This window comes from Musca autumnalis, unplaced genomic scaffold (genome assembly GCF_047663935.1).
Source record: "Musca autumnalis isolate F117 unplaced genomic scaffold, ASM4766393v1 scaffold_4, whole genome shotgun sequence".
In the NCBI taxonomy this organism is placed as follows: Eukaryota; Metazoa; Arthropoda; class Insecta; order Diptera; family Muscidae; genus Musca; species Musca autumnalis.
Genome location: NW_027411977.1, coordinates 227,445,467 through 227,585,180, shown reverse-complemented (window position 1 = coordinate 227,585,180; position 139,714 = coordinate 227,445,467). Strand labels below are relative to the sequence as shown.

The 139,714-nt window shown below is 34.3% G+C and overlaps 7 protein-coding genes across 14 annotated transcripts in view; 1 reads left to right on the top strand and 6 right to left on the bottom strand.

Annotated features, from left to right (window-relative positions):
- Nucleotides 1-11,942: 11,942 nt before the first annotated feature.
- On the bottom strand, nt 11,943-15,922 carry LOC141403707 (uncharacterized). 3 transcript variants are annotated; one of them, XR_012412883.1, is made up of 5 exons: nt 12,646-15,885; nt 12,398-12,585; nt 12,259-12,324; nt 12,118-12,163; nt 11,943-12,080 (listed from the first exon to the last, which is right to left on the bottom strand). XR_012412883.1 is itself a non-coding variant. In XM_073986529.1 (4 exons), the coding sequence occupies exons 1-3, from the start codon at nt 13,471-13,473 to the stop codon at nt 12,279-12,281; spliced, it is 1,062 nt and encodes a 353-aa protein (XP_073842630.1). In that variant the 5' UTR covers nt 13,474-15,885; the 3' UTR covers nt 11,943-12,163; nt 12,259-12,278. The 3 variants fall into 3 exon arrangements, 2 of the variants coding, with proteins under 2 accessions (XP_073842630.1, XP_073842631.1); XM_073986529.1 differs by having other exon boundaries at nt 11,943-12,163; XM_073986530.1 differs by having other exon boundaries at nt 11,943-12,324; nt 12,646-15,922.
- Nucleotides 15,923-19,735: 3,813 nt separating this feature from the next.
- Nucleotides 19,736-45,737, bottom strand: Pcif1 (Phosphorylated CTD-interacting factor 1). Of its 3 annotated transcripts, XM_073986528.1 has the most exons (6): nt 45,530-45,737; nt 26,389-28,725; nt 26,199-26,324; nt 25,989-26,117; nt 21,688-22,528; nt 19,736-20,915 (listed from the first exon to the last, which is right to left on the bottom strand). In XM_073986528.1, the coding sequence occupies exons 2-6, from the start codon at nt 28,680-28,682 to the stop codon at nt 20,901-20,903; spliced, it is 3,405 nt and encodes a 1,134-aa protein (XP_073842629.1). In that variant the 5' UTR covers nt 28,683-28,725; nt 45,530-45,737; the 3' UTR covers nt 19,736-20,900. The 3 variants fall into 3 exon arrangements, with proteins under 3 accessions (XP_073842629.1, XP_073842627.1, XP_073842628.1); XM_073986526.1 differs by having other exon boundaries at nt 19,736-22,528; XM_073986527.1 differs by lacking the exon at nt 45,530-45,737 and adding an exon at nt 30,138-30,234 and having other exon boundaries at nt 19,736-22,528.
- A 20,398-nt stretch (nt 45,738-66,135) lies between these two features.
- On the top strand, nt 66,136-68,824 carry LOC141403905 (trafficking protein particle complex subunit 12). The gene is made up of 6 exons (XM_073986994.1): nt 66,136-66,489; nt 66,811-67,139; nt 67,201-67,539; nt 67,650-67,895; nt 67,966-68,141; nt 68,204-68,824. Exons 1-6 carry the CDS (start codon nt 66,363-66,365, stop codon nt 68,583-68,585), a joined length of 1,599 nt encoding a protein of 532 aa, XP_073843095.1. The 5' UTR covers nt 66,136-66,362; the 3' UTR covers nt 68,586-68,824.
- Nucleotides 68,825-69,744: 920 nt separating this feature from the next.
- On the bottom strand, nt 69,745-81,115 carry LOC141401750 (uncharacterized). 2 transcript variants are annotated; one of them, XM_073982155.1, is made up of 3 exons: nt 76,754-76,890; nt 74,173-76,226; nt 69,745-69,765 (listed from the first exon to the last, which is right to left on the bottom strand). In XM_073982155.1, exon 2 carries the CDS (start codon nt 76,172-76,174, stop codon nt 74,516-74,518), a length of 1,659 nt encoding a protein of 552 aa, XP_073838256.1. In that variant the 5' UTR covers nt 76,175-76,226; nt 76,754-76,890; the 3' UTR covers nt 69,745-69,765; nt 74,173-74,515. The 2 variants fall into 2 exon arrangements, with proteins under 2 accessions (XP_073838256.1, XP_073838255.1); XM_073982154.1 differs by lacking the exons at nt 69,745-69,765; nt 76,754-76,890 and adding an exon at nt 80,994-81,115 and having other exon boundaries at nt 74,154-76,226.
- LOC141401749 (uncharacterized) lies at nt 81,003-91,260 on the bottom strand. 3 transcript variants are annotated; one of them, XM_073982152.1, is made up of 3 exons: nt 91,092-91,260; nt 87,788-89,756; nt 81,003-82,949 (listed from the first exon to the last, which is right to left on the bottom strand). In XM_073982152.1, the coding sequence occupies exon 3, from the start codon at nt 82,881-82,883 to the stop codon at nt 81,885-81,887; it is 999 nt and encodes a 332-aa protein (XP_073838253.1). In that variant the 5' UTR covers nt 82,884-82,949; nt 87,788-89,756; nt 91,092-91,260; the 3' UTR covers nt 81,003-81,884. The 3 variants fall into 3 exon arrangements, 2 of the variants coding, with proteins under 2 accessions (XP_073838253.1, XP_073838254.1); XM_073982153.1 differs by lacking the exons at nt 87,788-89,756; nt 91,092-91,260 and adding an exon at nt 83,401-83,554; XR_012412433.1 differs by lacking the exon at nt 91,092-91,260 and having other exon boundaries at nt 82,822-82,949; nt 87,788-89,741.
- An 8,914-nt stretch (nt 91,261-100,174) lies between these two features.
- Six4 (homeobox protein six4) lies at nt 100,175-113,295 on the bottom strand. The gene is made up of 4 exons (XM_073982621.1): nt 113,098-113,295; nt 105,219-105,700; nt 104,593-105,110; nt 100,175-100,687 (listed from the first exon to the last, which is right to left on the bottom strand). Exons 1-4 carry the CDS (start codon nt 113,258-113,260, stop codon nt 100,579-100,581), a joined length of 1,272 nt encoding a protein of 423 aa, XP_073838722.1. The 5' UTR covers nt 113,261-113,295; the 3' UTR covers nt 100,175-100,578.
- An 18,333-nt stretch (nt 113,296-131,628) lies between these two features.
- The window catches only part of LOC141400634 (uncharacterized), a 13,953-nt gene continuing 5,867 nt past the window's right edge, over nt 131,629-139,714 (bottom strand). The window contains exons 2-3 of the mRNA XM_073979927.1: nt 136,324-139,714; nt 131,629-132,284 (exon numbers count right to left, since the gene is read on the bottom strand). The exon at nt 136,324-139,714 is cut by the window's right edge and continues 12 nt beyond it. Coding sequence (XP_073836028.1) covers nt 131,704-132,284; nt 136,324-139,714 — 3,972 coding nt within the window. The 3' untranslated portion in view covers nt 131,629-131,703. The remainder of the gene's footprint in view (nt 132,285-136,323) is intronic.

The following is a 139,714-nucleotide window of genomic DNA, read 5'->3' as shown; positions in this document are numbered from 1 at the left end:
AATTATGATTTTTATTGATTTTTTTGTTTAATATATGAAAATTCTTTTATGTCGGTAGACTTAACGACTCCTTTTTTTCGTCGGTAACTGACCGATGATTTTCGGTAATTACCGACATAAAAATCGGTAGAATTTGTATACAGAATAGCACTTACCGACAAATATCGCTAACTATCGACATTTGTCGTTAATTCCATCGGTAGAGAGTTACAGAATCCCACTACTGATGTCTGTGTGGTGAGGTGGGGTTTAGCCAATGCTTCTCTTGCCATATCTTCCATCTCTTCATCTGATGTGTGTGTGTGGCTGGAGGGGGTTTGGTGAGAGGTGTGGCTGAATGGGGTTTGGTGAGAGGTGTGGCTGGTGGGGGTTTGGTGAGAGGTGTGGCTGGAGGGGGTTTGGTGAGAGGTGATGTTTGTGTTGCTTGTAGTGCTTCTATCACCTAAAGCATATGAAAGATTCAATATTTAATATGAAAATAATGAGGACGATATTTCATCCGATGAAATTTCATGTAAGCAGATTAAAGTGTGACCAAAACACTTCTTACCCCGTAGAATTTCCCTCGCGTTATCGACTCTTGTTTTAAGTTCGTGTACCGGGACTTTATACTTGGTTACAGTCCTAGCGATACCCTGATTCTGTTGTTGTTGCCACAAATTATCCCCCATAGAAATAGACGTACCCAATTCAACCAATGCTTCTTTTGCATCTCTTCATCTGATGTATCTGATGTGTGTGTGATCAGAGGGGGTGTAGCCAATGCTTCTCTTGCCATATCGTCCATCTCTTCATCTGATGTGTGTGTGGCTAGAGGGGGTGTGGTGAGAGGTGTGGCTGGAGGGGGTTTGGTAAGAGGTGTGGCTGGAGGGGGTTTGGTGAGAGGTGCGGCTGGAGGGGGTTTGGTGAGAGGTGTTGTTTGTGTTGCTGGTTCTTTTTTTGTTGGTGTAACTGTTGTTGTTGTTTGTGTTGCTGCTTCCTTTTTTGTTGGTGTAATTGTTGATGGTGTTTGAGCTTCCTTTTTTGGTGTAACCTTTTTTTTGGTTGTTGTTGTCACGGTGCCATCCGCATTATATTTTACAAAAATATTAATAAACAAACAAAAATAGAACAAATAAACATAGAAGAATTTATTCAGATTTCTTGCACCGACAATTTAGTAAAATCTATGCCAAAACCAAGTTCTAACTCTAAACACCTAAGAAATCCTTTTTGTTTCACTGTGATGTAGAAATCGTTGTTGTTTAACAATTTCTTTTTTTTAACTAAATTTACCTGAATTTTGTTCATTTCATTTTATTAATTTTAAGTCAAGACCAGACATGCACGCGTCTTTACGAAAAAGTTAACTACAACTCTCTTTCCCATACAAAACCCCGAAATAGCATTCTCTTCTTGTGCACCATTGGTCAAGACACTAATGTTTTAAAGAAAGAAACCTAAGTGGATACTTTTGTCTGTGACTCACTGTATGTACACATAGCCAAGAAAGTCTGCGTTCACCTTACTACTTTTCAAAAATGATAGTAAAACATTACATAAATGGGTAAATCAGAACAGTTTTTCTTTCATACTAAATATTTTATTCGCAATCTTTAGTACAAGAATAAAAAGAACAAGTAAGAAAAGCGTTAAGTTCGATCAGGCCGAACTTTTTATACCCTCCACCACAAATTTCAGCCATTTCGGTGGATTGATGTGGCCACAACCTTCAAAATACCGAAATTCTGAGGGTACCGTTCTATGGGGGCTATATGATGGCGTGGGCCTATACCTAAAACTTTCTGGGGGAAAGTTTTATACGCCTAAAGAAGACTAAATACCAAATTTCAGCCATCTCGGTGTGATAATGAGGTTAAAACGTTCAAAATATCGAAAATCGGGAGATATTGTATTATGGGGGCTATATCAACACGTGGACCTATATGAACATTTTATGGTAGAAATGTTACTTAGCCTCTGGAAACACAAAATACCAAATTACAACCAATTCTGTGGTCAAATGGGTCTAATACATTCAAAATATATTAAAATGACGCGTACTTTATATGGGGCCTTATATGGGGGCTATACCAAAACATGGACCTATATAACCCAACTTTGGTAGGAATGTTTTCTGGCCTCTGAAGACACAAAATACCAAATTACAACCAATTCTGTGGTCAAATGGGTCTAATACATTCGAAATATATTAAAATGACGCGTACTTTATATGGGGCCTTATATGGGGGCTATACCAAAACGTGGACCTATATAACCCAACTTTGGTAGGAATATTTTTTGGCCTCTGGAGACACAAAGTACCAAATTACAACCAATTCGGTGGTAAATTGGGCCAAATATCTTAAAAATTCCTTAAAACGACGGCGCGTCACGCGTCATTTTGTATGGGGGCTATACGAAAGCGTGGACCTATATAGCCCGCTTTCAATACCAAAAGTCCTACGTAAATATAACTTATTTTCCCAAAATTTCATCAACCTACGTCAATCCGTTCGGACGCTAGAGTGATTTCCACAGACGGACAGACGGACGGACATGGCTATATCGATGTAGAATTGCACGCTGATCAAGAATATATATACTTTGTGGGGTCTACAATGATTATTTCGAGTAGTTACAAACGTAGTGACAAACTTAATATACCCCCATCCTATGGTGGAGGGTATAAAAATTCCAGAATATCAGCTATGAACAAAGCAGTAATCTAGCGTCGATTCATGGCACAAATACTACAGTCACATATACTACATATTATTTTGTGCATCATTGAGAAAATACATAACTATTACGAAGATAACGGTATAAAAGTGTCACAACTGCTAAATTAGAGCCCCAATAAGTCTGTGCTCATTTTGCATGTTGTAATAATACCGTTAATTTTCTTGAAATTGTTTGCAGTTTTCTCCCATTTTTAATCAATATTGTCGCAACTGATCATTCTGTGAGCTCGTTTGCGCACATACAATGAATCACAGTCAAAAGTATCCACTTCAATTTCTTTCATTAAAACTCCGATTGCTAAGAGTTAATTAAGTCCCAATTTACATTAGGCGAGTTTTCTTGCGGCAATTGTCAGTTTGATGGAGAGAGAGGTGAGGCATATGGTAACCCTTTGCCTCTCAGCCCCCTCTCTCACCTACAAACTGACAATTGCCGCAAGTAAACTCGCCTAATGTAAATTGGGACTAATGGTGGCGATTTCATTCATTTTTATATTTTTACATTAGGACCTTTACTTAAATATAATAAAATAAAATTGACGAAGTTCGGGTAAATTTAGATAAAAAAATTGTTAAACATCATCGATTTCTACCTCACGTCGAAAAGAATCCGCTCTAAAAGTTTTATGAAACAAAATGTTTAAATAATACATCTTATCCTTACTTCTTTCGATAAAGAAGCACTCATATAACGCCATACCACAACAGAGTCTCCTCTGTACTTTACTGTTGAAATTGTGTGTTTGCGGTCCAATGCGGTATTTGCCCTATGACATACCTTAATTGGTCCATATCAGAGATCATCAATGAGTTACTTGTCCCCGTAAGCCAATTGTGCACGCACAAGTTTTTTGGGCCTTTTGCTTTTTGAATGCGTGTGTTTTCTTGCACTCTGTATTTTTTCCACCACCACCAAAAATACTTGCGACGCATCAAGACCGTTGCTTGTGCGTAATAAGTAAAACAAGTATTCATCATATTTTGCACTGTTACAAAACTCGCAATCGTAGATATTTTGCCAAGTGACTTATCAAGTGGAAGCACACACACAACATTACAAAAAATAAACATTTCTAATTCTATTTTTTGTTGTTTCGTTTGTGTGTGATTTCTTTATTTGCTTGGAATATTTTGCATGCTCTTCTAACGTTTGAAAATCAGTGTTAGAAAATGATTTTTGTTCTCACTATCTCGGAGAACGTAAGACAAACGGTTGAATTACAAGGGTTGAAAACAACACTTGATGTGCGATGAGCAAGAAAGTAAAACAGAAAATGTAATTGCGTATTTAAAACTACTTGGCAAAGCATACACAAGTGTAAAAAAATATTCATTTTTAAACAACTTTTTTTGTGAGTGGCTAGCCACACTCGTACATATTTTGAGAATGGCAAGCAACACTTCCATTTATTTTTTAGAGTAGCAAGCCGTACCCAGCAAACCAATCGTACCGACTTCGTAACGAAATCGGAACAAAATGTCGGACGTATCGTCCGAAATCGTAACGATATCTTAACGAAAGTTGTATGAAGTGGTTGACATAATTTCGGAACAAAATGTCGCTGCGACATCGGATCGATTTCGATCCGATTTCGTAACGAAATCTGAAGAAAATCCTTAAGAAATTCGGAAAGGAAATTTCTATCCGACATTCGTTCCGAAATCTGAACGAAATCGGTACAAAATCTGAACTATTTCCTCTCCGAAAAATCGTTTAGAAATCGGAACGAAATCTGAACGACTTTGCTTCCGAAATTGTTCAGACGTGTCGGACATCAGACATTTGGTTTGCTGGGTACATACGCTTGTTTTTAGCATACGTCTTATGAGTGTCAAACTCAGCTACTTACGCACTTCTCTGGTCCATATGACCAAAACAGGTTTAAGTTGTCTTCATTGCTTTCATTGGCAGCCTGTTTTGGTCATATGGACCAATTAAGGTATGTCATAGGACAAATACCGCCTATTAAGGATAAGATGTATTATTTAAACATTCTGAAGGGATAATTTGAAATTTAGGTGCTGAAAATGGGATTTGGGACAACGTTCCAATTTTATCAATATATGAGCCCGAGCAAAAATCACATATTTTTCCAAAATCGATGCTATGTAACTGTCCAAAAGTGATTCAAACATCTCCCCGATCCCCGGATTTGAATCCTATAGATAATACATGGAGTATTTTGGAGACAAATATAAAACATCTTAACATCTAAAGTATAGGAACCCTGAAATATGCCTTGCAAGAAGAATGGGAAAAAATTCCGATATTTACTTAAATCTTTGCCAAAAATTCTAAAAGCTGTAAAGGATAACAAAGGATGCCATACCAAAGGCTGGAAACCTAAAAAATCCTTTTTGTTTCATGAAACTTTTAGAGTGCATACTTTTCACTGTGAGGTAGAAATCGATGTTGATTAACCATTTTTATTTTGTATCGAAATTTAACTGAATTTCGTTAATTTTATTTTATTATATTTAAGTTAAGACACTAATGTAAAAATATAAAAAGGAATGAAATCGCTATCATTAACCAATTCTTAGCAATCGCAGTTTTAATGAAAGAAACTGAAGTGGATACTTTTGACTGTGATTCACTGTATATACATATACTTTTATTTCAGTGCAACACTTATTACGACGTATCAAAATTGTGGTCACACAAGAAGTTTGCAAAGCATAATGATAACACCCAACCCAAACATGAAAATTATAGCTGGTGGCATAGATTTGACATTGAACTCATTAGTCCTTTTTGTAAATAGCTCGCTATTCAGATATATTTTTAAAGATACAGATGCTCTTCGGTCGACCGAAATAGCAAAAGCACTTGCAGACACGCCAAGTGAAATTTTGCAATCATTGAGTCAAATTTTACATACTGGCGAAACCACAATAGAAACTAAGGGGTCGATCATCGATAACAATTATCGTTGAGTGGCGTTGCCAGTTGTCAAAATTGATCCACGTATGGCAACTCTCAACTGAAGTTGCGAATCTCAGTTGACGAAGCGGCTGTTTTTCAGCAACCACCAATTTTCAGTTGCAGTAAACATTTTCCAAGAAACTAGAAGTAAAATAGAAAAAAAAAAAATAAACATTTTGTTAACAATTATTGATTCTTTGCATCATTAATTAATTTTGTGTATCAATATGGTGAAAACTAACGACAAAGCAGCAGTTCGAAATATTAATTGATAAATTGAGTGAAAATCCAAACTTAGCCCGAGGAGTTCGGGAGTTTTGGTGAAACCAAAGCCACAGCGGATGAAGCGTGGAGGTCCATTTCGGGCAGTTTAAACAGCCATGAACCTCCACCACGAACACCTGAAGAGTGGCAGAGTCTGGATTCACTTTAAAGCAAAGTTGAAAAAGAAAATGCCTCAAAATAAAATAAACTTCAACGACACTGGTGGTGGTCCATCACAATAAGTGAATTTATCGCCTTTGGAGCGGACAGCAGCAAATCTTTTGCAAATGAATTTGGTGACAAATACAGTAGGTTCAGTTTAAGTATTACAAATGACGAATATCCTCCATCTATATAGCCAACTACACCAGGGAATTTCGTTCCACATGATCATCAGCTTACAGTGCAGATGGCAATTCCAATGGATTCGACTTGTCCCTCAAATTTCTTCTAATAGATGCAATGTCCTGTACATTTTCTTCATCATCAAAAAATAATTCCACCGAACTTATCATTTTTTGGGACAGCAAATAAAACTTGACGATCCGAAGATTCAATGGGCAGGTTATATTCCAATCTTGGGTTGTTTTTCAAATTTGCTCGAACAGCCAAAATATTAAAATATTGTCCAGAATACAGAATACAAGAAGAGTTTTCATCCAAAGCGCAATTATTTTTAAATTTTTTTTTTTTTTTTTTTTTTTTTTTTTGGCGAATAGAGGTCGCAAGTTTGAAAAAACACTGATCGATAACATATTTATCGACCACCCAGTTGAGTTGGCATTAATGGTACAACATTTCGTCTCAGTCGCGCAGACAACTGACAACGCAACTCAAGTTTAGTGGCAATACAAGATAGACCCATAAATATGTCGGTGCAATTATTACTGCATTACAACAACTCAGTATAAGTTGAAATTTTAGCCTTTCAGAGGTCGACACCAAGAACGGCAACACCACCAACGATAACAACAACGGCAACCTCAACACCACCACCAACAACGGCAACGACACTGACAACGGCAACACCACCAACGGCAACCTCAACGACACCGACAACACCACCACCAACCCAACAACGGCAACCTCAACACCACCACCGACAACCTCAACGGCAACGTTCCATCATCAAATAGTGTACTTCGGCAAAATCTGAAAACCTCCAGAAAAAGGAAAATCACTATAGAGCTCAGTAGTGACCCAAAACTTAATTTGAAAAAAGCCATAGACATGTGCTATTTTGGAAAAAAGGGTTTCGTAGGCCGCTAAAACATACAATGTTCCGGCACATGAACTCCAGACGAGGGTTGATCTCATGAAGGAACACATCCTCGGTAAAAAAAAAACCTTTTACTTACTTACCTTTGCCTTTTAAACCTTTTACTTAACTTTGCCTTTTAAACCTTTTACTTACCTTTGCCTTTTGAACCTTTTACTTACCTTTGCCTTTACTTTCCACTATCCTTTAGAAGAAGCAAGTACCACAAGTACGACGGAGTTAATAGATGACATGGACCTCCAACTAGATGCTGATCTAATTGCAGAAGAGGATAACATGAGAGAAGCCATTGCCTTTTACAACAGACACCGCGACGATTGGGGTGTGTCAATAAGGTCTATTGGGAAACAATTTAGTATTGATAGAAAAAAATTGTCAGCGGCCCTAAAAAACGATCCGGAATATATTCGCAGAGAAAGGGAAACATTCAATAAAAAGTTCGAAAAAAATCCACCTCAGGAAATTGAAAAATGAACTTATAAATATATACTACATACAGCGAATCACAGTCAAAAGTATCCACTTCACTTTCTTTCATTAAAACTGCGATTTCTAAGAGTTAATTAATGATAGTGATTTCATTCTTTTTTATACTGTTACATGAGTGTCTTAACTTAAATATTATAAAATTAAATTAACAAAATTCAGGTAAGTTTAGATAAAAAACAAAAATTGTTAAACAACATCGATTTCTACCTCACAGTCAAAAGTATCCACTCTAAAAGTTTTATGAAACCAAAAGGATTTCTTAGGAGTTTAGCACTTGGTATGACATCCTTTGTTATCCTTTAAGCAGAAAACAGATACAACGTTTGATTAAAGTTTTGCGTTGGGCGTCGAGAAAAAACAACAACAACAGGGCGACGACGATACCAAAGTCCAGCGTTTATCTGTTTGTCGGCATATATTTCAAATGAATTTGAATTTTTGGGCATGATGCCGAACAGTGTAAAAACGGCCAAAACTTTACCCAAACGTTGTATGTGTTTCCAGCTTTACAGCTTTTAGCCTTTTTGGCAAAGATTTAACTAAGTTTTCTGGGCAAGATATCAGAATTTTTCCTCATTCTTCTTGCAAGGCATATTTCAGGGTTCCTATACTTTAGATGTTACGATTTTTTATATTTGTCTCCAAAATACTCCATAAATTATCTATAGGATTCAAATCCGGAGATCGGGGAGGTGTTTGAATCACTTTTGGACAGTTACATAGCATCCATTTTGGAAAAATATGTGATTTGTGCTCGGCTCATATACAGTATGCAAAGTTCATATTCGTACAAACTTCAAAAATGAATAAAATCGTTATTAATTCCACATTTTATATGCAAATATGATACAATTTATGGGGATTACTATACCGAAGAAAGATTTAAAAATAACAAAACAAATTTTTAATTTATTCCGTCATTTAGGTATAGATGGCGCCTGTGTGGGTGGCAAAGTCCGTATTCGTACACCTAGAAGCTCTATATATTTGTTGTATTTATGGATTTTTAAAGCAAAATACCACCAATTGTTGTTTTCTTCTTTTAGAGTGCCTGTGCTGTAGAAAAATGTAAAAATAACGATAATTTAACTAAACATTTTGCATGAATAAAAAGTCGGACGAACATCCGAAATACTTAAGAAATATGTATGTCATAGAAACGATTAACTATGGCAATTTTTTCTCGAATTTTGAACGGAAAAAGCTAATAGCAGTCCTTCTGCAATAATATTCAAGGTCTTATATGAAAATAAATGTTATCAGCGTTCGGAAATGCAACGAAACGCAATCCGGGTTAAGGAAACGCAAAGACATGTTTTGGTTTCTACGTCGTAAAAATCGCAATTTCGGTCTTAAATTGGGCACAAGATGTATTGAAGTTTTAGAATAGGGTTTCGAAAATCATTTTATATCGAAAACTGTGAGAAATTATGAGGAGCAATTAAACTGTAAAAGTCTTTATACCGTCTCCGTGCGACTGAAATTTTACGCTTACTATCACGAGGGTTATGATTGATAAAATTGCAAAAACAATGATTTTAATTTGTAGAAAATTATATTTCTTTACCAAACGGTCCTACAGGAATGCATAAATGTCAAAAGAATTAAGTAAATTTGCCAAGAAAGAACGTGGGGTAACCTATTGAAGAAATGCATTATTTTCGGGGTAATTTTCGCCCTTAATTATCTATTTTTTCTCGTAATTTCCGATATTTCTTGACATAACAAGTTTTTAGAAGCCCTATTCTTATACTTCAATACATTTTTTACCAAATATAAAACAGAACTTGCGATTTTTACGACATAGAAACCAAAAATGGCTTTACGTTACCTTAGCCGGGATTACGTTTCGTTGCATTTCCGAACGCTGACAACATTTATTTTCCTAGGAGACCCAAAATATTGTTGCAAATATGGAATTAATAAAGATTTTATTCATTTTTGAAGTTTGTACGAATATGAACTTTGCATACTGTATTGATAAAATTGGAATGTTATCCCAAACCCCATTTTTTCAGCGCCTAAAGTTCAAATTATCCTTTCAGAATGTTTAAATAATACATCTTATCCTTAATTCCTTCGATAAAGACACGATTTCCTAGACCGGAAGCACTCATACAACCCCATATCATAATAGAGTCTGCTATGTGCTTTACGGTTGGAATTGTGTGTTTAGGGTCAAAGGCCGCATTTGCTGTACGCCAGACGTGCAAATCAGATAATTCCGATAATGATGAAGAGGACAACCAAGATAATTCCGATGATGAAGAAATTGCCACAACATCGGCTGCAGCTGTCAAAATGAAATTAAAACTTAATAAATCCGTTAGCCACACCAACACCATCGTCCTCGGCTCCGCCTGTGAGTGCTTCAACCAGTAAAAAACAAACCAGACGCACACCATATCGGATGATGATGACGATGATATGGATTAGCTACCACTTGGAGTGGTATTCTCTCTGCAGCAGCAGCAACAACAGCATCAAACGGATGAATCAAATCACAAGAGTTCTTAGGATTCTTTAGGATTTGCTGTCCATTGAAAAACACTACTCTTATTTCCTTACTTCCTCTCAATGTGTTTAGGTTCGAGTCTCTTAATTTATAAAAAAAAACTTCTTTGAAAAGTAGAATAGGTTCATTTTTTCCTCAAACTTTTACAATTGATATCTCTCTCTCTTCTTCCCCAGAAATCAAGTTTTATAAACCTGGTTTGGGGGTAGTCACATTCTCTAAAATTTAACTTTATTTTAAATTATTTCCACCCAATCTTGAAAATTATTACCATGTCCCCCACGTATACTAAAACTAATTATGATGCCCCATAAAACAAACAAAAAAATGCATCCATTATCAAGTCTTATCAGAATTTCAATGCAACAACAAGTAAAAAAAAGAAACTTTCACAAAATTATCACTAATAATCAATATAAAATAATATACAAAAATTGTTGTTTTTATTTATATCCAAACGCCGACTCTTTGTAATAAGTACAAAGTTTAAGGGTAAACATAACCGAAATTAACCTCGAAACCCCAAATCGTTACTGCAGTTTTAATTGATATCTGTTGTATTTGCAGTATTATTTTGTTAGGGGACCTAGAGTAACATTTGATGTAGAACGTTTATTCCTTTGACACCAAACCTCTAAAATGAGGTCTTGAAGAGAATATGACTTCAACCGAAATTAACCTCAAAATCCCAAATTGTTTCTGCAGTTTTAATTGATATCTGTTAGACTAATTCCGTTCTTTTGCTTGGAGACCTAGAGTAAAATTTAATGTAGAACATCCATTCCTTTGAAATCAAAACCCTAACATGAAGTCTTGAGGAGAATGTTCAAACAATCGAAATTAACCTCAAAGACAGGAATTGTTATTGCAGTTTTAATTTATATCAGTTAGGCTAACAGCTTTCTTTTGCTTGGGGTCCTATAGTAAAATTTCATGCTGAACACTTCTTTCTTTGACACCAAACCCCTAAACTGAAGTCTTGGGGAGAAATTACCAGCAACCGAAATTAACCTCAAAATCCTAAATTGTTACCGCAGTTTTTACTGATATCTGTTAGACTAATTCCGTTCTTTTGCTTGGAGACCTAGAGTAAAATTTAATGTAGAACATCCATTCCTTTGAAATCAAAACCCTAACATGAAGTCTTGAGGAGAATGTTCAAACAATCGAAATTAACCTCAAAGACAGGAATTGTTATTGCAGTTTTAATTTATATCAGTTAGGCTAACAGCTTTCTTTTGCTTGGGGTCCTATAGTAAAATTTCATGCTGAACACTTCTTTCTTTGACACCAAACCCCTAAACTGAAGTCTTGGGGAGAAATTACCAGCAACCGAAATTAACCTCAAAATCCTAAATTGTTACCGCAGTTTTTACTGATATCTGTTAGGCTAACAGCTTTCTTTTGCTTGGGGACCTATAGCAGAATTTGATGTAGAACATTTATTCCTTTGACATCAAAGCCCTAAAATGAAGTCTTACGGCAAAAATTCCAACAATCGAAATTAACCTCATAATCCCAAATTGTTACTGCAGTTTTAATTGATATCTGTTAGACTAACAACGATGATACGTAAACCACTTATATATCTGACATTGCCTTCATCGGGACTTTCAACAATTTTACCATCTTCATCTATACCGGAATATTGCAGCGTGGCTCCGAGCAGGGAATCTACCAAAGAACCAAATAATCCAGCCAAACCACCCCATAATATTAAAGGCCATTGGCACATCGTGACGACGGTTTAGGGTGGTGGTGCAACAAAAAATTTTTATTATTAATATTCATAGTTACATTCTCATAAAACAAAAGAATTAAAATAAAAAACTAAAAAAACAGAACTTCAGAGGTATTACAAATATACAAATGACAAATTTTCTTCAAATAAAAATTAAATTATTATAAAATAGTAAAACTTTTGGATTTAATATACAAATACATAGTACTTATGTACAAATGACAAATTGTCTTCAAATACAACCCTGACATATTTTTTATATTTTTTTAAATGAAGCGAGATAAATGAAAATGAAGTTTAATAAAATATGCGACCTGAAAACAAAAGGAAATTGATGTTTTTCATTTAAAACGTTGAGGATGTACATTTTTCACGTGATCCCTAAGCCTGAAAAAAAATGTAACAATAAAAAAATTAAAAAGTAAGTAAAAATAAATAAAAGTAGACTTTGATAACTTACTCGTAGAACGCTAGGAATGTCGATTGACAAATCGTGCAGGTGAAAGGTTTCGTATGCGTTCTCATATGATTTTCAAATTGGGAGGATCGCAGAAAACCTTTCCCACATTCCTTGCATGAGAATGGCTTCTCAGTGGAATGGGTGGCCATGTGTCTCCTCAAACTAAAGACAGATAATTGTTTCTTACACTAAAAGAAAATACAAATATATGTAATAATATATTTAATAATGTAAAACTTGAAACTAACCACAGTGCACATCACACGATTGTTCTGCTGTTCTTGGCATTTCTGTTTATTGGCATCAATAGAGGCAATCAACATTGGGAATACCCTGTCTATCCCCCCTTCAGCCCCTTCCATCCCTTCAGCCCCTTTATCCCCTTCCATCCCTTCAGCCCCTTCCTCTTCCCTTTCAATATCTTCAACCATGTTGTTATACATTTCAGATACTATAATGTCTTCATCAGTGTCATCAGGTGAGGTGAGAGGGGGTGATTTTGCAAGGGCTGAGGGTTTAGTTGCTGTGGTGGGTGGTGGTGGTGTCTTAGTGGTGGGGGTACTTAGTGGGGGGGGATTTGGCGTATATATACGGTTCATTATGCAGTGAAAAGGTGGTCGTGTACGGGGGGTTGTTGATGAAAGAAATGGTGATGGTAGTGGTAGTTGTGTAGGACGGTGACGGGGTGATGGTGTGGTGGGAAATGGTGTTGGTAGTGTACGGGCGGTACGGGAGGTTGTTGGCGTCATTTTTGGTAGTTGTGTAGGACGGTGACGGGGTGGTGTGGTGGTAAGACGGGTTGATGATGCCATTGTGAGAAATGGTGATGGTGTTGGTAGTGTACGGGCGGTACGGGAGGTCATCATTGGTAGTTGTGTAGGACGGTGAGGGGGTGTTGTTGATGGTGTGGTGGGAAATTGTGTTGGTAGTGTACGGGCGGTACGGGAGGTTGTTGGCGTCATTTTTGGTAGTTGTGTAGGACGGTGACGGGGTGGTGTGGTGGTAAGACGGGTTGATGATGCCATTGTGAGAAATGGTGATGGTGTTGGTAGTGTACGGGCGGCTTTTGATACCATTTGAGGTGGTGGTAGTGCACGACGGGATGCATGCGCTGGTGGTGTTTTTATCCATACCAAATCGGTTTGAGTGGAAGCATTGCGGTGGGTTGCGTTTTTGGTTTGGGTGGATGAATTTGCGGTGGAAGCATTCTCGGTTTGGGTTTGGGTGGATGAATTTGAGGTGGAAGCATTTTGCGGTGGAAGGTGTAGTACATTTGTTAGACTTCCATTTGCATTGAAATCTGGAAATATTATTTAACAAAAATTAGCTATTTATGTGTGACTGAATTCAGTCTAGAAATAAATGTGCCAAATTATATCGAAATCGGTTCAGATTTGGATATAGCTCCGATTTATATTTTACATATTCACAGTGGTGGAGGGTATCATATAGTCGGCCCCGTCCGACTTTGATCCTTTCCTTACTGGTTATTTATAAAAAAGCCTATAGCCAAACGATAACGAAAACATAATTATACATAATACATATACATAATATATATACATAATTCATGTAACACCACGAAATATTCGTCGGAGACGAATACCAATCTGGTATACCAATCTTCATATCTCGACGAGATAAAGCGATTTAGCGATGTGTGTCCGTCCATTAAAAATTGTAAACAAGCTTAAGGCCGCAATTATGGACCGATTGTAACGAATTTTTTAAGGATGTTGGGTTCGGGCCAGAATAGAAATTATTAGTTTTTGGTAGTTTTTGGTGATGATCGTGAAATGTTCAGGGGATGAAATGGACCAAAAATTTTAAACAATGTTTGAGTTTATGATGAAGAAGCGTACAAACCAACGTGAAGATCAGATGATACTTAGCGGCTTAAATGGACTGAAACTTTTGTGTGAAATTGATACAAATTTCAATAACGTAGCGGTAAACAACGGAAGTAGTAGTACTACATAAGTGGGTTTCATTTTAGTTTTTGTGAACTAAATTTTAATTTCCTGCTACAAAAATGTCTTTGTCATGTTAGATAACTTTGTGGTTTTGTTCATAAGTATTATACATTACATCTCTGATATTTGATAAATAAATTTTCACAATCATTGAAAAGAGGTTCCGTGGAGAGGGATTATCAAGGGATAGTGGTATAGGGTATCCCATGGTCGGCTCCGTCCGACTATAGACTTTTCTTACTTGTTTTATAATATACTAGCAAAATCGTATTCGGAAAAGGAATAATCTATATATATAAAAGAGTAAAGTGATGATGTGATCTACAACGCCCAGACGAAACGGCTGAAGCTAGAATTCCCAAATTTTAAGTGAGGGTTAATCTTGGGGCGAAGATGCTCGCTAAGGCTGGGTTTTTGGAAATTCGTCCTAGAAGGATGCGAAAAGCACTAAAATGTACTAAAAATTGTCTCATTTGTGTGGCTTTATAATCAATGCCCAGACGAAACGGATGAAGCTAGAAGCTTGAAATTTTGAGTGTAGGTTGGTGTTGGTATGTAGGCGGATTTCCCTTAACGTTTATACCCTGGTTGAAGAGAACAAACATTGATGTGTAAAAAAACATTGTTGTAGTTTGCGTGCTAAACGAACATTTCTAAAACAAACTGCAAGGATTGCAATTGTCATAGAATAGCTGATTGGCCTGATTGGCTGGATGGTTGGTTAACGGGATAACTGTTTGTTCCATGTTTTCACAATACCAAGGCTGTTAATCAGTAATTCACATATTCACTCCAAGGGATTGGACATTACACCTGCAGCAATGAAACGCAAACGTATTTTTAACTTTGCCTGAATAATTACAACAAAACACTGGAACATGAACTAAGACAGACCCTTCCTGAACTCGCGACAGGTCGCTCTGTTAAGGGGCCTATAAACCTCTCAGATTAGATTAGATTATATACTTGTTCACAAAAGAAATACACCATATCAGATGACGATGATATGGATCAGCTACCACTTGGAGTGGTATTCTTTGAGCAGCAACATCATCAAACGGATGAATCAAATCACAAGAGTTCTTACGATTCTTTAGGATTTGCTCTCCATTGAAAAACACTACTCTATTTCCTTCCTTCCTCTCAATGTGTTTAGGTTCGAGTCTCTTAATTTATAAAAAAAGAATTCTTTGGAAAGTAGAATAGGTTCATTTTTTCCTAAACTTTTACAATTTATATCTCTCTCTTCTCTCTCTCGCAGAAATCAACTTTTATAAACCTGGTTTGGGGTAGTCACATTCTCTAATATTTAACTTTATTTTAAATTATTTCCTCCCAATCTTGAAGAAATTATGATCCCCCATAAAACAAACAAAAAAATATATCCATTATCAAGTCTTACCAGAATTTCAATGCAACAACAAGTAAAAAAAAACTTTCACAAAATTATCACTAACTAGCAAATGCCCGCTACTTCGTATGCGGAAAGGAAACGAAATATATATAAACAATATTTAATACGGGAATGGTGAATACTGGAGATTCTGTTGTACTAAAGGCCTGCGTACATAAGCTGCCTTGCCTGCTTACCTTGCTTACTTCTGATAAAAGAATAAAAAAGAAAAGGGCAACCCAGTTCGAAATTTCCTCGGCCTTCTTTATTCTTTTATATTTATTATGTCAAAAATGAAGCAGGAAAGCAAGGCAATCAGGCAGAGCAGCTTATGTACGCAGGCCTTAAGACCTATTTTTATTACCAATATTTTTTCGATTGTAGTCAGAATTTAAAAAAAAAACATATTTTTTATTTCGAATTTCCAAAACTACGTATCATATTGCAAATTTCAGATTTGACTCCTGGTTTTACCCCTTCACTAACACAGCATTCTCTTCCAGTACGAATTTCCAAACACTAAACTTTATCTCACCCCTTCACAACAAAAATCACGCACATTCACAATTCAAAGTTCTAGCTTTAGCGGTTTCGCCCAGAACCCGAATAGGTCCGTTAAATTTTCGGCCACGTTTTCGTATATCCCCATATAACGGTACCTCTCGACTTAGTGTATTTTTAAAGAAGAACAAATGTATATTGTCCAATCTTCTTTAAATTTGGACCTTGAATACTTAGAGGATATAGAAGTTTAATTTAAAAAATCTCCACTTCAATCCACGTTTATTAGAAGAGATATTTTAAAGATTTAGAGTATTTTGAAGATCTTCTGCACATTTTCCAACCGAAATTCGGAATTTGTGGCATGAAAGGTTATAGAGAACTTCTTTACAAAAAATTGTACTTAATGTGCACCGGTATGTCAACAATATATAACGGAAAATTTTTTGAAGGCATTTCAATTTAGGATTTTTTAATATCAGGGGTAAATACCTTCTAGTTAACAAAATTGTCGCATTGGACCACTTTTTCAAATTTACATACCAAAGCGGTCAGAACAAAAAACATTTTTAGAAAAGATGCTTCACGTTTGACTACTTAAATTCAGTACATTATTTAGAAACTCCTTTGCGTTAACATCAAATCAATGGGGCAATATTCAGTACAATTTTTCAAACTCAGAACTTTGTATCAAACTTTAGAGCGATCTTCATAACAAATATTTTTCAATTTCGTATTTTTTGTACAAATAGCGTATTTTTAAATTATATAATCCCAGCTTTGTTCCTACACCCAACACCAAATTTAGTACCTTAACTATTTAAAATGGTTTTGGTATCAACATGTTACACAACTTTTCCTACACATAGGTAAACGTTTCAAAAATTACTTCCTTATATTCAACATATATTCTAACCCCAATTCAGTTTTCCAGTTCCCCTGAAACCCATTTGAGGACTATTTAGTAGTTTTTGTATAAATAAGTACGAATTTTCAAAACCTCCTCCCTACCTCCACTCTAAACACCAATTGCTAATCTAATACCGAATTTCAAAATTCCAGTTCTACCCTTTATAAAATCACAAATTGAACAAAATTCTATACCATATAGCAAATACCAAAAGGTACCAAATTTTGTACCATTTAGTACTTTTCGTAAACGATTTTCCAAAATGTACTTTCATATCTCAGCTCTATCCGTTCCTCTAAACCCAAATTATAGCCAATGTAGTTCCATTTAGCACTTTTCCATAAGTACGAATTTCCAAAACTACCTCAATCCTACACTCCAACAATAATCTGTTCACGCAAATACAAATTATAGCGAATTTCGTACCATTTAGTACTACTTCGTGCATATTAGTACGATTTTCCAAAGCTACCTCCATATCTCAATTCTATATTCCAACAGTAATCTTAATCCCAAATTTCAGGATTCCAGCTCTTCAAATCCAAATCATACTAAACTCACTACCATTTAGGACGTTTCGACCTTTGGTACATCTTTCTTACTCTTCATCAGTGACCCCCATTCCAAATTTCAGGATTCCGGCCCTATTCGTTAACCTATGCCCAAATTGTACTATATTTAGTACTCTCCATCAGTGACCTTCATTCCAAATTTCAAGATTCCAGCTCATCCGTTCACCCAAACCCAAATTGTACTAAATTTACTACCATTTATTACTTTTCGTACACTTATAGTTCGAATTCCAAAAACCTTTCATTTTTACTCTTCATCAGTGATCCTCATTCCAAATTTCAGGATTCCAGCTCTATCCGTTCACCCAAATCCAAATTGTACTAAATTTTGTACCATTTAGTACTTTTCGTGCACTTTTAGTTCTAATTTCTAAAAACCTTTCTTTGTTACTCTCCATCAGTGATCCTCATTACAAATTTCAGAATTCCAGCTCAATCCGTTCAACCAAATCCAAATTGTACTAAATTTAGTACCATTTAGAACTTTTCGTGCACTTATAATTCGAATTTCCAAAAACCTTTCTTACTGTCACCAGTGACCCTAATTTAAAATTTCAGGATTCTAGCTCCATCCGTTCACCCAAATCCAAATTGTACTAAATTTAGTAGCATTTAGTACTTTTCGTACCCTTATAGTTCGAATTTCCAAAAACCTTTCATTGTTACTCTTCATCAGTGACCCTCATTCCAAATGTCTGTATTCCAGCTCAATCCGTTCACCCAAATCAAAATTGTACTAAATTTAGTACCATTTAGTACTTTTCGTACCCTTGTAGTTCGAATTTCCAAAAACCCGTTGGTACATCTTTCTAGCTCTTCATCAGTTACCCTCATTCCAAATTTCAGAATTCTATCTCTTACCGTTTGCCTAATACAAAGGGTACCATATTTAGTACCTTTTAGTACTTTTCGTACACTTCTAGGTCGAATTTCCAAAAACGCAGCCTTATCTCACCCCTACACACAAACAGCAACCTACACCCAAAATTTCAACTTTCTAGCTTCAGCGGTTTCGTCTGGGCGCTGATGAATCAGTCAGTCAGTCACTCACCTCACTACTCTTTTATATATATATATAGATATTTGTCGACTCCTTCTGGTACTTCTCTCACAAAATTTCTGATAAGTTCACTTTAAGACCTGCTCTCGAATCACTTCGATTTTTGTTGAAGCGATTCGCATTCGCTACCTCCATTACGACGGTAAAATTTCTTTTTAGGGGCAAGTCCATATTTCTTGGGAAAACAGCCCGAAAGGTGTAAAAAAAAACCCTAAAAAAAAAAAAATCCTAATATTTTATCAAAATTTATGGGCCGATTCCGTACATCGAGGCGAGTCGTGTCGCGTTGCCAGTTGCAATTTTTCCATTACGTATGACAAAAGTCGCACGACGACGTCAAATTTTGTCGCCTTAATGTTCATTTTCCGGCGACAACAAATTAGCTGTCGCCGTTCATTTTTACTAACGAATAAAAAAAATAAAATAAAAATAACTTGTTATTGACGATTATTTTCTATCGCTGTACGTAGTGCGTTTTTTAAATTTTGTCACAGAGACGATAGACGACGCGACATGACTCGCCTCGCTGTACGGAATCGGCCCATTAGTTTAACTTCTAAAATGCCCCATATTGGTCCTCCCTAAGGGTACCTCCCCCACGAAGGTTCAACATTTGTGCCTTAATGCAGTTTATTCCTAATCCACATGTTTGTCGGCAAGTTCAAATGTCCAAAAAGGGCCAAAAAATACATTCGATCTGTCCTTAGGTGAGTTTCACTTCACATTGGCTGAGGGTATAGATCTGTCGGCAAAGCCGACTGACACTTTTTTACTTGTTAAATTTGAAAACAACAAATATGACTTACCTACAAATAGTAAGTAGAAAAAAATTCTTAAAAAATATTCAAAATTTCCAAATTTGGCGTTTTGAAATTAGATCTTAACGATCTATTTCAAATTCAGAATTCCTCAAATAAACACAAATGTTATTTTCGTTTTTCAACTACAATTTCTTTATTTGTGGTATTCTTCAAATATTGAATTATTTTTATTCTTTTTTTTTATAGTTTAACAAAAAAGATTTTTGTTTTTGAAATATTCCAATGAGTTTTTATGTTATTATTTACTAAACATGTCCATTGGGGGGGGGGGGGGGGGGGGGGGGGCGTAAATGTGGTTGGGGAGGAGTAGGAAGATATTAAAAAATTTCAACAAAATTTAAAATCTCTGAATGATTCAGAGTGTTGTGTGGAGGAGAGGATGTGGTGGTTAAAGTAGTTTTTTTAATGGTATTTAAAAAGTACAACATTATCTTGTTTTGCTAATGGACAAGCCTTGGACAAGCTTTGTTTTTTTTTTTTAATTACGGCAATTGCATATATTCTTTATTTTTTTCTTTTAAAGTTTATTTTTCTTTGAGATTTATTTTTTTTTTTTGTTTTAGTTTTACAATTTTGCTAATAAAATGTCTTGTGTGGGTGTGTATTTTGTGAAGGGGAGGCGGGCGAAAGGGTGTAATGAATGAAGTTTTATAGATATCCACATAATTATTCTCTTTTAAAAATTTTATATTGAAATTTAAAATGGAGTTATAGTTATGATTTTATTTAGCTAAAGTTTTTATTTTTTTGTATGGGGAAGGGGGGGATATTTGTTATTGGTATTTTGTCTGATTTTAAATTAACAATATTATAATTTTGTTATTATTTCTGTTTGTTTTGTTGTTGTGTTTTTTGTACATTGAAATGAGCGATATTTGTTTTTTATTTTTATTTCCGTTTTATCTTAAGTTTTTTGATGATGATAATGTGAAATGTCAATGAAAAAGTTGTCTTAATTATATTTAGTTTATCTTAATAGTTTTTTTTTTTTGTTTGTTGTTTGTTTAATAATAAATTAAATTTAGTTATAGAAAAAACACTTTAACTTATAAATAACTAATAAAACTTCTATATAAAAAAATATTAGTAAATTATAAAAAAAAAAATTGCCACAAAAAACGTTGATGATTTCATCTCTTGACCTTTGTTTGCCTTAAAAATTAGAAATTGTTTTTCTTATCTTATGGTTGGGGGGAAGGGGCGAGGGGGGTTTTGTGTGTGTAAACGTTAGATGTTTGTTGTTGTGTGATTTTTAAAGTTTTACTCAAACTTTTCAAAGGCTTAATAGCTAATAAAAAAAACGAAAAAAAGAGAAAAATAAGAATTGAAAAGAAAATGTTTAAACAAATAATATATACAGCAAATTATGAAATATTCATATATAAAAACAAATTCTTAGTTTAGTTAGAGTTAAGAAATGTGGAGAGAGGAAGGGAAGCAACAAAGGACGAGGAGTTGTAACTTTTCAAAAACATCGCATATTTGCAGATCAATGGGTCTTTTGAATTGGCCTTCCTGCTGGCCGCTTACAAATAGCTACAGTCTAATTTAGGAGCTCCAATGGTTTGCTGGAAAAAGATCACCACTATAGCTTAAAATGGGATCGTCTTGGGGAAGTCCATACATCCCCAAAACGGGGCTTATAAAAACGTTTAATTTAGGAGCACCAGTATGACTTGAAGTTGGTATCCGCCTCAAAAAGATTTATGCCCTCGTTAATCATTGTTTTTGGCATTACAAGTCTTAACTCCGTAGGTATTTGACCGGTGCCCCGAAACTTAAGAAAAGTCTTTGAATTTTTGTATGAACTTCCGAGGTCCATTTACTACACTCCCAGAAAATATGTGAATATCTTAGATCGAGATAGAGAGCGGTTGCCCTAAACTTCCTTCAAGCCTTGTGAATTGTAACAACTCCCTACCAAAAGCTTCCTTCTTCTTCTCTTTCTTTTCATTTTAAGTAGATTTCTATATAGAAGAAGTTAAATCTCCATTTCTGTTTACGATCCAACACTCATTATACATCCGTGTGGGTTTTTCTTAAACAGCTGAATTGATTACCGATTGTGCAGCAGTTGTTGTTATGGCGCCGCCGCCAGCAGGTGTACCTGTCACATTACCACCGCTTACCAGTGAGGCAAAAGCAGCCGCAGCTGCTGCTGAAGTGCCACCAGCGGTTACAGCTGTGGCTGCAGCTGTAATGGATACATTAGCCGAAGTGGTGGTTGTGGCACCGCCGCCATGTTCCATATGGGGAGCCGGTGACAGGGATGTCGATGATGTTGGTGATGAACAATCACTTTGTAAACTTAGAGCCGGTGAGGCAGAGGCATGATAATTAGAGGGTGGTGTATGCGGTGACAGGTGAGATGGTGACATACCAGCACCACCTCCATAACTGCTACTAATCGATGATATACCACTTGATGTTGATGCTCCTGACGGGGAAGCCATACAAGTTGGTGTTGTCGAACTGTTGTTGTTGTTGTTGTTACTCAGGGTATTGTGTGGTGAGGGAGAAAATCCCATTGTCGCTGCTGTATTGCTTGTCGTATAGATTTGTTGATGATGTTGTGGTGTCAACGAACCACTTGATATATTGGAAGATGATAATGATGAATGTCCCGTCGTGGTGGACGACGATGATGCCATTGATGAACTGCTATTGCTGCTAGAGGATCCCTGAGAAGATGTTGAGGGTTGTGTTGTGGATGACGACGAATTTGCGGCATTTTCAGCCTTTTGTTGACGTTCCCTTTCACGCTCTCGATCTCTTTGTGGTCGGAATGCCTCACGCAAGGCCTCGACGCGATTTTCGTTGGGTCCCCAGCGTGCATGACCGGCACTATTTTGCAACCATACCACCTGGGTGCCTTGCATGCATTTAACACTGACATCGGTTCTGGAAAGATAAGCACAAAACGTTAAATATTTTTCACTTCATTTAGTTAATAAACTTATTTTAATTTATAATTACTATATATATAAATTAAAAAATAAAAAACTTAAAAAAATCCTCGTCTTAAAAAAATCTTTAAAAGGAATCCTTTTTTTTGGAAAGAAAATCTTGAAAAAATCCACATTTTTATATTGGAAAAAAAAACTTAAAAAACAAAACCTTTTTTAAAAAACGCACGATTTTTTGGATAAATTAAAAAACACGATTTTTTGAAAAAAAAAAAAACACTTTAAAAAAAAATCCACGATTTTTTAAAAGAATTTTTTGAATTTGAAAAGAAAGAATGGGGTGACACCAGTTGCGGTATGGACGGAAGTTCTGAGGGCACACTCTATCTCTGTCAGGTAAAGGTCCCAATCGCGGTAGTCACTTTCCAGGTAGGCTCGGATGTCAGCAAGCGCGGATTGGATTACCCGTTCCGATGCATTGGACTGCGGCGCATAGGGTGCTGTTTGAATATGATTAATTCCATAGGTTTCAATCATTTCCTTGAATAGTATGGATCCAATTTGGGCCCCGTTGTTACTATGTATCGTCTCGGGTACACCAAACTTGCGCAAAATATCCTCCACCAAAAAGTTCACCACATTAGACGCAGTCGCCTCTCGCATTGCTTTTAAAAATGTGAATTTACTGAAGTAAATACAAAGCTATTGCCACTTTTTGAACGCGGGTACTTTCCCAAAAAATCTATATACATATAATTTTTGGAATGGTCGATGGATAACGACTTCATTCCCGATTGTTGCTTGCGTTTGTTCGTTAGTGGGTTTTGTTTCTTTGCAAACCGTACAGTTGGTAACATATCTTCGTACCTGCGAAGCCATTTGAGGCCAATAGTATCGTAGCCTGTGTAACGTTTTAGAAATGCCTCCATGGGCAGAGTTAGTCTTATCATGGGCTTGTTCAATTAATATATGGGTAATTGACTCCGGAACCCACAACTTCCATTGGAATTCTTGGGTTTCAGGGTCATAAGAAGAATGCGATTTTTTTGAAAACCATATTACCAACAATTTTTAGATCAGGCAGGCTTTCCTGGTTCTTTTCTACTGTGCCTAGGAGCTCCCTGTATTCATCACTTTCGAACTCAGAAACGTGATCTAAATCTAATTTTTCGGCCGTAGGCAACCGGGAAAGCATGTCAGCGACCAGGTTTTTCTTCCCTTTTCGGTGTTCAATCTTGCCTTGGAGCGGCAATGACCAACGAGCTAATCGACCCGTTAAGTCTTTTAGGTTCATTAGCCATTGCAGGCTCGAGTGGTCTGCAATTAAGGTGAACTCCATGAGTTCAACGTACGGGCGAAATTTCTTTATAGCCATCACTGCAGCGAGGCATTCTTTTTCAGTAACGCTATAATTGCGTTGACATTTGTTGAACTTTTGAGAATAAAAAGCAATCGGGTGCCGCTCCCTTTCGCTGTTCAACTGAAAAAGAACGGTCCCGATTCCATACTCAGAGGCGTCACACTGTATGTAAAATGGCTTAGCGAAATCGGCGTGGCGCATTACCGGTGCCGAATTAAGGGCCTTTTAAAGTTTTTCAAAAGCCTCTTTCGCCGGCTCGCTAATGGTGAATTTAGTACCTTTCTTTAGGGTGTCGGTGAGTGGAGCCGAAATAGTGGCGAAGTCTTTTATAAATCTTCGGTTCCAGCCAGCCGTACCGAGAAAACTTCTCACTTCTCTGGCACTCCTGAGAATCTTTATTTTCTGAATTGCCTCGATATTTTCCGGATCTGTGCGCAAAACTCCTTCACCTATTATGAAGCCAAGATATTTTAGCTGCTAAAAGCAGAATTGGGACTTCTTTAACCCAATAGTTAGTTTCGCTTTCCTCAAATATTCTGCCACCTCTCTCAATAGACGAAGATGCTCCTCGAAATCGCCCGAAATAATCAGCAGGTCGTCCAAGTGTACAAAGACACTCTCTTTAAGTCTTTGGGAAATGACTTGTCCATCAGACGGCATAGTCTCTGTGCGGCATTGCACAAGCCAAACGGCATCACGCGGAATTGATACAACGGACGACCTGGGACCGTAAAGGCGGTATAAGATTTGCTCTCTTCGTCCATTTGGATGTGCCAGAATGTGTATTTGAGATCCACGCTGCTAATATAGTAGGTCAATGCGGCTCAAGATCCCATCTATATTTTGCAGCGGGTAGGCGTCCTTTACGGTGAGTTTGCGCGCATCAAGGCAAAAGCGATTCTTATCAGGCTTTCTCACAATCGTTGTGCGATTGCTTCAGGGGCTCTCGCTCTCTTCGATGACGTTGAGTGCCAATATATTATCCACCTCTTGATAGGTAATGACCTGCACTGCCGGCGACATGGGCTCCATCAATAAATTTGATAATGTGTTTTTCCAGTGTTGTACACCCCAATCCGTCCTTTTCAAAGGTTTTAAAGGTCTCGATGACCTCGTTCAGACTGATCGGGAGACAACTGGTGTGGATTGAGATTGTTATTTTCACCATATCTGTAGTGACTTTTTCTACATCTATTTCGGCAACTCCTACAACGTCCAGAGCTAGTTGGAACAAACGCCAAAAGCCTATTCCTAAATATAAACTTTGCTTCAGATCTGGGCACAAAAATATTATCATCTCTTTCTCTTTATCTTGGTATTTGATTTGAACTTTTTTTCCCAACTCGATAATGGTTTCCACTTGCAGTGGTAACCCTACTAGTCATGGGTATGATGGGAATTTCAAGTTCTTGAATTACCTCCCTGTAATTTTTGCCAAGAAGACTCACTGACGCCCCAGTGTCTAGAAGACCTTCTATTGTTTTGCTTTGGATCTCCACTTGTGTAAAAATTCTGGGGTCGTTAGTCGTTCTGGAAACTTTGGAGATTGATTCAATCAAATGGCGTTGTTGAACAATTTTATTCGGGACGGCAACAACTTCCGAATTGACAATTCTTTCTCTCACTTTTTCATAATTCTCTTTTCGTCGTTCCAATGGGATGTAATGCCTCAGAGCCGGCGTAACATTCTATATATCAATTTTAACCGTATCCTTCTCTAACTTATCTCTATTCCTAACTACGATCTTAACTATGTTATCTACTATGGGTCGTTGACTACAGGGTCCTTGGTGGGACGTGTCTCCCCTGTCCTCTCCACACCTCTCTTCGGGTTTCCCTGCTGGCATATTGGACATTTAGCAGTGACCGTATCTGCTTTTCCACATCTATAGCAGAACAATTTTCTGAATTCTGCAGGACAGTCCGCAAACACATGCATCTACCTTTTAATTGTGCCATGCGCTGTCGTTAACCGTTAAATACTAAACTTAACGACTTCAAAAACACTTCACTGATCATATGACGTGATTTATAAATATTTACATATAAGGACTTATAATTTAAAATAAGAAATATTCTAATTATTTCCACTTACTTTGGTATAATATGTTGATAACCATGACGATATTCATGGGCCATGCCCAAAACGACCATTGAACGACGTTTGTAAATATTTTCTTCCAGTTTTGCAATACTTTTCCATTCCGGTAAGAAAATGATAAAGCTAAAAAGGGGAGAAAGAATAAACAAGTTAGTATACCATGCTATTACACAATATAAACAATATAACAATTTTTTATCCTACCTTAATGGTTCCATAGATTCTGAAAGTAATTTATCCACATGCTGCAATGCTGCATCAATTAACTCCTCACAATGTGGAGGATTAACTTGAAATGAACCCGAAACAGGTTTGAAATCAAGGAAAGGCCTGTAACAAAACAAAAATCCCTGTAAAATGATTTCAAATGTTACTCCTTGTCTCTTTCACTTACCCCCTTGAACCAAAATAGGCATCTGTATCAGCAAAGGCCGAACAATATTGTCGAAAATATGAATTAAACGGTGAAGCGAAACACTCAAATGTCACCCCAAAGTGGCGATGTAAACACTCAAATACGGGTGTGGGCAGCGAGGCCTGGGTCAACTCAGCTTCCTGTGACGAATTCAATACATTACCCAGAAATGTTTGATATCTCTTAAGTAGACACCAAACACGTCCAATGAACAAATCAAATTTCTTATCATCGAAACAATTGTAACGATATAATTGTTCCAATTTTTGCAAATGTGTCAGATTAATATATTGAGCATCGGGTTGATTTAGGGTTGTCGGAGTGTATTTGATAATCATGTGATCTCGATCTTGAACATATTCAATTGCCGGCATACGTGGCGAGGGTACGGCAAATTGTATGGGATAACACCAGACTTTTTTCAAATGTGGTGGTGGTGGAGGTGGTGTTGGTTCGGGTATTCCATGTTCTTTGAGTAGGGCCAAATGTCGTTCACGTATTTTACGGGCATGTTCAGCCGATAGATGATATATTTTGGCACACAGTGCCTCTACAGAACCTTTTACCGTCTCTGTGAGATGGGGTTCACACTGCCGCCTCAGATGGGCCAAACGATCTTGAAAATCTTCATAGCTGGCACCCACAGTGCGGCGCAGCCATTGAAATGTGTCTTCTACATTCCATTTGACGACCTTTTTCGATTCCGCCGGTGCGGACCGCGATTCAATGATATTTTTAGCCGCCTCAGCATAACGCGACAGCTGTTTACGGGCATCTCCGGTAAATTTGGGCTTGACAATTTTTATGGGTATGTCTGTCATTATTTCACGATACATAGATGGTGATATTTCGGGTATACAGTTGCTGGGTAGCAGGGGATCACAGCCCGTATCAATGACCTTTCGCTCCATTAGCCAACGATTAAAGGAATCTTTTGGCGCCTTAATGTTTTCTCTACGCATACAGAGATCTTCATAGGTTTTTACCAATTTCATGGTATAGGCTGCGCGCAGCGCTTCTATTTCGGGATGGGGTTGAGGCAAAAGGGTGGGTGGCCTTTCAACAATTACCGCATTTGTGCATACCTCCAGATCCCAGGGTCCGGCTAGGACAAATTTTTTCATGGGTGGCTGTTGGCCGTGGCCGCCATGACCACCATGCATGTGCATATCATCCGAGGGTCGTCGTTTTAGGTTATGATGCTGCTGATGATGACCGCCAGGCGGTAGTTGTTGCATATGTGGATGCGGGTGGTGGGGCTGATGCATTGGTGGCATTTGTCCACCATGTGAGATACCCAGGGGATCTGTGAGGGGATCAAAGGGTCGTGCACCAGGCATTTCCCATAGTGATTCTCCGGTTATTTTATTCCAATAGTAAGGGCGATTTTCACGTTTTGACCAAAATTTACGCCATCCTTGATTTACCAATTCGGCTGTTAATTCCTCACCATAACCCCCACCGGCTGTGTACATGGGCGGTGGTCCTCCCTGTGGAGTGTGGGCCATTATTTGTTCCATGGGATTGGGCCCCGATTTAATGGGTGTCGAGGGCGATGAACAGCTGGGACCGGCTGGTGAGTTGGCTCCCGTTATAAGGCTGGTCATGATGTTGCTGTTACCAATGCCTGTTATGTTGCTGGTGTTATTGTTGTTGCTATTAATTCCAATGCCGCCGCCGCCGGCGGTGTGGTGAAGCGTTGAGGTTGTGGCGGCGGCTTGATGGTGTGGTGTTTCCGGTTGTATTAGGGAGGTTAAGGTAGATGTGCTGTTGGGTGTCATACCCCCCACGCCGCCACCTAGAATATTCGGAGTTGTAATGTTTACCGAGGATGATGATGTTGACGACGATGTCATGTGTGTTGGTGTACCACCAATGAGACTTGTTGTCATTCCAACTCCTACTCCGCCTCCTCCAATTAATGAATGTTGATTGTGAAGATTTGTTGTGTGTTGAAGATTTGTTGTTGTATTGTGTGTTGAAGCTGTTAACTGATCCCAGGCGCTTTGGTTATTGCTGATGGGATGATTTTGTGCTGGTGTCATATTTGGCGGCATCTGATGATGTGTTATCATGGGACTAACGGTTCCCGTTGAGGCAATAACACTTTGTGGCATTAAACAATTAACGCCGCCGCCGCCAACACCGACTCCACCACCAATACCACCTCCAACCGCTGTCATGGACATGCTATTGCCGCTAGTTGTAATCTGTTGTGGTGTCGCATGCGGATGCATAGTGTGAAGATTGTGTAAATTATTATTAGCTGCCATATTTTATGGGGTCCTACTACGACTACTATTGCTAAATGTTATCCTGGAAAGAAAAAAGAAAAGGATACAATATTAAAACAAATTGTATAAAGTGATTCTGATTGCAAAAAAAAAAAATGTTAGAAGAAGAACCAGTAAAGAAAGGATCAAAGTCGGGCGGGGCCGACTATATGATACCCTACACCACTGTGAATAGGTATAATATATAAGGGAGCTAAATTCAAATGTGAACAGATTACGATATAATTTGGCACATATATTTCTAGACCAAACACCGTCACACATTCCAAATTGCATCAAAATTAGACATACATAGCGTCTTTGGTGAATCAAATACCTTAAATCGGGCGAAAATATATATGGGAGCTATATCCAAATTCGAACCGATTTCGATAAAATTTGGCACACTTATTTCTAGACCAATTTCCGTCACACATTCCATATTTCATTGAGATCGGACATATATAAAGTGTTTCGTGCACCAAATACCAAAAATCGGACGAAAATATATATGGGAGCTATATCCAAATCTGAACCGATTTTGATATAATTTGGCACACCTATTTCTAGACCAAATTACGTCACACATTCCAAATTACATTAAGATTGGACATATATAACGTCTTTTGTGCACCAAATACCAAAAATCGGACGAAAATATATATGGGAGCTATATCCAAATCTGAACCGATTTCGATATAATTTGGCAGATTTATCTATAGACCTTATTCCATCACACATTCCAAATTTTATCAAAATTGGACAGATACAGCGTGTTTGGTGCTTCAAATACCTCAAATCGGCCAAAAATATATATGGGAGCTATATCCAAATCTGAACCGATTTTCACCATAAGCAGTAGCGTTCTTCATTAGGATAAAAATATTATCTTCACCCATTTTCAGCCAAATCGAACAATAAATGCGACCTGTACGTTGCGAACGGACGGACGGACCTGCATAAATCGACTCAGAAAGTGATTCTATGCATATCCCTAGAAGGAACTATGGTTATATCTCTTTTCCTTAGGCATGTTACATACAAATGCACTAACACATAATACCCTTACCACAGGGTGGTGTAGGATATAAAAATATAGATCACCAATCCAATCAATTGTCTCCCTTCCCTTATCGTCCATTTGAATTATTTTGCTTAGATGTTGTTTAGAGGCATAGGTTGGGATCAAACCAAGAAGGACTAGCTGTTGTAAAACATTCAATCAGTTCCGAGATGTTCTCCTAAATCACGTATTGGTGGTAAAGCAAGACATTTCCGAAAAAGTCAAGACCCCATATCTCGGGAAGTATGGACTTCCCCTCTTGACAACTATATATCGTTACGATCAGGATAAGATGGGCTATCTAACAGTAAAAAGTTCAACCCGATCCGAGAGGTGTCCCTAAACGACACTTGTTACTTGAATGTTTATAAAATTTTTTATAATAAACAAACCTTTTTAATTACTTTTTTATATTTCAAAGGTTAATTTATCCATAAATTAAGAATTAAATGACACCAAATTCTACTGCAACCAACATATTTTGTGAACAAACAGCAAGTGTCAATCCTTTCATCTGCTACATAGAGAAACTTTCACGTTCTTACTCAGGGACAAACTGACAGCACCTATAGATATTAATTATAATAAATAAATATACTAACAACAATAATAATACATAATTACTATTTAAATAATAAAGGTAATTAAAATATTCATCTAATTTTTGATTGAATAGTTTATTCATTGGCAAGAAGTTACTTTGGCAAACAGCTGACTAGTGTCAATCCTTGTGAACTCTCTCCTTCTCCCTACTCATCAAAACAAAACAAACTCACGCATTATTTTTAACACCTTAAAACGCCAGAAAAAAATGAACTCTAGGAGGAGAAAAAATCATAACAAAAATACAAAATTTGTTACTAATAAAAATAAATGAGAAGAACAACAAAATGCGAGGTGAGTAAAAACTGTTAAAACGAGGAAATAAATAAACAAACATATCTACATTCATACACAACAACAGGCGACCGGCCAAGTAAGAAAGAACCCACACAGTACAACACCACATAATAAAACAGCAATCACTCTTAGCGTCACCGCCGTTCAGACAACACGTTTATCGCATAGTATTGTTCGAGAAACATAAATCTGTTAGCGGCATCGAAGTGAAATACCGTTATTTTAAGAGTGGAAAAATTTCATCATCAAATTAGTTTTTTATTCTTTTTTCTATTTGGAAAACTTAAATTTCTGATTGAAAGAAGTGTTTAAGTTTCTGAGGATTTAATATCCTCAAAATGGATGGTCATGTGGATCCTCCACCGGCTCAGCCACCGGACAAAAGGACAACGTCAAGGTTAACTGCCAAAAGAACCACAAACATGGGCAAATCAGATCGATCGAGATCGCGATCAAAATCGAGGGAAAGAACAATGGATCATGACTTCCAAACTCCATCAGTGAAAACCATTCAGCATCAAGGCACCCCGTCTTCATCTATGGAAACGCTACTTGGTCCATCCATTTCATCACCCAGTTTACCACCCACCGACATTTCCACTAAGCCACCCACTCAACCACAGTTTTCAGCCTCAAACGAGCAACCTGAATCTGCAGCAAAAGTTGAATATTTTTATGATATTAATCATCCAGGACCGTACATGGTGTACGTCGACAGAACTTCAAAAGATAAACAGCGTCTACCCATCAGCACTTTCGGATTAGCCAGGTATGTTAATTCATTAGACAACAGTGACATTCAAACTGTAACCAAAATAGGTTATGGACGAGGAAAAATAACCTTCAAAAATGCCAAGTCTGCTAATGAATTTGTTAAAGACAAATCTCATGTTGATGCCGGTTATCAGCCACACATCTTTGCCCACTTCGTCTCACGAATGGGTATTATTTATCCTGTTGATCCAGATATTACTGTCGAGGAGTTGTTTAACAATATTCAAAGCGAGATTCCTATTAAGAAAATCTTCAGAGTGATGCGCAAAGAAAAGGATGAGCTTGTTCCTACTCAGCGAGTAAAAATTTTATTTGAGGGGCTTACTGTACCCACTTTCATCAAAATATACGGTTTTGCAGATATTCGAGTGCGCGACTATATTCCATTTGCGCAGTGTTATAAATGTTACCGTTTTAACCATGTAATGAAACATTGTAAGCAGAGAGAAGCAAATTGTAGAACTTGTTATCAACTACATGAAAATCCAATGGCACCTTGCCAAGCTATTAAATGCTCAAATTGCTCTGAAGCCCATCCCCCCACGGATAGAAATTGTAAAGCCAGAAGCAAAGCTTTTAACATTAAAAGAATAATGACGCTTGAAAATCTAGTTATGTCAGAAGTGAAAGTTAAGTATCCAACCATTTTCTCCAATAGGTATTATTTGTTGGATGATGATATTCCCGGAAATTTCCCGTCATTACCAGCCAGGAGTAATCAGAGAAACCCTCAGCAAGCGTCACAAGCAAGGAATGTTCAAGAATCTGCAAGAATTTTACAAGCGAATCAGTCATACTCAAAAGTCATCAAGAACACTCAAAATCGCGATCGTGAAGCCGAAAACTCCAGAAAGCTGGAACAACAGCGTCGTTTGGCGCTTGAAGAGGATGCTGTCTACCAATCTCCCAATGGCACTGCTTTGGGTCTAGCTGCGCAAAACAAAGTTTCTGAATTAGAAAAATTGCTACAAGAAACCACAAAATCAGTCTCTGGCTTCTTAGCCGAATCAAAAAATCTGCCATCTGAGCATTTTAATTTTTTAAATAGTCTTCGTGTAAATATTGAAAAGAACCTAGTTCAATTAGATGTCGAAAAAATTTTTGGTAACCTTACGGACCCCACTGGGACCAACATATAGTTTAAAATAATCAACATGAAATTCCTTCAATTTAATATTCAAAGTTTGAATAACAACCACAATAAACACTTACTAGAGCTTTTCCTACATCGACATAATGTCGATGTAGCCATACTTACTGAAACATGGATTAAAGATAATTCATGTTCCAGTATTCTCAATTACAATTTTGCGTGCAAAAACAGAGCCGATGGATATGGTGGAGTCGGTGTTTATATGAAGCAATATATTAAGTTTTCCCTCTTGGATCTAAATATCGATGCAGAAGTTCTGGGTATCCAGACAATCAACCTTAAACAGAATTTTATTATAATTGTTTGCTATTTCCCTCCAAGTACAACCACGGCGAATTTCCAGAACGCAATCAATAGTCTTCTGTCAAAAATTGAACATTTTTCACTGCCAATTATTGTTGGGGGTGATTTCAATGCGAAGTCGACGTTGTGGGGTAACCCTTTCACGGATGCAGTTGGCAGATATCTGGAGGACAGCATGGAAATGCACAATTTTTCCTGTATAAACAATGGTGATCCTACTTTTCGTCAAAATGATTACTCATCAGCTCTCGATGTTACCTTTTGTAAAAACTTCTCCATCACCCCTTCGTGGAAAGTGCTTAATAACCGTTTGACTAACAGCAATCATCTTCCAGTAGTTATTGAATTGCAGTCATCTATGAACAGCCCTAAAAAGTTGCACCGAATACGCCATAAAAAAGTTTTGGAAGATTTTTCGCAGTTGAAAGTCGGACACTCGATTGAGAGCTTTAATAGTGATACCGCATTAATTCTGAAAAATAATACCATTTCCATTCAACCCGACAATAAATATATCCCTAAAAGATGGTGGACTGATGAAATTGAGCGACTATTTAGATTGCGGAATGCGGCTCGTGGCAAATATTATAAAACTCGACTCCTTACAGATCTCACGCTGTTCTATGAAGCGGAAGACAAACTCAAAGAAGCTACGGATAGACAGAAGAAGCAGAACTTTAGTAGTTTTATTAATCAGGTGTCCTCAGCGCAGTCTTCAAGTCACTTTTGGAAACTAACAAAAAATCTTAAAAACTATAAACAAGAAAAGAGCACCAATCAATCGTGGACTGAGGAGAACCAGGAAAAATATTTAAAAATAATTGCGAGTTATGCGAATAACAACAGCACCAACGAATCTGAACCATCTTTTTCTCAAAGTGGCAGCAGTACTGTTAATTTTACAATTAGTCCTCCAGAACCTTCAAACGTCAGTGATGGCAACAATACAGTTTTTAATCCAGAGGACAGAAATCAATCCTCTGTAATCTTCAGCCGTAACAATGTCGTTATTCGTGAAAATGAAGCCTGTTGCAGCAATGTTAACATCAACTCGAATACCTTTTCTGAACCACAACCGATACCTACAGAGGTTAACAACTACAACATGCAGATTGATGGTGAAGCTGAGTCAGTTGTTCAAAATCAAAATATCACCAATAACTCACCAATATTACGTTTAACCTACGACGACTTTTTGAGTTTTCTAAAATCACGCAACCCTGATTCAGCGGCAGGGCCTGACAGAGTTTCATATCGCTTTGTTAACACCTTACCCGAGGAAAGCAAAAGGAATCTGTTTTATATTATTGCAGATATTTGGTCTAAGGGGTCTATCCCAGAGTGCTGGAGATTTGTTAAAATAGCACCTATTCCTAAAAAAGGCAAAGACCCAACGAAGATTGAAAATTATAGACCAATTTCGCTTTTATGCGTTCCTTTAAAAATTCTGGAATCAGCTTTAAAAACCAATATTCAAAACCACATAGACCAGTTCAACATTTTACCCAGCAGAACATATGCATACAGACCTGGTCGATCGACATCAATGTGTATTAACGACCTTATTAATTGTGTTCAATCGTTAAAATCCTCTGGTAATCATGTCCTTGGTTGTTGCTTAGATGTCGAGAAAGCATATGACTGCACGGATGCAACAACATTGGCATATAAATTGATGGAGATTGGAATTAATGTCAAAATAGTTAAATGGATTTATGAGTTTTTAAGAAGGCGAGTTCTATGTCTTGGGAACAAACGAGTTTCGGTCCAGAATGGTTTAGCTCAGGGTAGTGGCCTTAGTCCTACCCTGTTTAATATTTATACCTCTAATCTTCATGAGCTAAGTTGTGATAACTGTAAATTGTTCCAGTTTGCGGATGATTTTTTCATTGTCACCCACGATAAAGATTTTGAAGCAGCGCGAGCGTTATTGCAAACAAAAGTGGAGGAATTCCATCAAAAGTGTGCATCCATTCATCTACATTTCAATCCAGAAAAGACTAACGTCATTCATTTTAATAGGAGATCTCGTGATTTCACAATAAATTGCAATGGAACGTCTATTAACCAGGTCCGAAGAATTAAATACTTAGGATTGTTCGTGGACGCGAACAATTCGGCTAAGCACCACTTTGATCAAGTCCTGGATAAAGTTAATCGGAAATGTCAGTTCTTAAGGACGCTCAGTGGGTGTAATTTTGGAATTGATCCAGTTAAAGCTCTAACATTATACAAATCTGTGGTGAGATCTAAAATCGAATATGGATCAGCTGCTCTAGCTAACGCTGGCAAAACCTGTTTGGATCAAGTCCAAAGATGCTACAATACGCATTTAAGAAAATCCTTGGGTCTAATTCGATCAACTCCCATTCCAATTGTTTACCAGTTAGCTGCTGAACTTCCGCCTATGTGGCGGTTTGAACTTGCTGCTGTAAAAGAGCTAATAAAATCATTTGCATTTGAACTTCCAATCAAGAATACACTTCTGTCGGCGAAGCAACCCCTAAATACCAGCATCTATAAAGTTTTTGACAAATATAAGGATGTTCTTACCAATATTCAACCATTGCAAACAACACAAGAAACAAACTGCAACATCAAAATTTATAAAGACTTCTTTGAAGGTGCTGTTACCAAGAAATCACTTGCCAATCAAGAAATTGTTTCATCTTTATTCAACAAAAAAATGTCGGCGGTAGAAGCAAATCACTTTGAAATCATCTTCACAGATGGATCAGTGACGGAAACTTGGACTGGTGCAGCATTCATTCATCAAGGATCGGGAACAGTTTTCGCTTTCTATGAAGAAAAAGTATTGTCGTCTATGTCCGCGGAGTTAGTAGCTATCATCAAGGCAATTGAATATGCTATTAATAATAACTTTTTAAAAGTGGCAATTTTTTCCGACAGTTTAAGCGCGTTACAATCCGTCTCATCAACGAGTCATCGGAATTACTTGGTTCATAGAGTGTGGTGGTTGGCTTCAGACTTTGGTGGAACGGTGGAGCTCCATTATATCCCAGGGCACTCAAAAATCAGGCTTAACGAAATGGTGGATCAAGCTGCCAAAAGGGCAAAGGAATTTGGATCTCGCCTTAATTTGTCTTGGCCGATAGGCGATGCCATAGCAAAGATAAATTCCGACCTTTGGAAGGAATGGGATCGACATTATCAAGATGATGCAGCCAACAGCAATTCACCTTTCTACAAAATATTTCCAAAGGTATCAAGGAAAACTTGGTTTCACAATTTCACTGGCTCACCTGTAAAATGCAAGCAACTGAATAGAATTCTTAGCGGTCACTGTTTTTGTGCGGATACACTGGCAAAAATGAATGTGAAACCATCTCCCCTATGTGAATCATGCAATATGGATGAAAATGCATCCCATGTTCTATTTGTTTGTTCAAGATTCAAAAACGAACGAGAAAAAATACTTGAATTATGTGATGTTGCCACAATTGACGAGTTTGTCAAAATTTATGGTCTCAACAAGTTATCCATTCTTGGTGAATTTTTAGACTCTATCAATTATCAGCTGTAAAATCAACTAGCATTTGTGTGGCGTTCTGCGGCCAAATAAATCTTCTACCTTACAGCAGAGCGAAAGGAGAAGTAACGATTAAACCGTGAAAAAAAAAAAAACAGCAATGTTCGCCACAAACCGGCCAGTCAAAACCAGGCACTCAATCTGAACACACGCAAACGAGATATAGGGGCAACGGATTTTACAAATATGGGATTTAAGGAAAATTTTAAATTTATTAAAAGAAAAAAAAATAATGAATCAAAAATAATAATAATAGTAATATTAAAAAAAAGAATTTCTACATAAACAGAGAACATAGCTGTTACTTATTGAGTGAGGTACTCATCTCTTGTTATGAGAGGTGACAGAAACAGACAGGGAAAGACTAACATTGTGTTTACAGAGACCAAATTAAATATTTAAATTTATTATGAAATGGAAAAATAAAAAATGTATATATTTTAAAGTAAAATAAATTAAAAATTATGTATTTTCTCTGTAAACAGAGAGTTTATCTGTTTAATAATTATTGAGTGAGTATTTCGTTCTTATTTAAATTAGTCGCTCTTCTCTTGTTATGAGAGCCACCAGATATGTTCGTTCTTTCTTAAAGTGTTGTTATTTTTACCCGAGTGTTTTGTTTGGGGGGCCAAATGGGGAGACTATGTGTTGTTCGTGCTGCCGACAACAAAAATTATTCTCACTCGCCGCTGTCGTTTATATGAGTGTGGGTTTGTTTGTTGGACAAAAAGAAGTCTATAAAATCATTCGATAGACCAAAAGTATGATTTTAGATGTCTTTTAGAATTCGTTGTAAACGGTGGGGTATACTACGTTTGTTGCGTTCGAAAACCTAACAAAAAGGGTGTTGGAGGAAAATCAAAAAAACAGAAAATAAAAATCCTATAGAATACCTACTTGGCCAAAACTGATTATTATTTGCCAATGAATTTCCCCTCCTCCATCGTAATATTTATGAAATAAAAACACAAATTGGTTTTTAGAGTGGATTTTTTTGTTTTTCAATGTTTTAATAGAAAAACAATTTTATTAAAATTTTGGAATTATTTTTAAAATAAAATAGATACATGAAAGTATGTAAATTAAATAAATAACTAAACTTCTTCATAACGGAACAAAGATTAAAAACATTAAGACAACATTTATTGGGTAAATAAATAATTAAGGAAAGCCAAGCCTTGTCGCAGGCCAAGTAAGAAGAATATGTCTATTAATAAACGTTTCCATAAAGGGAGATTTTCTAATAGGAACGGAAATTAGCTTCCTTACGGTAGTATATAAATTCTTATTTAAAAAGGCTTCTTAAAAATAAAAAATGCCCTATAAAAATTTAATTAAAATATAAATTAAAAAAAAATATCTTTTTAAATTTGATAATCAGTCTTTGTAGAAAATTTCACAATTATAGATATGTACATTAAAATGTGTTATTAAAGTAAAAAATCATAAAAACTAAATACTCGCGGATGTTCTGGGACTCACTTCATCTCTCACTTCACGCCTCAAACATTTTGTTCACCCCGTTAACTCATATTTTTTTGCGATTTTTTTTGGGCTAGGATTCATTAGGGAGTACACCCAAGCCCGTCCATAAAATACTCGAAAAATTAGCGTAAATGGGGTAAACAAAATGCTTGAGGCGTGAAGTGAGAGGTGAAGTGTGTCTCAGAACATACCCGACTGTCATTTATAAAAAAAAAAAAAAACAAGGAGGAGTAACTAACCCCTTATGGAAAATTTAATTCAAAATAAAAATCTTCGAAAAAAAATGTTTCTGCAAAAGAAGATTTTCTTAAAGGAACGAAAATTAGCTTTATAAATTCCCACTGAACGCCTAGTCTTCTCAAAAATGATAAAATCTGTTTTTATAAAAAATTTAAATAATGTTAATTTTCGATTTTAAAAATAAAAATTTTCTTTTCAAAATGTAATAGGGTCTACTCGTGAAATTTGAAACTTCGAAATTTGCTACCATAAAATACTTCTTTTCATCATAAACCTGTAATAAAATTACATACGAGAGTTCTGAATGCTTTATATTTGCATTTTGATGATTTTCATTTTAGATGATTTTTTCCTGAAAAAATTTTTCGAACGACCGTATTATTCAATATTTATCTTTGACAGTTAATTTTCAATAACAACAATGTTGTTTTTGTAAATTTGTTAGTTGTTGTAATTCATGCATATACCTTATATGAATTTGCCTTGATTTAACCCTTGTTTTTGTAACTATAACTCTGTTCCTTTACGTGCAAGAATCTTCAAGTTTTACTACTTTTTACTCGAGAAGCGTTCCTTTACTTCGGACACCAGACAATTCATATGGAGCCGTTTTTACAACTTTTACTACTTTTGCCGGTTTTGCCATTTTCAAAAGTAAAGGAACAGAACATATGTTATTGTTCGGGATAATGTACAAATTAATTTGAATTAAAACTGTTAATGCAAATTAAGTCTAGGCAATAATACAACTTTAATAATCTTTTTCCCATAATTTTCCTATAGAAAAATAAATATTACTGAATTTGTGCCTCCAATACTGGATGGTGTACAACTAAATTTTTTAAAGAATCGAAATACCTGGGTGTGGTCGTCCTTGACTATTGGCTACAATGGAAGAGGAACACTGAGGAACGAAGCAAGAGAGGTCTTATTCCTATAGGAACTTTATAGGTAAAATCTGTTTTGTGTGCATGAGACTATTTTTCCTCTACAGAAACCCTTCTGGAGCCTTTTTTTAAAAAAATCCACGTTTTTGAAAAAAAAAAAACACTTTTGAAATTAAAAAAAAAAAAAAAATATTCTTTTAAAATCCATGTTTTGAAAAAAATCTAATTTTTTGAAAAAAAAAAAATCTATAAAAACTGCTTTAGAAGTCCAAGTGTTGAAAGGATGAATGTTTGAACTGGATTCGGATCGATCTGAAATTTTTATCACAGATAGGGCTTGGAATACTTCCCGAGATATAGACTCCGAAAGTTCAAAAAATCCCTTGGTTTTGACGATATGTTTATTTTAATTCGAAATTTTTTTTATATAAAGCCGGCCTTCGGCCGGGGATTTAAAACTTTCTCCTATGGACAGGAACAAATCTCGGCTAACGCGAACAAAATTTTCTTTCAAACCGAAATTTTTTATCATCGATCCGAATTCAGTCCGTATATTTATAACTTATGCCAATATAAGTTTTGTTTAAAAAATCCACGTTTTTTTGAAAAAAAAAAAATCTTTAAAAAATCTTTTTATTGTTAAAAAAAAGAAATCTTTAAAAAATTCATGTTTTTGAAAAAAATCTTTAAAAAAAGCCATGTTTTCCAAAAATTCTTGAAAAAATACACGTTCTTAAAAAAATTTAAAAAATCCACATTTTTGGAAAAAAAGTCTATAAAAAATACTTAAAAAAAATCCTAGTAGTTAAAAAAACTATATATAAAAAATTCTTTAAAAAATGCAAGTTTTTGAAAAAAAAAATTATAAAAAATTCTTTCAAAATTCCACGTTTTTGTAAACAGTTTTATAAAAATTTCACGTTTTTAAAAGAAATCTATAAAAAATTCTTTAAAAACATCCAAGGTTTTGGAAAAAAATTCTTTCAAAAATCCACGTTTTTTGAAAAAACAAAAAATCTATAAAAAATTCTTTCAAAGTTGTGGACCGCTATTGGCCATGAAACTAAGTTTGTTGGACCAAATCGGTTGAACAGTTCGAGAGTTATCTTGCCACATATGGTGACATAGGGGTTTTTTACACCTTTCGGGCTGTTTTCCCAAGAAATATGGACTTGCCCCTGAAAAAACTTTTACCGTCGTAATGGAGGTAGCGAATGCAAATCGCTTCAACAAAAATCAAAGTGATTCGAGAGCAGGTCTTAAAATGAACTTATCCGAAATTTTGTGTGAGAGGTACCAGAAGGAGTAGACAAATATAGTCCATATTCGAACCTGATCTATATCTGGTAGATATATTAGGATGTGCAAAGTATAGATTACATCGATCACTCCCTTCAAGAGTTATCGGCGCAAAATTTTTCCGAACATTTTTGAAGTTTTATGGGGGAGGTACCTGAAGAAGTGGACCGATATAGTCCATCTTCGAATTTTAACTATGTTTTGATAAAATATTACGAAGGCCAAATTTTGGACCGAATCGACAGAGTTATATTGCGCTCCAACCACTACGCAAGGTGTCATAGGGGCTTTTTGCACCTTTCCGGCAATTTTGTCAGGAAGTATGGACATGCCCCTGATGAAACTTGTACCGTCGTAAGGGGTGAAGTGAATATAAGTTGTTGCAACAAAAATCAAAGCGATTCGAGAGCAGGTCTTAAACTGAACTTTTCCGAAATTTTGTGTAGGAGGTACCCGCAGAAGTGGACGGATTGAGTCCATATTGGAACCTCATCTAAGTCTGGCAGAAGTTTCACGATGTTCAAAGTATGGACCAAATCGGTTACTCCCTTCAAGAGTTATCATGCGCACAAATTTTCCGAACAAAATATTACGAAAGCCAACTTGCATTGTTTTCTTATTCCAAAATTGAATTACAACAACTGGAGTTGCCACCGCTTAAGATTGCATCTACAGTCCACTCCAAACCAGGCAAACACCCGTAGTTATACAGTTAGTTATTTCGATGAGGCACATTTTGCCCGTATGAAAGTGTATATACACTCGTTAGCATAAATGCTGAAGGTATAAAAAATCCACGTTCTTGAAAAAAAAAATCTATAAAAAATTCTTTAAAAAATTCTAGTTTTGAAAAAAAAAATCTATAAAAAATTCTTTAAAAAATTCTAGTTTTGAAAAAAAAAAATCTATAAAAAATTCTTTAAAAAATTCTAGTTTTGAAAAAAAAAATTATAAGATATTTGCTCTGTTCCAGAACCTGCAAGAAGCTACTATTTTCTACTACGATAGCATTTTTTCCTTTATGTTATCGGAAAAAATAGTAAAAATTAGCAGTTCTGGAACAGACCAATTATTAAAAAAAAAATACAAGTTTTTTAAAAAAAAAAATATAAAAAATAAAAAAATATTCAAAAATGCAAGTTTTTGTGAAAAAAAATTTCAAAAATCCACGTTTTTGTAAAAAGTTCTTTAAACAAGTAAAAAAGTATCAGTCGGCTTTGCCGACAGAGATATTCCCTCAGCCTGTGTATATTGAAACAATTTTTTCCCAAAATACGTATGTATTTAGGGGGTTTTAAAAATTTTTGGTGATATGAACAGACAAAAATGTTGATTAGGATTAAAGATCAAAAGCTTTGCAAAGGAGATACTAAAAGGAATGGATCGACATTGACCGTTATGGATGTGGATCTCCAGCCACAACATATGTTGCCATAGGGGGTTTTTACACTCATCGGGCTGTTTGCTCAAGAAGTATGGACTTGCCCCTAAAAAACTTTTACCATCGTAAATGAGGCAGCGAATGCAAGTTGCTTCAAAAAAATTCAAAGTGATTCGATATCAGGTCTTAAAGTGAACTTATCCGAAAAATTTTGTGTGGGAGGTACCGGATGGAGTGGACAAATATAGTCCATTTTTGAACCTGATCTATATCTGGTAGAGATATTAGGATGTGTAAAGTATAGACCAATTTGGCCACTCCCTTCAAGAGTTACCGTACGAACAATTTTTCCGAACATTTTTGAACTTTTGTGAGGAAGGTACCAGAAGGAGTGGACCGATATGGCTTATCTTCAAACTTAAACTATGTTTGGACAAAATATTACTAAGCCCATATTTTGGACCGAATCGGCAGATCCGTTCTAGAGTTATCTTGCGCTCCAACCACCTCACACGGTGACATAGGGGTTTTTTTGCAACTTTCATGCTATTTTCTCAGGAAGTATGGACTTGCCCCTGATGAAACTTGTACCGTCGTATGAAGGGCAGTGAATACAAGTTTCTAAAACAAAAATCAAAGCGATTCGAGAGATGGCCCTAAACTGAACATTTCCGAAATTTTGTGTGGGAGGTACCCGAAGGAGTGGACCTATTGAGACCATATTGGAACCTCATATTACTCTGGTAGAAGGTTTACGCTATACAAAGTATGGACCAAATCGGTCACTCCCTTCAAGAGTTATCGTGCGAACAAACTTTCCGAACATTTTCGAACTTTTGTGGGGGAGGTATCGGAAGGAGTGGACCGATGTAGCTCATCTTCGAACTTAAACTAAGTTTGGGCAAAATATTACGAAAGCCAGAATTTGAACCGAATCGGTTCATCCGTTCGAGAGTTATCGTGCGCTCCAGCCAGCAGGACAGACAGACAGACGAACGGACATGGCTACATCGACTCCAAATTGTCTGAAACACATTTCGTCCAAACATACTTGGGGTCTAAAACTATTATTTCGATGAGGCACATTTTCATCGTATCAAAGTGTATATACCCTCCTTAGCCTAAAGGCTGAGGGTATAAAAATCCACGCTTTGGAAAAAAATCTATAAAAATTCTTTAACAAATCCACGTTTTGGAAAAAAATCGATTAAAAATTCTTCAAAAATTCACGTTTTGGAAAAAATATATAAAAAAACCACGTTTTGGAAAAAATCTATAAAAAAATCCACGTTTTGGAAAAAATCTATTAAAAAATTCTTTAAAAAAACACGTTTCGAAAAAAAAAATCTATAAAAAAGTTCTTAAAATTTATTTCATTCATTTTAGACTGAATTTAATTCGAATTTAATAAATCCCCCTTATAACCAATAGAAATCGATTCTTGGCACCTTAGTTTCCCATAAAGAAAACCCAAGAAGGTTTTTTCTTCCTTTTTTTGAAACATTGCAGAAATTAAATTCCCATTGTGAAAAACATAATTTGATTAAAAAGCGCTAAGTTTATTCAGCCAGCCGAATTTTTTACTCTCCACTATGAAATATTCTAAACTAAAATGGAATTGTTTTCTGACTACTGCGAATTCCAATTACAACAAATTTTGGCCGAAAATACAGCTAAAAACTTTTAAATTACATAAAATCGGGTGGCCGGGGGCTATACCTAATCCTGGGTCTATGCCCAAAGATGTTTAACCACTTAGAAAAAATTATTCTTAATCTCCGAACTTTCTCCTATGGACAGATGCCAAAATTGGCACTCATTCAAAAATAAATGTTCGAAGGGTTTGGGTTGAGAAATCTTAGCGGGGACCAATAGTGGGATTCTGTAACTCATTTTTGCTGTTACCGACAAAAATCGGTAAAATAAAATCGCAAAATTATGACTAAAAACATAAAGAAAAGTTGGCATCACTGTTTGTGTCGGTAGAGGCTAGCGACTACTTTCTACTCATCGTTAACTTACCGAAAAACTTCGTTAATTATCGAAATTATAAGCATATTCATTTTACCGGCGATTATCGATAACAGCAAAAATGAGTTACAGAATCCCACTACAAGTTGAGTTTAGCCGCATCACAAAATATATATGAATTTTGGGCCATAGATAAAGAAGAATATTAAAAACCTCCCTAATAATGACAAATAATGATGTCACTCAATTTTCATTTCCTTCCAAAATAAATTGAATTGATAGCCCATCTCTAATCTCCCATGCATCGAGAAGTATTGATTTCCCCCGGAATATAATATATAGTTGTGATCAGGATACTAAGGACTACCTGTTGTAAAAATTTCAACTCGATTTGAGAGATGTCCCTAAACGAAACCTGTTTCAAACTTGACATTGGCCACTTAAAAATATTGCAATTGTGGATATGATTTTGTAAATCTAAAAAGAAAACAATAAACAAAAACCAAATATCTTAACATTTTTTCATACCTTCACTGAATCAAAATCCATAATTTCAAGTAACTTTCATGACTGATTGCCCACATTTTCCTCTGCTTTTATTTTGCAAATAAATAATCTTTGTGGAGAGTTAATGACGAAAAACGCTAATTTATCTGCTAAAATTCGCCAACAAAACTGTTTGTAAACAAGATAAAATCAAATAATCACACCTGTTTATCAAAATATTCAACTCAGGTACAAAAAAAAACTACAAAATCAACAAGTAACCTTTCCCACACAAAAAAAAAAAAAAATAAACAAACCTTTAACCGAAGAGAATTAAGGGAGAGTTAGAATATCTCAATGAAAAAAAGAGATACACATTTGAAAATGACAAACACAACGAGTGAGTGAAAGAGAGGGGGAAGCAAAAAATAAAAACAACCAAAACAAGTGAGTAGAAAAAATCTGTTTGTGGCAAACATGAGGGAGGGGTAAAGAAAACAGAAAATGAATGCAAAAAAGAAGAAAAATACAATATAAAACGAAAGAACATATGAACAAAAACAATGTAATATGTTTTGACGAAACAGTACTAAGGAGAAAACTAAAAAAAAATACAAGAAATAAAAATATTAATTTTTTCTTAAAACTGCATTACATTAAATTGCAAAATTAATAAAAATCTCTTCATTCATAACTAAAAAAAATGGAAATCATAAATTCATCAATCACATTAACATAAAAAGCCCGCCAACACTCGACGACGACCCCACTGTTAAGTGCCAGCCAACCTGATATGACTACGTCACATAATTGCGCGCTTTTTTTCTACACCACAATGAAATGATGGTGGGGACGGACACACATTTGGGGAAAATGGGTGCAACTTTATAAAATTCCCCTTAAGGTAACATAAATAAAAAATTTGTTTGGTTATTTTCATTCATTACATCTCTGAAAATTATTGTTTCTGAAAAAACCGCCACTAAAAATTTTTTACATCAGAAATTAAATTTCTCTACACTTTCTTTTTTGCTCTGTACTGTGTGCTGCTGCCTTGCCTGCTCAGCGGATACACACACTGGGTTGGCTAAGAAATAAACACACTCTGGAATCTACACTTGGATTTGGATATAGATTTTTTTCTCGGCCCGAAAAACATGAAACATTTTGCATAGAATTCATTTAATTTCTGCTTGCAAACATTGCGGCCTTTCATAAAACACAATTTTATTTCATTTCAAACATATTGTATTTCGTTTTTATTTTCTTGGGTTGTTTTGCAGCCAGCATTTTTCTTTTCTTGTTCGGTATATGTATTTTTTTCTCGTTTTGTGGTGGCTTTTGTACCAACTCACCGTGTTTTATTTCTTTTATCGCAAGTTAATTTATTTATTTACGCGCGCAACACTTGTAAAAACATTTATCGAAGACATCTATCTGTTGTTTTGATAAACAAACAACAACAGGACAAAAATTTACGTGATTTTCTTGTTGAAAAAGAAAAATTTCACAGAATAATTTTCCTTGTGTCCGTCGTGCCGAAGTGATAAAAACGAATAGTTAACGAAGTGCTACGAAATAGGGATAGGTAAGTCGATTTTCGATTAATCGACTTTTTGCAATCAAAAATCTAAAAATCGTAGTCGACTTTTGTCTTGAGGGAAATCGCATAATCGATTACCTTTTGATCGATTTTTCGACTTTGCCCATAGATGGTTGATGACGGTTTTAAGCTGAAAACAGATACAACGTTTGATTAAAGTTTTGCGTTGGGCGTCGAGAAAAAACAACAACAACAGGGCGACGACGATACCCAAGTCCAGCGTTTATCTGTTTGTCGGCATATATTTCAAATGAATTTGAATTTTTCGGCATCATGCCCAACAGTGTAAAAACGGCAAAAACGACACAAAACTTTACCCAAACGTTGTATGTGTTTTCAGCTTTATGGGCCACATACATAGGGTCCGTTGTGTGACGCGTTGCGTGTTGAAAACAACAACCAAACTAATGGAAACATAGACGACGGAATGCTCTCACCGAGTATGTTCGAATTGAGTGTGCTGAAAAAGAAACTCAAAATAAAATGCCAAAAAATACAAGTTAATAAATATTTTGTTCTGGCAAAAGGCTACATGGGGTTAGTTTTTGATGGGAACAATATCCTCAGACAAAAATATCCATGAAAATATTTCCCTTTTCCGCAAAAATCGTCTTCGAACTTTTTTGAGTTTTCGTGTTTGAGTAACTTGACAGCGGCAAAACTAAGTATTCCTTCGTCTATAAATTTATTTGTCTAACACTTCCGTTACACATGCCAGTAAATTGGTGCCAATTGAGTACATGTATTATACTCGAAAATGCCGAAAAAGTGTTCGACTGGCATGCAGTTTTCTTGTGTGTTTACACATGCCAGTGCAAGTTCAATTCCAAAATTATTTAAAGCCGCATATAACACACAAAATTGCATTATATTTCAGATTTAAACCACAATTAACAACATATTTTACTATTTTTATTTTATTTCGTTTTGAAAAGATTGTTTTCAGTCATAAGCATAATGAATCTGGTATTACCGCCTTTTCAATATTGTATAATCCCAGAGGGGAAAATTATTTATCAACCTATATTTGCATGAAAAACATCAAAATTATGTCTTTACTAACCACTAATATATTGCAGCTGCCAAGACGTATTATTTGTGTTTCATAATCTTTTTGAAAATATGCATTAAATCTTTGCATTCTTAAAAGAAACAGAAATGTACATGGATTAAAAAATAGTCTCGGCAACTCTTTTTTCATTTTCGACATATCATTGGCAGCATGGTACAATAATACAGGTAGCATTATCATGCCAGCTGATGGTAACATAATGTGTCAACTGCATTGAATTGATGTCAAATTTTGACACCTTATGTTACCAACAATTGCAGATGCGGCTACCTGTGTATTTGTACCATGATTGGCAGTCAGCTCAAAATTTTGCTGGCATGAAAAATCTAGTGCCAGTGGAGTCGACAATTCAAAAAATGTAATTGTGGTAGTAAAATATTAGCTTCGTTCCCGTACTTTTTAATGGTAAAACTCGTAAAAGAGAGAGCTGCAAAAAATTTGTTCTCACACACAAGTTTTCTGAAATAGTTCGGGAACGGAAAAATGGAAAATACGTCAAAAAAACGTGAATAAATGTCAAAGTCGGCGTATCAGCCAATCAGACGCCGGCAACCATGTTACTATTTTTTTACTCGCCCAAATTTGTCGTGTAAAAAGTTTTTAAAGAGAGCGCCATTCAGCGCCATTTTTGTTTAAAGAGAAGTGAACATTTTACAACTTTTTTGTGTACGGGAACGCTTTTTCGAGTAAAATGTGTAAAAGTCGTAAAAACTGTAAAAACTTTTTAGTTCTGGAACACAGCTATTGTGTATGTATTGAATTTTTCGAACTGTCACTGGCATGTGTTCCCGTACACAAAAAAGTTGTAAAATGTTCACTTCTCTTTAAACAAAAATGGCGCTGAATGGCGCTCTCTTTAAAAACTTTTTACACGACAAATTTGGGCGAGTAAAAAAATAGTAACATGGTTGCCGGCGTCTGATTGGCTGATACGCCGACTTTGACATTTATTCACGTTTTTTTGACGTATTTTCCATTTTTCCGTTCCCGAAATATTTCAGAAAACTTGTGTGTGAGAACAAATTTTTTGCAGCTCTCTCTTTTACGAGTTTTACCATTAAAAAGTACGGGAACGAAGCTAATATTTTACTACCACAATTACATTTTTTGAATTGTCGACTCCACTGGCACTAGATTTTTCATGCCAGCAAAATTTTGAGCTGACTGCCAATGATATGTCGAAAATGAAAAAAGAGTTGCCGAGACTATTTTTTAATCCATGTACATTTCTGTTTCTTTTAAGAATGCAAAGATTTAATGCATATTTTCAAAAAGATTATGAAACACAAATAATACGTCTTGGCAGCTGCAATATATTAGTGGTTAGTAAAGACATAATTTTGATGTTTTTCATGCAAATATAGGTTGATAAATAATTTTCCCCTCTGGGATTATACAATATTGAAAAGGCGGTAATACCAGATTCATTATGCTTATGACTGAAAACAATCTTTTCAAAACGAAATAAAAAAAAATGGTAAAATATGTTGTTAATTGTGGTTTAAATCTGAAATATAATGCAATTTTGTGTGTTATATGCGGCTTTAAATAATTTTGGAATTGAACTTGCACTGGCATGTGTAAACACACAAGAAAACTGCATGCCAGTCGAACACTTTTTCGGCATTTTCGAGTATAATACATGTACTCAATTGGCACCAATTTACTGGCATGTGTAACGGAAGTGTTAGACAAATAAATTTATAGACGAAGGAATACTTAGTTTTGCCGCTGTCAAGTTACTCAAACACGAAAACTCAAAAAAGCTCGAAGACGATTTTTGCGGAAAAGGGCAATATTTTCATGGATATTTTTGTCTGAGGATATTGTTCCCATCAAAAACTAACCCCATGTAGCCTTTTGCCAGAACAAAATATTTATTAACTTGTATTTTTTGGCATTTTATTTTGAGTTTCTTTTTCAGCACACTCAATTCGAACATACTCGGTGAGAGCATTCCGTCGTCTATGTTTCCATTAGTTTGGTTGTTGTTTTCAACACGCAACGCGTCACACAACGGACCCTATGTATGTGGCCCATAAAGCTGAAAACACATACAACGTTTGGGTAAAGTTTTGTGTCGTTTTGGCCGTTTTTACACTGTTGGGCATGATGCCGAAAAATTCAAATTCATTTGAAATATATGCCGGCAAACAGATAAACGCTGGACTTTGGTATCGTCGTCGCCCTGTTGTTGTTGTTTTTTTTCTCGACGCCCAACGCATAACTTTAATCAAACGTTGTATCTGTTTTCAGCTTAAAAGATAGGTGTGTACGAGAACTTTCCCAGCAATAATTTCTCAGTCAGTTCCAGCAACCTCTCTCAGTGAATTTTACTCTCTCAAGCAAGAAAAATTGCAGAAAGTTATCGAACAGCATTTTGCAAAAACTTGCAATAAAGTCATACTGAAAACACATACAACGTTTGGGTATAGTTATGTATCGTTTTGGCCGTTTTTACACTGTTGGGCATGATGCCGAAAAATACAAATTCATTTGAAATATATGCCGGCAAACACATCAACGCCGGACTTTGGTGTCGGCGTCGCCCTGTTGTTGTTGTTGTTTTTTGTCAACGCCCAACGCAAAACTTTACTCAAACGTTGTATGTGTTTTCAGCTTCAGCTGTTTCCGAAAATGTATGAAATTTGTTTTTGTTTCTTTTGATATTTTAAACCAAACGGAACAAAAACATAAATTTTAAAATTGCAGTTTACTTATTTAATGTTTTAAGTTTTTTTTTTTTGACTGTCAGTTTTGCTCAAATAATCGGTTGCTTGCCAGTGTGGCCGTTCATTTTTGTCAGTCATCAGGCAACCACAAAATATTTTGTGGTTGCTGGACGGTTTGACATTTATCGATATTTCCGAAAAATCGACAGTCAAAACTGATCGTGTGTACCCCGCTTTAATCCTATCCAAAGTCGAAGGTCACACTAGAGTGGTTTCAGTGAAACTTTTAGGTATTTATAGATATCGTTCCCCACTACAGCAACTTTATAGCTTTGTTCCTTTACTTTTTTAATGGTAAAGGCCTGCGTACATAAGCTGCTTTGCCTGATTGCCTTGCTTTGCTGCTTCAATAAAAAAATAAAAGAACAAAGAAGGCCGACCCAATTTCCAACTGATGGCAACCCAGTTCGAAATTTCGTCTTTATTCTATTATTTTTATTACGTCAGAAATGAAGCAGGTAAGCAAGGCAATCAGGCAAAGCAGCTTATGTACGCAGGCCTTTAGGGTGGTAAAAGAGAAAAGTGTCAAAGTTGCTCAAAATTGCTCTCTCATGAACATTTTTACCAGAAAAGTAAAGGAACGGAAAAATGGTATATCTGGCAGCAATGTCAAAAAGAAACATAAAAAATCAATTTTCGTCTTTTATTTCACAGTTTTTAATTTAGTTTTTAATTTAGTTTAGTTTGTGAAATAATCGTCAAACAAAAGTCGAAAAATCAGTTCTGCCATTTTTTTACCTGCAGAAATTTTGCTGTTAGCCTGTGGTAGAAGAGAAAGCCATTTTCGCTCTCTCTCCACTCTCACTCTCTTAAAAATTGCTCCCAGTTTTGCCACTTTTCGGGGTTAAGGAACGCTTTGCAGGTTAAAAATGGTAACAAATGGGAAAAATGGTAACCTCAGGTAAGTAAAGGAACACAGCTTAGGATATCACTCTACTGTGAAACTCGACCTAGGAACCCTTGTTTTCATGAAATTGTTTCAATGAAACACTCTAGTGTGACCTTCGACATAGACATAAAATATAACATCCCAGCAAAAAAGTTTGGAAGTAGTGCAATGCAGAGTTATGATTTCAATACATCTTTCGATGAAGTCCACACGGAGTTATGAAAAATGCACTCCGCTCGATACATTTTAGAAGCACTCGCTTATAGATCCCTAGCCAAGCAAGCCAATTTTTTGATCCCTACAGTCGCAGTCTTTTTTTCTGAACACAAGAAAGAGTGTCTAAAATTATAAGAATTTGTTAAAAAAAAATAAAGAAATACAAACTAAAGATACGAACATTGCTGTAATTCACGAGACGCAAATTATTTTTGAAGTGGAGTTAGAGTTTTTTTGGAAATCTGAACTGGAGTTGGAGGAAAAATGAAAAACCATTTGGGTGATGAAGCAATATCAGTTGCGGTGTCACAAAAAGCAGAGCAGAGGAAGTAAACTCAGTTATGAAATTTAATGGAGTGTTTTTATATGGTATGTTCCTTTACTTTTGAAAATGGTAAAACCGCCAAAAGTAGTAAAAGTTGAAAACTACTCCCATATGAATTGTATGGTGTGCGAAGTAAAGGAACGCTTTTCGAGTAAAAAGTGGTAAAAGTTGAAGATTCTTGCACGTAAAGGAACAGAGCTATAATTTGTATTATGGGGTTTCTACACGGTCTGTTTTTTACATATTCATGCACGGCAAAATTTTATTTTTCATTCGTTTTCTGTTGTTTTCTTTATTTATATCGCGTACAAACAAAACAGCTGTTTACCATTGGTTGTACAGACGAGAATAGAGCGCGTTCTATTCGAAAAATATACATATGCATGGACATAACACTTTGATGCATTGAAATTTCTGTATGGTTCACACCATGTGTACAAAATTCAGATTTGTAAAAAGTGACAGTTGGTATGCACAAATATGTAAAATACATGCCGTGTAGAACACACTTTACAACTTTTCACAAAATCTACAGGTGAAAAACAGATGACTGTGACGTTTTTTCGCAAATAAACCAAATAAACAACAGAACAATGCTGCAAATCAATATTGCCGGAAAAAACGTTAAAATTTGTCATTTTTCATTGATGCGGAGAAATCAGCTGATTGACTGAAATAAAACAATAGGTCTGTCTGGTTACCCTAAAATTTGTAACAACTTGTACCAATTGTTGCTGGAAGTCGTCTGATAACACAAATAACCAGCAAAAGAGATCGATTCGAGAGAGACATTTTGACAGTTCTTTCACTGAGAGTCTGCAAATGCTAGCTGGACAAATTTCTTCTAGCAAGCACTAGCAATGCTTCTTCTTCCTGAAAACAGTCAATCATCTGTTTTTAGTTTTTTGTTTATTTATGTTTGTGAACATTAGAAACAATTTTATTGTGGAAATAACATATTCTAATTGTATTGTTTTATGGAGAACAAATTTGTAAAGTGAAAAAATACTTTGTTGTTTCATTTTCTTTTTTGTTTTCAATAAAATACAACGTGTTTGCTTCCCTTATTGGCGGACAAATTGTTCTGTTTTGGCAAGCCAGCTGATTGCTTGCTGGTTTTTTGCTGGGAAGGTGTCTGTTTACTTTTTACAATTTTCCAGCAAAAGAGAATAAAAACACCTTACTCTCTGAGAAAGTTCTTGCTGGACAATTCTTGCTGGGAAAGTAACCAGACAGACTTAATAGGTTTGTCCTTGTACCAGCATTCGGCACACAACAATTTGAGCAAACACTTGCTCTGTTCCAGTACTGCAAGAATCTACTACTTTTTACTAAGATAACATTTTTTCCTTTATGTTATCGAAAAAATAGTAAAAATTAGTAGATTCTTGGAGTACTGGAACAGACCAACTGTTGTCAGTCCATGGTTTTTCAATTATTGATGGGAGAGGAGCTCTCTTTACTTGCTCGCGAGTAAAGAGGTGCCGCATTCTGCTTTTACTTTCTCAGTAATGGCTATATCACCCCATATGCTTTTTCACATGTATGACATCAGCTGGTGCTCAATTCTTGTTCTATGAAAATTTGAAATAAAAACTTTACAAAATAAAAATAAAATAAATATCAAATGAAAAATTTTATAAAGAGAACATTTTTCATTTCAAATTTTCATAGAACAAGAATCCAGCCCCTGGGGCTTAATTCTGTTTCTATGAAAATGTGAAATGAAAACTTTTATAAAGGAAGAAGCTGTCAAATGAAAAAAATTATAAAGGAAATATTTTTCATTTCAAGTTTTCATAGAACAAGAATCCACCCCCTGGTCTGTATATTAGTATACCCAAAGTGAGAACATACATGAGAAAGAGCTTTTTGTGTGATATAGCCATAAATATTACTCAGTAATGCCTGATTTAGACTATGCTGAATTTAGCAAATCTAGTGGATATAAGTTGTCATTATCATACTACATATGTCAAATAAAGCCAGATAATTGCTTAATCCAGTGTAGTCTAAATGGACTTTAACTTCTTTTTAGAGAGTAAAGGCCTGGGTACATAAGCTGCCTTGCCTGTTTGCCTTGCTTTTCTGCTTCATTTCTGACATAATAAAAATAAAAGAATAAAGAAGGCCGAGCAAATTTCGAACTGGGATGCCCTTTTCTTTTTTATTTTTTTATCGGAAGCAAGCAAGGTAAGCAAGCGAGGCAGCTTATGTACCCTGGCCTTTAAGCATTTTATATTCTTTCAAAGGAAAAAATTAAATAGAAAAAAGACAACATTCAGTACAAATTTTCAATTTGATTAATATTGACTATTACGATATTTGAATATTTTAAACCTTTGACAACTGCTAAAGCTACAAAATGTTACTGAACAAAATTCCTTCAGTAAAAATTAATTATAAATTCTCAGTAATAAAAATGTCAAAACAAGTCTCTCAATTCATTCTCTTTTACTGGACATTTGTGTAAAAAAACAACATTCAGTAATAATTTGTAACAATTATTACAAATTATCGAGTACGCACACACACTTAATTTTTTTTGCAAATCCATTGGATTAACCTTTTTTCGTAAAAATGTTTTCCTGGCACACGATCCGTTCGTACTAAAACGTGTACGTTTAAAATTTGGTTCTTGTAAAATTTTACGAAGCATTCGTCTTTATATAAAAGCATTGCTGACACCATCACAGAACATCAAAACCGGATTGATTATTGTATTGGGGGGACTATTTGGGTCGTTTTAAAAGAAGCATCTGTATAGGATCCAATGAAGTAAGCAAAATAAGGTCCCCACAAACTAAACAAGAGTAGAGTGTCAGTTCCAGAACTGCAAACTATTTTCATAAACATGTAGATTTAGATTCTTGCAGGTTCTGCAACAGACAATATGTGTGTTCGTTTACACAAAATTTGTACGAATTGTTACTGGATGTTGTTCGTTTACTCTACAGTACAATGCAAAAGACCTTAGTCGTTTACAAGAAGTTACTGGACTTGTACAAATTTGTACAAATTGTTGAGTAAACGAACACACCTAATGTATGAGTGTACGTTAGTTGATTTAATTATTCAAATTATTCAATTCGTTACCAGGCATTTACACCAGACAGTTTGTCTTCAAATACAACTCTGATTTATTAACACATACATACATTTGTCGTTTGTCCTCAGCTGTCCATCATTTTTTCACAGACATTAAGGAAGACAAATTTTTGGAATTTTTTTAAAAATAAGTGAGATAATAATTGAAATGTGTTGAAAACAAAAGAACATGAAAAGAAAACAAAAAACGGAAAACAAAAATAATTCGATGATTTTCATTCAAAATTTTACAACTGTTTTTGCAGTCGTCGGGACGCCTACGTCACACAGGCAAGTTGTGGGATTTTGACAATCAATACATGAAGTCAACTGTCCTGTCATTTGTAAACGCAGGGTTATTTTCAGGTATCGAACAGTCAATAATGGGATTAATGGGAATACTGAAACAGGTGGTGTTTTTACTATTAGTAGCTCTGTTCTTTTACTTACCTGAGGTTACCATTTTAACCATTTGTTACCATTTTTAACCTGGAAAGCGTTCCTTAACCCCGAAAAGTGGCAAAACTGGAAGCAATTTTTAAGAGAGTGAGAGGGGAGAGAGAGCGAAAATGGCTTTCTCTTCTACCACAGGCTACCAGCAAAATTTATGCAGGTAGAAAATGGCAGAACTGATTTTTCGACTTTTGTTTGACGATTATTTCACAAAATGGACGAAAAACCGAAGAAAAAGTCGAACACTGACAACACTAAATTAAAAACTGTGAAATAAAAGACGAAAATTGATTTTTTTATGTTTTTTCTGACATTGCTGCCAGACCTACCATTTTTCCGTTCCTTTACTTTTCTGGTAAAAATGTTCATGAGAGAGCAATTTTGAACAATTTTGACACTTTTCTCTTTTACCACTCTTACCATTAAAAAAGTAAAGGAAAAAAGCTAGTAATAGTTGTTTTATAGAGGAGAATATTGAGATTATTGTAGATAATGTAGGAAATGACAACAATGAAGGTATAGAAGAAGAAAACGCTAATCAGAAAGAAATTAAATTTTTGCGTGAGCAGCTTGAGCTAGCTCTAGCAACAATAGACTTTTTGCAAAACCAGCATGATATGGATCAGGAAAAAAATAGATGTTTTGCAGGAACAGTATGAGGTTGCTCTAAATAAAATTGATATTTTACATGACACCGGCATTTTCCCTTCCGAGACAGCCAGTCAAGAGAGTATCGATTTTGCGCGCGTCATAACGGATGAATCTTCAGCACCGTACACACCAGAACAACTAAACGTTGTACAATATTTCTACCTTCTTTCGAAGGATAGTTATGCATTTGCTAAAGACGTCTTGAACTTTTCTCCACCCAGTTCTGAATCCGTCCTCAGTTGGCGAGCAGATCCCACCTTAGTTGGATTTGATGCTAATGTAATGCGCATTTTGCGTACTAACCTAGAGCAAATGACAAATGAAGAACGTACGTGTGCTTTACAATTCGATTCTCTTAAAGTCACGGACACGGACAATAATCGCGTTACCTACGCTTTAGGTATTCAGTTGATAGGTTTGGTTAACGGCTGGGGAATATTTGTTGGCTTTGTTCTAACACCAGAATATAATCTTACTGTACTGGAACAAATTCTTGGAAATGTATTTTTTAAACTTCGAGCATTATCTTTGAATATTATTGTTTCTATTTGCGATCGACACAAAGTACATATACAATTTGTCCAGCAACACCATGATTACAGTGGGCACAACCGTCTTTGCTTCCCTCCAAATACAGGAGACAATCTTGTATGTATGTTCGATATTACCCATTTGTTTTATAATTTAGTAAATTACTTTTTAGATAATAAAGTTTCAATGAAAACCAGATTGGGCACACAGCCAAATCGTGTTTCAGCCGCTCTTGTTTCAAAAAATTTTCAATTCGAATCCCATTTGGATGAAGATGACAAATTATGTTCACAATTAAGAGGTAGTTTACACTATCTATCAATGTCATATGACATGAAATAAAAACATTCCATATTTACCCACGGAGGCTATGTGGAGACGTAGTTTTTTTACATTTTTGCTGGTATGGACGCACAGAGTAAATGGCTTAAGGAAAATCTCCAATATTACACATATTAGCGAATACATTACGATGGAAAATTTCATGTCATATGACATTTACATATAGTGTAAACTACCCCTAAGTAAAACCATATTTGCAACCAGCTATTATAAATCGTATTCGTATGAACGCCATCCTGTAGACAGAATATCTGCGCTTTTCAATAGAAATGTGTTTGCTGCTCTGAACACAGATTTGTTTTCCGATGATGATCAAAACGAACTAGAGGCAACTAGACAATTTTATGCTGGAATAATTCCAATCGTTGAACTTTGTTACGATCCCGTTTTAATGTAAACAACGACAAACAAGAGATGTGCGCAATTATCAATAGAGCTTTAAGTTTTCTTCAATTTGTTGATGCTGGTGAAATACCACTATACCTTCAGTTATCATTGTCAACATTATCGTCTCTTTTGATGGCTAATGATGACATTCTGATAAAATACAGTGTCAATGACGGCCTAGAGAGTGATTTTGTGGACATTAGAAAACGTTGCGGGGGCAGACCATCTTTTCGCGATCTTATAAGTATTAAGTCAAGATCGGATTGTGTAATTGGATTAACCAAATCTCTTGACAGGAATCTTTTTTGGTCGGAGAAGTCCAGTAAAAAAGTTTAAAGTAGTGCAATGCAGAGTTATGATTTCAATACATCTTTCGATGCAGTCCACACGGAGTTATGAAAAATGCATTCCGCTCGATACATTTTAGAAACACTCGCTTATAGATCCCTAGCCAAGCAAGCCAATTTTTTGATCCCTACAGTCGCAGTCTTTTTTTTCTGAACACTTTCTTGTGTCTAAAATTATAAGAATTTGTTAAAAAATAAAGAAATACAAACTAAGGATGCGAACATTGCTGTAACTCGCGAGACGCAAATTATTTTTGAAGGGGAGTTGGAGTTTTTTGGAAATCTGAACTGAAGTAGAAGGAAAAATGAAAAACCGTTTGGATGATGAAGCAATATCAATTTCGATGTCATAAAAAGCAGAGTAGAGGAAGTAAACTTATAGCACGGTTACACTACAGCTTTTTGCCGGGTTAACCCACTTCATGAGGATTTATTGCTTAATCTGGTCAAATCTGACCAGATTTGTCATACAAAAATTAAATCCACTCACGACTGGGTTTATTTTAAATCCGGCACAAATCCACCAAAAAATACAGTGTTGTATTCGGTATTTGTGCAAAAAAATCCAACTCTACTCAAAAAGTACCAAAAGTTGCAACTGTTTTTGCAACAGAGTTAGTCGTGTTTTACACGTTTACGATTGGTCGCATGAGATTTTATGGAGTTAATAAATCTAAAGTAACTTGAAAATCATAAAATTATTTATTTTTTTACTTTAGACACTTTTTTAAACAAAAAGTACGCTTGATACCATGTAAGAAATTGTCATACGAGAAATTGTAAAAGTGTAAAACACGACTTTACTAGTTATTTTGTATGTATACATAAACAAACATCAGCTGACAGTTTATATCCTCGAAAAGCTAAGTGTAACCAGCAAAGATTAACCCACTGGATCTATTAAACCCAGTGGGTTAACCTTCAATAGTGTAACCAGGGTATTATGCTAAGTTTACATTTACGAAATCCACTCGATTTCAACTGTCAATTCCATAGCTCAAACGTCATATGAAATCTCATCTGGATTTCATTTGACGTTTAACCCATGGTACAATAATTCAAATTAAAACGTTAATAATTAATTAAAACGTCAAAATTGTTTTGATGAATGATAACGGATGAGTAAACAAAGAAGAAGAAGAACGAAATGTTGAAATGAAAACAAAACAGAGTTGAATTTTTTGATCAATAATAAATATCAACTCTGCATGTCAACACGGTTTTGACAGATTAAGCCATAACAAAAAAAATTGTAATCAGCTGATAGCTGTGGCCTACCTAAGAATTATTTATATATTGTTACGGAATTAGATTTAACTAATGCCCGTGTAGACGTTGTTTTATTCCCCGATACGATTTGTACCAAATAAAACAGGGTTCGTTTTAGATTACGTTTCTACAATGCTTTATTTACTTTATTACACTTATTCAGAACCGACTTTAATTACTAAGCACACAGCAAGTCTCTAGTTAGCACGCAGCTATTCTTTAACCGATCTGTTCAGTTCAACGCTTAAAACACAACTACTCAATGTTGCCATTCGTAACTCTATTTATACCCAAAATCTCCTTGGTCTAGAAATATCTAGAACATATGGCAACCTCTCGAATCTGTGCAGCGAACACACAGACACACATTCGCACTAAGCGAACAACCATACTCACATACATACAAGTAGACAAGCACAGTAATGACGTAACTACAACAACAAACAACTACACGAAATACAAGAAGTAGGAACTAAACGATAATTACATTATTGTTGCAAAACAAAACAAACAAAAGAACATTAACAAAAGGTAATGTAACGACTAGAATGATGAAGAGAGTTCTACATGGTAGTTGTTGTTGCTTAGATAAAGTAACTGCGTAATAAAAACTTTACGTTACAATTCAAATTTTTAAATTAACGGAAATTAAACTAAACTAACTTAAACCTATCAGTTACATTCGTAACATTGCCTCCCGCTTAAGCCTGTTCGTCCCGAATAGGCACAGTTCCCTCTCGGTGGTATGGGCATTGGTAACACTGCCTCCCGCTTAAGCCTGTTCCTCTTGACTAGATGCAGTTCTCGTTCTGTAGTGGTGGCAACTGATTTAGATGTACCCTCTACTGCGTCAGCTTTGGACTCTTGCTCTTCTGGACGATGTTGCTTTCTCTCCAGGAATCGCGATGCTATACCTTCTTTCTTCGTGGTCACCTTCCTAAGTGCCACCTGGTCTTCCTCGGACTTGCCCTTCCTTGCTGTACGGCCGCTTTTCGATAGACCTTTCCTCGACGTACATCTTCTCTTTTTCCTCCTCGTCGCGAGATTTTTCCACTTTCCTACGGGCCAATTGTCAGCGGCTTCCACCTTCAGCGTACGGACATCTCCAGCGATCTCGTCGGATTCTGCACTTTGGCGATGCTTGCTTTTCTCGTTGTAGCCCACATTTATCGGTATTTCCACATTGGACCAAGTCATCACACGGTGCTTTATGTCCAGGTTGATGTCGAAGGCAATCATAAAGTCCACGCCAAGTATAACTTCGTCCACAATATCGGCCACTATAAAATCGAAATTTACCGATTTCCTACCCATACTTAGCCTTTGGTAGGCCTTTCCATGCACCGGGGTCTTCTCGCCTGTGGCCGTCCGCAATTTGACTCCATTTAACGGCAATACCTTCCCTTTTACCAAATCCGGTCTAATAATGGACTTTGTTGCACCGGTGTCCAATGTCAAGGTACGCAATACACCATTGACGAAGCCTTTAACCGTTAAGTTGTGATTCTTCTGCTGGACTATGGCTATAGAGATTGTGGGACCATCATTTTCATCCTCTGCCAGCAGCGTCTCGTGATTGACGGAATTCCCTTTATTTGATTCACCTGATGTCACCCTTTCCAGATTCTTGGCCACCGGTTGGTCGTCGCTTTTTGAAGGCGGTGAGGTGGATCTGGGCCTTGCTTGTCTCAATCTGCATTCTCGGGCCAAGTGTCCAGTTTTCCGACAGTTATAACAAGTTTTTCTCGTTTTTCCAGCCCCTCGTTTCACACGCATTAGTGCATCTTTCAGATGATCGACCACGGTCTGGGAATTGTTGTCCTCAACTTCCAGCCTCCTCACGTTGTAAGCTTTAGGTTTCACCAGCATCTTCGCGGTTTCTTGGGCCAGGGCAAATGACACGGTTTCTGCAAATGTTCCTATCGGTGCCGCATACGTCGCAAATTTTATCTCTGGATCACGAATACCACTTGCAAATGTCTCAATCTTTATGCGGTCCACCAATGGATGTGTCTCTCCTGGATATGCCAACTGCGCCAACCGCTCTATATCAGGTGCAAAGTCTTGTAAGGTCTCATTTGGCTTCTGGACTCTTCCCCTTAGTTCCATTCGGTAGATCTCTTGCTTGTGTTCACTACCGTACTTACGTTCAAGAGCAGCCATTATATCTCCATAGTTGTTCCTAGAAGCGGCGGGAATACTCTGTAATACGTCAGCAGCATCACCCTTCAATGCCATAAGGAGTGATACCGCCTTGTCGTTGTCGTTCCAAGAATCTCTAGCAGCCAATGTCTCGAACTGTAATTTGAACACATTTAAAGAGGTTGAGCCGTCGAACACTGGAGGCTTGATTTTTATCGTGTTATGAATAGCTCTCACTGGGTCACCTTTGATTTCCAGTTCCGACATTTTCTTTTCTATGCCCAGAATCTTCTCCTCTTGAGCCAGAAATTTCTCGTCAACAGACAAAATCTTTTTATCCAACTCTTTAATTTGTACCTCCACGTTTTCTACTCTCTTTTCAATCACCATCGTGATGTTCTCGAGTTTCTCGTTAATAGTTCTAGAATTTGCCTCTAATTTCTCTTCCATGCCCTTAGCGATTTTTCTAGAGTTCTCTTCTAACTTTTCCTCTAAGTTGTCGTCGAATTTGGCAAATCTTTCCTCCAATTTTCTGGAATATTCTTCACTCTTTCTGGAATTTTCTTCCATTTTAGCATCTAATTTCTCCATCATTTTACTGGAATTTTCTTCATTCTTTCTAAACATCTCTTCTAACATCTTACTGTTGTCAGATTTCATTTCCAGCATCATCATAGCCAGCATTGATTTCAAATCGTCACCCCTGGCAGCTACCGACGAAATTTCCTCAACGCTGGATTCGCCCTTTGCCGATAACTCGACTTCCTCCTTACCGTCGAACTCATATTCATCGATGTTCATTCCACGGCGCTCGAACTCTTCCAACAAGCGTTTTTGTAGTTCGGCCTTGTTGCCAGTAGAACACAACTCCAACTTACTTAGCTCCTTCTTCAAGTCTTCCACTCGTAGATCCTTAACTTCATTGTAGGATGATCGTAATCCCACTTCTGACACCAATTGTTACGGAATTAGATTTAACTAATGCCCGTGTAGACGTTGTTTTATTCCCCGATACGATTTGTACCAAATAAAACAGGGTTCGTTTTAGATTACGTTTCTACAATGCTTTATTTACTTTATTACACTTATTCAGAACCGACTTTAATTACTAAGCACACAGCAAGTCTCTAGTTAGCACGCAGCTATTCTTTAACCGATCTGTTCAGTTCAACGCTTAAAACACAACTACTCAATGTTGCCATTCGTAACTCTATTTATACCCAAAATCTCCTTGGTCTAGAAATATCTAGAACATATGGCAACCTCTCGAATCTGTGCAGCGAACACACAGACACACATTCGCACTAAGCGAACAACCATACTCACATACATACAAGTAGACAAGCACAGTAATGACGTAACTACAACAACAAACAACTACACGAAATACAAGAAGTAGGAACTAAACGATAATTACATTATTGTTGCAAAACAAAACAAACAAAAGAACATTAACAAAAGGTAATGTAACGACTAGAGTGATGAAGAGAGTTCTACATGGTAGTTGTTGTTGCTTAGATAAAGTAACTGCGTAATAAAAACTTTACGTTACAATTCAAATTTTTAAATTAACGGAAATTAAACTAAACTAACTTAAACCTATCAGTTACATTCGTAACAATTGCTTTGTATTTATTTAGTTTAACCTATGGATTTGACAGTTGAAATCGAGTGGATTTCGTAAATGTAAACCAGCATTTAGTTACGATCAAATTTAATGGAGAGTTTTTATAATTTGTGTTAATGTAATAAAGTTAATATTCTTGTTTTACACAAATAACCAATGTATTCTATTTATTTTGGGATATTTGCAAAGGCTTGCATTTTATAGCATCTTTAGACTGCATTTAAATTCAATCAAAAACATTACATCAAAGGCTGTTGTTTGGATCGAAATTGGAGTGCATCCTAGCTGTGTGCCGTGGAAGCAAAATTGAGTGCATCCTAGCTGCGCGCTCTCTTGTAAAATTCATAGGTGAATTCATACGAAAAGATGTACTCCAGCGGCATTTGTTCTAGTGATTTAACTGCATCCGCGGATGCAAACTTTTTGCCGGGAACGTGCAAGTTCAAAATTAGGTTCTTGTTTAAATCCGTGAGAGCAATTTTCACAGTTTTCTGAGGGAAGAGAGAACTTTTCTCTTTTGCTACTTTTACTATTAAAATAGTAAAGGAACAAAGCTTAAATAATTTGAGTAATAAATGGCACAAAACATACAAAAACTGAGGCACAGGCGTATACGAACATCCGTTTCTTCATATTATCGATTTTTTTTGGTCTGTTCCTTTACTTTTGAAAATTGTAAAACCGGCAAAAGTAGTAAAAGTTGTAAACTGTTCCCATATGAATTACATGGTGTCAGAAGTAAAGGAACGCTTTTCAAGTAAAAAGTGGTAAAACTTGAAGATTCTTGCACGTAAAGGAACAGAACTTTTATTTGTTGTTTGTCATCTGTTTATCGGGGTTGCCATCAAGTAACAAATATTACGTACAGATCATGGCAGAACTGAAAAGTCAAATCCCTTTACAAAAAATTAATTTTGTTGTAATTTCCCCAACAACATAAAGAAAGTTTTGACATAACATATTCAAAATTTTACGATGCCACTACCTGCCATGGTACAGATGCATAAGCAAAATTCAGAAAATATGTATTATGGAAACCCTGAAATATAAAAGCTTTTCTGAAATAGACGAAAGCTTTTATATAAAGACGAATGCTTCGTAAAATTTTACAAGAACCAAATTTTGAACGTACACGTTTTAGTACGAACGGTTCGTGTGACAGGAAAACATTTTTACGAAAACAGGTTGTTAATTCACTGGATTTGCAAAAAAATTAAGTGTGTGTGCGTACTCGATAATTTATAATAATTGTTACAAATTATTACTGAATGTTGTTTTTTTTACACAAATGTCCAGTAAAGGAGAATGAATTGAGAGACTTGTTTTGAAATTTTTATTACTGAGAACTTATAATTTTTACTGAAGGAATTTTGTTCAGTAACATTTTGTAGCTTTAGCAGTTGTCAAAGGTTTAAAATATTCAAATATCGTAACAGTCAATATTAATCAAATTGAAAATTTGTACTGAATGTTGTCTTTTTACTTTTTAATTTTTTCCTTTGAAAGAATATAAAATGCTTAAAGGCCAGGCTACATAAGCTGCCTCGCCGATAAAAGAATAAAAAAGAAAAGGGCATCCCAGTTATTCTTTTATTTTTATTATGTCAGAAATGAAGCAGAAAAGCAAGGCAAACAGGCAAGGCAGCTTATGTACCCAGGCCTTTACTCTCTAAAAAGAAGTTAAAGTCCATTTAGACTACACTGGATTAAGCAATTATCTGGCTTTATTTGACATATGTAGTATGATAATGACAACTTATATCCACTAGATTTGCTACTAATTTGCTACTATCCACTAAATTTGCTTTTAGAGAAATCATTCTTAGTAAGAATTGCCCGTACATTTAATAAATTGCCACCTTCTCTTAAAGGGTTTGACTGTTCTCTGTGTTCCTTCAAACGGAAATTGTATATATATGCTCAGTCTCATGATGTCTGAATGAGTTCGTTTTATTTTGTGTTCGTTATATCTACTTTGCATAGCTGGGTTAATGAAATACTGTTTTTCTTTTGGTCCATTTTGTATTTTCTTTAATAATTAATTTATTTTTGTTAAAATTTGTAATATGATGTAATTTGTAATATTATGTTATGAAAATTGTAATGTTTGTATTCTTTTTTTATGAGTAGTCAGCATTTTCGTGTGTCTTTTTTTAGGAAAATATTTTTTTTTTTTTTTTTTGCATTATTATGTATTTATTAGATTTTAGTTCTAATATAAGATTTGAGTGTAGTTTATGTTAAGTTTGTTTTTGTAACATATACGGCCTTTTTGGCTTGGTTACCAATCTTGAAATAAATAAATTAAAATTAAATTAAATTCAGCATAGTCTAAATCAGGCATTACTGAGTAATATTTATGGCTATATCACACAAAAAGCTCTTTCTCATGTATGTTCTCACTTTGGGTATACTAATATACAGACCAGTAGTGGGATTCTGTAACTCATTTTTGCTGTTACCGACAAAAATCGGTAAAATTAAATCTCAAAATTATGACTAAAAACATAAAGAAAAGTTGGCATCACTGTTTGTGTCGGTAGAGGCTGCCGACTACTTTTTATTCATCGTTAACATACCGAAAAATTTCGTTAAATATCGAAATTATAAGCATTTTAATTTTACCGACAATTATCGATAACAGCAAAAATGAGTTACAGAATCCCACTACAGTAGTGGGATTCTCTAACCCATTTTTTGAGTTAACGACAAAAATCGATAAAATTAAAACGCAAAATTATGAATGAAAAATTCAAATTAAAGTTGACAACACTCTTGCTATCGGTAGAACTTTGCGACTACTATTTATTCGTCGCTAACTTACCGACAAACATCAGCTTTGTTCCTTTACCTGCCTGAGGTTACCATTTCTTACCATTTTTAACCTGCAAAGCGTTCCTTTACTTCAACAAGCATACAATTTATATGAGACCAATTCACCACTTTTACCATTTTTTGCCACTGTTACCATTTTTTAAAGTAAAGGAACAGACCAATCGTTAATTACCGAAGTTATAAGCATTTTAATTTTACCGACATTTTTCGGTAACTCAAAAAATGAGTTAGAGAATCCCACTACAGGGGATGGATTCTTGTTCTATGAAAACTTGAAATGAAAAATATTTCCTTTATAATTTTTTTAATTTGACAGTTTTCTCCTTTATAAAAGTTTTCATTTCATATTTTCATAGAAACAGAATTGAGCCCCAGGGGCTGGATTCTTGTTTCTTTGAAAATTTGAAATGAAAAATGTTCTTTTTCATTTGACATTTATTTGCTTTATAAAAGTTTTCATTTCACATTTTCATACAACAAGAATTGATCTGATGTCATACATGTGAAAAAGCATATGGAGTGATATAGCCATTACTGAGAATGTACAAAGCAGAATGCGGCACCTCTTTACTCCCATCACTAATTGAAAAACCATGGACTGACAACAGTTGGTCTGTTCCAGTACTCCAAGAATCTACTAATTTTTACTATTTTTTCGATAACATAACCCTGCGTTTACAAAAGACAGGACAGTTGACTTCATGTATTGATTGTCAAAAACCCAAAACTTGCCTTTGTGACGTAGGCGTCCAGTCAACTGCAAAAACAGTTGTAAAATTATGAATGAAAATCATCGAATTCCTTTTGTTTTCCGTTCACATATATTGTTTTTGTACTTATTCTTTTGTTTTCAACACATTTGAATTATCATCTCACTTCTTTTTCACAAAAATGTCAAGAATTTGTTAACCCGGCTGTCTGTGAAAGAATGATGGACAGCTGGTAGCCAAACGACAAATGTATGTATGTGTTATTAAATCAGAGTTGTATTTGAAGACAAACTGCCTAGTGTACACGCCTAGTAAAGGAAAAAATGTTATCTTAGTAAAAAGTAGTAGATTCTTGCAGTACTGGAACAGAGCAAGTGTTTGCTCAAATTGTTGTGTGCCGAATGCTGGTACCATGGTACAATAATTCATAGGTAGGCCAGGTATGAGAATCGCCAAAAAAATACAACCCTGTTGATATGGCGTAAAACGTCAAAATTGTTTTGATGAATGATAACGGATGAGTAAACAAAGAAGAAGAAGAACGAAATGTTGAAATGAAAACAAAACAGAGTTGAATTTTTTGATCAATAATAAATATCAACTCTGCATGTCAACACGGTTTTGACAGATTAAGCCATAACAAAAAAAAATTGTAATCAGCTGTTAGCTGTGGCCTACCTAAGAATTATTGTACCATGGCTGGTACAAGGACAAACCTATTGTTTTATTTCAGTCAATCAGCTGATTTCTCCGCATCAATGAAAAATGACAAATTTTAACGTTTTTTCCGGCAATATTGATTTGCAACATTGTTCTGTTGTTTATTTGCGAAAAAACGTCACAGTCATCTGTTTTTCACCTGTAATTTTTGTGAAGAGTTGTTAGTGGGGCGTATTATTTGGAAAAATACGTAAAACTTAAAAAAACAGGCAGAAAAACGTAAAAATTGTTTAATAAAGCTAAGTAAAGCATGGAGAACAAAGGCGTAAGTGGGCAACAGCCAAGCCTAAGTCAATATTTTTCAAATGATCCACCAAGCTTTTTCGATGAATTGGCCAGCAACAAAACATCAACATCATCGCAACAAATGGAAACAGGTATGGATGGATGATGGATGGACAAGTTCAGGGTCATGATTTTTGATAAATATTTCAATATAGGGGAGCGGTTAGTTATTAAATGTATTAAACTGCAATATAGGGGAGTCAAAGTGTATAGTAGTTGAGTTTACAGACTCCACTTGTTTTGAAATTGATACAAGTAGGGTGTGCTGACCTCAGCAAAGTGAAATTTTTCAGTGGGAAATTAATCTTCCAAGTTGAAATGGTAAATTTGGAAGAGAGTTGTGCATTATGTTCTCTGCTTAATTTTGCAATAAGTACATTAACAATGTTTTTTCTTCCTGGTTTTTACCTTAGGTGACACCATATCCAATCAGCTGCCATCAAATCCCCAAGCAACACCGGCCACAATGAATCCTAATCAAGTAACTTTAATGAATACCACACCGGCCAGCAATGCAGGACACAACAATATATCTCACTCGGTCTCCAATAGTAATGTAGCTTTAACATCTAATAGTTTTACGGGTGGTTTCAAAACACCAGAATATATTGAAAATCAAGCTGAATTAGAAGAAGATATGAAAATTCCCGATGAGGTGAGGAATTTTTGGGAAACTCCCATAACACCAAATGGCCAACCACCGCTGTTGACAACGCCAGGTATTCAAACTGCTACAGATTTGGTAGGTGGAATATAAAGAGTTCTAATCTTTCAAAATGTTAATATCTGTTGTTCTCTTCTAGCCCGATTTAATTGCCATTGCCGTTTCCAAACATTTGGGTGATGCTGAGTTGGCACATCGTAAAATTCCTGGTGTGGATAATGTTACACAAGATGAGCGTGGTTTAAGATCACTTATTGCCTCGGGCTGTTATAGATCTGCCATAAATTTAACTGGACGTTTATTGACAATATATGGTCAGGGTTATGGTCGTTCGGGTCAACCTGCTAAACATTCACCTCATTCCCTGCAATTGTGGTTTACGCGATTAGCCTTATTGGCGAAATTGGGAGAATATGAATTGCTGCAAAAGGAAGCTGAACCATTTGATAGGTTAAATAAGCCTGATGTTTTCTATGAGGTAGGTTGTGGGAGTTATATTCGACATCAAGACATAGAGGGTGCCCCTAAAAGAGCCCTATTTTTTAGAAACAACTTTTAATATCCCCAAAAATGTCTTCTTTTTTCTAGTTCTATCCCGAAATGTATCCTGGCAAGACTGGTTCCATTGCCTGTTTCTCCTTTCGTTTGTTGTTAGCCGAAATGCCCATTTATTTGGGTAATCCACAGCTGGCATTGGATCGTCTATCGGAGCTCTATGTAATTACAAATGAAATTAAACTTTATTTCGCTGGAAAGAATATGAAAGAGGCCCAGGAGTTTTGGAAGAAGAGGGAGTTTAAAATTTTACATGCCATTGTGAACTGTGCCATAATAGTAAGTTCAAACATTAGGGTAGATTAAAAAAAATATTCATTAATTATTTTTTTTTTATTATTTTTACCAGCTAAAGAAATACAATCTCATAGACGACATATTGCGCAGCATGATTGCTGATGGCGGCGATTTGGATAAGGAAGAGAGAAGGGCCCTCTTTTCGGCTTGGGGTCGTATCTACTTACAAATTGGTGATGTCTTTGGGGCGGAACAAAAATTTGCGGAGGCTCGAAGGCTAAGAAAAATGTAAGTTGTGGGGATATGTATCTCAAAAGCCAATATTAATAAAATCCCCCCTTCCCTTCCAGCTATTCTCAACCCGACATACGTGATTTGGTGGACAAAGGCCTCATAACTGTGGCCCAAAATGATTTTCCGGAAGCTTATGCCACTTTCCAAAAGGCTCTGCATTTAGAATCAGGCAATACCATGATATTAAATAACATGGGTGTCTGTCTACTCTATGCCGGAAAACTCAAAGAGGCCATTACCCTCTTTGAACGGGCCATCAATTTGAATCCTCAAAAGTCATTAAATGAAAGTTTACTCGTTAATCTTTCCACCCTCTATGAATTGGAATCGAATAATTCAAAAAATAAGAAGCTAAACCTCCTACGTCTGATTAATCGTTATAAGCCCGATTTGAATATTAGTTTAGAAATTTGCCTCAAGTTACAGACACCCAATTAAAGGGGGAGAGGAAAATTTTGTGGGAGTTGAACTCTTAAATAATATTTTAACAAAAATTATTTTCAATTTTGTATTAAACAAAAGACACTTTTTTAGATAAAATTATAGTATTTTTTTGGAAATAGTAGTATGTATATCCATCCATTGTCTGTGTATAAAAACCCTATTAGTTTATTATTTATTTTAAGTATTTTAGTTAAAATAAATAAAAATATTTTATTTTGGAATACAAATAAAAACACTTTTCATATTTTTTATTCCATAACAAAATTTAAAATCCACGTTTTGTTAAAGTTTGAAAAATTATTTTTTAAAAAATTCACTCTTTGTGGTGTTTTGAAAATATTATTTTTAAAAAATCCACGTTTTGTGTATATTTGAAAAATTAATTTTTAAAAAATCCACGTTTTGTGGAATTTTGAAAAATTAATTTTTAAAAAATCCGTTTTGTGGATTTTGAAAAATTAATTTTTAAAAAATCCGTTTTGTGGATTTTGAAAAATTAATTTTTAAAAAATCCGTTTTGTGGATTTTGAAAAATTAATTTTTAAAAAATCCATGTTTTATGGATTTTGAAAAATTAATTTTTAAAAAATCCGTTTTGTGGATTTTAAAAAATTAATTTTTAAAAAATCCACGTTTTGTGGAATTTTGAAGAATTAGTTTTTAAAAAATCCATGTTTTGTGGATTTTGAAAAATTAATTTTTAAAAAATCCAAGTTTTGTGGAATTTTGAAAAATTAGTTTTTAAATAATCCGCGTTTTGTGGAATTTTGAAAAATTAGTTTTTTAAAAATCCACGTTTTGTGTATAATTTGAAAAATTAATTTTAAAAAAGTCCACGTTTTGTGGAATTTTCAAAAATTAACTAATTTTTAAAAAATCCACGTTTTGTGTATATTTGAAAAATTAGTTTTTAAAAAATCCACGTTTTGTGTATATTTGAAAAATTAGTTTTTAAAAAATCCACGTTTTGTGTATATTTGAAAAATTAGTTTTTAAAAAATCCACGTTTTGTGTATATTTGAAAAATTGGTTTTTAAAAAATCCACGTTTTGTGTATATTTGAAAAATTAGTTTTTAAAAAATCCACGTTTTGTGTATATTTGAAAAATTAGTTTTTAAAAAATCCACGTATTGTGGAATTATGAAAAATTAATTTTTAAAAAAAATCCACGTTCTGTGGAATTTTGAAAAATTAATTTTTAAAAAATCCACGTTTAGTGGAATTTTGAAAAATTAATTTTTAAAAAATCCACGTTTTGTGGAATTTTGAAAAATTAATTTTTAAAAAATCCACGTTTTGTGGAATTTTGAAACATTAATTTTTAAAAAATCCACGTCTTGTGGAATTTTGAAAAATTAATTTTTAAAAAATCCCCGTTTTGTGGAATATTGAAAAATTAATTTTTAAAAAATCCCCGTTTTGTGGAATATTGAAAAATTAATTTTTAAAAAATCCACGTTTTGTGGAATTTTGAAAAATTTATTTTTAAAAAATCCACGTTTTGTGGAATTTTGAAAAATTAATTTTTAAAAACTCCACGTTTTGTGGAATTTTGAAAAATTAATTTTAAAAAAATCCACTTTTTGTGGAATTTTGAAAATTAATTTTTAAAAAATCCACGTATTGTGTATATTTGAAAAATTAATTTTTAAAAAATCCACGTTTTGTGGAATTTTGAAAAATTAGTTTTTAAAAAATCCACGTTTTGAGGAATTTTGAAAAATTAATTTTTAAAAAAATCTACGTTTTGTGGAATTTTGAAAAATTAATTTTAAAAAAATCCATTTTTTGTGGAATTTTGAAAAATTAATTTTTAAAAAATCCACGTTTTGTGTATATTTGAAAAATTAATTTTTAAAAAATCCACGTTTTGTGGAATTTTGAAAAATTAATTTTTAAAAAATCCGTTTTGTGGATTTTGAAAAATTAATTTTTAAAAAATCCGTTTTGTGGATTTTGAAAAATTAATTTTTAAAAAATCCGTTTTGTGGATTTTGAAAAATTAATTTTTAAAAAATCCATGTTTTATGGATTTTGAAAAATTAATTTTTAAAAAATCCGTTTTGTGGATTTTAAAAAATTAATTTTTAAAAAATCCACGTTTTGTGGAATTTTGAAGAATTAGTTTTTAAAAAATCCATGTTTTGTGGATTTTGAAAAATTAATTTTTAAAAAATCCAAGTTTTGTGGAATTTTGAAAAATTAGTTTTTAAAAAATCCGCGTTTTGTGGAATTTTGAAAAATTAGTTTTTTAAAAATCCACGTTTTGTGTATAATTTGAAAAATTAATTTTAAAAAAGTCCACGTTTTGTGGAATTTTCAAAAATTAACTAATTTTTAAAAAATCCACGTTTTGTGTATATTTGAAAAATTAGTTTTTAAAAAATCCACGTTTTGTGTATATTTGAAAAATTAGTTTTTAAAAAATCCACGTTTTGTGTATATTTGAAAAATTGGTTTTTAAAAAATCCACGTTTTGTGTATATTTGAAAAATTAGTTTTTAAAAAATCCACGTTTTGTGTATATTTGAAAAATTAGTTTTTAAAAAATCCACGTATTGTGGAATTATGAAAAATTAATTTTTAAAAAAATCCACGTTCTGTGGAATTTTGAAAAATTAATTTTTAAAAAATCCACGTTTAGTGGAATTTTGAAAAATTAATTTTTAAAAAATCCACGTTTTGTGGAATTTTGAAAAATTAATTTTTAAAAAATCCACGTTTTGTGGAATTTTGAAACATTAATTTTTAAAAAATCCACGTCTTGTGGAATTTTGAAAAATTAATTTTTAAAAAATCCCCGTTTTGTGGAATATTGAAAAATTAATTTTTAAAAAATCCCCGTTTTGTGGAATATTGAAAAATTAATTTTTAAAAAATCCACGTTTTGTGGAATTTTGAAAAATTTATTTTTAAAAAATCCACGTTTTGTGGAATTTTGAAAAATTAATTTTTAAAAACTCCACGTTTTGTGGAATTTTGAAAAATTAATTTTAAAAAAATCCACTTTTTGTGGAATTTTGAAAATTAATTTTTAAAAAATCCACGTATTGTGTATATTTGAAAAATTAATTTTTAAAAAATCCACGTTTTGTGGAATTTTGAAAAATTAGTTTTTAAAAAATCCACGTTTTGAGGAATTTTGAAAAATTAATTTTTAAAAAAATCTACGTTTTGTGGAATTTTGAAAAATTAATTTTAAAAAAATCCATTTTTTGTGGAATTTTGAAAAATTAATTTTTAAAAAATCCACGTTTTGTGGAATTTTGAAAAATTAGTTTTTAAAAAAGCCACGTTTTGTGGAATTTTGAAAAATTAATTTTTAAAAAAATCCACTTTTTGTGGAATTTTAAAAAATTCATTTTTAAAAAATCCACGTTTTGTGGAATTTTGAAAAATTAATTTTTAAAAAATCCACGTTGTGTGGAATTTTAAAAAATTAATTTTTAAAAAATCCACGTTTTGTGGAATTTTGAAAAATTAATTTTTAAAAAATCCACGTTTTGTGGAATTTTGAAAAATTAATTTTTAAAAAATCCACGTTTTGTGTATATTTGAAAAATTAATTTTTAAAAAATCCACGTTTTGTGTATATTTGAAAAATTAATTTTTAAAAAATCCACGTTTTGTGTATATTTGAAAAATTAATTTTTAAAAAATCCACGTTTTGTGTATATTTGAAAAATTAATTTTTAAAAAATCCACGTTTTGTGTATATTTGAAAAATTAGTTTTTAAAAAATCCACGTTTTGTGTATATTTGAAAAATTGGTTTTTAAAAAATCCACGTTTTGTGTATATTTGAAAAATTAGTTTTTAAAAAATCCACGTTTTGTGTATATTTGAAAAATTAGTTTTTAAAAAATCCACGTATTGTGGAATTATGAAAAATTAATTTTTAAAAAAATCCACGTTCTGTGGAATTTTGAAAAATTAATTTTTAAAAAATCCACGTTTAGTGGAATTTTGAAAAATTAATTTTTAAAAAATCCACGTTTTGTGGAATTTTGAAAAATTAATTTTTAAAAAATCCACGTTTTGTGGAATTTTGAAACATTAATTTTTAAAAAATCCACGTCTTGTGGAATTTTGAAAAATTAATTTTTAAAAAATCCCCGTTTTGTGGAATATTGAAAAATTAATTTTTAAAAAATCCCCGTTTTGTGGAATATTGAAAAATTAATTTTTAAAAAATCCACGTTTTGTGGAATTTTGAAAAATTTATTTTTAAAAAATCCACGTTTTGTGGAATTTTGAAAAATTAATTTTTAAAAACTCCACGTTTTGTGGAATTTTGAAAAATTAATTTTAAAAAAATCCACTTTTTGTGGAATTTTGAAAATTAATTTTTAAAAAATCCACGTATTGTGTATATTTGAAAAATTAATTTTTAAAAAATCCACGTTTTGTGGAATTTTGAAAAATTAGTTTTTAAAAAATCCACGTTTTGAGGAATTTTGAAAAATTAATTTTTAAAAAAATCTACGTTTTGTGGAATTTTGAAAAATTAATTTTAAAAAAATCCATTTTTTGTGGAATTTTGAAAAATTAATTTTTAAAAAATCCACGTTTTGTGGAATTTTGAAAAATTAGTTTTTAAAAAAGCCACGTTTTGTGGAATTTTGAAAAATTAATTTTTAAAAAAATCCACTTTTTGTGGAATTTTAAAAAATTCATTTTTAAAAAATCCAAGTTTTGTGGAATTTTGAAAAATTAATTTTTAAAAAATCCACGTTTTGTGGAATTTTGAAAAATTAATTTTTAAAAAATCCACGTTTTGTGGAATTTTGAAAAATTAATTTTTAAAAAATCCACGTTTTGTGGAATTTTGAAAAATTAATTTTTAAAAAATCCACGTTTTGTGTATATTTGAAAAATTAATTTTTAAAAAATCCACGTTTTGTGTATATTTGAAAAATTAATTTTTAAAAAATCCACGTTTTGTGTATATTTGAAAAATTAATTTTTAAAAAATCCACGTTTTGTGTATATTTGAAAAATTAATTTTTAAAAAATCCACGTTTTGTGTATATTTGAAAAATTAGTTTTTAAAAAATCCACGTTTTGTGTATATTTGAAAAATTAATTTTTAAAAAATCCAAGTTTTGTGTATATTTGAAAAATTAATTTTTAAAAAATCCACGTTTTGTGTATATTTGAAAAATTAATTTTTAAAAAATCCACGTTTTGTGGAATTTTGAAAAATTAATTTTTAAAAAATCCACGTTTTGTGGAATTTTGAAAAATTAATTTTTAAAAAAATCTCCGATTTGTGGAATTTTGAAAAATTAATTTTTAAAAAAATCCAAGTTTTGTGGAATTTTGAAAAATAATTTTTTAAAAAATCCACGTTTTGTGGAATTTTGAAAAATTAATTTAAAAAAAAAATTCCACGTTTTGTGGAAATTTGAAAAATTAATTTTTAAAAAAATCTACGTTTTGTGGAAATTTGAAAAATTAATTTTTAAAAAAATCTACGATTTGTGGAATTTTGAAAAATTAATTTTTAAAAAAATCCAAGTTTTGTGGAATTTTGAAAAATTATATAAAAAAGACAAAATATTTTTTTTTAAAAATTCACTTTTTTTTCTTTATTGTAGACATTTTTTATCAGTTCTATATCAGCTCTATATGGGGCAGCTAAGCGAAATGCCATATTACACAATTGCCATTTGTGTATCCGTTTATGATAAACTTCGATATGTTGATGTAATGACTCCATAGAATCACTTATGTGTTGACAATATTTATTCCATGTTATCTATGACTCTTGGAAATAATTTTTATTGTCTAAAACCATTTGGTAGTTCCTCTTTTTTGTCGGGATGTCATCGTTTAATGAGTTCCGTTAGATCGGACATTTCTTTATGCCAGAAACGTTGAACAGATCTATGCTATAACTTCTATAGACAAAGGATGTTTCTTCATGTGTCTATGTAGATTGCTCCTTCTCTATAAGAACTATCACATAGTTCAGAATTATATTTATTGGAATGGGCTTCTGGATGCTTTCGGTAAGAATGATTAACAAGACGTGTTTGTGTGGTGAATCTTTGATTACAAATTTCGCAAATATATTTTGAATCTATAGACGACAAATGTTTCATTCTTATATGTGACCTCTGTGATTCAGATTTCGTAGGTGCTTGAGCTACTGAGTGCATCAGCTTAGAATGCATACTAAGCCCTTTTTTTGTTATAAATCCTTTATGACAAATTTCACAGATATACTCCATAGCTATAGACGCCGGATGTTCCGTTCTTATATGTGTCCGGAGATAAAAAACTGTTTTAAAACAAATACCACATATTTCACATTTATATTTAGTAGGGTTGTTTTGAGCTACTGGGTGCCTCTGGTAAGAATGCCTATCAAGACCTTTTTTTGTGATAAATCTTTGATTACAAATTTCACAGATATACTTGGCATTTATGGACAAAGGATGTTTAAATCTCATATGCCTCCGTAGATTTGCATCATCTGTAAAAGAAGAATCACATAGTTTACAATTAAGTTTAGTAGGTATTTGAGTGTAATGAGCATTTCGATGCATCCGGGCAGAATGCTTATCAAGGCCTTTTTGTGTGCTAAAACTTTGATTACAAATTTCACAGATATACTCGGCGTTTATGGACAAAGGATGTTTTATTCTCATATGCCTCTGTAGATTATACAATTCATTATAAGAACTAGTACATAGTTCACATTTATGTTCAAAAGGCGGTTTAGGGGAATAAGTAACTGGATGCGTCCCGTAAGAATGCCTATCAAGACCTCTTTGTGTGTTAAATCTTTGATTGCAAATTTCGCAGTTATACTTGTCATTTATAGACAAAGGATGTTTTTCTCTCATATGTCTCTGTAGATTTTTATTTTCTGTATACGAATTAGCACATAGTTCACATTTATGTTGAGTGGAATGAGCTCCCTGATGAATCCGGGAAGAATGCACATCAAGGCCTTTTTGTGTGGTAAATTTTTGATAACAAATTTCGCAGATATATTTGGCGTTTATAGATAAAGGATGTTTTTCTTTCATGTGTCTCTGTAGATGTTTCTTTCCTGAATAAGTATTACCACATAATTCACATTTATTTTCATCAGTAGGTGCTATTTGAGCTATACGAGAAGATGAAATGACAGATCTCTCTTTATTATTACTGACGACGTTAGCGTGTGCATCACCATTGATCTCAGGACCTTTGCTATCTTGCTCATCTGTGTGCACATCAATTATTTCAAATTTGGGTAAGGATATCTGTTGAGTTGTAGTACTCGTTAGGTGTTGTTGTGGTGCTACATCATGGGTAATAGTTGAATCCTCCGGTAAAAATTCGTCGTCCATTTCATCCACGTGCTCTTTTTTAATTACAATATCATACATGAACTTATCGACATTCTCTGGTAAAAATTCTTCCATTTTATCCAAGTCTAATTGATCTTCTTCAATATCATATCTCATATTTGAAAATGTTTCAAGTTTTGTTGTGTTGTAGTTTATTGTATTTATATCATTGCCAGAATCTTCCTGTTTATAATCATTGGCAGAGGGTTCAGTTTTTATGGAAACCTTTTCCGACATCTTTACATTGAATATCTTTTTTTTCAATTTAAGAATACAATGTTTAGGCGGCCTGTAAAATAGAAAAAAAAAAATACATATGAATGTCAATATTTTACTGTTTTTGTAACAACATTTCATTTTTATATTAATTGGCATAAGACGAGTTTACCCACTAAGCTCGGATCGTGATGAAATTTTTTTCACAGGCAGATCTCGTCACTCTGAAGTCCAAACTTCCCATTGATATGGGCCTATGAAGTTGCGAAAATTCCCTTGTTAAAGGCCAGTTATTTAGTGAAAAATTTACAATTTAAAAAATATTTTTTTTCCGTGCCCGAATTAGCTCCTGTCCACAGGAGAAAGTCTTAAATCCCCGGCCGAAGGCCGGCTATTTTCGCGAAGTGCGTAAACTCGACTTGTTCCACAATTTCTTCTAATGTGAGACACTGTGAGAGCAAATTAAATGAAACTCACTCTCCACAAACACAACAGACGTTTTTGACGTTTCACATGCTTGATTTCTTCAATAAGCCCTTCCCATTTGTTTTAATAGGAAAACACAAGAATATATAAGAATAAATCGACATATAAATATACCTTGAATATGATGTGAACTGATGAATATTGTTAAATAATACTTCTTAACAGTTAATTTATTATATTTTATTATAAACTTCAGCAAATAATATAAAGAAATAACGTGAAGGTACGATGTGAAGAAGAATGGTGTCGCCGTTCAAACTGGGTTTTGTTGTCATTTTAACCAGTGATGCCAATTTAGCGGTTTTCAAACAACTTGTGGTGATTTTTGATGTACAAAAATCACTGTAAGAGTTGTATCGTTTTTATAAACGTGGATGGAACTTGATCTAGAAACGCATAATTTCATGAATTTTTATACCCTCCACTATATGGAGGGTATAATTAAATTTGTCATTCCGTTTGTAACACATCGAAATATTCGTCGGCGACCCTATAATGTATATATATTATTGATCAGCATAAAATTCTAAGTCGATCTAAACATGTCCGTCCGTATGTTGAAATCAAGATACAGCTCGCAATTTTTAAGATAAGAGCGTCAAAATTTGGTAAAGAAGTTTTAATTACTTCCAGGATGGTTGGTATTGAAAATGGGATATATCGGTCTACGTTTTGGTATAGCCCCCATAGAACGGTACCTCCCGATTTTCGGTGTTTTTGAGGTTTTAGCTTCATTATCCCACCAAAATGGGTAAAATTTGGTATTTAGTCATCGTTGGGTGTATAAAACTTTCAACCTGACATTTTTTGGTTTAGATCCACGCCTTCACATTGCCCCCATAGAACGATACCTCCCCATTTTCGGTATTTTGAAGGTTGTGGCCACAATTATCCACCGAAATCACTGAAATTTGGTACATAGTCTTTGTTGGGGATATAGAACTTTCCCCCAGTAATTTGCAGGTATAGGTCCACACTTTCAAATAGCCCCTATAGAACGGTACCTCCTGATTTTCGGTATTTTAAAGGTTGTGGCCACAATAATAAACCAAAATGGCTAAAATTTGGTGCTTAGACGTCGTTAGTGGTATAAAACGTTCCCCCAGAAATTTGTTGGTATAGGTCCACGCCTTCATATAGCTCCCATAGAACGGTACCTCCCGATTTTCAGTATTTTGAAGGTTGTGGCAACAATAATCCACTAAAATGGCTGAAATTAGGTACTTAGTCTTCGCTGGGGGTATAGAACTTTCCCCCAGAAATTTGTCGGTGCAGGTCCATGTCTTAATATAGCCTCCATTGAGCGGTACCTCCCGAATGTGGTTATTATGAAAATTAGCCACCTTTTTACCGAAATTGCTGAAATTTAGAAATTTGTCTTCTTCATGCACGAAGGGAAATTTTTCCATTTTACTTCATTCTATCTATTTATCGCTCTATCTATCTATCTATCTATCTATTAAAAACAGCTCCAGACAATTTGGGTTAAAAACCACCACAAATATCTACTGACTAATAGCTGGTTTACATTTACGAAATCGATTGGATTTCAACTAGAGAAATTTCAATGAAATAATTGCATGAAATTAAAATACTATAATTAAATTACTGTAGTGGGGCCATGGTGGAATAATAACGCCAAAAACAGCTGTTCTTCATACCAGTTGTCAAAATGCGTTATTGTGAATAAAATCACATACAAAATGTAAACAAGCAATTCACAGTAATGCATTATTGTGAGCGAATTTGACGTTTGACATGATTTGATGTAACACATTCTTATTCCACCATGAGTGGGGCACTCGATCTAAGAACGCCTAATTTCATGCAATTGTTCCAATGATACCGCTCTAGTGTGGACCGGGACTTTCCGTATGCGTCAAAGAAAAACTCATCTAAAATCAATTGGATTTCATTTAAAGTTTGAGCAATGAAGTTGAAGTTGAAATCGAGTGGATTTCGTAAATGTGTAAAAACGGAAAAATTATAAATTGTCAACTACTGGGTTTATCCGGTTAAGTGTAACCGGGGGATAAAACAAATAATTATTCTAAAAACATAATTTAAAAAACTAAAAAATAAAAAAACTCGTTTTGTGGAATTTTTAAAAAAATCCACGTTTTGTGGAATTTTGAAAAAATAATTTTTAAAAAATCCACGTTTTTTGGAATTTTGAAAAAATAATTTTTAAAAAATCCACGTTTTTTGGAATTTTGAAAAAATAATTTTTAAAAAATCCACGTTTTGTGGAATTTTGAAAAAATAATTTTTAAAAAATCCACGTTTTGTGGAATTGTGAAAAAATAATTTTTAAAAAATCCACGTTTTGTGGAATTTTGAAAAAATAATTTTTAAAAAAATTCACGTTTTGTGGAATTTTGAAAAAAGAATTTTTAAAAAATCCACGTTTTGTGGAATTTTGAAAAAATAATTTTTAAAAAATCCACGTTTTGTGGAATTTTGAAAAAATAATTTTTAAAAAATCCACGTTTTGTGGAATTTTTAAAAAATCCACGTTTTGTGGAATTTTGAAAAAATAATTTTTAAAAAATCCACGTTTTGTGGAATTTTTAAAAAATCCACGTTTTGTGGAATTTTGAAAAAATAATTTTTAAAAAATCCACGTTTTGTGGAATTTTGAAAAAATAATTTTTAAAAAATCCACGTTTTGTGGAATTTTGAAAAAATAATTTTTAAAAAATCCACGTTTTGTGGAATTTTGAAAAAATAATTTTTAAAAAATCCACGTTTTGTGGAATTTTGAAAAAATAATTTTTAAAAATCCACGTTTTGTGGAATTTTGAAAAATTTATTTTTAAAAAATCCACGTTTTGTGGAATTTTGAAAAAATAATTTTTAAAAAATCCACGTTTTGTGGAATGTTGAAAAAATAATTTTTAAAAAATCCACGTTTTGTGGAATTTTGAAAAAATAATTTTTAAAAAATCCACGTTTTGTGGAATTTTGAAAAAATAATTTTTAAAAAATCCACGTTTTGTGGAATTTTGAAAAAAATAATTTTTAAAAAATCCACGTTTTGTGGAATTTTGAAAAAATAATTTTTAAAAAATCCACGTTTTGTGGAATTTTGAAAAAATAATTTTTAAAAAATCCACGTTTTGTGGAATTTTGAAATATTAATTTTTAAAAAATCCATGTTTTGTGGAATTTTGAAATATTAATTTTTAAAAAATCCACGTTTTGTGGAATTTTGAAAAATTAATTTTTAAAAAATCCACGTTTTGTGGAATTTTGAAAAATTAATTTTTAAAAAATCCACGTTTTGTGGAATTTTGAAAAATTAATTTTTAAAAAATCCACGTTTTGTGGAATTTTGAAAAATTAATTATTAAAAAATCCACGAATTGTGGAATTTTGAAAAATTAATTTTTAAAAAATCCACGTTTTGTGGAATTTAAAAAAAAAATAATTTTTAAAAAATCCACGTTTTGTGGAATTTAAAAAAAATTAATTTTTAAAAAATCCACTTTTTGTGTAATTTTGAAAAATTAATTTTTAAAAAATCCACGTTTTGTGGAATTTTGAAAAATTAATTTTTAAAAAATCCACGTTTTGTGGAATTTTGAAAAATTAATTTTTAAAAAAATCCAGGTTTTGTGGAATTTTGAAAAATTAATTTTTAAAAAAATCCAGGTTTTGTGGAATTTTAAAAAATTAATTTTTAAAAAATCCACGTTTTGTGGAATTTTGAAAAATTAATTTTTAAAAAATCCACGTTTTGTGGAATTTTGAAAAAATAATTTTTAAAAAATCCACGTTTTGTGGAATTTTGAAAAATTAATTTTTAAAACATCCGCGTTTTGTTGTATTTTGAAAAATTAATTTTTAAAAAATCCACGTTTTGTTGTATTTTGAAAAATTAATTTTTAAAAAATCCACGTTTTGTTGTATTTTGAAAAATTAATTTTTGAAAAATCCACGTTTTGTTGTATTTCGAAAAATTAATTTTTAAAATATCCACGTTTTGTTGTATTTCGAAAAATTAATTTTTAAAAAATCCAAGTTTTGTGGAATTTTGAAAAATTAATTTTTAAAAAAATCCACGTTTTGTGGAATTTTGAAAAATTAATTTTTAAAAAAGCCACTTTTTGTGGAATTTTGAAAAATTAATTATTAAAAAAATCCAAGTCTTGTGGAATTTTGAAAAATTAATTTTTAAAAAATCCACGTTTTGTGGAATTTTGAAAAAATCCACGTTTAGTGGACTTTTGAAAATCCACAGTTTGTGGAATTTTGAAAAAAAATTATTTTTAAAAAAAATCCACGTTTTGTGGAATTTTGAAAAATTAATTTAAAAAAAATGTATATATTTTTACAGTTTTATTTAACTTACATTGTTTCCTGTCTGTTTAATTCAAATCTAGTAACTCATTTTTAGCACATTTGCAGTTGACTAATCGAACTAAAACTTTGCCCACATTTCGATGGTATCTATATCAGTTGCCTGAAGACAATTCATTGCCTAAAATCGTTTTTGGGATGCATTCGGTATGTGTGTACATCAAGGCCTGTTTGTGTTGGAAATCCTTTATTACATATTTCGCAGATATACTCGCCATTCATTGAGAAAGGATGTTTTTCTTTCATGTGTCTATGTAGATTTCTCTTTTCTGTATAAGAATTAGCACATAGTTCACATTTATGTTTAGTAGGTGGTGTTTGAGTGGAATGAAGTTCTTGATGCATCCATTTAGAATGATTCTTAAGACCTTTTGGTGTGGTAAATGGTTCATTACATATTTCACATCTATATTTTGTATCTATAGACGAAGGATGTTTTTTTCGTATATGTCTTCGTAGATCTGCATTTTCTGTATAATAAGTACCACATATTTCACATTTATGTTCACAAGGTTTTTGACCTACTCCATGCTTCCGGTAAGAATGTCTATTGAGCGATGTTTGTAAAGTAAATCTTTGATTACAAATTTCGCAGATATAATCGGAATCAATGTACGAAGGATGTTTACTTCTTATATGTTCCCGGAGGGTTTGAGCTTTCGTATAACAACGGTCACATAACTCACATTTATATTTAAGAGGTGTTTGAGCTTCTGCTGGATGCATCCTGTAAGAATGTTTATCAAGTTCTTTTTTTCTGGTAAATCTTTGATTACAAATTTCGCAAATATATTCGGAATCTTCTATAGTATGTTTATTTCTAATATGTGTTCGCAGTTGAAAAACTTCTTTAAAACAAATACCACATATTTCGCATTTATGTTTAGTATATATAGGTATATATAGGCAAAGGATGCTTTTTTCTCATATGTCTACGAAGATTTTGTTTTTGTCTAAAATAACTACCACATAGTTCACATGTATGTTGAGTGGAATGAGCTACTTGATGCATCCGATATGAATGCCTATCAAGACCTTTTTGGGTCATAAATCTTTGATTACAAATTTCGCAGATATAATCTGGATCTATAGACAAGGGATGTTTATTTCTTATATGAAACCAGAGATTTTGAGAACCCACATAACAACGACCACATACTTCACATATATGTACATCAGGTGCTTGAGAGGAATGAGCTCCTGGATGCAGGCGGGAAGAATGCGCTACAAGACCTTTTTTTGTGGTATATCTTTCATTACAAATTTCGCAAATATACAAAGAATGTTTATATCTCACATGTCTTTGTAGACTTGAATCATCTGTATAAGAACGGTCACATAGTTCACATGTGACAGATCTCTCTTTATTATCACTGACGTTAGTGTCTGTATCACCACTATTGATTTTAAGGACTTTACAATCATCATCCTCATCTGTGTCAACATCATTTATTTCTAATTTGGGTAGAGATATCTGTTGAGTTGTTGTACAAGTTAGATGTTGTTGTGTAAAATGTTGATGGTGGTGTCCTAGATCATGGGTAATAACTTCAATCCGATCATTAGATTTACATGTGAGCAATGATGGTGTGTAGAGGCTGCTTGTTGAATCCTCCGGTAAAAATTCTTCCATTTCATCCACATCATCCTCCTTTTTGATTACATCAATTGTGGGTTCGACATCGATATTCTCTGGTAAAAATTCTTCCATTTTATCCATGTCTAGTTCATCTTTTTTGATATAATTTACCATGTATGTAAAATGTTCAAGTTTTGTTCTATTGTCGCCGCATAGTGTATGTGTATCATTGTTGGAATTTGCCTGGTTATAATGATCTTCGGCCACTGGTTCAGTTTTTATAGAAACCTCCTTTTCCGACATCTTTACTTGTAATATTTTTGTTTTCAATCAAGATAAACAATTTTATTACAAATTATTTAGGGATGGCTGAAAAAGAAGAACAAAGAACATATGTAAATATTTTTAATTTAAAATTGAAGAGAAAATAAGTTGTGTTTTCAATTTTTATTCGTTATAGAGAAAAAATCGTTACAAGGAAGTTTGACTGTGTTTTCTTCATAGTATTTCTCCCAATGTGAAACACTGAAAGCAATTCAAATGACACGCATACACATTAGAAGTACTTTACACTAGCCATCCTGTCATATGTAACGAAATATAAACATTCCATACATACATAATTTCACTGCAATTTGCTGGTGTGGGCGCAAAAATGGCACAAGGAAAATCCCCAATATTGCACACATTACCGACTGTAAGGATGGAAAATGTCAGCACTTACCATCCACTAACAGTCTGCAGTGTTTTGACATTTCACAAGCCTTCATTCTTTAATAAAAACACTGTCTTTTTGTATTGGATACAAGAATAAATATACCTTGGATTTGATGTGAGCTGATGAATATTGTTTAATAACACTTATTTATTTTATTTTAATAGTAAATTATATTTTGTTATAAGTTTAGCAAACAAAAAATACGAGTTAAAAACGCGTAGGTTTTGTTTTCGTTTTAACAAGAGACTCAAGTTGTAAGTTGTGTCAACAGTGTGAATGAGAGAGAGGAGGGGTTGCCATTGACTGGAGTGTTCAGTGATGCCAAAAAAGTTTGGTCAAAAATCGTCAATTTTTGGGCCAAAATCGTCAAAATAGTATTTCAAAGTCAAAAAATCCGCAAATACAATAATTTAAATTATTAGTATATTTAATATGCATAAGTTAAAATACAATTACAAATTCATAAACAAAGGCAACTATGTAAAATATGTATGATGCAACCTGTAGTGGAATTCTGCAACTCATTTTTCGTGTTACCGACAAAAATCGGTAAAATTAACCCCCTGTTTTTGTAAAAGTTTTTATTCTTCTCACACGAAATGTCAAATTTTGTAGATCGATTTACTCGCCTCAGCGCAAATGTAGAGCTCTGATTTTTAAAAGAGGAATTCTTAACCATATATGGAACGCGCCTACGAAAAATTAGGTCCGTATGTCATCTGGGGGCTGAGCTATGGATGCATGAATTATTACGAATATAGACGAACGAACAAAAAATAGTTACAAAAACATGGGGTAAAAAGCTTATAATTTCGGTAATTAACGAAATTTTTCGGTAAGTTAACAACCAAACTAAAGTCGTCGGTAAGTCCTATTGATCCCAAGAGTGTTGTCAACTTTTATTGATACTTTTCATTCATAATTTGGCGTTTTAATTTTACCGATTTTTGTCGGTAACTCCAAAAATGGGTTACAGAATTCCACTACTAAAGTAAAAAATGTAAACGTTGATAACTTCGAAACGAGTCGAGATTTTCAACAATTCAAAAAAAAAAAAAAAAAAAAAAAAACGATTTTGTAGGCTGAAAAGTTGTCTTTAAGGTGGCATAGAAAAATATTTCATTTGCAGTACCGTTCATGGCACAATTACCAAGGTAGTAGTATCACACCAGCTGTTCGAATATGAAAAGTTAAATCCCTTTATAAAAAAAGTATTTTTGTTGTAACATAAAGAACAACATAAAGAAAATGATGACTATGTTATGTCAACAAAATTTCATTCAAAATTTTACGATGCCACTACCTGGGTAATTGAGCCATGGTACCGTTACACTAAAATTTTACGGGGAAACAAAAAATTGGTAATTTTAAAATTGAACATTGAAAATGATGCATCGCAATAATCGATTAATAATTACTAAATTGTTGTCTTTTTATGCCTTTTTAGTAATCAAATTGGTGGAATAATTGGATGCCTATCGTTTTCAATAGTTTTGTCATTGATTCCGACAGAAATAATGATGTTCGGGACGTAATTTTGGCATGATCGTAATAACTGTCACTTTGTAGGGAATTTGTCTAGAAATTTCCAGTTTTTGAAATTATTTTCCAACAAATGACTATGAAAAACAAGTGAGCAAAAGCTATAGTCGGGACGCGGCCGACCATGTGATACCCTACACCACTACCCCCGTGCAAAAGCTTTTCACTGGTAAACATTTCTATTAGGGAATATAATCCGACTACAACCAAACATAATATGCCTCTTTCTCTGTGGGACCCCTATAAGCTACCAAAATTTTGTGACCATCCGATCAAAATTGCGACCTGTAGCGTGATTGCAAAAAATATAAGAATTGGATGTATTACCGCAACTGTTGCTATATCTCCGTTATTTGGCCACCTATGCCAACCTACTTTCCATCATTGTAAAGGTGGGATATTCTACTTTCATAGTCAGGCTTTGCTTTTGGAAGCTCCCCAACCAAAGCTGCGATATTCGTCATTATTATTAAAATCTCAAAAATTCAAAGTAGGGTTGTATTAGCGACTATTGCGATATCTTCGTTGTTTGACCATCTACGACAACCTTGTCGTAAATATTATATTTTCTTCTTTCATTAGCAGGTTTTAGTTTTGATATACCCCATATAGAAGTGGAGATATTCGCTTTGAAATAAAATGTTGACTTTTTCCCAAAAATCCACGTTTTGTGTAGAGAATGTCTATGAAAAAAAAATTATTTAAAAAATGTCTATGAAAATTTATTTAAATATCCACGTTTTGTGTAGAGAATGTCTATGAAAAAAAATATTTAAAAAATCCACGTTTTGTGTTGTGAAGGTCTATGAAAAGAATTATTTAAAAATCTACGTTTTGTGTAGAGAATTTCTATGGAAAAAATATTTAAAAAATCCACATTTTGTTTTTTATTTGAAAATTTTGTCTATTAGGCGAAGCTCATTTTTTAAATTAATTTTTAATAAATTTCTTGTTAGAGACGAGCTTACTGACCAAGATGCTTTTTGGAAAAGGAAAGCCGACGATATGAACCCACACAACCAACACTGTGTTGGAAAGGTCTGTGGAAAAAATTACTTGACAAATCCAAATTTTGTGTTAGGAAGGTTTATGGAAAAAATTATTTAAAAAATACACGTTCTGTGCTAGGATAGACCTTCCGAGCAAAAAAAAAAAAAAAATATTTAAAATATCCACGTTTTGTGTTGGGAAGGTTTGAGGAAAAAATTATTTAAAAAAACTACGTTTTGTGTTGGGAAGGTCTGTGGAAAAAATTATTTAAAAAAACCACGTTTTGTGTTGGGAAGGTCTATGGAAAAAATTATTTAAAAAATCCACGTTTTGTGTTGGGAAGGTCTATGGAAAAAATTATTTAAAAAATCCACGTTTTGTGTTGGGAAAGTCTGTGGAAAAAATTCTTTAAAAAATCCACGTTTTGTGTTGGGAAGGTCTATTGAAAAAATTCTTTAAAAAATCCACGTTTTGTGTTGGAAAGGTCTATAGAAAAATTCTTTAAAAAATCCACGTTATGTGTTGGGAAGGTCTATGGAAAAAATTCTTTAAAAAATCCACATTTTGTGCTGTGAAGGTCTATGGAAAAAATTTTTTAAAAAATCCACGTTTTGTGTTGGGAAGGTCTATGGACAAATTCTTAAAAAAAATCCACGTTTTGAGTTGGGAAGGTCTATGGAAAAAATTCTTTTAAAAATCCACGTTTTGTGTTGGGATGGTCTATGAAAAAAATTCTTTTAAAAATCCACGTTTTGTGTTGGGAAGGTCTATGGAAAAAAATTCTTTTAAAAATCCACGTTTTGTGTTGGGATGGTCTATGGAAAAAATTCTTTTAAAAATCCACGTTTTGTGTTGGGAAGGTCTATGGAAAAAATTCTTTTAAAAATCCACGTTTTGGTTTGGGAAGGTCTGTGGAAAAAATTATTTAAAAAATCCACGTTTTGTGTTGGGAAGGTCTATGGAAACAATTTTTTTAAAAAATCCACGTTTTGTGTTGGGAAGGTCTATGGAAAAATTCTTTAAAAAATCCACGTTTTGAGTTGGGAAGGTCTATGGAAAAAATTCTTTTAAAAATCCAGGTTTTGTGTTGGGAAGGTCTATGGAAAATTTCTTTAAAAAATCCACGTTTTGTGTTGGGAAGATCTATGGAAAAAAATCTTTTAAAAATCCAGGTTTTGTGTTGGGAAGGTCTATGGAAAATTTCTTTAAAAAATCCACGTTTTGTGTTGGGAAGATCTATGGAAAAAAATCTTTAAAAAATCCACGTTCTGTGCTGGAAAAGACCTTCCTAGCAAAAAAATTATTTAAAAAATCCACGTTTTGTGGAATTTTGAAAAAATAACTTTTAAAAAATCCACGATTTAGGGAATTTTGAAAAATTATATTTACAAAATCGAAGCTTTGTGGCATTTTGTAAAATTAATTTTTAAAATTTTGCGGAATATTGAAAAATTCATTTTCAAAAAACTTACGTTATGTGGAATTTTGAAAAATTCATTTTCAAAAAACCCACGTTATGTGGAATTTTGAAAAATTCATTTTTAAAAAACCGACGTTTTGTGGAATTTTAAAAAAATAATTTGAAAAAACACGTTTTTTTGGAATTTTGAAAAATTAATTTTTAGAAAATCCACGTTTTTTGGAATTTTGAAAAATTATTTTTAAAAAATCCACGTTTTTTGGAATTTTGAAAAATTATTTTTAAAAAATCCACGTTTTTTGGAATTTTGAAAAATTAATTTTTAAAAAATCCACGTTTTGTGTAATCTTGAAAAAATCCACGATTTGTGGAATTTTGAAAAATAATTCTTAAAAAATCCATGTTTGGTGGAACTTTGAAAAAAAAAATAATTTTTAAAAAATCAACGTTTTGTGGAATTTAAATAAAAAAATTTTAAAAAATCCACGTTTGAACAATTAATTTAAAAAATATATATATTTTTACAGTGTTACTTACTTTGTTGTTTCATGTCTAGTAACTCATTTTAGCACAGTTGCAGTTGACCAATCAAACTAAAACTTTGCCCACTTTTCGATGGTATCTATATCAGTTGCCTGGAGACAATTCATTGCCTAAAATCGTTTTTGGGGTGCATCCGCTTTGAGTGTACATCAAGGCCTGTTTGTGTGACAAATCGTTTACTACATATTTCGCAGATATATTCGGCATTTATAGACCAAGGATGTTTTTCCATCATGTGTCTTTGTAGATGGTGTATTGCTGCATACGAATTACCACACAGTTCACATTTATGATGTTCATTAGGTGGTGTCTGAGCAGAATGAACTTCTTGATGCATCAATTTAGAATGATGCTTAAGACCTTTTGGTGTGGTAAATCTTTCATTACATATTTCACAGATATACTTTGTATCTATAGACGAAGGATGTTTTTTTCGTATGTGTCTTCGTAGATCTGAATTTTCTATAAAACAAGTACCGCATATTTCACATTTATATTCACAAGGTGTTTTACCTACTGTATGCTTCCGGTAAGTATGTCTATCAAGCGATGATTTTCTAGTAAAACTTTGATTACAAATTTCACAGATATAATCGGAATCTATAGACGAAGGATGTTCACTTCTTATATGTGCCCGGAGATTTTTAGCTTTCATATAACAACGATCACATAGTTCACATTTATATTTAATAGGTGTTTGAGCTTCTGCTGGATGCATCCGGAAAGAATGTTTATCAAGATCCGTTTTTGTGGTAAATCTTTGTTTACAAATTTCGCAAATATATTCGGAATCTTCTATAGACGAATGATGTTTATTTCTTATATGTGTCCGGAGTTGGCAAACTTCTTCAAAACAAACACCACATATTTTGCACTTATGTTTAGTAGGCGGTATTTGATGCATATCGGTATCTATATGCAAAGGATGTTTTTTTCTCATGTGTCTACGAAGATATGCTTTTTCTCTAAAAGAAATAGCACATAGTTTACATGTATGTTGTGTGGAATGAGCTGCTTGATGCATCTGATAAGAATGCCTATCAAGACCTTTTTGTGTCGTAAATCTTTGATTACAAATTTCGCAAATATATTCTAAATCTATAGACAAGGGATGTTTATTTCTCATATGTGTCCGAAGATTTTGAGAGCTCTCGTAACAACGGCCACATACTTGACATTTATGTACATCAGGTGCTTGAGTGAAATGAGCTCCTGGATGCAGGCTCGAAGAATGCGCTACAAGACCTCTTTTTGTGGTATATCTTTGATTACAAATTTTGCAAATATACTCGCCAGCTACAGACAAAGGATGTTTATATCTCACATGTCTTCGTAGACTTGAATCATCTGTATAAGAACGGTCACATAGTTCACATTTGACAGATCTCTCTTTCTTATCACTGATGTTAGTGTCTGTATCATCACTATTGACTTGAAGGCCATTACAATCATCATCCATATCTGTGTGAACATCGTTAATTTCTAATTTGGGTAGGGATATCTGTTGAGTTGTTGTACCAGTTAGATGTTGTTGTTGTGCAACATGTTGATGTTGGTGTCCTACATCATGGGTAATAACTTCCGTCCGATCATCAGATTTACATGTGAGTAATGACGATGTTGTGTAGAGGCTGCTAGTTGAATCCTCCGGTAAAAATTCCTCCATTTCATCCACATCATACTCCTTTTTGATTACATCAATGGTGGTTTCGACATCGACATTCTCTGGTAAGAATTCTTCCATGTTATCCATGTCTAGTTTATCATTTTTAAAATCTTTTGCCATATTTGTAAAATGTTCAAGTTTTGTTGTGTTATCATTGTTGATATTTGCCTGTTTATAATAATCTTTGGCCAAGGGTTCAGTTTTTATAGAAATCTCCTTTACCGACATCTTTACTTGGAGGAATATTTCAGTTTTCAATGAAGGAAAACAATTATATTACAAATTATTTGGGAATGGCTGAAAAAGAAGAACCAAGAACATATGTAAATATTTTTAATTTAAAATGGATTAAAAAACGATGTGTTTTCAATTTTTATTCGTTATAGAGAACAATTCGTTACAGGGAAGTGCGTTATAGAGAAGTTCGACTGTATTTTATTCAGAATTTCTCCCAATGTGAAACACTGTGAGAGCAATCCAAATGACACACACTCTCATTAGAAGTAGTTTACACTAGCCATCAATGTAAAATGCACCGAAATAAAAACCTTCCTTATCTACCATGGCACAATTACAAAGGTAGTGGTATCGTAATATTTTGAATATGTTCTTTATGTTGTTGATGAAATTACAACAATTATTTTTTATAAAAGTATTTGACACTTCATATTCGAACAGCTGGTGTGATACCGCTACCTTGGTCCCAATTTACATTAGGCGCGTTTACTTGCGGCAATTGTCAGTTTGTTGGTGAGAGGCAAAGGGTTATCATATGCCGCACCTCTCTCTCCAACAAACTGACAATCGCCGGAAGTAAACTCGCCTAATGTAAATTGGGACTTAGTAATTGTGCCATGATATCAAAGTCCCTATTTACATTAGGCGAGTTTACTTGCGGCAATTGTCAGTTTTTAGTTCAGAGAGGGTGCTGCATGGTACAATAATACAGGTAGCATTATCAAGCCAGCTGATGGTAATATAATGTGTCAATTGCATTGAATTGATGTCAAATTTTTAAATCTTATGTTACCAACAATTGCCGATGCGGCTACCTGTGTATTTGTACCATGGGGTGCTGAGAGGCGAAGGGTTACCATATGCCTCACCTCTCTCTCCTACAAAATGACAATTGCCGCAAGTAAACTCGCCCAATGTAAATTGGGACTAACCACACAGATAATATGGAGACATACAATTTTTGCTGGTGTGGAAGCAAAAAGTAATTGGCGTAAGGAAAATCGGCTTAACTCTAGTTTAGTAAAAACTCTCCGATTTTTTTTGAAATTTTTCCATAGTTAGATATTGTTGCGCTGATCACGGAAATGTATAATTTTCTTGGGGGACGGACCCGGTTATTGGACCCGAAAGTCCGGGCACAAAACCCGGGTTGGACCCGGCTCTACTGAACCGATTACTACAAAATGGGTATCATTGGAAAGCTTATGGAAATACCTATCCAATTGGCTGCTGCAAGGATGGAAAATGTCAGCACATATAACATCGATGGCTAGTGTAAACAAACTCTTACCATCCACTAACAGAGTCTGCGGTGTTTTGACATTTCACATGCCTTCATACTTTAATAAAAACACTGTCTTATTGAAAAAATACACCAATAAAGAATAACTATACCTTGAATTTGATATGAGCTGGAGAATAACACTTGTTTAGTTTAATAGTAAATTAGATTTTGTTATAAGTTTAGCAAACGAAAAATACGAGTTAAAAACGCGGAGGTAGGAAACGAATGGAGCCGTGAAACCGATGTTTTGTTTTCGTTTTAACAAGAGACTCAAGTTGTATCAACAGTGTGAATGAGAGAGAGGGGGGTTGCCATTGACTGGAGTGTTCAGTGATGCCAAAAAAATTTGGTCGAAAATCGTCAATTTTCGGGACAAAATCGTCAAAATAGTATTTCGAAGTCACAAAACCGCAAATACAATAACTTAAATTTCAGTTTAAATTATTAATATAGAAAACCCCCATTATTATAAGTCTTCTTTTGTTATAGTTTGGATTTACCGAACAGATTTATAGCGTTCCGGTTAACTTAAAGTTAAAAGTGACGCTGGAATTTCAGGGAGGAGGTTCTTGTCATTAACTTTCAATGTGAAAATTATATTTTTAATGTCTCCAAGTTAGTATTTTCAAATCCATCAGATGTTAAAAGAACACATGTAATAATGGCCATTAATGTGCATAAGTTAAACAAAATACAATGTTAATTAAATAAAACAATTACAAATTCATAAAACAAGGCAACTATAGCTCTGTTCCAGAACTAAAAAGTTTTTACAATTTTTACCACTTTTACACATTTTGCGTTCCCGTACACAAAATTTATATGAAAATCGTTTACGACTTTTACAATTTTTACCACTTTATAAAGTACGGGAACAGGCCATATGTAAAATATGTATGATGCAACCTGAAGTAAAAAATATAACGTTGATAACTTCGAAACGAGTGGAGATTTTCAACAATTCAAAAAATAATTTTGTAGGCTGAAAAGTTGTCTTTAAGGTGGCATAGAAAAATATTTCATTTACAGTATCATTCAAAGTAGTAGTATCACACCAGCTGTTCGAATATGAAAAGTCAAATCCCTTTATAAAAGAAGTGTTTTTCTTCTAATTTTCCCAACAACATAAAGAAAATTTTGACATTACATATTCAAAATTTTACAATTATTAAATTGTTGCATTTTTAGTAATCAAAATAGAGGAATAATTGGATTCCTATCGTTTTAAATATTTTCTGCACATTTCTTTGAAAATAGTTTTTAAAAAAACTCAATTTTGAAAAAATAATTTTTAAAAAATTCACGTCTTGTGGAATTTTGAAAAAAAATATTTAAAATATCCTTAATTTAGGGAATTTTGAAAAAAAAAGTATTATAAAATACACGATATGTGGAATTAATAAATTATTTAAAAAAAAATTCACGTTTTGTGGAATTAAAAAAGTTATGTTAAAAATATTTTAAAAAATCCAAGTTTTGTGGAATTAAAAAATAAAAAATTAACCTTTTTGGATATTAGTGAAATCATGTTTTTTAAATCCACGACTTTTTGTAATTTAAAAATATATTTTTAAATTCACGATATTATGTATTTAAAAAAATATATTTTTTAAAAAATTTAAGATTTTGGAATTTTGAGAAAAAAGTTTTGTGTTATTTTAAAAAATGTTCTTATAAAACTCACGTTTTGTTGTTCGGGATCTCTTTAAACAAATTCTTTAAAAAAAATCCAAGTTTGGTGGTCTTAAGGCCAGAACAGAATCAATCGCCGCATGCTTCCTAAATGTCAAATTATAAAAGAATGCCAGAGCCTCCCAAAGGGGAACGCATGCGGATTTGGAAAGAGGCTCTGGCATTTCTTTGTAATTTGACATTTGGGAAAGCAAGCAAAGCAAGCGAGAATAGATTCTGTTCTGGCCTTTAAGGCCTGGGTACATAAGCTGCCTCGCCTGGTTGCCTTGCTTTCTTGATTCATTTCTGACATAACAGAAATAAAAGAATAAAGAAAAAAGGGGCAAAATAGTTCGAAATTGGCTCGGGCTTCTTTATTCTTTTATTTGATGGTTTGTCAGAAATGAAGCAGGAATGCAAGGCAACGAGGCGCGGCAGCTTATGTACCCCGGACTTTATTTCTTCTTGAAAAAGATTCTTTAAAAATTCAGGTTTTGTGGTCTGAGTTCTTATTAAAAAATCTTTACAAAATCCAAGTTTTTTGGTTAAAGGTCTACTGCAAAAGTTTTGCGTCAGAGGTCTCCTTAAAAAAAAATCCTTTAAAAAAATACCTTTAAAGCCCACGGTTTGTGTCTGAAAAAATCTTTAAACATTCCACGTTTTGTAGTCTGAAGTGCAGAAATGCAGTTTAAAGTCTATTCGAGATTTTTTGAAATTTTCACAAAATGAGGTCCTGGCGATTCTGATTGTAATGATATGTTTTTTGTGGGCCCATTATAGCTTAACTAGGCGTTTACACTAGACAGTTTGTCTTCAAATACAACTCTGATTTACTAACACATACATACATTTGTCGTTTAGCTACCAGCTGTCCATCATTCTTTCAAAGACAGCTGGGTTAACAAAATTTTGACATTTTTTGTAAACATGTGTGAGATAATAATTGAAATGTGGTTGAAAACAAAAGAACATGAACAAAAACAAAATATGTGAACGGAAAACAAAAGGAATTCGATGATTTTCATTAATAATTTTACAACTGTTGTTGCAGTTGTCCGGACGCCTACGTCACACAGGCAAGTTGTGGGATTTTGACAATCAATACATGAAGTCAACTGTCCTGTCATTTGTAAACGCAGGGTTAGTGAAATTTTGAAATTTTTAACAAAGGTTTGTTGACAAAACAATACCTTAAGTCATGGTAGAACAAGAAAAGATAACAGCAATACCCAGCTGACTGAACTGGGCTGTAATGTTAGTGTCAAACTTTCCTTTCATAATGACCCAAAAGTTCAAAAAACAAGTCCTATGTTGACCAAGAAAAATAGCTGGTGGGCACGATTACTATCGAAAGGAATGACTCCAAAAATGAGATTCAAATCCATGAAGGACTATGTCGTTGCATTCCTTTACTTTGGAGCTTTTATCCAGTGTTGATTGGTTCTGTCACAGATTTTTGTCGGTAACTGTAAAAATTAGTGAGAGAATCGCACCACTGAAATCCATTGGATTTCATTTGACAGTGGATTTCGTAAATGTAAACCAAGAACCACATACGAAAATGCTAGTTATTTTTAAAATTAGGGATCTGTAGGTTAGGTACATTTACGTCCACCACCCCTATTAATGTTCTTTTGTATAGACGTAGGTTGAGGGCACTTAGCTGTGGGTAGTCTCTTCATTTTTTTACTTTCTTTTTTTGTTTTTAAGTAATTCTTTAATCACAAATAAGTGATCATTAAAAGGTAAACAAGGGAAAATCCATTCGTGGGGTATACAAAGCTCTGATTGCTTAAAAATAAGACAACCATTTTATACTCTATTTCTAATTATTTTTATTTATTTTTCTTATTTTACTTAAAACGAAACAATATTCTTACATTTATTTGTTATATTGCATTATTTGTTTTTTATTTTATATCTAAGAGAAAACTTAACTAAATAATATTGCTATTTTTGTTTTGGTCTTACAAAATATAAAGTACCTATTTTCTAAAAAGCATTTACAGTAAAGATTAAATTTAAAAACTTAGTTAAATTAATTTTAAATTGTCATTATATGACTTTAATTATTCATATATGATAAGTATTTACAAGTTGTTTTTGGTTTGTTTTGTTGGTTTTTCCGTTAGGTTAAATTATGTTTTATCTTTGTTATACTATGTTGACATTTACGAAATCCACTCTATTTCAACAGTCAATTCCATTGCTCAAACGTCACATGAAATCCAATCGATTTCAGATGAGTTTTCATTTGACGTATACACAAAGGAATTGACAGATGAAATCGTCAATTAATTTCCATTACAATTGAATGTGGGATGAAATATGCTTATGTTTATGGTGCAATAATAATGTGTTTTATTACCAATGTAAGGGAACACAACGCATACTGTTTTTTGACATGTATGTATTTTGTATGAAACACCTTTTTATTACACCATGGCCGTGTTTACATAGATTGTTCAGTAAAATTCTCACTCTCTGTATCTGAGATATAGACTGTAGTTTAGAAAATAAGCCAACAGAAGATGATAATAATAGGTCACATACAAAAGAACAACTTTTAAGAGAGCAAATAAAGTCACTTCATTAAAAAGTTTCAGTCGTTGGAGGTGAAAAATAGTCTCTTCATTCTCTTTTGAAACAAACGAAACTCTACAAGACAATATATTTGCCCTAAAAAAAAACACCTGTCTTCAAGAGAAGGTTGACAAGCTTCATTCAAGTGGCATATTTCCTGGAGAAAAGTAGCGTTTCTAATGTAATTTGCCACTGTTCTTTCCAACATACACAACGAGAGTGAAGACAGGGTTTTACAACACAGAATCCTTTTTAAAAAAGTTTTTACAAATACATGATAAGTGTTATAGAATTAGAATTATGTCCTACCCAGTCCTCCGTTGTATTTTTGGCAGTCAACCAAAACCTTTGGTAGTAGATTTTGATAACCAGGTTGTTTGTTGTTTTGTTACGGACATAATTTCGGTAAATAACTGCAGATCAACATCAGTGCGCCTTACAGTTTGACCAACTAAAAGTAACAGATTCGGAAGATAATAATGCCGTTACACAAGAATTAAGGCGTGGGTACATAAGCTGCCTCGCCTGCTTGCTTCTGATAAAAGAATAAAAAAGAAAAGGGCAACTTTGTTCGAAATTTGCTCGGCCTTCTGTATTCTTTTATTTCACCGCTAAACTCGAGGGGGACATTAGATTTATACCCCCTAAATCCAACAACTTCGAAAGGTTCTCTTGACTTGTTATTGCCACAGCCAAAAAGTGCATCCCAAGAGGCTTCCGTAACGACTATACCCCATGCTGGAATGAGGACACTGAAAGACTTCTCGAAGAATTCCGAACAAAACAAAGCCCAGAGGTAGCAGAAGAACTCATAAAAAGTCTGGACGATGGGAGAAAATCTGAGTGGGAAAAAACCATGCACAACATGAGCTTCAAACACTCCAGTCGTAAAGCGTGGCAACTTCTTCGCCAGCTTGGGGCTGCAAACCCCCCTTCATCCACAAGTCCTAAGATGGATCCAAATATCATTGCTGCCCATATAGTTAATTTATCCAAGGCCGAGGCTGACAAACCGTACACGCGAAATATTAACTCGGAATTAAAGGCCTTAAGTTGTCACACCACCCCAAATGACTCCTTCTCCCAACCTTTCTCCATATCGGAAATTGAACAAGCACTGTCAAAGATGAAAAATGTAACAGCCGCAGGGGTGGATTGTATCTACTCAGAGTTCATAAAACATAGTGGTCCCCGTATTTGGAAATGGCTTGCCAGATTCTACACCGATATCCTTCACTCAGGCCGTATCCCGGGTTTCTTTAAGAAGACAAAAGTCATTGCCCTTATCAAACCAGGCAAAAACCAGGCTGAAGCTTCGAGCTACCGTCCGGTTGCCCTCCTCTCAGTGTACCTAAAGTTATTTGAAAGGCTATTATCGTATTGATGAAGAATAGAGAAGTTTATCCCACAGAACAAGCTGGATTTAGAAAAGGTAGGAACTGCACCGATCAAGTGCTAGCACTCACGAATTTCATTTCATTCGACCAAATGCAAATAAAGCGATCTCATTCGTCGATCTGTCGGCTGCCTATGACACAGTACGGAAAAAAGGACTCCTGCTGAATCTAAATAAGATCATACCGTGCAGTAGTATTTGTAACATTATATCAGCTCTCCTCAGCGACCGCCCCTTCACTGTTTATCTAAACAACAATCATAGGAGAACGAGAAAACTCAACAACGGCTTGCCACATGGCTCAGTTCTAGCTCCCACACTCTTCAATCTGTACACCCACGACCTTCCTGTGAATGTTTCCCGCAAGTTCATCTACGCGGAATATATGGCGTTCGCATTACAAGAGGATGATCTATCAATAATCTCATCCTATTGCCGAAGGTGGAGACTAAAGCCCAGTCTATCGAAAACCGAAGTATGTTGCTTCCCCTCACGCATATTGATGCAGGAAAAAAAAAACTAACAGTTCGCCTCAATGGGTCTGTTCACTCCCACAACTTCAATTCAAAATACCTGGGAATAACCCTTTCGTTTAAGCAACACCTTAATAAAACAGCCCAAAAAATCAAATCTAAAAACAATATCATCCAGAAACTCGCAGGAACGAATTGGGGTGTCTCGGCCAACTGTCTTCGAACATCTGTCTTGTCTCTGGTATACTCAACAGCCGAATACGGAGCAACTGGGTGGCTCAACAGTCACCACGTAAAACGAATTGACGCCCAACTAAACTCCACCATGAGATTGATAGCAGGGACACTAAAATCAACACCGATAGAATGGCTCCCAATGCTATCGAACATTCAACCCCCAAACTTAAGAAAAAAACACGCTCTTCTCCAGGAGTATAATAAAATCACCGAAAATACCAGCATCCCCCTCAATCGAGATTTAACAATAACATATGAATCCAGGCTGAAATCCAGAAAACCGCCGTTAATACTAGCCTAACAGCTACACAGCGAAGATTTTAATACACATACTGCTTGGCGCTATCGCAGTGGAACTCTATGGGTCGCAGCAGTCCTCTTTTCAACCCACAAAACAGAACAACTGAATTCGATCTACCACGCAAACCTTGGTGTAATTTAAATAGACTCCGCTCTTCCACAGGCCGAACAATGGAAAACCTACATAGATAGGGTCTCGCCGACGACCCTAGCTGCGTGTGTGGAGCCCAAACCCAGTCGATCGACCACATAATTTACAATTGTCCGATGCTACCTTTTCCAGGAAATACAGTCCCTTTCAACAGACGTAATATCCTGGCTAAACACATTGAATCTGTAGATACATAAAATCAAAACTAACTCTGTAATTTTTTTTATAAAAAAATCCATACGCTAAGTAAATAAACTTGTAACATTCGTTCTTACAAAGGAACACAACACCATGGTAATGGAGCCTATACTTTGGATTATTTCCAAAAAAAAAAAAAAAATGTAGAGGCTTTCGACTTGAACGTTATTCTTTGCATTTGCGATAGACACGCTGTTCGATTTAAAATTTATAAAGCAATATCGAAACTCTATTGTACCAATTATTCCGTTTCCTCCAAATTCTGAGGTTGGTACATGCTAAAGACTTTAATGAATAACTTTATCAAAAATAATGTACTTATAAAAAGCATGTTGGGACGACAAAGCGATAAAGCATCACCCCCCTTTGTTTTAAAAATTTTTAAATTAGATTCCGTTTTAAAATCTTGCAAAATAAATTATGTCCACAATTGAGAAAAACCGTGCTGCACCCCTGCTATATGGGCTATAGTTTTGAAAGAGATCCTGTGGGCAGTGCGGTTGAACTTTTTAACAAAAATTTGCTTCATGCTCTGTCCGTAGTATCATTTCCTGAAAGGGAAAAGTCAAGTTTAGAGCCATGATGAAATCATAAGGTGGCATAAATAGACCAACTGTCAAATTGTTTGTTATTGTGTATGTATTACGCATACAATTTCAAATAATGACTACAGAGCAACGTTAGTGCGCCTCACAGTTTGACAAACTAAAAGTAACAGATTCGGACGACAAAGGGACATTGCATCTCTCCCCTTTGTTTTTAAAATTTTTAAATTAGATTCCGTTTTAAAATCTAGCAATATAAATGATGTCCACAACTGAGAAAAACCGTGCTGCGCCCCAGCTATATGGTCTATAGTTTTGAAAGAGATCCTGTGGGCAGTGCGGCTGAATTTTTTAAGCAAAATTTGCTTCATGCTCTGTCCGTAGTATCATTTCCTGAAAGGGAAAAAGTCAAGTTTAGAGGCATGATGAAATCATAAGGTGGCATAAATCGACCAGCTGTAAAATTTTTATTTTATTGTGTTTGTATTACGCATACAATTTCAGTAAATGACTACAGAGCAACGTCAGTGCGCCTTACAGTTTGACAAACTAAAAGTAACAGATTCGGACGATAATAATGTCGCTACACAAGCATTAGGGCAGCAAATAATAGGCTTGTTTAGTGCGTGGAGATTATTTGTAGGATTCGTTCTTACAAACGAACACAACACCATGGTAATGGAGTCTATACTTCGTATTATTTTCAAAAAATATAGAGTCTTTGGACTTGAACGCTATTCTTTGCATTTGCGATAGACACACTGTTCAGTCTAAATTTATAAAGCAATATCAAAACTCTATTGTACCAATTATTCTGTTTCCTCCAAATTCTGAGGTTGGTACACGTAGATGCTAATAACTTTAATGAATAACTTTTTCGAAAATAATGAATTTTGTTTTTCAAAATCGTCAGGCTTAATCCCATAGTCGTTGTTTTATTAAAACAACTTTAATTTATTAGTGGGAAAAATTGGCGATGTTTACCAAGGGGTAAGGCAGGGAAGACTATAGTATAGATACGTGTGCAAAGAAACACTCTGATCGAGAATTTCTTTGGCACTACCTAAACTCGAGCAACTTCACTTGAGATCTGAAACTATAGTCTTCCCTGCCTTACCCCTTGGTAAACATCGCCAGTTTTTCCCAGTAATAAATTAAAGTTGTTTTAATAAAACAACGACTATTGAAAAACAAAATAGAAGTCGTCATCCCAAATAAAAAACGCCAACCCTCCGAAAATAATGAATTTATAATACGCATTTCGCTACGACAATGGGACATTGCATCTCCCTCCTTCGTTTTTAAAATTTTTAAATTAGATTCCGTTTTAGAATCTAGCAATAAATTATGTCCACAATTGAGAAAAACCGTGCTGCGCCCCAGCTTTGTGGGCTATAGTTTTGAAAGAGATCCTGTGGGTATTGCGACTGAACTTTTTAACCAAAATTTGCTTCATGCTCTGTCCCTAGTATCATTTCCTAAAAGGGAAAAGTCAAGTTTAGAGGCATGATGAAATCATAAGGTGACATAACATTTTGATATATTGACGAATTTTTGGCAAAAATAGAGTTGTTGTTGTGCTACTTACATGACCTGCTTAGAGGCAACGGTCAAATTCTTTAAAGATTGTTTCGAAACTAAGAGTTTTAAATCATATTTTTTCACCCAAAATCACTAGAGAACTCATTTTACCATATGCTATCTATGGGGCAGAAAACCCCCCCAAATTCTTCCAATATTTTGACATAATACAGAGAGCGAGGGATGGGAGTTTGTGTAATTGCTGAACTATTCTTCTTTATCAAGATAACTCATACCTTTTGAAATTTCATTAAAATTTTGCACTTGAGAATAGTTTTCCTGAACTAAGTGAGTAATAAATTAATTTGAAATTAGATTCTTTTCGGCAATGAAAAGAAAATTAAATTCCAAGTCAACCATTAACAATTTTCCCTTTTCTTAGCAAAGAAAGAGAAACTAGTGAATATCACAAAACCTAATAGGCGGCTTATTTTTCGACTTCTAAAAACATAACTTCTAATGTTATTGACCATTAAAAATAGTTTCAGGATAATAGCTGGGTGCATTGAACATGCGTGGAAAACCATTGGGATCCAATTGATGATTGACAGGCAGAACAGACATGATGTCACTGTAAGAAAAAAAAAGAAGAGAAAAACAACAATTAATTATAAATTTTTCGTTTTAATTTTTTGTCAAGTATTAAAATTAAATGTAGTATGTAAAAGAAAGCGCAAAACATGTGTTAAATTTTATAAACATTGTAAAAAGTCAAAGCCACTTGTCATCATTGAAACGACATTGGCACACTTAACGCCCTCCTGTTGAGACGCCCACATGTTCTGCCACAGAACTAGGACAATGTGTTGACCATACCAAAACTACAAAAAACTGAGAATTGACATTAAAAAAGGCGTCCTTTGGTCTAATTTTATGTGTTCCATAGTTATTATTGCTGTAATTGTTCTCTATAAGGAACCTACAACAACAAATATAAGACATAAAACCCATTCAAGTGTAGGCATTAAACTCGATTGGCTTGTGCGCCTGCCTGCCTTTGATTTTCACAGAAATTTGAAAATTTTGATTTTTATGTGTGTGGCAGGCTGGCAGCCAACCGCCTTGGACATGCTGATGATACGTCCTTCTCTTGCAAGCTGTGTAGTTGCGTGGTGTGCAAGTACGTGACTTTTTAATGGTCAGTTTTTTATGAATTTTTAAGGCAATTTGAACTCAAAAGAACTCAATTGCCATTTACAACTCCAGCCATCCACATGGAAGCAAATAAGGAATTAATGAATGAATCTATGGATGCTGCTGCTGCATTGGAGGGGAATTTTTTTGTTTTTGCCCATAAATGTTGATGTCCAGATTGATTTTTTTTTCTTTCTATTATTTGAAGTGTTATGTTTAAGTGTGAAATTTATGTGTTTCGTTTTTTTTTGGTTCTTCAAATTCCCTATTCTTTGGAACTATGGCAGACTTCGTGGGGAGAATTTTTTTGGAAAATGTGTATTTTTATTATGTAATTTGAGTCGGTAATGAGTTTATGTTGGAATAGGGAAAGAAAGTGTGTTTATCTTGAAATAATATGCAATTTTAGTTTATTAATTATTAAGAAAATCATAATAATTTTGAAACAACAAAAACAAAGAAAAAAGAATCAGTGGGTTTTGCCGAAAGCAAAATAGCCACCAGCTATGACTGTACAAAAATGTTCTATGAACATTTTAGATGAAAAATATTGCCCACGTTGGGCGCCATAAAAATATTCTTTTTAAAACTATATGAAACGGTTTTTTTTTTAATATATTTTTTATTTTTTTTTTTAATTTTTCAAGATTCCACAAAACGCGGAGTTTTTTAAAAAAGGCGTGGATTTTTTAGAAAAATATTTTTCAAAGTTCCACAAAACGTGGATTTTTTTGAAATTAATTTTCAAAATTCCACAAAACTTGGATTTTCTAAAAAATAATTTTTCAAAATTTCACAAAACATGGATTTTTTAAAAAATAATTTTTCAAAATTTCACAAAAAGTGGATTTTTTAAAAAATAATTTTTCAAAATTTCTCAAACGTGGATTTTTTAAAAAATAATTTTTCAAAATTTCTCAAATATTGGATTTTTTAAAAAATAATTTTTCAAAATTTCTCAAAACGTGGATTTTTTAAAAAATAATTTTCCAAAATTTCTTAAATATTGGATTTTTTAAAAAATAATATTTCAAAATTTCACAAAAACTTTTTGGAATTTTGAAAAATTAATTTTTAAAAAAATCCACGCTTTGTGGAATTTTGAATTTTTTTTTTTTAAAAATCCACGTGTTGTGGAATTTTGAAATTTTTTTTTAAAAAATCCACGTGTTGTGGAATTTTGAAATTTTTTTTAAAAAATCCACGTGTTGTGGAATTTTAAAAAATTAATTTTTAAAAAAATCCACGTTTTGTGGAATTTTGAATTTTTTTTTTTTTAAAAATCCACGTGTTGTGGAATTTTGAAAAATTAATTTTTAAAAAATCCACTTGTTGTGGAATTTTGAAAAATTAATTTTTAAAAAATCCACGTGTTGTGGAATTTTAAAAAATTAATTTTTAAAAAATCCATGTGTTGTGCAATTTTGAAAAATTAATTTTTAAAAAATCCACGTATTGTGGAATTTTGAAAAATTAATTTTTAGAAAATCCACGTGTTGTGGAATTTTGAAAAATTAATTTTTAAAAAATCCACGTGTTGTGGAATTTTGAAAAATTAATTTTTAAAAATCCACGTGTTGTGGTTTTGAAAAATTAATTTTTTAAAAAATCCACGTACTGTGGAATTTTGAAAAATTAATTTTTAAAAAATCCACGTATTGTGGAATTTTGAAAAATTAATTTTTAAAAAATCCACGTATTGTGGAATTTTGAAAAATTAATTTTTAAAAAATCCACGTTTTGTGGAATTTTGAAAAATTAATTTTTAGAAAATCCACGTTTTGTGGAATTTTGAAAAATTAATTTTTAAAAAAACCACGTTTTGTGGAATTTAGAAAAATTAATTTTTAAAAAATCCACGTATTGTGGAATTTTGAAAAATTAATTTTTAAAAAATCCACGTATTGTGGAATTTTGAAAAATTAATTTTTAAAAAATCCACGTATTGTGGAATTTTGAAAAATTCATTTTTAAAAAAATCCACGTTTTGTGGAATTTTGAAAAATTAATTTTTAAAAAAATCCACGTATTGTGGAATTTTGAAAAATTAATTTTTAAAAAATACACGGATAGTGGAATTTTGAAAAATTAATTTTTAAAAAATCCAAGTATTGTGGAATTTTGAAAAATTAATTTTTAAAAAATCCACGAGTTGTGGCATTTTGGAAAATTAATTTTTGAAAAATCCAAGTGCTGTGGAATTTTGAAAAATTAATTTTTAAAAAATCCACGTGTTGTGGAATTTTGAAAAATTAATTTTTAAAAAATCCACGTATTGTGGAATTTTGAAAAATTCATTTTTAAAAAAATCCACGTTTTGAGGAATTTTGAAAAATTAATTTTTAAAAAAATCCACGTATTGTGGAATTTTGAAAAATTAATTTTTAAAAAATCCACGTATTGTGGAATTTTGAAAAATTAATTTTTAAAAAATCCACGTGTTGTAAAATTTTGAAAAATTAATTTTTAAAAAATCCACGTGTTGTAAAATTTTGAAAAATTAATTTTTAAAAAATCTACGTTTTGTGAAATTTTGAAAAATAAATTTTTAATAAATCCACGTGTTGTGGAATTTTGAAAAAAAAATTAAAAAATCCACGTGTTGTGGAATTTTGAAAAATAAATTTTTAATAAATCCACGTGTTGTGGAATTTTGAAAAATAAATTTTTAAAAAATCCAAGCGTTGTGGCTGTTTGAAAGATACATTTTTAAAAAATACACGTGTTGTGAAATTTTGAAAAATTAATTTTTAGAAAATCCACGTTTTGTGGAATTTTGAAAAATTAATTTTTAAAAAATCCACGTATTGTGGAATTTTGAAAAATTAATTTTTAAAAAAACCACGTTTTGTGGAATTTAGAAAAATTAATTTTTAAAAAATCCACGTATTGTGGAATTTTGAAAAATTAATTTTTAAAAAATCCACGTATTGTGAAATTTTGAAAAATTGATTTTTAAAAAATCCACGTTTTGTGAAATTTTGAAAAATTAATTTTTAAAAAATTCACGGTTTGAGGAATTTTGAAATAGTAATTGTTAAAAAATCCACGTTTTGTGGAATTTTCAAAAATAAATTTTTAAAAAACCCACGATTTGTGAAATTTTGAAAAATTAATTTTTAAAAAATCCACGTCTTGTGGAATTTTGAAAAATTAATTTTTAAAAAAACCCACGTTTTGTGGAATTTTGAAAAAATTAATTTTTAAAAAATCCACATTTTGTGGAATTAAAAAAAAAAATATATTTTTCAAAGTTCCTTAAAAATTTAAAAATATTTTTCAAAATTCCGTAAAAAATTTAAATTTTTTTTAATTTTTTTAAAAATAAAAAAATCTACTTACGATCTTTGCTGTGGCGTCCGATCCCTTTGTCGGCGATTTTTAAACCAATTCGACACTTGGGTCAGTGTGAGACCAGTTTTTTGCGCCAATGTTTTCTTCTCATCTGGCGTGGGATAACGATTGGTCAGATAGCAATCTTTGAGGGCATTACGCGATTTCTCTTTAAAACAGTACACCGTCTCTTCCCCATCCCATATCGTTTTGGGTAGGGGATATTTTTTACGTAAACGATATTTATCCACAGCACCCAGAGGACGACCACGCACTTTCTCCGCCTCCTTATAGTGACCTTTAAACCAAAGATTTTGTAAATCAGCATGATATTTAATGGAGAAGCAGTGGGATTCCAGCAGATTATACAGTTCATGAAATTGACCCCGATGATAGGCGACAATGGCACGAGCCCTTAGCACACTTTCGTTGTTCTTGAACAGTTCCGAGGCGGGTAAATTGCACAGGAAGGTGGTGAGCTTTTCAATGTCACCTTTTTGTTGCAGAGCTTCACACATGCATTGGATCTGGAGGGGAGAGAAGGAGGAAAATTAATATTTTAAAAATTTAAATTAATTTTAAAAATTAATTCTAAAGTTGTGAGAACTCTATGGAATCGAGGGTCCATCTCTTACCTGATCCGTGGTAAATTGTAAAAATTTCCGATCCATTTGTATGTTACCCACACTGTTATGTGAACCGGTAATATTCGATAACAGGCCACCACCCGAACCATTTAGGCCACGATTTAAGCTACCCAATGGATCGGATTGTTGGTGTTGCTGCACATTATTGGACGCTGCTGTGTTGAGATTCATTTGATTGACACCCATTGTCAGGGGTTTTGTATTACCATTGAGATCACTTTGCAGCGAGGCTGAGGATGGTGGCTGCTGCTGTACGCCTGAGGTGGCGCCCAATGCATTTTCAAAAATCATATTATTTATTCCCGCCGCCGATGATGGATAAACCGGAGATGTGGTAGCTGTGGGTGGAGGTGACTTGTCGTAATCACTGGTTATATCATGAAATCGACGATCCAATTCCTTATCCGAGGCATAGGGGGAAAATTTATCCAAATGTAAGACCGTTTTACAGGATATATTGCCACGGTAACCTGTAACAAAATGGAAAAAATATTTTTTTATTATTTTCTATTAGGTCGGTCTTGGATTACACGACGAGTGTCCAATGCTTGGCTCATATCTGCCAGCAATGAAGAGCCCCCAGACTAGTTTGTTGTCATTTGTGGCTGTTCTGTTTGTTCTCCTTTTACTTCGCCTTCTTCTTCGGCTATGTTTCAGTACATGAATGTACTGCATTTGGTAATAGTACTCCTTAGAAATGTGCTGAGTTGGATAGCGTCACTGTGACGCTTTTGAAACATTTTTGATTTTGGTCACACGATAGGAATTTGATGACAAAGAATGTGGAAATTTTTGGATTTTTTTTTTAAACAAATTAAGGAGCAGATTTTGGAGGGAGTTTCTAAAGGGTTTTTCTTAAGAGGAAAAGTTACCTTAAAAACGCGGGTTTATAAAAAATATTTTGTCAAAATTCCACAAAAAGGAAATTTGTAACAAAAAAGTTTTTCAAAATTTCACAAAACGTGGATCTGTAAAAAAAATATTGTTTCGAAATTCCATGATTTATAAAAAAAATATTTTTTCAAAATTTCTCAAAACGTGTTCTAAAAAATTCAAAATGACACAAATCGTAGATTTATAAAAATAATTTTTTTTTCCACAAAACGTGGATTTTTAAAAAATATTTTTTCAAAATTCCACAAAACGTGGATTTATAAAAAACATTTTTTCAAAATTCCACAAAACGTGGATTTATAAAAAAATATTCTTTCAAAATTCCACAAAACGTGGATCTATAAAAAATATATTTTTTCAAAATTCCACAAAACGTGGATCTATAAAAAATATATTTTTTCAAAATTCCACAAAACGTGGATTTATAAAAAAATATTCTTTCAAAATTCCACAAAACGTGGATTTATAAAAAAATATTTTTTCAAAATTCCACAAAACGTGGATCTATAAAAAATATATTTTTTCAAAATTTCACAAAACGTGGATTTATAAAAAAATATTTTTTCAAAATTCCACAAAACGTGGATCTATAAAAAATATATTTTTTCAAAATTCCACAAAACATGGTTTTATAAAAAATATTTTTTATTTAAAAATTCCAAAAAGGTCAACTTGAAAAATTCTTCAAAAAATCCACGTCTTAAGGTCTCAGGTCAACTTGAAAAAATCTTTAAATAATCCCCGTTTCGTGGCCTGAAGATCCGGTGGAAAATATTCTTTAAAAAATCCACGTTTTGTGGCCTGAAGTTCCGGTGGAAAATATTCTTTAAAAAATCCACGTTTTGTGGCCTGAAGTTCCGGTGGAAAATATTCTTTAAAAAATCCACGTTTTGTGGCCTGAAGTTCCGGTGGAAAATATTCTTTAAAAAATCCACGTTTTGTGGCCTGAAGTTCCGGTGGAAAATATTCTTTAAAAAATCCACGTTTTGTGGCCTGAAGTTCCGGTGGAAAATATTCTTTAAAAAATCCACGTTTTGTGGCCTGAAGTTCCGGTGGAAAATATTCTTTAAAAAATCCACGTTTTGTGGCCTGAAGTTCCGGTGGAAAATATTCTTTAAAAAATCCACGTTTTGTGGCCTGAAGTTCCGGTGGAAAATATTCTTTAAAAAATCCACGTTTTGTGGCCTGAAGTTCGGTGGAAAATATTCTTTAAAAAATCCACGTTTTGTGGCCTGAAGTTCGGTGGAAAATATTCTTTAAAAAATCCACGTTTTGTGGCCTGAAGTTCGGTGGAAAATATTCTTTAAAAAATCCACGTTTTGTGGCCTGAAGTTCGGTGGAAAATATTCTTTAAAAAATCCACGTTTTGTGGCCTGAAGTTCGGTGGAAAATATTCTTTAAAAAATCCACGTTTTGTGGCCTGAAGTTCGGTGGAAAATATTCTTTAAAAAATCCACGTTTTGTGGCCTGAAGTTCGGTGGAAAATATTCTTTAAAAAATCCACATTTTGTGGCCTGAAGTTCGGTGGAAAATATTCTTTAAAAAATCCACGTTTTGTGGCCTGAAGTTCGGTGGAAAATATTCTTTAAAAAATCCACATTTTGTGGCCTGAAGTTCAGTGAAAAATATTCTTTAAAAAATCCTCATTTTGTGGTCTGAAGTTCAGTGAAAAATATTCTTTAAAAAATCCACGTTTTGTGGCCTGAAGTTCTGTGAAAAATATTCTTTAAAAAATCCACGTTTTGTGGCCTGAAGTTCGGTGGAAAATATTCTTTAAAAAATCCACGTTTTGTGGCCTGAAGTTGGGTGAAAAATATTCTTTAAAAAATCCACGTTTTGTGGCCTGAAGTTGGGTGAAAAATATTCTTTAAAAAATCCACGTTTTGTGGCCTGAAGTTGGGTGAAAAATATTCTTTAAAAAATCCACGTTTTGTGGCCTGAAGTTGGGTGAAAAATATTCTTTAAAAAATCCACGTTTTGTGTTGTGAAAATCTTTGAAAAATATTCTTTAAAAAATCCACGTTTTGTGGCCTGAAGTTCGGTGGAAAATATTCTTTAAAAAATCCACGTTTTGTGGCCTGAAGTTCGGTGGAAAATATTCTTTAAAAAATCCACGTTTTGTGGCCTGAAGTTCGGTGGAAAATATTCTTTAAAAAATCCACGTTTTGTGGCCTGAAGTTTGGTGGAAAATATTCTTTAAAAAATCCACGTTTTGTGGCCTGAAGTTCGGTGGAAAATATTCTTTAAAAAATCCACGTTTTGTGGCCTGAAGTTCGGTGGAAAATATTCTTTAAAAAATCCACGTTTTGTGGCCTGAAGTTCGGTGGAAAATATTCTTTAAAAAATCCACGTTTTGTGGCCTGAAGTTCGGTGGAAAATATTCTTTAAAAAATCCACGTTTTGTGGCCTGAAGTTCGGTGGAAAATATTCTTTAAAAAATCCACGTTTTGTGGCCTGAAGTTCGGTGGAAAATATTCTTTAAAAAATCCACGTTTTGTGGCCTGAAGTTCGGTGGAAAATATTCTTTAAAAAATCCACGTTTTGTGGCCTGAAGTTCGGTGGAAAATATTCTTTAAAAAATCCACGTTTTGTGGCCTGAAGTTCGGTGGAAAATATTCTTTAAAAAATCCACGTTTTGTGGCCTGAAGTTCGGTGGAAAATATTCTTTAAAAAATCCACGTTTTGTGGCCTGAAGTTCGGTGGAAAATATTCTTTAAAAAATCCACGTTTTGTGGCCTGAAGTTCGGTGGAAAATATTCTTTAAAAAATCCACGTTTTGTGGCCTGAAGTTCGGTGGAAAATATTCTTTAAAAAATCCACGTTTTGTGGCCTGAAGTTCGGTGGAAAATATTCTTTAAAAAATCCACGTTTTGTGGCCTGAAGTTCGGTGGAAAATATTCTTTAAAAAATCCACGTTTTGTGGCCTGAAGTGCGGTGGAAAATATTCTTTAAAAAATCCACGTTTTGTGGCCTGAAGTTCGGTGGAAAATATTCTTTAAAAAATCCACGTTTTGTGGCCTGAAGTTCGGTGGAAAATATTCTTTAAAAAATCCACGTTTTGTGGCCTGAAGTTCGGTGGAAAATATTCTTTAAAAAATCCACGTTTTGTGGCCTGAAGTTCGGTGGAAAATATTCTTTAAAAAATCCACGTTTTGTGGCCTGAAGTTCGGTGGAAAATATTCTTTAAAAATCCACGTTTTGTGGCCTGAAGTTCGGTGGAAAATATTCTTTAAAAAATCCACGTTTTGTGGCCTGAAGTTCGGTGGAAAATATTCTTTAAAAAATCCACGTTTTGTGGCCTGAAGTTCGGTGGGAAATATTCTTTAAAAAATCCACGTTTTGTGGCCTGAAGTTCGGTGGAAAATATTCTTTAAAAATCCACGTTTTGTGGCCTGAAGTTCGGTGGAAAATATTCTTTAAAAAATCCACGTTTTGTGGCCTGAAGTTCGGTGGAAAATATTCTTTAAAAAATCCACGTTTTGTGGCCTGAAGTTCGGTGGAAAATATTCTTTAAAAATCCACGTTTTGTGGCCTGAAGTTCGGTGGAAAATATTCTTTAAAAAATCCACGTTTTGTGGCCTGAAGTTCGGTGGAAAATATTCTTTAAAAAATCCACGTTTTGTGGCCTGAAGTTCGGTGGGAAATATTCTTTAAAAAATCCACGTTTTGTGGCCTGAAGTTCGGTGGAAAATATTCTTTAAAAATCCACGTTTTGTGGCCTGAAGTTCGGTGGAAAATATTCTTTAAAAAATCCACGTTTTGTGGCCTGAAGTTCGGTGGAAAATATTCTTTAAAAAATCCACGTTTTGTGGCCTGAAGTTCGGTGGAAAATATTCTTTAAAAATCCACGTTTTGTGGCCTGAAGTTCGGTGGAAAATATTCTTTAAAAAATCCACGTTTTGTGGCCTGAAGTTCGGTGGAAAATATTCTTTAAAAAATCCACGTTTTGTGGCCTGAAGTTCGGTGGGAAATATTCTTTAAAAAATCCACGTTTTGTGGCCTGAAGTTCGGTGGAAAATATTCTTTAAAAATCCACGTTTTGTGGCCTGAAGTTCGGTGGAAAATATTCTTTAAAAAATCCACGTTTTGTGGCCTGAAGTTCGGTGGAAAATATTCTTTAAAAAATCCACGTTTTGTGGCCTGAAGTTCGGTGGGAAATATTCTTTAAAAAATCCACGTTTTGTGGCCTGAAGTTCGGTGGAAAATATTCTTTAAAAAAACCACGTTTTGTGGCCTGAAGTTCGGTGGAAAATATTCTTTAAAAAATCCACGTTTTGTGGCCTGAAGTTCGGTGGAAAATATTCTTTAAAAAATCCACGTTTTGTGGCCTGAAGTTTGGTGGAAAATATTCTTTAAAAAATCCACGTTTTGTGGCCTGAAGTTTGGTGGAAAATATTCTTTAAAAAATCCACGTTTTGTGGCCTGAAGTTTGCTGGAAAATATTCTTTAAAAAATCCACGTTTTGTGGCCTGAAGTTCCGGTGGAAAATATTCTTTGAAAAATCCACGTCTTGTGGCCTGAAGTTCGGTGGAAAATATTCTTTAAAAAATCCACGTTTTGTGGCCTGAAGTTCGGTGGAAAATATTCTTTAAAAAAACCACGTTTTGTGGCCTGAAGTTCGGTGGAAAATATTCTTTAAAAAAACCACGTTTTGTGGCCTGAAGTTCGGTGGAAAATATTCTTTAAAAAATCCACGTTTTGTGGCCTGAAGTTCGGTGGAAAATATTCTTTAAAAAATCCACGTTTTGTGGCCTGAAGTTCGGTGGAAAATATTCTTTAAAAAATCCACGTTTTGTGGCCTGAAGTTCGGTGGAAAATATTCTTTAAAAGATCCCCGTTTTGTGGCCTCAAGTTCCGGTGGAAAATATTCTTTAAAAAATCCACATTTTGTGGCCTGAAGTTCCGGTGGAAAATATTCTTTAAAAAATCCACGTTTTGTGGCCTGAAGTTCCGGTGGAAAATATTCTTTAAAAATCCACGTTTGGTGGCGTGAAGTTCCGCTGGAAAATATTCTTTGAAAAATCCACGTTTTGTGGCCTGAAGTTCTGTGAAAAATATTCTTTAAAAATTCTCGTTTTGTGGCCTAAAGTTCCGGTGGAAAATATTCTTTAAAAAATCCACGTTTTGTGACCTGAGGTTGCGTGAAAAATATTCTTTAAAAAATCCACGTTTTGTGGCCTAATGTTCGGTGAAAAATATTCTTTAAAAAATCCACGTTTTGTGGCCTGAAGTTCTGTGAAAAATATTCTTTAAAAAATCCACGTTTTGTGTTGTGAAAAACTTTGAAAAAAATTCTTTAAAAAATCCACGTTTTGTGTTGTGAAAATCTGTGAAAAATATTCTTTAAAAAATCCACGTTTTGTGTTGTGAAAATCTGTGAAAAATATTCTTTAAAAAATCCACGTTTTGTGTTGTGAAAATCTGTGAAAAATATTCTTTAAAAAATCCACGTTTTTGTTGTGAAAATCTGTGAAAAATATTCTTTAAAAAAATCCACGTTTTGTGGCCTGAAGTTCCGGTGGAAAATATTCTCTAAAAAATCCACATTTTGCGGCCTGAAGTTCCGGTGGAAAATATTCTTTAAAAAATCCACGTTTTGTGGCCTGAAGTTTGGTGGAAAATATTCTTTAAAAAATCCACGTTTTGTGGCCTGAAGTTTGGTGGAAAATATTCTTTAAAAAATCCACGTTTTGTGGCCTGAAGTTCCGGTGGAAAATATTCTTTAAAAAATCCACGTTTTGTGGCCTGAAGTTCTGTGAAAATATTCTTTAAAAAATCCACGTTTTGTGGCCTGAAGTTCTGTGATAAATATTCTTTAAAAAATCCACGTTTTGTAGCCCGAAGTTCTGTGAAAATATTCTTTAAAAAATCCACGTTTTGTGTTGTGAAAATCTGTGAAAAATATTCTTTAAAAAATCCACGTTTTGTGGCCTGAAGTTGTGTGAAAAATATTCTTTGAAAAATCCACGTTTGGTGTTGTGAAAATCTGTGAAAAATATTCTTTAAAAAATCCACGTTTTGTGGCCTGAAGTTGTGTGAAAAATATTCTTTAAAAAATCCACGTTTTGTGGCTTGAAGTTGGGTGAAAAATATTCTTTAAAAAATCCACGTTTTGTGGCCTGAAGTTTTGTGAAAAGTATTCTTTAAAAAATCCACGTTTTGTGGCCTGAAGTTCCGGTGAAAAATATTCTTTAAAAAATCCACGTTTTGTGGCCTGAAGTTCTGTGAAAAATATTCTTTAAAAAATCCACGTTTTGTGTTGTGAAAATCTGTGAAAAATATTCTTTAAAAAATCCACGTTTTGTGTTGTGAAAATCTGTGAAAAATATTCTTTAAAAAATCCACGTTTTGTGTTGTGAAAATCTGTGAAAAATATTCTTTAAAAAAAATCTCGTTTTGTGGCCTGAAGTTGGGTGAAAAATGTTCTTTAAAAAATCCACGTTTTGTGGCCTAAAGTTCTGTGAAAAATATTCTTTAAAAGAATCCACGTTTTGTGGCCTAAAGTTCCGTGGAAAATATTTTTAAAAAAATCCACGTTTTGTGGCCTAAAGTTCTGTGAAAAATATTCTTTAAAAGAATCCACGTTTTGTGGCCTAAAGTTCCGTGGAAAATATTTTTAAAAAAATCCACGTTTTGTGGCCTAAAGTTCCGTGGAAAATATTTTTTAAAAATCCACGTTATGTGGCCTAAGTTCCGTGGAAAATATTCTTTTAAAAAATCCACGTTTTGTGGCCAGAAGTTCCGGTGGAAAATATTCTTTAAAAAATCCACGTTTTGTGGCCTGAAGTTCCGGTGGAAAATATTCTTTAAAAAATCCATGTATTGTGGCCTGAAGATGGATGAAATTCGTTGAAAAACATTTTTAAAAAATAAATATTTAAAAATATATTTTTTTAAATAAATATTAAAAAAATATTAAACAAATATTTTTTAGAAATAAAATATGTTTTGTTTTTGTTTTTTTTTTACTTACCCGAATTCGGCAGAAATAATGCCCCGTATGATATTGGTGAATGCATATTATCCTGATTAATTGGTGAATTTTCAAAGGATGCCCCGCCGGAACTTGTTGAATCTAAATCACCACCGTTCAAGGATGACGATAAGGTATTATCCATATTATTTTTTACAAACATTAATGGTTTATTTTGATTTTTGTTTTCACTTCTTTGTTATTTCATAAACTGCATTTGTTCACAATATTTTATTTTTTTTTTTGTTTTTAATTTTTAAAAAATTATTTAAGATCTTTATATGAATTTCTTTGTTTTTATTTAAAAAATGATTTTCTTTGATTTTTTGGTCAATTATCACAATTTTTTATAGTATTTTTTGTTTCTTTTCTTTAAAATAACTCCACTTTTGGTAATTTGACACCTTATTACAAGTTTTATATGGTCTCGAGTCACCGAAGAAAAATATTCTTTAAAAGAACCTTACGCCTGCGAAGTTCTAATTGAACTGTTTTGTCATATCGTCTGCTTTCATAAATGTACCCACACACCAATGGCCATAGGAAATGAAAGAGAGAGCAAGAGAGTTCCTCACACACACCCATATAACCGTTAAACACCGTTAAACAAAGGCCTATGACATTGCACACCTTCACACCAACACTCGTGTAAATGGTCGGCTTTCATTCACTGCCTAACGAAACGACGAATCACATTTCTTTCTCATTGAATAAAATGAATTGTTGTTGTTGCTACTATCTGTGAACCATGGAGGAATTGAAACACAAATGTATTGCGTGATTTTAGGGGTTGTGTTTCATTTCAAATATCCTGTTTCCTTTTGTTTGGGTGAAGAAGAAGAAGAGGGCGTTACCTTTTGTGTCAACAATTCGTAAGAAGACGCCATTTTTGCCTTTACTCTTTCCATTGAGAACAAAAAAAGGAAACAGGTTCGCTTGTTGGGTTGTTGTGTTATTGACAAAAGGCCCATCATAATACCAGGCTGTCAACCAGCCTGCCAGCCATTGTACAATGTTGCATCATAGATCAAGAAGAGGTCTCAAATAACTATGATTTTTATTGTCTTTGTTGTTGTTGCTGCTGTTGTGATGCAACAACATCAGCATTGAGAGCATTGTTTAAATTCCGGTTTAAATTTTCATTGGCAAATCTGTGCAAATCTGTGCAGCACTTCTGTTTTTTCGAATGAATTTAAATTTGATACTGGTAATTCATTTTTTTTCTAAAGTGGAAATAGATTTTTTGCACATTTTCTTGCACTCCAATTTCCTTTCTAACCTTGACCTAAAATGTTGACACACACAAAAACACAAGATGTTGATAATTTAATCTGTCAAGGATATTTGTTTTAAATAATTTTCAAATTCATTTTAAATTTAATAATAATTTTGAGTTGAGTACAGTTTTCTTTTGCTGCTTTTATTTTTATTTATTTCCAAGTTTCTGTCTTTTTGTTTATTTATCTCATGTTGGGTTGGTCATATTTGCTTGTTGTTTTTGTTTTTATTATTGTGTATAGTTGTCATTTTAGCGCAATTGCCATTCAAAGTATCAAATATTGTTTTGTTAAGATTCTTGAGAATTTTGTGGATTTTTGTAGTTCATTGGAGCTTCAATTCTAAACATCAAATCAGAAAAATAACAATATTGGGGGTAGGAATAAGAATTTAAAGAATTTTTCAAGGAGACAACACACCACAAAAAATGGATTTCTTAAAAAAAATTTTCCAAGGGGACATCAAAACACAAAGCGTGCATTTTTTTAAAGAATATTTTCCACAGAACTTTAGGCCACAAAACGTGGATTTTTTAAAGAAATATTTTTTTAAGAATATTTTCCAAATAACTTCAGGCCGCAAAACGTGGATTTTTCAAAGAAATATTTTTTTAAGAATATTTTCCAAATAATTTCAGGCCGCAAAACGTGGATTTTTTAAAGAATATTTTCCAAATAATTTCAGGCCGCAAAACGTGGATTTTTTAAAGAATATTTTCCAAATAATTTCAGGCCGCAAAACGTGGATTTTTTAAAGAATATTTTCCAAATAATTTCAGGCCGCAAAACGTGGATTTTTTAAAGAATATTTTCCAAATAATTTCAGGCCGCAAAACGTGGATTTTTTAAAGAATATTTTCCAAATAATTTCAGGCCGCAAAACGTGGATTTTTTAAAGAATATTTTCCAAATAATTTCAGGCCGCAAAACGTGGATTTTTTAAAGAATATTTTCCAAATAATTTCAGGCCGCAAAACGTGGATTTTTTAAAGAATATTTTCCAAATAATTTCAGGCCGCAAAACGTGGATTTTTTAAAGAATATTTTCCAAATAATTTCAGGCCGCAAAACGTGGATTTTTTAAAGAATATTTTCCAAATAATTTCAGGCCGCAAAACGTGGATTTTTTAAAGAATATTTTCCAAATAATTTCAGGCCGCAAAACGTGGATTTTTTAAAGAATATTTTCCAAATAATTTCAGGCCGCAAAACGTGGATTTTTTAAAGAATATTTTCCAAATAATTTCAGGCCGCAAAACGTGGATTTTTTAAAGAATATTTTCCAAATAATTTCAGGCCGCAAAACGTGGATTTTTTAAAGAATATTTTCCAAATAATTTCAGGCCGCAAAACGTGGATTTTTTAAAGAATATTTTCCAAATAATTTCAGGCCGCAAAACGTGGATTTTTTAAAGAATATTTTCCAAATAATTTCAGGCCGCAAAACGTGGATTTTTTAAAGAATATTTTCCAAATAATTTCAGGCCGCAAAACGTGGATTTTTTAAAGAATATTTTCCAAATAATTTCAGGCCGCAAAACGTGGATTTTTTAAAGAATATTTTCCAAATAATTTCAGGCCGCAAAACGTGGATTTTTTAAAGAATATTTTCCAAATAATTTCAGGCCGCAAAACGTGGATTTTTTAAAGAATATTTTCCAAATAATTTCAGGCCGCAAAACGTGGATTTTTTAAAGAATATTTTCCAAATAATTTCAGGCCGCAAAACGTGGATTTTTTAAAGAATATTTTCCAAATAATTTCAGGCCGCAAAACGTGGATTTTTTAAAGAATATTTTCCAAATAATTTCAGGCCGCAAAACGTGGATTTTTTAAAGAATATTTTCCAAATAATTTCAGGCCGCAAAACGTGGATTTTTTAAAGAATATTTTCCAAATAATTTCAGGCCGCAAAACGTGGATTTTTTAAAGAATATTTTCCAAATAATTTCAGGCCGCAAAACGTGGATTTTTTAAAGAATATTTTCCAAATAATTTCAGGCCGCAAAACGTGGATTTTTTAAAGAATATTTTCCAAATAATTTCAGGCCGCAAAACGTGGATTTTTTAAAGAATATTTTCCAAATAATTTCAGGCCGCAAAACGTGGATTTTTTAAAGAATATTTTCCAAATAATTTCAGGCCGCAAAACGTGGATTTTTTAAAGAATATTTTCCAAATAATTTCAGGCCGCAAAACGTGGATTTTTTAAAGAATATTTTCCAAATAATTTCAGGCCGCAAAACGTGGATTTTTTAAAGAATATTTTCCAAATAATTTCAGGCCGCAAAACGTGGATTTTTTAAAGAATATTATCCAAATAATTTCAGGCCGCAAAACGTGGATTTTTTAAAGAATATTTTCCAAATAATTTCAGGCCGCAAAACGTGGATTTTTTAAAGAATATTTTCCAAATAATTTCAGGCCGCAAAACGTGGATTTTTTAAAGAATATTTTCCAAATAATTTCAGGCCGCAAAACGTGGATTTTTTAAAGAATATTTTCCAAATAATTTCAGGCCGCAAAACGTGGATTTTTTAAAGAATATTTTACACAGAACTTTAGGCCACAAAACGTGGATTTTTTAAAGAATATTTTACACAGAACTTTAGGCCACAAAACGTGGATTTTTTAAAGAATATTTTACACAGAACTTTAGGCCACAAAACGTGGATTTTTTAAAGAATATTTTACACAGAACTTTAGGCCACAAAACGTTTTTAAAGAATATTTTACACAGAACTTTAGGCCACAAAACGTGGATTTTTTAAAGAAAAATTTCCACAGAACTTTAGGCCACAAAACGTGGATTTTTTAAAGAATATTTTCCACAGAACTTTAGGCCACAAAACGTGGATTTTTTAAAGAATATTTTACACAGAACTTTAGGCCACAAAACGTGGATTTTTTAAAGAATATTTTACACAGAACTTTAGGCCACAAAACGTGGATTTTTTAAGGAATATTTTCCACGGAACTTTAGGCCACAAAACTTGGATTTTTTAAAGAATATTTCCACCGAACTTAGGCCACAAAACGTGGATTTTTTAAAGAATATTTTACACAGAACTTTAGGCCACAAAACGTGGATTTTTTAAAGAAAAATTTCCACAGAACTTTAGGCCACAAAACGTGGATTTTTTAAAGAATATTTTACACAGAACTTTAGGCCACAAAACGTGGATTTTTTAAAGAATATTTTACACAGAACTTTAGGCCACAAAACGTGGATTTTTTAAAGAATATTTTACACAGAACTTTAGGCCACAAAACGTGGATTTTTTAAGGAATATTTTCCACGGAACTTTAGGCCACAAAACTTGGATTTTTTAAAGAATATTTCCACCGAACTTAGGCCACAAAACGTGGATTTTTTAAAGAATATTTTACACAGAACTTTAGGCCACAAAACGTGGATTTTTTAAAGAATATTTTACACAGAACTTTAGGCCACAAAACGTGGATTTTTTAAAGAAAAATTTCCACAGAACTTTAGGCCACAAAACGTGGATTTTTTAAAGAATATTTTACACAGAACTTTAGGCCACAAAACGTGGATTTTTTAAAGAATATTTTACACAGAACTTTAGGCCACAAAACGTGGATTTTTTAAAGAATATTTTACACAGAACTTTAGGCCACAAAACGTGGATTTTTTAAAGAATATTTTACACAGAACTTTAGGCCACAAAACGTGGATTTTTTAAAGAAAAATTTCCACAGAACTTTAGGCCACAAAACGTGGATTTTTTAAAGAATATTTTCCACAGAACTTTAGGCCACAAAACGTGGATTTTTTAAAGAATATTTTACACAGAACTTTAGGCCACAAAACGTGGATTTTTTAAAGAATATTTTACACAGAACTTTAGGCCACAAAACGTGGATTTTTTAAAGAATATTTTACACAGAACTTTAGGCCACAAAACGTGGATTTTTTAAGGAATATTTTCCACGGAACTTTAGGCCACAAAACTTGGATTTTTTAAAGAATATTTCCACCGAACTTAGGCCACAAAACGTGGATTTTTTAAAGAATATTTTACACAGAACTTTAGGCCACAAAACGTGGATTTTTTAAAGAAAAATTTCCACAGAACTTTAGGCCACAAAACGTGGATTTTTTAAAGAATATTTTCCACAGAACTTTAGGCCACAAAACGTGGATTTTTTAAAGAATATTTTACACAGAACTTTAGGCCACAAAACGTGGATTTTTTAAAGAATATTTTACACAGAACTTTAGGCCACAAAACGTTTTTAAAGAATATTTTACACAGAACTTTAGGCCACAAAACGTGGATTTTTTAAGGAATATTTTCCACGGAACTTTAGGCCACAAAACTTGGATTTTTTAAAGAATATTTCCACCGAACTTAGGCCACAAAACGTGGATTTTTTAAAGAATATTTTACACAGAACTTTAGGCCACAAAACGTGGATTTTTTAAAGAAAAATTTCCACAGAACTTTAGGCCACAAAACGTGGATTTTTTAAAGAATATTTTACACAGAACTTTAGGCCACAAAACGTGGATTTTTTAAAGAATATTTTACACAGAACTTTAGGCCACAAAACGTGGATTTTTTAAAGAATATTTTACACAGAACTTTAGGCCACAAAACGTGGATTTTTTAAAGAATATTTTACACAGAACTTTAGGCCACAAAACGTGGATTTTTTAAGGAATATTTTCCACGGAACTTTAGGCCACAAAACTTGGATTTTTTAAAGAATATTTCCACCGAACTTAGGCCACAAAACGTGGATTTTTTAAAGAATATTTCACACAGAACTTTAGGCCACAAAACGTGGATTTTTTAAAGAAAAATTTCCACAGAACTTTAGGCCACAAAACGTGGATTTTTTAAAGAATATTTTCCACAGAACTTTAGGCCACAAAACGTGGATTTTTTAAAGAATATTTTACACAGAACTTTAGGCCACAAAACGTGGATTTTTTAAAGAATATTTTACACAGAACTTTAGGCCACAAAACGTGGATTTTTTAAAGAATATTTTACACAGAACTTTAGGCCACAAAACGTGGATTTTTTAAGGAATATTTTCCACGGAACTTTAGGCCACAAAACTTGGATTTTTTAAAGAATATTTCCACCGAACTTAGGCCACAAAACGTGGATTTTTTAAAGAATATTTGACACAGAACTTTAGGCCACAAAACGTGGATTTTTTAAAGAAAAATTTCCACAGAACTTTAGGCCACAAAACGTGGATTTTTTAAAGAATATTTTACACAGAACTTTAGGCCACAAAACGTGGATTTTTTAAAGAATATTTTACACAGAACTTTAGGCCACAAAACGTGGATTTTTTAAAGAATATTTTACACAGAACTTTAGGCCACAAAACGTGGATTTTTTAAAGAATATTTTACACAGAACTTTAGGCCACAAAACGTTTTTAAAGAATATTTTACACAGAACTTTAGGCCACAAAACGTGGATTTTTTAAGGAATATTTTCCACGAAACTTTAGGCCACAAAACTTGGATTTTTTAAAGAATATTTCCACCGAACTTAGGCCACAAAACGTGGATTTTTTAAAGAATATTTTACACAGAACTTTAGGCCACAAAACGTGGATTTTTTAAAGAAAAATTTCCACAGAACTTTAGGCCACAAAACGTGGATTTTTTAAAGAATATTTTACACAGAACTTTAGGCCACAAAACGTGGATTTTTTAAAGAATATTTTACACAGAACTTTAGGCCACAAAACTTGGATTTTTTAAAGAATATTTTACACAGAACTTTAGGCCACAAAACGTGGATTTTTTAAGGAATATTTTCCACGGAACTTTAGGCCACAAAACTTGGATTTTTTAAAGAATATTTCCACCGAACTTAGGCCACAAAACGTGGATTTTTTAAAGAATATTTTACACAGAACTTTAGGCCACAAAACGTGGATTTTTTAAAGAATATTTTACACAGAACTTTAGGCCACAAAACGTGGATTTTTTAAAGAATATTTTACACAGAACTTTAGGCCACAAAACGTGGATTTTTTAAAGAATATTTTACACAGAACTTTAGGCCACAAAACGTGGATTTTTTAAAGAATATTTTACACAGAACTTTAGGCCACAAAACGTGGATTTTTTAAAGAATATTTTACACAGAACTTTAGGCCACAAAACGTGGATTTTTTAAAGAATATTTTCCACAGAACTTTAGGCCTCAAAACGAGGATTTTTTAAAGAATATTTTCCACAGAACTTTAGGCCACAAAACGTGGATTTTTTAAAGAATATTTTCCACAGAACTTTAGGCCACAAAACGTGGATTTTTTAAAGAATATTTTCCACAGAACTTTAGGCCACAAAATGTGGATTTTTTAAAGAATATTTTCCACTCATAGTATCCCCACACAGACGGAAAGAAAGTTATCATTCAATGAAATTATTTTCATTGAATAATTCTACCTTTCATTGTAAAACCAACACCAACAACACTCAAATGTATAAACATAATAATAAATAAATTACAATAAATAATATTCTTTTTTTAGTTTTTGTTTGTTTATATTTGTTGATTACAATTAAAGTATTCTATTTCTCCAAACATCGGTGGTAGAGCAACGAGTAATTGGTGGGAGGGGGAACACCAATAACGGAAAATTATAAACGAGCTCTCACAATTTGTGCTCCCCATAACGAATCCATAACGGATTCTCTATTTCTCCCCATATAATGGGGCCCATATGTTGCAATGTAAAATGAAGCAATGTCATGGTGTTGTAAATCGGTGTTTTGACAAAGTCAGGCTTGTTCTCTCTACGTTCTTCCTTGAAGTTCTGTAATGGGGATTTTTAAGTGAATGTGAGAGGCAAACAAAATACGAAGCGCCAATGTAAACAAAGGAATTGATAGGGGTTTATTAAAGGAAATAAATTATGATTAAATATACATTTTATTTTAAATAAAATAAAATAAAATAAAATAAAATAATATAAAGTAAAATAAAATAAAATAAAATAAAATAAAATAAATTAAAATAAAATAAAATAAAATAAAATAAAATAAAATAAAATAAAATAAAATAAAATAAAATAAAATAAAATAAAATAAAATAAAATAAAAGAAAATAAAATAAATAAAATAAAGTAAAATAAAATAAAATAAAATAAAATAAAATAAACTAAAATAAAATAAATCAAAGTAAAATAAAATAAAATAAAATAAAATGCAATAAAATAAATAAAATAAAATAAAATATATAAATAAAAATAAAATAAAATAAAATAAAATAAAAATAAAACAAAATAAAATAAAATAAAATAAAATAAAATAAAATAAAAATAAAAAAATATTAAAAAATTATTAAACAATCTCTCTATTAATCATTTAAACCACAACGTAAATAAACATTGTCGCTGTGTTTTTTGGGGAGGTAAATATTGCAAACTTTAAGGCAATTTTTTGTTGGTCTTTAAAAAGTGAATAAGTCGTCAAAAAAATTTAGCTCCATAAAAAATTGCTGATCTTACATTTAGCCGAGTGTGGGAACCAAAGTAATTTAATATCTTCATACAAAATACCTATATTAAAAAATTAAGTAAGAACAAGCAAAAAGTTTGTAACAAATGTGATTGTTGTTGGTTTTTTGGGGTTATTGGTTTCATCATGGAAAATAAATTAAAACGTAAATTAATGCAACATTAAAAAGGGGTATTTAATGCGGTCTAAATAATCTGCTAGAAAAGTGGATTATTGGTTAAATATTTAAAGAGAGCTTGTGGTTCTTGGGTGCTTGAAAAAAATTCAGTTAAAATCCATGCCTAGATGATTTTGGGCGTTTGAAAAAATTTCTTTTAAAATTCAAGCCTAGAGGAGTTTGGGCGCTTGAAAAAAAATTCTTTAAAAATCCAAGCCTATAAGACTTTTGGTGCTTGGAAAAAAATCATTAAAAATCCATGACTAGAGGACCAATAGGCACAAAAATTGTATTTAAGGGCTGACGCTCCATTGAAGAATGTAACATCAATAGATCGCCAACATTGTTTCTTTATGGACAAAACAGAGAATCTCTGTAGACGACAGTTTGTCCTTTACTCTGTCCAGTATTTAATGTTTTAAAAGAAAAAAAACACTTTGAGGTCAATTTTCTACAACATTTCCATGTTCCCAGTTTAGTTTATTTTTTATTTTTAAATCAAATCAAAAGGGGTGCTAATCCCTGACACGCAGCCAATTAGTTTAACAAGGCAAAGTAGATTAATACACTTTGTACTTGAAATGGAACAATGGATGAAAGGGGTGTTGCCATTGGTTATTGAGAATGGCTGGTGGAATGGAATGGTGTGGGCACAGAAGGTGGATACAAGGTGGAAAGTGGATAAAACATCCTTATATCTAGAACATTTCTACAACAATAAAAAGACTTGAGAGACTGAAAATGAGGTCTTTTTTTCGAGGAGACTTTAGACCACAAAACGTGGATTTTTTAAAGATTTTTTCAAGGAGACTTTAGACCACAAAACGTGGATTTATTAAAAATTTTTTTCATGGAGACTTTAGACCACAAAACGTGGATTTTTTAAAGACTTTTTTCAAGGAGACTTTAGACCACAAAACGTGGATTTTTTAAAGATTTTTTTTCAAGGACACTTCAGACCACAAAACGTGGATTTTTTAAAGATTTTTTTCAAGGAGACTTTAGACCACAAAACGTGAATTTTTTAAAGAATTTTTTCAAGAAGTCTATAGACCACACAACGTGGACTTTTTAAAGATTTTTTTCAAGGAGTCTATAGACCACACAACGTGGATTTTTTAAAGAATTTTTTCAAGGAGTCTATAGACCACAAAACATGGATTTTTTAAAGATTTTTTTCAAGGAGACTTTAGACCAAAAAACGTGGATTTTTGCAAGAAGACTTTAGACCACAATACGTGGATTTTTTAAAGATTTTTTTCAAGGAGACTTTAGACCAAAAAACGTGGATTTTTTAAAGTTTTTTTCAAGGAGATATCAGACCAAAAACTTTGATTTTTTCAAGGAGTTATCCGACTAAAAACTTTGATTTTTTAAAGATTTTTTCAAGGAGTTATCCGACCAAAAACTTTGATTTTTTAAAGATTTTTTCAAGGAGTTATCCGACCAAAAACTTTGATTTTTTAAAGATTTTTTCAAGGAGACTTTAGACCACAAAACGTGGATTTTTAAAGATTTTTTCAAGGAGACTTTAGACCACAAAACGTGGATTTTTTAAAGATTTTTTTCAAGGAGTTATCCGACCAAAAACTTTGATTTTTTTAAAGATTTTTTCAAGGAGTTATCCGACCAAAAACTTTGATTTTTTAAAGATTTTTTCAAGGAGACTTTAGACCACGAAGCGTGGATTTTTTAAAGAATGTTTAATTCGTGCTTATATAGAAAGAAAGGTGCTTCTATAGAGCCTTTGCGAAAGACCCTTCCGAAAGAAAGGGTGCTTCTCTTGACCCATTCTGAAAGAAGGGAAGCACCCCTCTCGACCCTTTCTGAAAGAAAGAGAGCAATGATAACCCATTATTTAAAGAATGGGTGCTACTACAGACCCTTCGTAAAAGAATGAAGGCTTTGATTGACCCTTCCGGAAAGAAAGTGTGCTACCACATACCCTTCCTGAAAGAAAGCAAGCATTGATAGACCACTTCAGAATGAAAGAAATCTTCGATAGACTCTTTCTTCGTGCATCCCTATTACTATTGGCTCAATAATATGTGACCTGTTTATTGTCGAGTCCGAATGGCATGTCTTATAACACCACTTGTAGAGAAGTAGGCTGAAATACTCAGGAAATGTGGCCAACATTACACTGAGGGGTATTTTGTCAACGTTGAAAGTCAGGCAAGGTAAATATGGTTGGTTTTAGCCCATTTAAGATCTGGATGACACGATGACATGCGCCGCATGTGTATTGGGTCCGCACGACACACTGCATTTGTTTAACCGCTAAGCAGATAGGAACTATATCCAGGTATTTTTTTTTTACGGAACAATTTTTCCCAGCAAAAAAATTTTAATTCTCTCTCACCAAACCGGTCAAAATATCTGTCTATAGAAGACTTCAAGGGGTCCCTCGATGTTTGTTACCTATAGAAGACCTTAAGAGGTCTTTTGTCTGCTATAGAATACCTCAAGAAGTCTTTTGGTGTCTATATAGAAGAACTCAACAGGTATTTTGATGCCTCAAGAGGCCCATTAAAGCAACAGAAGACCTGAAGGGATCAACCGATGCCTTTAGAACACCTTATGAAGACCTTAAGGGGTCCTTCGATGCCTCTAGAAGTGCTCAGGAGGTCTTCCGTTACCTATAGAAGTCCTTAAGAGATCTTCAAGAAAAAAATTATCGGAAGCCCGATATTATTTAAAGAGACTTCAAAAGATCTTTTGTTGCCTTAAGAAGACCTCAAGGGGCCTTCCGATGTTTTTTCTCTATATAAGACCTCAAGAAGTCTTGTGTTGCCTATAGAAGACCTCAAGAGGTCTTTTGACGCCTTCAGAAGACTTCAAGAAGGATTCTGTTGCCTATAGAAAACCTCAAGACATCTGTAATTGCCGATAGAAGACATCAAGATGTCTGGCGATGATTTCAGAATACTTCAATATGTCCTCCGATGCCTTTTAGAAGATTTCTAGACGTCTTTTGTTGCCTATAGAAGATCTCAAAGGGTCTTCCGATGCATCAATAACACCTTAATAAGATATCAAGGGGTATTCCGATGCCTCTAAAAGAGCTCAGAAAGTCGTGTTACCAGTAGGAGACATCAGAAGGTCTTCTAGAGAAAGCAGCGGACGACATAAAAAGTTCTTTTGCCTCCTATAGGGAATTCAAAAGGTCTTTGGTTGCCTTAAGAAGACCTCAAGGAGTCTTTCGATGCATCAAGAACACCTTAATAAGATATCAAGGAGTATTCCGATACCTATAAAAGAGCTCAGAAAGTCATATTACCAGTAGGACACATCAGGAGGTCTTCTAGAGAAAGCAGCGGAAGACATAAAAAGTTCTTTTAATTAAAAAAGTTTTTGGTTGCCCTAAGAAGACCTCAGACGTCTTTCATTGCCTACAGCAGACCAAAAGAAGATCTCAAGAGGTCTTCTGTCGGCTATAGAAGACCTCAAGAGGTTTTCTGTTGTCTATAGAATACATCAAGGGGTCTTCTATCTCCAGTAAAAAACATAAGAAATCCTCAAAAGGTCTTATGTTGCCTATTGAAGATCTCAGGAAGTCTTCCGTTGCCTATCGAAGATCTCAAGAGGTCTTGTGTTATCTATAGAATACCTTAAGGGGTCTTCTGTCTTCTATAAAAAGCATCGGAAGACCTCAAGAGGTCTTCTGTCTCCTATAGAAGACCTCAAGGGAAAATTCCAATGACTTTAGAAGACCTCAGAAGGACTTTTGTTGCCAATATATGACCTCAATATGTTGTTTTGCCTATGGAACACTTCAAGTGCCTTCCGCTGCCTTTAGAACACCTTCTGTTGCCTATTGAAGATCCCAGGAGGTCTTCTGTTGCTTATTGAAGTCTCAAGAGGTCTTCTGTTGCCTATTGAAGATCTTAAGAGATCTCCTGTATTCTATAAAAAGCATCGGAAGACCTCCAGACGTCTTTTGTATCCTATAGAAGACGTCAGAAGGTCTTCTGTTGTCTTAAGAAGACCTCGAGGGGTCTTCCGATGCCTTTATAAGACCTGAGGAAGTCTTTTGTTGTCTATATAAGACCTTAAGAGTTTTTCGGTTGCTTATAAAAAATCTCAAGAAGTCTCCCTATGCCTTTAGGAGACTTCAAGATTGTTTCTGTTAGCTCAAGAGGACTTTTATTGTCAATCGTAGATTTCAAGACGACTTTTGCTGCCTATAAAATACATCAATATGTCTACCGATCCCCTTAGGGGACCTTAAGAGATCTTGCAGTGCCTTTATAATACCTCAAAAGGTCTTCTGTCCCCTATTGAAGATCTCAAGAGGTCTTCTATTGTCTATAGAAGACTTCAAGGGGTTTTCTGTCTTCTATAAAAAGCATCGGAAGACCTCAAGAGGTCTTTCGTTGCCTCTAAAAGACCTAAGGGGGTCTTCCGATGCCTTTAGAAGATCTCAAGAGGTCTTTTGTTGCTTATAGAAAATATCAAGGGATGTTTTGTTTTCTTTAGAAGACCTCTTCTATTGCTTACAATACCCCTCACGAGTTTTTTTGCCCATTGAAGACCTCAAGAGGCCTTCTGTTGCCTATAGAAGACCTCAAGATGTCTTCGGTTGCATGTAGCAGACCTCAATTGTTCTTCTGTTTAGAAGACCTAAGAAGGTTTTTGCTCTATTGAAAACCGCGAGAGGTCTTCTGTTGCTTTTGGAAGATTTCAAGAGTTCTTTTTTGTCTATAGAAACCCTTAAAATGTCTTCTGTGTCCAATATAAGGCCTCAAGAGGTCTTCTGCTGCCTATTGAAGACCTTAAGGGGTGTTCAGATGCCTTCAGAGCAGTGATGTTCAAATATTTTGTGCATTAGCCTCTCTGAGAGTGCCTTTCCCTTGGTAAACAACGGCTAACAACATCCGTTAACGAATATGGGCAAGCACAGCCGCTTTAGAGTACCTAAAGAGTTGTTCTGTATCCTATAGAATACCTTAAGAGATCATCATTTTCCGAGAGTTGAGTTTATGTTCTTTTGTGAAAGTCTCCCTCTCTAATTGAAGCTTCTTGCATCATCTTCGCACTTGAATAATTCTAATTATTTTGAAATTTAATTCCTTTTTTAATCCGGCACAATGACTACTGGTCCTAGATGCAACAACAACAAAAACAACAACGAATATACAAAAACCAGTAGCTCATCATTATTGCCAATGCTCTAATAAATCCATGTGACAATTTTGAATTAATCTCTTCAACGACCTTTCTCCTCGGTACACTCATTCTTTGTCTACTTTTTCGATGGAGCGATTGAAGTTGTGCCACTTTTGTTAACAATTCGTTGTGCTCTTTAAATGAAATCAAATCAAAGTGACAAGAACAACTACCAACAACAACATTTGAATGATACAAACCAAAAAAAAAACAAATCTTGTCGTATTTATCTCTAATTGAAATTTGACGCTTATGGCAGAGAGAGAGGTGGTAGGTGCGATAGACAAATGCAGAGCACAGAACATTAAATTGGGCAGAAGATGATGGATGTTCAGATAGAAGGATGAATTGTGGATGGATGCCTGACTGGCTGGCTTGGGTGATGAGGAATGTTGTTGTGGTGGTCTCAAATTGCAAACTGTCAGCATTAAGTTAAATTGTTACTAACTGCAGGGAAAAGGCTGAAAAGGCTGAAGAAGGGAATATTTTTTGGGGAATTTTTAGTTTTAAATCAATTCGAAAGAAAGATTTTTATCAAAGGAAAACATTTTTAAAAAAAATATGAAGGGATTTTGAGGGCAAAATTCTAGTGGAAGAGGAAGGGCAAGTTAATCAATTTCCGTACGACGAAATTGTCTAGGGAAGTGATAAGGAATTCAGGGAAAATTAAGAAAATATTAAAAAAATTACCAACAAATTATTGGAAGAGGTATGATATACAGTTTCTACCCACATATTGGGTAAACACATATCTGGGTATTTACCCATTTGTATCCAATTTAATCATTTTAATGGGTATTTACCATTTGAATATTTATCCATTTCCCATCTCTAGATATACTGATAAATCGAAGAATTGCTCGATTTTGGAAAATTAAAGAAAAAGTAGAGATTCCAGATTACGGCTTTTATTTCTGTGAAAATTTCACTTAAATCATTGAAAATTGTTTATGCGAAATTTTAGTTTTCAGCTGATTTTAGATTTTACCTGTAGAGGTCTTAAGAAATCTTCCGATGCCTTTAGAAGACTCTAAGAAGTCTATAGAAGACCTTAAGAGGTCTTGTGTCTCCCATGGAAGACTTCTAGAAGCCTTCTGTTATATATAGAAGACCCCTAGATGCCTTCTTTTACCTATAGTAGACTTTTAGAGGCCTTCTGTTACCGGTAGAAGGCCTCAAGTGGTCTTCTGTTATCTATTGAAGACCTCAAGTTGTTTTCTGTTGTCTATGGAAGACCTCAAGATGTCTCCCGATACCTTTAAAAGACCTCTAGATGCTTTCTGTTACCTGTAGAAGGCCTCGAGTCGTCTTCTGTTGCCTACAGAAGATCTTCTGTTACCTGTAGAAGACCTCAAGTGGTCTTCTGTTACCTGTAGAAGACCTCAAGTGGTCTTCTGTTACCTATAGAATACCTCTAGAGGCCTTTTGTTACCTGTAGCAGGCCTCAAATGGTCTTCTGCTACCTACAGAAGATCTTCTGTTACCTGTAGAAGACCTCAAGTGGTCTTCTGTTACCTACAGAAGACCTCAAATGGTTTCTGTGACCTATAGAAGACCTCAAGTGGTCTTCTGTTGCCTATGAAAGACCTCAAGAGGTCTCCCGATGCCTTATGAAGACCTCTACAGGCCTTCTGTTACATATAAAAGACCTCTAGATGCCTTCTGTTACCTATAAAAGAACTCTAGATGCCTTCTTTTACCTGTAGAATACCTTTAGAGGCCTTCTGTTACCTGTATAAAGCCTCAAGAGGTCTTCTGTTGCCTAAAGAAGACCTCAAAAAGTCTCCCAATGCCTTTAGCAGACGTCAAAATGTCTTCCGACGTCTTTAGAAGACTTTGAGACGCCTTCAGACACCTATAGAAGAACTCAGACACCTATAGAAGAACTCAGAGGCCTCCTGTTGGATTTAGAAGACCTCTATAGACCTTCTTTTACCTGTGGAAGGCTTCAAGTGGTCTTCTGTTGCCTACAGAAGACCTCAAATGGTCTTCTGTTACCTATAGAAGACCTCTAGTGGTCTTCTGTTGCATATGGATGACATCTAAGGTCTCCCGATACCTTTAGAAGACCTCTAGATGCCTCCAGTTACCAATAGAATACTTTTAGATGCCTTTTCTTACCTGTAGAAGGCCTCAAGTTGTCTTCTGTTACCTATAGAAGACCTCAAGTGGTCTTCTGTTACTTACAGAAGACCTCAAATGGTCTTCTGTTACCTATAAAAGCCCTCAAGTGTTCTCCCGATGCCTTATGAAGACCTCTTCTGTTACCTATAAAAGACCTCTAGGTGCCGTCTGTTTACCATAGAAGACCTCTAGAAGTCTTCGGTTACCTATAGAATACCTCAAGTAGTCTTTGGTTACCTACAGATAACCTCAAGTGGTCTACTGTTGCCTTTAGAAGACCTTTAGAGGCCTTCTGATGTCTTTAGAAGACCTCAAGTGGTCTTATGTTGCCTTCAGAAGAGGCCTTCTGTTACCTGTATAATGCCTCAAGAGGTCTCTCGATGCCTTTAGAAGACCTCAAAATGTCTCCCGATGTCTTTAGAAGACTTTTAGAGGCCTTCAGTTACCTATAGAAGACCTCTTGAAATCTTCTGGTACCTATAGAAGAACTCAGAGGCCTGCTGCTGCCTTTAGAAGACCTCTACAGACCTTCTGTTACCTGTAGAAGGGCTCTAGCGGTCTTCTGTTACTTACAAAATACCTCAATTGATCTTCAGTTACCTATAGAAGACATCTAGAAATCTTCTGCTACCTATAGGAGAACTCAGAGGCCTCCTGTTGCCTTTAGAATACCTCTAAAGACCTTTTGTTACCTGTAGAAGGCCTCGAGTCGTCTTCTGTTGCCTACAGAAGACCTCAAATGGTCTTCTGTTACATATAGAAAGCCTTAAGTGGTCTTCTGTTGCCTATGGATGACCTCTGGAGGCCTATCGATACCTTTAGAAGATCTATCGATGCCTTCCGTTACCAATAGAATACGTCTAGAGGCTTTTTCTTACCTGTATAAAGCCTCAAGTTGTCTTCTGTTGCCTACAGAAGACCTCAAGTGGTCTTTTGTTACTTACAGAAGACCTCAAATGGTCTTCTGTTACCTCTAAAAGACCTCAAGTGATCTCCCGATGCCTTATGAAGACCTCTAGAGACCTTCTGTTACCTACAAAGGACCTCTAGATGCCTTGTGTTACCCATAGAAGACCTCTAGAAGTCTTCGGTTACCTATAGAATACCTCTAGTAGTCTTTGGTTACCTACAGATGACCTCAAGTGGTCTACTGTTGCCTTTAGAAGACTTCTAGAGGCTTTCTGTTATCTATAAAAGAACTCTAGATGCCTTCTGTTACCTATAGAATACCTCTAGAGGCCTTCTGTGACCTGGATAAAGCATCAAGGGATCTCCTGTTTATTATGGAAGACTGTAAAAAGTCTCCCGATGCCTCTAGAAGACCTAAAATTGTCTCCCGATGTCTTTAGAAGACTTTTAGAGGCCTTTAGTAACCTATACAAGACCTCTAAAAATCTTCTGGTACCTATAGAAGAACTCAGACGCCTCCTGTTGCCTTTAGAAGGCCTCTACAGACCTTCTGTTACCTGTAGAAGGACTCAAGTGGTCTTCTGTTACTTACAGAATACCTCAATTGATCTTCTGTTACCTATAGAAGACCTCTAGTGGTCTTCTGTTGCCTATGGAAGACCTCAGGGCGTCTCCCGATGCCTTATGGAGACCTCTAGAGACCTTCTGTTACCTATAAAAGACATCTAGGTGCCGTCTGTTACCCATGGAAGACCTCTAGAAGTCTTCGGTTACCTATAGAATACCTAAAGTTGTCTTTGGTTACCTACCTCTACGACCTCTAGAGGCCTTCTGTTGTCTTTAGGTCTTTGGTTACCTATAAATGACCTCAAGTAATCTACTGCTGCCTTTAAATGACCTGCAGAGGCCTTTTGTTGCCTTTAGAAGACTTCTAGAGCCCTTCTGTTGTCTTTAGAAGACCTCAAGTGGTCTTTTGTTACCTGCAGAAGACCTCTAGAGGCCTTCTGTTACTAATAAAAAACCTCTAGATACCTTCTGTTACCTATAGAATACCTCTAGTAGCCTTCTGTGACCTGGATAAAGCCTCAAGGGATCTCCTGTTGCCTATTGAAGAACTCAAAATGTCCCTCGATGCCTTTAGAAGACATTTAAAGGCCTTCTGCTACCTCTAGAAGTCTTCTGTTACCTATAGAAGAACTCAGAGGCCTTCTGTTGCCTTTAGAAGACCTCTAGAGACCTTCTGTTACCTGTAGAAGGCCTCAAGTGGTGTTCTGTTGCCTATAATAAGGAAATTTTTATTTTAGTTCAATATTAATTAATCAAAATAAAAATTTCCCATAAAAATAAAAATAGAAATTTGTAAAATTTTAATATTTAAAAATAATATTTTTTATTTTTTTAATTTTGTAATTTAAAAAAATATCCCTCATTTCCTCTCACCTCCCCCCTCACACCACATCAATGTACATTTTCGGATTCTGGGCAATATGATCTTCCATAATTTTCCTCTTCATTTGTTCCCATTGCATTAAACGTTCCTGGATCTCAGGGACCACAGAACGCACTTTCAACCGATCCAGCTCCGGACCATCACGCATTTCAATTTGTGTTTTAAAATTATAATTCGGTGTATAACCGTTTAGCTTGAGAAAATGATCAAAATAAAATGGGACAATTTGTTCCTGTATTGCATCAACCTGAGCAATGCTATCACGCACCTCCGCGGGTTGTAAAATATCTGCATCATCTTCGTGGAATGCTTGAAAGAAAAATTTCGCCCGTTCGGAGATTTTCTTTTCCGCGATTTGTAAAGTTTTTTGTCGTTTCTTCAGATATAGGCGAGGTAGCTTGCTGGGGCGTTTGGTTTTCCGTGCCGGTTCAAGATTTCTGCGAACTTTTTGCATTTCTTGCGCAATACGTCGCTCAATGTGACAAGCGTTTTGCGATTGCTTAAGTAAATAGTTGCGGCGGCGTCGTAGGGCTTGTTCGGTGGTGGAACTTTCTTCCATGGGTATTGTTTCGAATTTTGCTGAAAATAAGAAGGAGAATATATGGATGTTAATAGAAAATTATACGAGTAGAAGTACATAGAAGACCTCCAGAGTGCTTTCGATGCCTTTAGATGACCTCAAGATATATTTTGTTGGTTAAAGAAGACCTTAAGAAATCTTCGGTTGCCTATAGAAGGCCTCAAGGTTTTTTGTCGCCTATAGAGGACATCAAGAGGAACTCCGATTTTTTTAGAGTACATCAAGAGGACTTTTGTTGCTTTAAGAAGACTTCAAGAGGTATCCCGTTGCCTATAATATACCTTAAAAAATCTTTTAATGACTTTGGTGGACCCCCAGAGGTGTACCGAACACCTCATGAGGCCTTCTGTTGCCTATAGAAGACATTAAGACGTGTTTCCATGCCTCTAGACATTTTCTGATGCCTTTAGAGGATCTCGAGAGACTTTCTGTTGCCTAGAGGAGACCTCAAAAGCCCTTCCGATGAATTTAGAAGACCTCAAGAGATTCTCTGTTTCCTATATAAGACCTCAAGATGTCTTGTTTGCCTATATAAACCTCAAAGGATTTTCCGATGCCTTTAGAAGACTTCAAGAGGGCTACCGATGCCTTTAGAAGACTATAAGAGGTCTTCTGTTACCTATATAAGTCTTTAGTTGTTTATAGAAGACCTCAAGACGTCGTCCGAGGTCTTTGGTTGACTATAAAAGACAAAAGACCTTCTGTTGCCTAGAGAAGAACTTAAGAAGTCTTCTGTTTCCAATAGAAGAACTCAAGACGCCTTCTGTTGCCTATAGAGGACCTCTAAAAAACGTCGATTGCCGTTAAAAGACATAGAAGGTTTCTGTTGCCTATAGAAAACATCAAGAGTTGTTCCCTTAGAAGACCTCAAGAAATCTTCTGTTCCCTATAGAAGACCTTAAGATGTCTTCTGATACCTTTAGAAGACCCCAAGGCGTCTTCTGTTGCCAATAGAAGATCTCAAGGTGTCTTCTGTTGTCTATAGGAGGTCTTAAAAGATGTTTTGTTGCCTGAGAAAGACCTCAAGAGGTCTTTCGATGCCTGTAGAAGACTTCAAGAGGTTTTTTGATGCCTAAAGAAAACCTCAGAAAGGTCTCAAGAGGTCTTCTGTTGTCTATAGGAGGCTTTAAAAGATGTTCTGTTGCCTGCGAAAGACCTCAAGAGGTCTTCCGATGCCTGTAGAAGACTTCAAGAGGTCTTTTGTTGCCTAAAGAAACCCTCAGAAAGGTTATTTGTTGCCTTTAGAAGTTTTCAAGATGTCCATCGATAACTTAAGATGATGTCAAGAGGTCTCTTGCTTCCTATAGAAGACCTCAAGAGGCCTTCTGTTTCTTACAGAAGTCATCAAAATATCGTTTGTTGCCTTTAAAACCCATAAAGGTCTTCGTCTGCCGATAGAAGGCCTCCAGCGGGCTTCCGATACCTTTACAAGCCCTCAAGATATCTGCGTGGCCCCTAGAACATATTTAGAAGTCTTCTGTAATTGGAAAAGCTCCGGAGGTACTATCTCCAGAAGTTTTCCGATTCCTTTAGAAGACTTTAAGAAGCTTTTTTGTTTATAGAAGACTTCAAGAGGTCTTACGATGCTTTTAGAATAGTTCAGTAAGTCTTCCGATGCCTTCAGATGACCTAAAGATGTCCCTGTTGCCCTGTTGTCCATATAATACCTCTAGAAGTATTCCGATGCATTTAGACTACCTTAAGAGCTTTTCCAATGCTTCCAGAAAACCTCTAGATGTCTTCCGAATCCTTTAGAAGACCTCAAGAGCTCTTTTGTTGGCTATATAATGGCTCAAAGGGTACTCCGATGTCCTTGGAAGACTTCAAGAGGTCTTCTGTTACAGGTCAAATGTCATATGTTGGCTGTAAAAGACCTCAAGTGGTCGTTTTTATGCCTTTAGAAGACCTAGAGAAATCTTCCGACGTCTTTAGAATCCCTCAATGCCTTTAAGAGATTTTTCGATGCCTTTAGAAGACCTATAAAAGTCTTCTGTTCCCTATAGAAGACCTTAAGATGTCATCTGACACCATTGGAAGACCCCAAGATGCCTTGTGTTGCCTATAGAAAACCTCAAAAGGTCTTTCGATGCCTTTAGAGCACTTTAAGAGGTCTTCCGATGCTTTCAGAATAGCTCAACAAGTCTTCCGATGCCTTTAAAAGAGCTCAAGAGATCCTCTGTAATCTATAGGAGGCCGCAACGATGTTCTGTTGCCACAAGAGGTCTGTTGTTGCCTATAGAAGAATTAAAGGAGTCTTCTGTTGCCTAAAGCAAACCTCATTAAGGTTATCTGTTGCCTTTAGAAATCCTCAAGAGGTACCTTGTTTCTTATAGAGGTCTTCGTGTGCCTATAGAAGGCCTCCAGCGGTCTTCCGATACGTTTAGAAAACCTCAAGATATCTGCGTTGCCTGTACAACATATCCAGAGGTCGTCCGTTACTTTTATAGTACCCCCAGAGGTTTTCCGATTCCTTAAGAAGGCTTTATGAAACTTTTTTGTTTACAGAAGACTTCAGGAGGTCTTAAGATGCTATTAGAAGACTTTAAGAGGTCTTCCGATGCTTTTAAAATAGCTCAATATGTCTTCCGATAGCTTCATAGATGACCGCAAGATGTCCCTGTTGCCTATAGAATACCTGTAGAAGTATTCCTATACATTTAGACTACGTCAAGAGGTCTTCCAGCGCAGTTAGAAGATCTCAAGAGGTCTTCCGAATCCTATATAAGACCTCAAGAGCTCTTTTGTTGGCTCTATAATGCCTCAAAGGCTCTTCCGATGTCTTTGGAAGACTTCAGGAGGTCTTCTGTTACAGATCAAAGGTCTTATGTTGGATATCCAAGATGCCTTGTGTTGCCCATAGAAAACCTCAAAAGGCCTTCCGATGCCTCCAGCGGTCTTCCGATACGTTCAGAAGACCTCAAGATATCTGCATTGTCAGTAGAACATACCCAGAGGTCGTCCGTTACTTTTATAGTATCTCCAGAGGTTTTCCGATTCCTTTAGAAGACCTTAAGAATCTTTAGAAGTCTTCCGATACTTTTAGAATTGCTCAATAAGTCTTCCGATGCCTTTAGACTACCTCAAGAGTTCTTCCAATGCATTTAGAAGATCTCAAGAGGTTTTCTTTCAAATCTTCAGACGGCAATATAACAACTCAAAGATCTTCCGATGCCTTTGGAAGACTTCAAAAGGTCTTCTGTTACATAGAGAAGACCCGAAGTGATCTTATGGTTTATATGAAAGACCTCAAGAGGTCTTTTTATGCCTTTAGAAGACTTCAAGAAGTTTTCCGACGACTTTAGAAGCTAAAGCTACCTTATGATGCCTATAGAAGACCTCAAGAAATTATCGGATTCCTCTAGACGACCTCAAGAGATCTTCTGTTGCTTATAGAAGATTTCAATATATTATATGATGCCTCTAGAAGACAACAGGGGCTCTCCTCTTGCCTAGAAAATACCTCAAGTGGTCTTCTGTTGCATATAGAAGCCTACAGGCGGTCATCCGATGCCATTAGAATAATTCAAGAGGTCTTTTGTTGCATATAGAAGATCTCAAGGGGGGTTTCCGATGGCTCAAGAGGTATTTTCTTTCTCTAGATGACCCCATAGAAGACCTCAAAAGCTTTTCGATGCCTACAGAAGACCTTAAGAGACGTTCTATCTCATACAAGAGTTATTTTATTATCTATAAAATATCTGGAGAGGTCTTACGATCCCTTTAGAGGACCTCAAGGATCTTGTTACTACTCTAGAAGACCTCAATTTGGCTATAACAGACCTCTAGAGCTCTTCTCTTGCCTATAGAAAACCTCATGAAGTCTTTCTTTGCTTTCAGAGGAACTCCGGAGGTTTTCCGATGCCTGTAGAAGGCCTCAAGAGATTTTCTGTGGCCTACTGAAGACCTGCCTAAAGAAGACTTCAAAAGGTTTTCTCTCTTCCATAGATGATATCTTCTGTCTCCTACTGAAGGCCTCTGTTGCCTATAAAAGGCCTTATCTTTCATCAAAGACGCAATAGGCCGCGCGCTATTACTTACCAATCAATTCCATGACAACATCGGATATCATGGCCACCATTTCCACCGCCTCAAGTTGCTCATTGGAACCGCGAACATTGGAGGGTACGATGCGGCGCCAAGCTTCACTTATTAAGCCATAGTCCCGTAAGAAGCTTTCATCATTATAGGACTCCTCTATGGGACGTTGTAAGGCAATTAAGGCACGACTTCTCAACCAGGCTGCACGATCTTGCATGAAGTAAAGCTTCGAACATTTACGCGAAACATATTCACGCTTTTCCCGCAAATCTTCCGAACACCATTCTTCGAAAGTTTCTAACTTATTTTGCAGTTCGGTGTGAATGGCCAAAGTGAAATGCATTTCCAAAAGTAAAACAAAAGTTTTGGCCTTCAACTGTTCCACACCTTGGAGGAAAGCTTCTGGATTGGGGAAAACAATTAAATTGGGATGCTTGTTGGGTAGATACACCTCCTCGTAGTATTGCTTAATGGCCCAGGCATCATCTTTGTCACGTTGGCGTATATTCACCTTGGATCTTTTTAGGATGGAATCTTCATAGTTTTCCAATTGGATTTCAGGTTCTTCGGAGGTTTCTGTTTGATTTGTGGATGCTTCGGAAGAGCTGACATGGGAGTTCTCTTCCTCATTTGTGGTTAGGCGATGTATCCAATCATGTTTCAAACGCCATTCATGATCTCCTAGGAGATAGTGGAAGTTCTGCAGCATAATGCATCTGACCCAATGGGCCTCGGTGAAAACAATGTCCATATTTAGGGCCGTCTGGTCCCTTTCCATTGCCTTTAGTTGGGTTTTTAACTGATCTGTCTGATCATAGAAGGCCTTAACCTTGTAAACCACTGCCATTGAGGCATCATATTCCGCCTTTTCCCATTTGTCGAACAATTTATCGTACAACATTTTCAGTTCTTCCATCTGCGACCAGTGCTGCTCATTGAGGCGATCATAGATTTTTGTGTGAACCATTTTATCCTGAATCACCATGGATTCGAATTTCAAACGCAGGGCATCCTTAATGAGAAATCGGGCAGATTTGTAGTTGAACATTTTGACCGCAGGACGATTGCTGACCACATTCACGTAGTTCTCATCAATATCTGTGGCAACCATGGCTGGATATTTCCTTGAACCCTTACCTATTAGATTTGCCTCCTTCCCCCGCTCTCCGGCGGTGGGTACTTGCAGCCGCAATCGCAGACCATTTCTCAGCCGGCTATTGAAGGTGAAAAACTTATCCCTTGGCCTGGTCAGTTCTAGTTGGGCTTTCTTTTGACCCGAAAAAGGTAGGACACGAAAGGGATTGTTTTCTTCCCGTTCCACATCTATGGGTTCTGCTTGAAAACGTGACCTTTGCAACTCCTCAAAAGGTACCAGCGACTTGCGTATAAAATCTAAAGGAATTTTCTCCTGACCCTCCATGAGAAGATAGCTACCACTATCATTGGTCAGATTGGTACACTGGGAACTGCTGAGGGAAGTTAGACACGTTTCAATACTTTTCAGATCCTCTTGCAGTTCCTCAAGCAAAGGTTCCGGGACATTAGCTGAAGCCTTACTCTCCCCTATGGCCTCCTTGATTTCTTTTAGAAATTCCAAATACTCCCTTCTGCCGGGATAGTCTAGACCCTCCAATTCTTGGGGATCTCTGGAGCGGGAAATGAAATCATTTTCATGGCAAAGATTGGGAATTTTCAAGGTACCCATGGTAGATTCTGCCAAGCCATCCTTTCCCCTTTGCTTCTTAAAATCTTCCATCAGTTCTTCGACATCCCACTCCGGCATGGTTAGATTTTTATCCACATATTCCGCGCAAGGTGGATGGGCAGTTAGAAATTTCCCCTCGTAGTCATCTGCATCTTCCCTGAATTTCGGACCCTGCGACTTCTTGGGAATTTCTGTTATCTCTGGTCGAACAATTTCCGGTTGATAATGGACATCCACATACTTATTTTGGGTGGGATTCCAGTGGTCATGGTGATGCCGAGATTCCAAAAATCCGCTATAGGGTCTTTTTTCGGAGCAACCCGCATTAGCCAGGTCCACAATATCACTGGGCAATCGGTACATAAAAGGCAAGGTGGTGGTTTTCACAACCTCATCAAATATTTCCGAGGGTACACGTTGCCCCTCATAGTCCCTAGGGCGCTGGGGATGTTGGCGCAAAGTGGGTTCACGAAACCTGGGGGCTGGCATATTGCAACGCCTATTCACCGGCATAATTTTCCTCAAATCTCTATACCTTTCTCCACTCTCCCCTTTCTCCTTTTCAGGTATCCAATCCGCATCAGAGCCCGATTCAGAATCTTCACATTTCCTTTGCATCACAGTTCTCCTCCACGGCCTGCATGGTATACCCATTAACTGTAATCTCTTCAATTTCATTTCCTGCAAACGCCTCTGCTCCTCCCTCTCCCGGTTGGCTATGAACTCATCAATCGATTTCCAATTGAATTTCTCTTCGCGATGCTCTTTGAGCAGGCGTTCCAAATGCTTCGCCGTATCTCCATAACGATAACCCACCAAGTTGAACTTCTTGACATTGTAGCGCAACCGAGGCTTCATAAAACGCATTGGCTTACGCAAAACTCGGTCATAGTGGCGCCCAAGAGGTTTCTGGCGAAATTCTTTAACGGCGGACGTTTCTGCCTTGGGGGGTTTGTGGCCAAATTTCGGCTGGAAAAGTATCAAATTGGGATCATCGGGACTAAAAGATTTCTTCAGACCTATTTCAACATCTGGCTTGACTTTTAACCGCTTGGGCGCCAATTCTTTGAGCCATTGGTCACGACTAAGGCATTTCTTGGCTTCACTTTCTTTGATTTTGGAAGGATCCTCAACCAAAATTTGGCCCCTTAACATAAATTTACTGCCATCCTTGCCGACTTTCAGGTGATGTTCAGGTTTAACTATTCCAACATTGGGCGCCACTTCTTTAGACCGTTGGTTAGGGCAAAGTCCTTTCGTGGCTCCACTTCCTTTTGATTTGGAGGGAGTCCTAGCCATCTTTTCCTCTCCCTCAGCCTTTGATTTTACTTTGGTCTCCTCTTTTAAAGTTTCATCCGCCTCCTTGTGGATCTCTTCCCTTTTCAAGGCCCTCTTGCTTACCTCATTGGCCTTTTTGGCAATATCTTGAAAGTGCCTCTCAGCTGTAATTAATCCCATATTTTCTTGGCAATTTTTAAGTCTCTGCTTGGCTTCTTCTGTTTGCTGTTCCTCCCTCTGCCTTTTCCTCAGATAAAGATCACGATAACGCTCGCCACGCCTTTGTTTTTCCATTTCAATAATTACCTGATTTTCCGACTTCTCAGCTGAACGAAATATTTTTCCTAATTTGATTGGTTCAGGTGGAGGTGTTGGCGTGCGTGGTGGATCACGATCTCGAACATCGAA

What these genes read in the sequence shown, in the direction of transcription:
- LOC141403905 (XM_073986994.1), top strand. Translation starts at nt 66,363, where the DNA reads ATGGAGAACAAAGGCGTAAGTGGGCAACAGCCAAGCCTAAGTCAATAT. An exon ending in ATCGCAACAAATGGAAACAG is followed by an intron (nt 66,490 to 66,810) that starts GTATGGATGGAT and finishes TTTTTACCTTAG; the next exon opens with GTGACACCATATCCAATCAG. An exon ending in TTCAAACTGCTACAGATTTG is followed by an intron (nt 67,140 to 67,200) that starts GTAGGTGGAATA and finishes GTTCTCTTCTAG; the next exon opens with CCCGATTTAATTGCCATTGC.
- Pcif1 (XM_073986526.1), bottom strand. Translation starts at nt 28,682, where the DNA reads ATGGCAGCTAATAATAATTTACACAATCTTCACACTATGCATCCGCAT. An exon ending in GAATCTATGGAACCATTAAG is followed by an intron (nt 26,118 to 26,198) that starts GTAGGATAAAAA and finishes TCCCCTTTTTAG; the next exon opens with CTTTATCATTTTCTTACCGG. An exon ending in TATCAACATATTATACCAAA is followed by an intron (nt 22,529 to 25,988) that starts GTAAGTGGAAAT and finishes TTATCTTTCCAG; the next exon opens with AACCGATGTCAGTGTTAAAT.
- Six4 (XM_073982621.1), bottom strand. Translation starts at nt 113,260, where the DNA reads ATGTTTGTAAAAAATAATATGGATAATACCTTATCGTCATCCTTGAAC. An exon ending in ATTATTTCTGCCGAATTCGG is followed by an intron (nt 105,701 to 113,097) that starts GTAAGTAAAAAA and finishes ATTTTGTTACAG; the next exon opens with GTTACCGTGGCAATATATCC. An exon ending in CGGACGCCACAGCAAAGATC is followed by an intron (nt 100,688 to 104,592) that starts GTAAGTAGATTT and finishes TTTTTCTTACAG; the next exon opens with TGACATCATGTCTGTTCTGC.
- LOC141401749 (XM_073982152.1), bottom strand. Translation starts at nt 82,883, where the DNA reads ATGTCGGAAAAGGAGGTTTCTATAAAAACTGAACCAGTGGCCGAAGAT.
- LOC141403707 (XM_073986530.1), bottom strand. Translation starts at nt 13,473, where the DNA reads ATGGTATCAAAAGCCGCCCGTACACTACCAACACCATCACCATTTCTC. An exon ending in ATCGTGTGATGTGCACTGTG is followed by an intron (nt 12,586 to 12,645) that starts GTTAGTTTCAAG and finishes ATTTTCTTTTAG; the next exon opens with TGTAAGAAACAATTATCTGT. An exon ending in ACATTCCTAGCGTTCTACGA is followed by an intron (nt 12,325 to 12,397) that starts GTAAGTTATCAA and finishes ATTTTTTTTCAG; the next exon opens with GCTTAGGGATCACGTGAAAA.